At 35.5% G+C, this 141,506-nt stretch overlaps 16 protein-coding genes, 2 non-coding genes and 1 pseudogene across 22 annotated transcripts; 9 read left to right on the top strand and 10 right to left on the bottom strand.

The window, feature by feature from the left end:
- Positions 1-1,254: 1,254 nt before the first annotated feature.
- Positions 1,255-6,416, bottom strand: LOC116130125 (subtilisin-like protease SBT3.9). The gene is made up of 11 exons (XM_031415888.1): positions 6,313-6,416; positions 6,122-6,213; positions 5,651-5,748; positions 5,392-5,547; positions 5,202-5,313; positions 4,300-4,843; positions 4,066-4,166; positions 3,752-3,991; positions 2,220-2,334; positions 1,935-2,145; positions 1,255-1,852 (listed from the first exon to the last, which is right to left on the bottom strand). The coding sequence occupies exons 1-11, from the start codon at positions 6,397-6,399 to the stop codon at positions 1,278-1,280; spliced, it is 2,331 nt and encodes a 776-aa protein (XP_031271748.1). The 5' UTR covers positions 6,400-6,416; the 3' UTR covers positions 1,255-1,277.
- Positions 6,417-9,228: 2,812 nt separating this feature from the next.
- LOC116130013 (SH3 domain-containing protein 2) lies at positions 9,229-13,001 on the top strand. The gene is made up of 10 exons (XM_031415763.1): positions 9,229-9,456; positions 10,771-10,893; positions 10,980-11,049; positions 11,153-11,304; positions 11,448-11,549; positions 11,727-11,927; positions 12,040-12,102; positions 12,238-12,390; positions 12,505-12,579; positions 12,665-13,001. Exons 1-10 carry the CDS (start codon positions 9,397-9,399, stop codon positions 12,779-12,781), a joined length of 1,116 nt encoding a protein of 371 aa, XP_031271623.1. The 5' UTR covers positions 9,229-9,396; the 3' UTR covers positions 12,782-13,001.
- A 397-nt stretch (positions 13,002-13,398) lies between these two features.
- On the bottom strand, positions 13,399-19,234 carry LOC116130012 (squalene synthase-like). Its single transcript, XM_031415762.1, has 14 exons — positions 18,899-19,234; positions 18,270-18,312; positions 17,810-17,899; positions 17,511-17,586; positions 17,018-17,087; positions 16,374-16,517; positions 16,175-16,279; positions 15,877-16,023; positions 15,290-15,365; positions 14,224-14,312; positions 13,930-14,021; positions 13,798-13,843; positions 13,648-13,717; positions 13,399-13,565 (listed from the first exon to the last, which is right to left on the bottom strand). The coding sequence occupies exons 1-13, from the start codon at positions 19,091-19,093 to the stop codon at positions 13,649-13,651; spliced, it is 1,242 nt and encodes a 413-aa protein (XP_031271622.1). The 5' UTR covers positions 19,094-19,234; the 3' UTR covers positions 13,399-13,565; position 13,648.
- Positions 19,235-24,464: 5,230 nt separating this feature from the next.
- Positions 24,465-28,276, bottom strand: LOC116130085 (protein FMP32, mitochondrial-like). The gene is made up of 7 exons (XM_031415833.1): positions 27,902-28,276; positions 27,674-27,805; positions 27,375-27,434; positions 25,185-25,261; positions 25,044-25,100; positions 24,881-24,947; positions 24,465-24,788 (listed from the first exon to the last, which is right to left on the bottom strand). Exons 1-7 carry the CDS (start codon positions 28,040-28,042, stop codon positions 24,669-24,671), a joined length of 654 nt encoding a protein of 217 aa, XP_031271693.1. The 5' UTR covers positions 28,043-28,276; the 3' UTR covers positions 24,465-24,668.
- A 1,633-nt stretch (positions 28,277-29,909) lies between these two features.
- On the bottom strand, positions 29,910-33,706 carry LOC116130014 (uncharacterized CRM domain-containing protein At3g25440, chloroplastic). 2 transcript variants are annotated; one of them, XM_031415764.1, is made up of 5 exons: positions 33,584-33,706; positions 32,789-33,260; positions 31,895-32,296; positions 31,507-31,647; positions 29,910-30,762 (listed from the first exon to the last, which is right to left on the bottom strand). In XM_031415764.1, exons 1-5 carry the CDS (start codon positions 33,640-33,642, stop codon positions 30,730-30,732), a joined length of 1,107 nt encoding a protein of 368 aa, XP_031271624.1. In that variant the 5' UTR covers positions 33,643-33,706; the 3' UTR covers positions 29,910-30,729. The 2 variants fall into 2 exon arrangements, with proteins under 2 accessions (XP_031271624.1, XP_031271625.1); XM_031415765.1 differs by lacking the exon at positions 31,507-31,647.
- Positions 33,707-34,399: 693 nt separating this feature from the next.
- Positions 34,400-37,482, top strand: LOC116130052. Its single transcript, XM_031415798.1, has 5 exons — positions 34,400-34,635; positions 35,385-35,554; positions 36,123-36,186; positions 36,976-37,081; positions 37,218-37,482. The coding sequence occupies exons 1-5, from the start codon at positions 34,557-34,559 to the stop codon at positions 37,330-37,332; spliced, it is 534 nt and encodes a 177-aa protein (XP_031271658.1). The 5' UTR covers positions 34,400-34,556; the 3' UTR covers positions 37,333-37,482.
- Positions 37,483-39,554: 2,072 nt separating this feature from the next.
- LOC116130036 (zinc finger CCCH domain-containing protein 19-like) lies at positions 39,555-44,101 on the bottom strand. Its single transcript, XM_031415782.1, has 4 exons — positions 43,387-44,101; positions 43,044-43,101; positions 42,014-42,168; positions 39,555-41,928 (listed from the first exon to the last, which is right to left on the bottom strand). The coding sequence occupies exons 1-4, from the start codon at positions 44,099-44,101 to the stop codon at positions 39,752-39,754; spliced, it is 3,105 nt and encodes a 1,034-aa protein (XP_031271642.1). The 3' UTR covers positions 39,555-39,751.
- Positions 44,102-46,450: 2,349 nt separating this feature from the next.
- On the bottom strand, positions 46,451-57,696 carry LOC116130051 (zinc finger CCCH domain-containing protein 19-like). Of its 3 annotated transcripts, XM_031415796.1 has the most exons (11): positions 56,915-57,696; positions 56,204-56,884; positions 56,007-56,086; positions 53,655-53,842; positions 51,808-52,732; positions 51,584-51,711; positions 50,853-50,912; positions 50,725-50,775; positions 49,986-50,056; positions 48,956-49,110; positions 46,451-48,870 (listed from the first exon to the last, which is right to left on the bottom strand). In XM_031415796.1, the coding sequence occupies exons 1-11, from the start codon at positions 57,631-57,633 to the stop codon at positions 46,694-46,696; spliced, it is 5,235 nt and encodes a 1,744-aa protein (XP_031271656.1). In that variant the 5' UTR covers positions 57,634-57,696; the 3' UTR covers positions 46,451-46,693. The 3 variants fall into 3 exon arrangements, with proteins under 3 accessions (XP_031271656.1, XP_031271655.1, XP_031271657.1); XM_031415795.1 differs by having other exon boundaries at positions 56,204-57,696; XM_031415797.1 differs by having other exon boundaries at positions 52,339-52,732; positions 56,204-57,696.
- A 1,849-nt stretch (positions 57,697-59,545) lies between these two features.
- Positions 59,546-63,878, bottom strand: LOC116130049 (cellular nucleic acid-binding protein-like). Its single transcript, XM_031415792.1, has 4 exons — positions 63,814-63,878; positions 62,174-62,385; positions 60,931-61,023; positions 59,546-60,326 (listed from the first exon to the last, which is right to left on the bottom strand). Exons 2-4 carry the CDS (start codon positions 62,296-62,298, stop codon positions 59,753-59,755), a joined length of 792 nt encoding a protein of 263 aa, XP_031271652.1. The 5' UTR covers positions 62,299-62,385; positions 63,814-63,878; the 3' UTR covers positions 59,546-59,752.
- A 6,275-nt stretch (positions 63,879-70,153) lies between these two features.
- On the top strand, positions 70,154-72,860 carry LOC116130048 (endoglucanase 24-like). The gene is made up of 4 exons (XM_031415791.1): positions 70,154-70,661; positions 71,379-71,678; positions 71,780-71,941; positions 72,029-72,860. The coding sequence occupies exons 1-4, from the start codon at positions 70,245-70,247 to the stop codon at positions 72,635-72,637; spliced, it is 1,488 nt and encodes a 495-aa protein (XP_031271651.1). The 5' UTR covers positions 70,154-70,244; the 3' UTR covers positions 72,638-72,860.
- Positions 72,861-75,681: 2,821 nt separating this feature from the next.
- TRNAE-CUC lies at positions 75,682-75,754 on the top strand. The gene has a single exon. It is a non-coding gene; the product is annotated as a tRNA-Glu (tRNA).
- Positions 75,755-78,846: 3,092 nt separating this feature from the next.
- Positions 78,847-78,919, top strand: TRNAE-CUC. Its single transcript has one exon. It is a non-coding gene; the product is annotated as a tRNA-Glu (tRNA).
- A 99-nt stretch (positions 78,920-79,018) lies between these two features.
- On the top strand, positions 79,019-81,208 carry LOC116130101. The gene is made up of 2 exons (XM_031415851.1): positions 79,019-79,142; positions 80,347-81,208. The coding sequence occupies exon 2, from the start codon at positions 80,349-80,351 to the stop codon at positions 81,111-81,113; it is 765 nt and encodes a 254-aa protein (XP_031271711.1). The 5' UTR covers positions 79,019-79,142; positions 80,347-80,348; the 3' UTR covers positions 81,114-81,208.
- Positions 81,209-81,693: 485 nt separating this feature from the next.
- Positions 81,694-82,458, top strand: LOC116130034. The gene has a single exon (XM_031415781.1). The coding sequence runs from the start codon at positions 81,694-81,696 to the stop codon at positions 82,456-82,458; it is 765 nt and encodes a 254-aa protein (XP_031271641.1).
- A 2,159-nt stretch (positions 82,459-84,617) lies between these two features.
- Positions 84,618-86,827, top strand: LOC116130096 (fructose-bisphosphate aldolase 1, chloroplastic-like). The gene is made up of 6 exons (XM_031415847.1): positions 84,618-84,942; positions 85,171-85,440; positions 85,551-85,660; positions 85,752-85,842; positions 85,953-86,222; positions 86,316-86,827. The coding sequence occupies exons 1-6, from the start codon at positions 84,763-84,765 to the stop codon at positions 86,592-86,594; spliced, it is 1,200 nt and encodes a 399-aa protein (XP_031271707.1). The 5' UTR covers positions 84,618-84,762; the 3' UTR covers positions 86,595-86,827.
- Positions 86,828-87,868: 1,041 nt separating this feature from the next.
- LOC116130074 (B-box zinc finger protein 19) lies at positions 87,869-91,140 on the bottom strand. 2 transcript variants are annotated; one of them, XM_031415822.1, is made up of 6 exons: positions 91,012-91,140; positions 90,707-90,803; positions 90,503-90,618; positions 90,174-90,410; positions 89,918-90,012; positions 87,869-88,148 (listed from the first exon to the last, which is right to left on the bottom strand). In XM_031415822.1, the coding sequence occupies exons 1-5, from the start codon at positions 91,102-91,104 to the stop codon at positions 89,923-89,925; spliced, it is 633 nt and encodes a 210-aa protein (XP_031271682.1). In that variant the 5' UTR covers positions 91,105-91,140; the 3' UTR covers positions 87,869-88,148; positions 89,918-89,922. The 2 variants fall into 2 exon arrangements, with proteins under 2 accessions (XP_031271682.1, XP_031271683.1); XM_031415823.1 differs by having other exon boundaries at positions 89,918-90,006.
- A 5,917-nt stretch (positions 91,141-97,057) lies between these two features.
- LOC116130134 lies at positions 97,058-97,176 on the bottom strand (annotated as a pseudogene).
- Positions 97,177-105,552: 8,376 nt separating this feature from the next.
- Positions 105,553-107,411, top strand: LOC116130033 (cationic amino acid transporter 8, vacuolar-like). Its single transcript, XM_031415780.1, has 2 exons — positions 105,553-106,206; positions 106,294-107,411. The coding sequence occupies exons 1-2, from the start codon at positions 105,648-105,650 to the stop codon at positions 107,409-107,411; spliced, it is 1,677 nt and encodes a 558-aa protein (XP_031271640.1). The 5' UTR covers positions 105,553-105,647.
- A 2,932-nt stretch (positions 107,412-110,343) lies between these two features.
- On the bottom strand, positions 110,344-111,971 carry LOC116130106 (gibberellin 2-beta-dioxygenase 1-like). Its single transcript, XM_031415859.1, has 3 exons — positions 111,514-111,971; positions 111,074-111,428; positions 110,344-110,721 (listed from the first exon to the last, which is right to left on the bottom strand). Exons 1-3 carry the CDS (start codon positions 111,915-111,917, stop codon positions 110,473-110,475), a joined length of 1,008 nt encoding a protein of 335 aa, XP_031271719.1. The 5' UTR covers positions 111,918-111,971; the 3' UTR covers positions 110,344-110,472.
- Positions 111,972-141,506: the final 29,535 nt, after the last annotated feature.

Below are 141,506 nucleotides of genomic sequence, written 5' to 3'. Positions count from 1 at the left end.
AATAGCAACAAAAAGTTTTGACTGTGAAAAAATATATGAAATCAGAACTCTAATTCAAGAAGAACAGGGAGTGAAGCGTGCAGGAGCAGTTCATTAACTTATGATTGCCTTATGGATAAAGGAGATAACACAATCTGTTTGGAGATCGCGCAAACGGAAAACATACATTCGAAATTAATAACATAAGAATAAAATCACACCACACAAAGAGACACGATATTTACGTGGTTCGGCATAACCTGCTTATATTTACAGATGAGAGAAATTCATTATAGTTTCATGAATACCATATACAAGAGTACATTAGGGGTGTTCAAAAAAATGCAAAAACCAAACCGAACCGAAAACCGGTTAACCGAAAAAACGGTTCGGTTACGGTTCGAAAAATTAAAAAAACCAGATTTTTGGTTTGGGAAAAAATAAAAAGCGGTTAGCCGAAACCGGTTTTTTGAACCGGTTATATATATATTAAATAAAAATATATATTATATATTAAATAAAAAAATAATAATATTTTTAATATATTGTTAGTAGTAGTCAATAGATATGTATGAATGTTTAATTTTTATTTGGATATGTATTGTTTATATTTACAGTTTAATTTAGGAAAAAATAAAAAAAATAAGTTTTATAAAAAAAAAAAAAGGGAAAACCGGTTAAAAACCGGTTAACCGCTTTTTTTAAAGTGTTTAACCGGTTTTTCAGTTTTTCCTCCAAACCGGTTCGGTTTCGGTTCAAAAAAGTGGTTAACCGGTTCGGTTAACCGCTTTTGAACACCCCTAGAGTACACAATACCATATACCCGGTACATAAAACAGAGCGGAAACAATCCTGATTTCTAACCACGCTCAACCCAGTACCTAGAGTGGAAACGATCCCAGTTTCTAAAACACTCTCCCAATAGTGTTTAATAATTATTACATCAAATACCATGTCTTCTCATAATATATGAGATATTCTATTTCTAATAGGATTTATATTTCAATTCCTTTTAGGACTCCTAATTTATAATCGTATTCTTTACCAAATAATTTTCCTATATACATATAATTTCACATGAGAACAAATAGGAAAACGAGCCACGATATTCCAACACAATCTTCATCAAGTCAAAAAACTGAAGAAATTAGTACAATAATTTCATAGTTCCTAGCAGCTTCTTTCCTGGTTTTTATTGTTTTGCTAAATCAATTCAAACATGATGTTTATATTGGAAGAATACAGCAGTAAGTGATAAACTATCAATGAAACATGGTACAGCCAATGGCATTCTATGATCATGTTTGGGAATAAAAATCATCAATGACAGTTCGAACTATCAACGGTATTCTCACAACATGATGTAAACCATCTTCCCAGAACAGATATCCAAACGAGTATCTTCCCTGAACTCTGAGCTGGGAACGAAAAGTTACCTTAAACTTCAGAGTCTTTACAGTAGAATTAAATGTCAAAGTTGATGGTTCGACTCCCACAGTAGCGCCAGCCGGAGTTTGAACACGAGCAGTATAGACAGAATTCACTGGACCAACATTCGTTACTGTTCTTGATACAGTTAGGCACTTCTTAAGCTCTGGAATGGTGATTGAAGGCAAATTAAGATTTACAAGGAATCCGGTTGATTTACGGAAACATCTGGTCTGAGTCTTTGTCATTGAGCTGATGGCAGAGTTATTATATCCCATTCCACAAAGGAAATGAACGTAATCTGATACTCCCATGTCATATATTAATCCAGGATCCATGGCTTTATTAGGATTGACATGACCCCCTCCATAGTCAAATGGGTCAGCCTGTTTGTGAGGAGCTCCCTCAGAAACTATAATTTGATCATATTCATCCTTCAGAGAAGCTGGAAAGAGTGGTAAAAGCATCAGTAATGTTAAAATGTAAGGGATGCAACCGAAACTCCATAAAATTTGTTTTTTTCTCACCTGTTGTGATCAGTGCAGACTTGATTGCAGCAGGACTCCACGTTTGATATTTACCTTTTAGAAGAGCCACAATACCAGAAACATGGGGACAAGACATGGAGGTTCCGGACTCGATTTTGAAGTTAAGTGGCGGTATGCTGTTATCTGTATCAGGGGATGAAGCAGGAGACCAGGAGGCCAAGACATTAACCCCAGGAGCTGTAATGTCTGGCTGCACAGCACATTCAAATATGCCAATGTCAAGAACCAGTTAAACCAATAATTATCTGAACAAATTGGCAATACCTTCAATACTGAGGGAGAGAGGGAACTAGGCCCTCGAGAAGAGAAGAAAGCAACTTCTGGTGATAACTGTTGCCCTATAACTGTCTTTGTGAAGCTAAATTTGACTAAGGGGTTTCTGTCACATAAAAAAGTTCATCAACTAATTTTGTTTAAGATAGCAAGATTTGTACATTTAGAACATTTAAAGTTTAAACAGTTGCAAATAACAGCATTTGACAATGTTGCTTAGATGCAGAGAAATTAGAGGAGCAATGATAAGAAGAATCAAGTTCACCACTGATAATTCAGTTGAGTAATGCTACTCCTTCAACATATTCTCATAACCTTCTCTTACAATCCTAACGTGTCAATAGATTAGCACTATCACATCAACTCCCCACCACACCCAAGGCATTACGAGAAACAAATGGTTGTTCCTTCATCCCCTATGAAGGAACGATCATTCCTTCATAAGGAACGGTTGTCCTTTATAAGGAACAATCATTTATTCCTTCATAAGGAATGACTGTTCTTTTAAGGAACAACATTTTCTTCTTCTTTCGAGGAACAATCATTCCTTTGGTCTAGTCAAAATTATTTTGCATCTTTAGTGTAGTGGAGCTGCCGTGATAATGTCAGGTCAGTTGCCACGTCAGGGTTGTAAGAGAAGTTTGTGCGAATGTGTTGTTGGCATACCATTACTCAATTCAGTTACCTGCTTGCCTGCATGTAGGTGAGCAGAGATGTAGCGATCACGAAGTCCACGAGGACACTTGGGATACCAAAGGAAAATTGAACATCCTTTGTAGGAAACTGAGCAAAGATGAGACCAACACCCTGGACAGCCATTACTGTTCTGGCAGCAGTTGCAACTGACCTCTGAGACCGAGATTGGAAACAAATAACAATTTTGCCTCTTGCTAAAGTAGCATTAAGAGTTCCTGAATCACAACTACTGCTAAAAGTACACACTATTAGAATATGAAATTCTCTACTGTCCAGCAGGATGAAAACAGAAAGGTGCTCTACCTGGCACTGTCTTCGTCCGCATCAATGCTTGCAATATCTTCTCCATACACAATGGGGTAAAACTTGTTCATATCCATTCTTCCGGTATAAAATGCTTGACCCTGTTTGAGAAAATCAAATTAGTTTATACGTATATATAGCACAAAGTTGATTACAGAGTNTACAATCCTAACGTGTCAATAGATTAGCACTATCACATCAACTCCCCACCACACCCAAGGCATTACGAGAAACAAATGGTTGTTCCTTCATCCCCTATGAAGGAACGATCATTCCTTCATAAGGAACGGTTGTCCTTTATAAGGAACAATCATTTATTCCTTCATAAGGAATGACTGTTCTTTTAAGGAACAACATTTTCTTCTTCTTTCGAGGAACAATCATTCCTTTGGTCTAGTCAAAATTATTTTGCATCTTTAGTGTAGTGGAGCTGCCGTGATAATGTCAGGTCAGTTGCCACGTCAGGGTTGTAAGAGAAGTTTGTGCGAATGTGTTGTTGGCATACCATTACTCAATTCAGTTACCTGCTTGCCTGCATGTAGGTGAGCAGAGATGTAGCGATCACGAAGTCCACGAGGACACTTGGGATACCAAAGGAAAATTGAACATCCTTTGTAGGAAACTGAGCAAAGATGAGACCAACACCCTGGACTGCCATTACTGTTCTGGCAGCAGTTGCAACTGATCTCTGAGACCGAGATTGGAAACAAATAACAATTTTGCCTCTTGCTAAAGTAGCATTAAGAGTTCCTGAATCACAACTGCTGCTAAAAGTACACACTATTAGAATATGAAATTCTCTACTGTCCAGCAGGATGAAAACAGAAAGGTGCTCTACCTGGCACTGTCTTCGTCCGCATCAATGCTTGCAATATCTTCTCCATACACAATGGGGTAAAACTTGTTCATATCCATTCTTCCGGTGTAAAATGCTTGACCCTGTTTGAGAAAATCAAATTAGTTTATACGTATATATAGCACAAAGTTGATTACAGAGTAGCTCCACATCCATCACATGAAGTTTCTGAATTCAAAATTCTCTTGCATAAATGAAAAGGAAGTTAGAAAGTACCACAACAGTTTGATTGTTTCCCATTGTAATAGCAGTAGGGAAAGATCTATCAATGGTGCTAGCCGCAACAGTTATAATCCACGGGGCAGTATTTATGACAGTTTGAGGATAAGGACCAGAATTTCCCGCAGAGCATACTACAGCAATCCCTTTTGCTGCAGCATGGAAGGAACCAATTGATAGTATATCATCAAAATAAGTGGAAAGCGGAGGGGATGAACCAAGGGATACTGAAAGCACATTCACACCATCAGAGACTGCATCATCAAATGCAGCGAGAAGGTCAGCTGAACTGCAGCCACCAGTAGCCCAACAAACTTTATAGACAGCTAAAGAAGCTAAAGGAGCACCCCCTCTAGCGATTCCTTGAGCTAGACCCATAAAGCTTGCATTTTTTACTGGAGCACCAGCTGCTGTAGATGCTGTGTGAGTACCGTGGCCCACAGCATCTCGAGGAGATAAGAATTCAACCCCATCACTAGTGTTCAGCTTCCCAAATTCAGCTTCATACCCTTTAATGTACCAGCGTGCACCGATGATTTTCCTGTTAAAAAATTTCTAGCATTAAGCAGTCAAATTCAGCCAACACCATCTTTTTTTTTTTGGTTACGGGGTTGTCCGGGCACACCTCGACTAGTCCCCTGACCCCAAACAGGCTTTCGAAACAGGGCAAGCCCAACAATCCATGACCAACAACATTAGTAATTGTTCTTGTGATTTGAACCTAAGACCACAGGGAGAGCAAACCCCTTAACCCCAAGTCTTTACTATTTAGGCTAACCCATTGTTGGTTAAGCCAACAATATTAGCAGCCGTTCTTGTGACACCCTTCAACATTGACAGCCATTAAGCCATATGATGTTGCTTAAAAGAAAATATGTGAGAGAAGATGAAGAACACACCTATTGCAATTGGAGTGATTAAATCCTTCTCCTTCTTGACATATTCCATTCCAACCAGACGGAATCTCTCCCATACCATTGTCGCTGAAGCTTTCAGATTCTGGCCATATGCCTGCACAACAAGCAGTGATAAAAAGCTTAAGCTAAATTCCTCTAATAATACAAGTACATACAGCATTTCTATGCCCACCAGTATCAATGACGCCAATGATTGACCCGGAACCTGAATGAGACTTTGAAATAATTCCATTCTCAATATAAGGCTTTACTTGAAGAAAATCCCAACTTCTAGTTGTCTGTAAATCAAGTATCTTGTTTGGAATGACTCGAACAACACCAGGGATATCTGCACCAATAGATCATACAAGAAATATCAACAACCGAGTAATAGTTAAAAAGTACAAGTAGGACTATGAAACAGTGTTCACAGTTCACCAAAATTATAACACCTGCAATTAGCTTGGCTTGAGACTCGGTTAGAACTGCAGCAAATCCAGAAAAACCATGCTTGTAGCTGTACAAAATTGATTCCTTTGCAGCTTCTTTGCTGTCAAATTTAATATTGGAAGTTGTTAATTTGTGTTTATTGCTACAAGAAGGTTCCCTGTGAATGCTCTGGTCAAGACTGGATAATGCTTTTAGAGGGAAAATGAAGAGTGAGAAAACCAATTGAAGCCACCAATAAGCAGAATACAAATTCAAGATGACAGCCACTACAGAAGCGCCACAACCACCACAGCTCACTAATCATATTTTTTTTTTTTCTAGTCCCCAAACTTTGATCTCTTTGAAAAAGAAATTTGGTTTCATTGGTTCTAGGACATGGAAACTAAACATTTTGCCCAAAAGTCTTTTTTTGGTTTTTCACAAAAAAGGAAGAGAAAAGATGAACTATAACAAAGAGGAGTTAGAAATAAAACCTTCCAAGAATATTTGAGAGGATCTCATGGTGTAAATCCTGAGTTAGCTGAGACTCATCAAAGTTTCTATCTCCCAAATACACAATGTTAACCTGTAAACACCAACAAAAACCACAACCCATTAACTAAAATCATAAAAAAAACACAACATCATCAAGAACCAAAACAAAAGCTCACAGAAGAAACCCCACATTGCTGGAAGCAGTTGCTGGCTGAAACACTTCAAGAACAATAAAGATGAAGCCAAGCAAAAGCCTTGAAGAAACTGCAATAGCCATTATCAAGAGAGACCCTGAAAGATATCTACAGGAGTAATAAAAAAATATATTTTTTCATGCCATTTATATATAATGATAAGAGTAATGACTCTAAATGTTATTATAATTTATAAGGGACCCCCATAGAGTACCTGCTCCACTGCTACTACTTGAGCTATCATTTATATGAATGGTGAAACCATTAACTGTACCAATGAGTTTATTAATATATATATATATATATTTGGGTTTGTTGGATTGGTTTGGAGTCACTTTGTATTTCTTTGAAAGTAATAGTTACATATACATATATACATACACTAACGTCTATCGTGCTACATCTTAACAGATAGATTGAATATACATTTATTACATTAAAAAAAACTTTCATGTAACAATGATGAAACGTCTAAACAAGTTAAATGAATTTGAGTGATGGATACTTGAATTTGTTTTAGTGGAATTAATATGGACGTTGTTTCATGGAGGAAACAGTAGCTGTCTGTAACATTGACTTGACTTCCACAAAGGGTATATCAGATTGTGAAGTGATGTCTCTTCATTGTAGTAGTGGAGCTTTGAAATGCTAGCAATATTCTCTGTCTTTTGTTTGGTTACTCTCATTCTTTTTCATGTATCATGAACCCAAAGTTCAGGGAAATATTAATTAAACCCTAATTTTTAGGCAATATGCAGAAACTGGGAGTCAATTTTCAGGTGATAGACAAAGACATGCATGCACAGTCATGTGAAGAAATAATAATGCAAAGCATAAACACTATGAATTAGTTAAAGCACCATTAATTTAACCTTTGTTAATGAACACTAAAAGAACTATTTTAACAACTTCCACTCACCAAACTCAAAAACTCCACTAGATTACTCAGTTTGCTTGTGTTTTGAGGGACTATTAATGATGGCTGTCTATCAGCCAACGTTTTCTCTCAATCTGTATAGAGAAATATGTTATATAGTTACAGAATATAACTATATGTATGTATACGTTCAAGTTTCATGATTGATGAAACCCTAATTTAATCTTTTCATCAAAGACTGTTCCATTTCCTAGCTTCCATGTCCTGGTCTTCACTTTAAGTTAATTTCTTCTTCATTCCGTTTCTTATATGTGTTTTTTTTTTTGCTGACCGGAGATATTCGGGTCAGTTTGCGCACACCTTAACTAATCACTCAAGGCAATGAAGTTGATAGATGAATAAATCCCCTCAATGGCCACCCCTATCAACAACCAAGGTAGATTGAACTCAGAACTTCTTGAGTAATACACCCAAAAGTCCTAGTTGATCGTTGGACACGTGGTTATGTTATATGTGTTGAAAGATAATACATATAGCTAGCTCCATAAGTGAAAATCACACCAGATTTTGAAGTTAATTTCTTCTTCTTTCCGTTTCTTATATGTGTTGTTTTTTGGTGATCGGAGGTGTTCGGGCCAGTTTATACGATCTCGACTAATCTCCCAAGGTCCTAAAGTTGACAGTCGGATAAATCCCCTCAGTGACTACCCATATCAGTAATCTAGATAGATCGAACTCAGAATTTCTTGAGTAATACACCCAAGAATTCTAGTTGACCGTTGGACCACGTGGTTATGGTATATGTGTTGAAAGGTAATACATATAGCTGGCTCCATAAGTGAAAATCACACCAGGTTTTGAGTAAATTGAGTTTTAAGGCAAAGTAAATAAAAGACTATGTATTAGATCACAATTAACCTTATTAATGAAGATTAAGACAATATGAGTGCAATGATCTATACACATAAGATGAAACATTATTTTACACAGTTCTATAAATGATTGTAGCCAATGGGATTTTGTCAATAGAATTATTATGTACAAAAGAAGGAACAAGAAAGACCCAAAAAGAAAGAATGTTTTAATAACTTTTCACTAAGACGTAATATGGAAGCTTTGAATGTTATAACTCACTTTATATATATATAGTTAAGCTTACAAGAAACTATTTGAGAATGCTTTATATATAACTCACTTTCTTTTTTTATCGGGGGTGTTCGGATTAGTTTACATATACCTCAACTAATCCTTCGGAGTCCTGAAGTTAACACAACCAGGTACATCCCTCAGTGGCCACCCATATTAGCAACCCAAGTGGATCAAACTCAGGATCCCTTGAGTATTACATCTCAGAGTCCTAGTTAACCGTTAGACCACCCAATGATGGTTAATATAGGTCATGTTCGGCTATATATTTCTCTTAAAAGTGCTTAATAATATGGGTTTTCTTTAGATTTTGCTTTTTCTTGGATTATAAGATGCCTTTGCCTTTGCCTTTGCCTTAGAAGTTGTTGGCACTTCACTTTTTAGAATGTTTTTAAGTATCTTAGTTACTACATGTAGAGGGACTTTCACTCTCATGATTCTAGAAAGAATTAGAGTATATAAAACTCATCGGATTAAATAGTATTTTAATTAATATCGAACGTCTTGACTAGAGTATAAACAATGAAATAAAAAATAAGGTTATGAACAATTTATAAATTATTATTATTTTTCAAACCATATGAATATGCCTATGTTTGAATAATATTAAGATGTACGGTCTCAAGTTCGACTTTACTCTCAAGATTTAAGTAAGGGTTTATAACGGTGGATTGCTGCGTTGATCTCTCCTGATGATTAGTTGAGATGTATTTAAATTGGTCCGAACATTTTGGTTTAAAAAAATATATTAATATTATTTATTTTTTAAAAGCTAAATAAAATATGGAAAATAGGTTGTCGTAAAATGGCCGCATAACAATAAAACTACGTCGTTTTAATTTAAAAATAGAAGAAAAAAATAGTGGAACGCCTCTCCGTCTCTCCCAAACCCAACTCATTTCAATTCAAAAGCTCTCTCTCTCTCTCTCTCTCTCTCTCTCTCTCTCTGTGTATCTCTCTTTCTCTTCTCTCTGTAAACTCAACATTTCCAGCTCCAAATATTCGAATCAAAATTAAAATTTAAAATACAAAACTTTGCACTTCGCTTCTGAATTGAATGGAGGCAATCAGAAAACAAGCCACGAAGCTAAGAGAACAAGTCGCCAGGCAACAACAGGTCCCTCTCTCCCTCCTTATCTCCCTATGAATGTAATATACGAAATTATTTTATATTCAGGTTTTATTAAACGCTAATTTCTTCGTCAATGTCTCATTTAGATCCAGTTCCAGTTATGTCTCGTAGCTTAACATCTCTGATCTTGTCAAACGTTGATGCATTACTGTTTTCTATTTTGTTTGATTCTGTTGATTTATTTGGTGTAGTTTTCATGTTTTGGAAAGGTTCTGATTGGCTGTGGCTTTTAGCTCTGTTAATTTCTGTCAATATCGATTAGGTCTTATTTGGATCTATCAAATGATTTTAAATTGAGTAAGCGGAGATGATTTGATTATAAATTTGTTACTGCATAAATATTTATTCTGAAAAATCATTTGCTGCAATTGTGTTTCGCGGCTGTTTGGAGATTTATTTTCTGTGTTATTGTAGGGGGTGTTTGTGTTGTGGCATTAGTAAGAGAATGTAGGTTCTTCGTGTAATGACTTACAGTAGAGAAAATCAGCAAATGAAGTAGTAGAAGTCCTTTTTTGTTGCTTCTAGATGAAAACTTTCTGTACTTCTGGTGTTATTTTGAGTCCATACAGTGGTAGCACTGACGCTGTTTCCCGTGGTGAAGTAGGGAATGTAGTTATCATATGGAAGCTATTAATGGCTTCATTGTCCATTACTTGAGTGAAGAAAATCCTCATTTGTGAAGGGTTGGCTTCGTGAAATTATAGGTAATGTTAGATACGGAAATAGGGATCAGTTTTAAGACTTACTAGTAAGCTGCTGTGTAGAAATTCAAAAGTGTAATGAACCTCATTATTTTGGATAACCAAGTTATACCTAAATGTATATGTGCATAAAAACTAGTGTAAAAGTATAACTGAGGTGTATTAGTTTACACCACACATCACCTTGAAAAGTGCTAACAGAGAAGTTGATTTTAGCTTTGGTGTATTATAGATTTGAGATAGGAAATCTAGATTAGATTGGAGTGTTTTGTGTTTAAAACTTCTGTATTTGGTCATTTTACGTAGAAACACTTAGTCTTGCTTTATGTTTGCTAGTGGTGCTTGTCACCATATATATATATATACACACCTAATACATCTTGTGTGTGTTCTTTGTCCTTGACCAATGATTTTGAAGATCTACTGTGATCAATGCCCTTGCTTCTCATTTTCGCTCAATTGACCCCTTAATCTGTCTGTAATTAATATGCTGATTTAATTAGGGTGTATATTTTGTTTAGTGACCTTTCTTCTTCCAATTTATTTATTTTTCAATCACTTAAAACAAGTTTGTTAGTTACACAAAGTTTTACTTCAGGCTGTCTTCAAACAGTTTGGGGGTGGGGGATATGGAGGTTCGGACAATGTTATAACTGACGAGGCAGAACTCCACCAACATCAGAAACTTGAGAGGCTTTACATTTCAACACGTGCTGGCAAGGTTGCATAGTCCTCCTATTGATTAGTGTTCTTCTATTTCTGTTTTTCCCTCTTCTTTAATTCCTAAAGGTTCAATTTCTTTTTCAGCATTTTCAAAGGGATATTGTTCGTGGTGTTGAGGGATATATTGTTACGGGATCCAAACAAGTTGAAATAGGTGATTTGGTTAAACTTTAATGTCAATCTTTGATATTTGACTGTGAGTTTCATGAACTTAACATTTTCCATCAATGTAATTTTTTTTTTTTTTTTCCTGACAGGAGCAAAATTGTCAGAGGATAGCAGGAAATATGGTTCTGAAAATACTTGTACCAGTGGTAATACATTATCAAAAGCTGCAGTGAATTATGGACGAGCTCGTGCTCAAATGGAAAAGGAGCATGGGAATCTCTTGAAAGCTTTAGGCACACAGGTTTGGCCAAACAATCAAAGCAGTTGAATACTTTTTTGTTTTACACTTAAGACTTATTTAAATGTATTTCAAATAACTGCTTCCGGTTTTCACAGGACTTTTAAATTTGTTCTTCTTGTGGCATTGAATGCTTTGATTTTTAGGTTGCAGAACCACTGAGAGCAATGGTAATGGGAGCTCCATTGGAGGATGCACGACATCTTGCTCAACGTTATGACAGAATGAGACAAGAAGCTGAAGCTCAGGTATCTTATACTATGAGTATGCAACCTAGATATTAAAAAGAACATATTGTTGTGAATATATGATTTACATGGTTTTGTATGTTCTTTTGATTCAAATGCTTGTTTTTCAATTTCTTTGTAATTTCCTTAGCAAGAATTATACTCATTCTTGTTGTTACACCTCTTAAACCTAGTTAGGCTATTGAAGTTTCAAAACGACAAGCTAAAGTTAGAGAAACACCAGGCAATCCCGAGCTTGCTATGAAATTGGAAAGTGCAGAAGCAAAGCTGCATGATTTGAAGTCAAACATGGCAATCTTGGGGAAGGAAGCTGCTTCAGCAATGGCTGCTGTTGAATCTCAGCAACAAAGACTGACTCTCCAGCGACTTATCGCTATGGTAGTGTAAATTTCTCCTTTTTTCTGCCATATGTACTATTATTATGATTTTGGATTATATATTTTAGAAAATCATTCTGGTACTATCCTGTCATTTTAATATTGTAATAAAGGTTGAAGCAGAGCGCACTTATCATCAGAGAGTCCTTCAGATACTTGATCAGCTTGAAAGCGAGGTATCCATTCATGTTATCTTGTCCTTTTGGGCCATATTTATTCTTCACTTAAAAGCTGAATTTACAATTAACTTATCCTGTAGTCTTCTGCTTCAGCTTATGACTCTGATCCCTGTTCTCTATTACTATTTTTAGATGATATCAGAGCGACAACGGATTGAAGCTGCTCCTATCCCAAGTGTGGAAAGCCCCATGCCTCCACCACCAGCATATGAAGAAGTTAATGGCGTATATGCTTCTCAAACAAACAATGGATCAACAGATGGCATGGGTTACTTCCTAGGGGAGGTTAGTATTAATGTTTATCTTGATCCTACATAAAAATATGACTGATAAAAATCTCTTTGTCTTTAAACTGGTTGTTTGTATGCTATTTATTTCTTATTTGGCCTTGTGTTGTAGGTTGTGCATCCATATCAAGCCGAATCCGATGTGGAGTTGACTTTGTCAGTTGGTGACTATGTGGTGATTCGAAAGGTTAACAACTTACTAAATTCAAAGTTAATATTCTATCTTTACGGAATCAAGTTGAAAATTTGATCCTGTTCTAAAATCTTGACAGGTGACAAATAATGGTTGGGCAGAAGGAGAATGTAAAGGCAAAGCAGGATGGTTCCCATTTGGGTATGTTGAAAGAAGGGATCGTGTTCTTGCAAGCAAAATGGCCGAAGTGTTCTAAAGTTTTCCAATGGGGTCAGCAGCTTCTGTGCAGATTTTGTATGTGTGTATGTTTTTGCCTAATTTGTACTCAAAGCTCGAGCATGTTTTATCGCAAATAGAAGAAAACCGATCTTTTGACTGCTCTTTCGACATGTGATATAGTTACCCTCAGATATCCCTCTGTTCCAATTGGTATATGAATGCCTTTCATATATTATTTATTTAATTTTTTGGTACTAGGACGTGATCAGAACTTTTGTGATTTATTATTTTATTGTTGAAAATTGTTGATTGATGAGTGAACTCTGTTCAGTCTTTTTATTTTTTCCACAGTTACACAAATTTTGCCTGCTTCAATTAGCTTCCAACCCAATGTTTCATAACTTTGAGTTCAATGCTATATTTTTTTACTTGAATTTATTTTCTGTAATTTGTTTGGATTATATAGCACTTCCCCAAAGTGTTTACAAAGTTTTCAACATTAATTTGGATGTGTTGCGCTCTGAAAAGATTAAGGCAAGCATAATAAGCAACAGTATTGATTATGCTTTACAAGAGTTTGATTAACATTCTAGCCTTGTTCTTTGAGTCTCTTTAGACGCCCAAAATTTTTAGTGCTACAGAAACACCAGAAACAGTCCTTAAAATGGAGTCTATTCTTTAGAATTTTGTATCAGCAAACTTGAAATATGGGGTATACAGAAACCAGCAAGAATACTGTATATAAACATAGAAAAGCAACCTCAATCAACACATATGCTTCACCCATGGACAGAGAGAGAAGTTCAAGAATGCCACCGATCCTGCAAATGTCGAACGGGGAAGGAGATATAAGAGTATTTCCTGACTGAAATTTTTTTACTGTATTCCAGTAGCTGAACTTACACTAGTTTGTTGATCGGTTGGCGGAGAGATACGAGAAAATGATGGCCAGTATAATGAAAAGTAGGAAAATCTGCATGATTGGAGTATAATCAGAAAATATTCTTGGGAAAAAAACTACATAAAAACATTGATTATTATATTAAAACTCACCATGGTTGAATTGTAGTTTGGCCCATTTTGGATTATGTAAGATTTCCTGGTGGAATATGTAAAAAAAGTTGTCAGACTGAAGAACATAAGAAGATTCGATTCGAGGTGAATATAACCTTTTCTTTTACCAACCTTCTGTTTAGGACCCCAGAATCCATGCAGGTTTTCTGTATTGCATTAATCCGGCTCAGGGTTTTCGTTGCATTGGGATCGTTCTTGTTGATCTACAACCACCCACAACAGATTTTGGTGAGTGAAACTATGTATTCACAAGAAAAGCTTGGCCAATAATGAAATATCAGCCACAAAATAGTTTCCCCCTTTGCAAAATTTACAACCTGTGAAGGGGGAAAGTAATCGCCATTGTTGCTAAATACGATCATTGCTAACGACGACTGCAAATTAACTTATTGTTTAGCATCATACCTTGGACTTGAGCATACAAGAGAAATCGTAGAAGGCACCATAGACATCAGACATTTTATTTGTTCGGTCAATGACTTTAGCAGTGAGACCTAGAAACACGAACAAGATAAACACACCATTAAGGAATTAATACAAGAAAATCATAGCCACACCAGTAGCAACAGAAACAAACAGAAGCCTTTGTCTTTTGCCAACCACCGGAATCCTCCATAAAAATGAAAAAAAAAAACACCGTGCTTGAAAATCTAGGACGTAAAAGTTGGTACACAAATAATAGGTGATTTCACCTTCTAGGGATCCAAAAGCCACAAATAGCATGAGCTTTCCGACAATCTTATGCGGATCATATGGTATGCTATGTAGGGTTGTAAACGAGCCGAGTATCACCCTAAACGAGCTTGACTCAGTTAAGCATTAAACGAGTTCGAGTCGAGTCACAAGTCAGGAAAATTCGACTCATGACTCGACTCGTTTATAATCGAGCCAGCTCGTGACTCGACTCGAACTCGTTTGACTCGACTCGAAAAGCTCGATTATGAACCGATTAACTCGAGCTCGAACTGGATCTTATTTTATAACCCGCAGATCTTATTTTATATATAACCCGCAGATCTTATTTTATACAAATTAGATCCAATTTTTGGTAAATTTACATCCAAATCAACACATCAACAATGTATTACACAATAAATTATAAAATCCTAAAACTTTAATTGGGGTTTGAGTTAATTTGCAACATTTTAAAATTTTTACATGTCAAATTAAAAGACAGCCCTAAAACTTTTATTTTTTGCAAAAAAAACCCTAAACGAGCCACTATTGACTCGCGAGCCTAGCCGGGGTAGACTCAAACTCGGCTTCGTACCTAATTCGAGTATTTAATGAGCCAAGCCGAGCCAACTCACGAGCGGCTCAACTCGGTTGACACCCCTAATGCTAGGTAATGAAAAATGGAGAATCTTAATACCCAAGCAACATGCAGACACCTAAATTATTTTTTCCAGTTACATATATGAGATGCTCCCATAGTTTCAACAGCCAAAAATGTTCAAAATTAATATCTTACCACGTCTCATTTTCACTACTCCTCTGAAGACTTCAATGTTGTTGTAGCATAATGCTAGTGTTCCAATTGCCATAACCTGGTAATGTAGCACGAATCAAATTAGACACAAGTTTTCTATAAAGCTTCATAATCATTAAAAGAATAAACATAATGAATCTGCATACTATAAACTTGACAAATATGATGGAATCTGGATGTAATAGAACATTACATAAACACAATATGGCTCATGTACAACAGATTTAGCAAACTAACTTCGACTTTGAATCGAAGTAGCACTTGAAAACATCGTGATTTGTAAACAGAATCTTTGAAGGTAAAAATAGGAAAGAGAATACAATTGAAACAAAACATGCTACAGTAAAAGTACCTAGACTCGAAAAATTAGAGCTCATGCTAAATAACAAAGACAATTTATTTTAATTTAAGCAAAAAAATTTGCACACAACATAGCATCATGTTGCAACTTTAGCAAATTCAATCAGTCACACTTCAAGTAGACTCAATAACAATAACATTTTGAAGCACTAAAACAACACTTTCCAGATAAATTCTAAAATATATGACGTATGTTAGAAGCCAGTTACCTGAGGTATAGCACAAAATCGGAATATAGCAGGATTTTTTAATGCAGAAATGTATTTGAAACAATCTTCCGCATGTGTCAAAGCATTGGTGACCATGTCATTCAAGCATTCCACCGCCTTGACTGAGTTTTCCTCGTACTTCAAGTCCTAGGGGTGCAAAAATCATTTTAAGAAACTCAATTAGAAAAGATAAATGCAACTATAAATGCTGAAGTAAAACAAGTTTACATCATAAAAAAGCAAAGTGAAAGAGGAAGGTATAACTACAAATAGAGATAAAACATGTTAGAGAATACACCTCCAGTTTGTTAACGTATTTACTCCAGATCTCACGAGGCCAAAACATCCGTGATTTTGGTATCTCATTAATATCCTCCAGATAATCTCGAATGATATTTGCTTTCTGTTATTGTAGATCCACATGGTCAAGCTTTAGCATTTCAAATCAAAAGTTGAGGCTGGTAAAAAAAAAAATTGTTGCTCCATGTAATGAATACCTGAAGAAATAAACCCATTGAATTGGAAAGATCTTCTGGAGCCATATCTTCCTTCCCAGAGGCATAGAAAAGCTTAGATAAGCCTAGTCCAACAAGTCCAGCGACATAGTGGCAATATTCATCATAGTCATCAATTGTTTCAACCTGCAAAAAAAAGGATAAAATTTATTGGTGTAATATACATTTGATCTATTTGCTTTTTCTGTAATTGGCTCAAGGAGCTCATAAATTAAGTCTAAAATATGGTAAAACAAATTATAGGTTATCAACTAGATTCCACCACTTCATTTACAAAAGCTTTAATTTCCTAAAAACAATGATCACAAATGCCACATACCTTATACATATAACTCGAATAATGTAATTGTTTAAGAAAATTCACAATTTTGTTCTAAAATTTTTCAGATTGGGAGACTTGATCAACTAATTACCCACATCTCCACCATCATATATAGATTTTTACTATATCTTATCCAGTACTACATAAAAAAATTTACAAACTGATTTTTTCTTTTTTTTTTTTTTCCATTTTTTGAGGTAAAGTCAGTGCTGTCCTCTTGGTTGAGTTGGGGTATAGTTTGGAAAATAAAGAATATCAAACATTTTAGAACAGTTTACCCTAGCAAGTTACATGATTCACAAACCTCCTTGCAAATAAATTTTGCCATCCCTGCACCCATTTTTTGGGTAATATCCTCAATTGCTTTCTGATAACTGCACAATGTGAAGTTCTAGTTAAGGACTATATCAAAAATCAAAACTGCAATTATATATGAATGCAAATAGATGCAGAAAATTCTTACAAACAAGATTTTTCTCCACATAATTATAATGCAAACAATCACACAAAACAATCTAGCCTTGAGATTTTCCAAAAAGAAACATAATCATCTCAGATTCTTTATATTCACTTGTATGAACTGCTTTAAAATAAATTGCAACTTCAATTGCATAAAGCTTTTGTTAGAATATAACTTTTTTAAAAATAAAACCAAGTCTTTGGAAAAATCCTACTATGGTAACGAAAAACAGATGGGGAATAAAAAGGAATAATACAAATGGGTATGAATATCATCATATCTACAGAAGTTTCTTCAAATCAATTATCCTAGGGTAAAGCAAGGATAAGAGACTAACCCCTTTCCAAGCTCCAGAAAAGCAGTTGAAACAAGATGAAACTGGTCCATGAGAACTTTGTAATCCTTTGTACCACCTTGACAAATAAAATAATTAAAACAAGCCAAGTGAGCTAGGATTCAATTAAGACAATAAACACCAAATACCATATAACCACAGTAACATGAAGCATCAATGTCAAAGGATTTCTATTTTTATTTTTTTAATTTGAAAGCAACTGTATTAATGTCAAATGGTTGTTCAAATTGTGTGAAAAAGTACAAACAAGACAGGACGAATCATGTTACGAGAACACTTACATGCAAAATGCCAGTCACGATCATACACATGACTATGAAAAGCCAAGAGAATAGGCACCTTGACCTCCGTAGGTATGCTTGTATCATCCTCTGTAATGAAAAATCATAAGGGAAAGGGGAAAAAAGCATTCAGCAACATTTAAATAAAATACATAGCTGCAACAAAAAATAATAATAACAAATTAAATGCTTCCAGATTTCTGCAATTAGCAGTCCAAATATACATAATCCACATATATGATATCCATCAGACTGTAGAAGCTAAAGCTACTGAAATGATGTCTAGCTTGCCATCTGAAGAAACCAAATTAAGAAACTTTCCATATGACATTTACATATGAGACATGCAGAAGGCTTGTCATTAAAATCAAATATTCAATATGGAAAATCTAATACACTAGATAGCAAAGTACAAGAAATCACAAAGAAAGCAAAAAGGTTAAAGATAGCAAAAACATACCAACAGTGTCAAGTGCACGAAGAACTAGATAAAATATGCATACCTGCATAACCAAAAATTGTGTCACTTGAAAATTAAAATTAAGATGACAGTATAAACAAACAGACTATGGAAACGCACAGTAAGAAACAATAGCAGTTAAACGAACATAAGATTTCTGGCTAGTGGCTATTAAGACTGCAAATAAAAACTCAGAACAGAAAATTCCAGAAATTAAAATTACAACTTCTATTTAATTGAATACTACAAATATTATATAATATCACGATGCAGGATACCAAAATGATGATGTAGGAAATTGTTAAGATACCGAGGGTAACGTTAAGCCCTTTCTCACCCTTACATCTATACGTTACCCTCGGTACTGAAGCAGTACCATGATGTTGTGGGTTAACATAACTGCTAATGCCGGCAACATTACCAGGGCTCCATTAACGTAGCAATTCCCTTCCGGCATAAATAAGAACACCAATATGTATCATCAACAAAAACACAGAACTCCCAATAACATAAACACACACACGAATACGCATACGAAACAATATTAATATTAATTACCACAACTATTTGAAAGAAATGATTATAACACAATATTAATCACAACTAAATAATCATATGTGGAGACTTACAGCGTTTCTGAGGTCGGTATCAAGCTGCTGAATAACGAGAGCGAAACTACGAGAGACTTTGTGAAGCATAGTATAACAAAAAGCCCAGTGAGGCTCAGGTGGGATCTGCTTGGCCGCATTTTTTACCGCCCTTTTCAGCTTCAAGAGCGGGTAAATATCATCTGGGTGCCTGAAAACCGCTCCCAATGTTCCCATCTTTCAACCCTCTGCACGATTTGAAACCCACACCACACCAGATCAGATTAATGAAGTATTTGTAGGAGACGAGATATTGTGCTTAGATTTGGCGTTTAGTTGCAGATTTCAAATGATAAAACAATATTTAAACAGATTACAAAATGAAGAATATTAGTTGTGGCCTTGTGGGAAATTGCCAGATTCTTTCTGGCTCAAACTCACATGACTCCCCTGTGAATTGGCCTCTTCGCATATTACTGACAAATGACTAATGCTTGGCTATGGCGACCAATTATATATAGGGCAATTTTTTTTTTTTTTGTCGTTTTTATTATTAAATTATTTTTTGAGTATTATTGAAGGTAAAAATCTCGTTTAATTTATTTAAAATGCATGTTTGATATTTAGTATATTTGTTTGTTACTATGTATCTACTGGTACACGTAAAAATCATTAAAAATAGAATAATTAAAATTTATGATTTATATTTTACATATTAAAAATAAGGAAAACAAACGAAATAAATTAAGATAATAATAATAATAATAATAATAATTTTAAATCACGTACTATGATTTATTCAAGATTGACCCTAATTTTTTGAGTATCATTGAAGGTAAAAATCTCGTTTAATTTAGTTTTAATCCATAAAATGCATGTTTAATATTTAGTAGATTTGTTTCTTACTATGTATGTAACTAAAAATCATTCAAAATTAAATAATTAAAAATTATGATTTATATTTTACATATAAAATTAAGGAAAACAAACTAAATAAATTAAGATAATAATAATAATAATTTTAAATTTGGTACTATGATTTATTTAAAAATGGGCCTAATTTGTGAAAAATAAGTAGTGTAAATAGTATGCTTCATGTTTTATCTCCTATAATAGAAATAACACATTTTATGTTCAAATAATGCAATCTAAATTATCGTGACAAAAATTATTTATCCTTGATTTATTGTAATACAATGATTAAAAAAATCAACTAATTGCATTGAAAATAATGTCCTCCTTTTTTTTTTTTTTTTTTTTTTGTGTTCTCGGGATCTTGAAATTAACAGTCAAGTAAACCTCCACCTTCAACGGTCACCAATATTAAAAACAGAGGTGAATTGAATTTAAGACTTTTTGAATAATACCTTAAAAGTTCTTATTGAAGTTCATTGAATTTGCCTTCAAATAATTTTTGTAATGGGATTGTATCAAAATTTTGTATTATAATAATCTAACTTTAATTTATTACCAATTTTTAGATGAAATGGTAATTTTAATATATATATATATATATTATCCAAAATTTATTATACCAATTTAATTATTATGATAGCATTATTTCAAGAAATATATTTAAGTATTAAAGGGAAATATAATTTTTCTAAAAGATTTGAAAAACATAAACAGTGAAAATTCGAACAGTGGATAATGTAAATGAATCCATTTTTGAGAGGCTCCAAACACGGTGTTAGGCATTTTCTAGAAAATGGCCCGCCAAGTTTCAATTCGTTGTCAGCACTGACAGTCAGTTTATACTGTTTGAAAGTTGACTCCAAAAAATGGAAACGTTTTTTAAAAACATTTTTCAGGAAATAAATATGTAGAATTGACATTTTATATTTAAGTAATATAACAGTTGGTCTAATAAGGATGTACAGTTTTTTATCTACATGGTAGTTTGACAATTATTGGGTACGAGACTTTTGGGTATATTATTCAAGAAGTTATTAATTTGAATCCTTACGATTACTAATAAGGGATAATTATTGAAGACTTACCTGATCGTTAACTTCAATACAATGTTTTAAAACCCGGCCCGGCCTGGTCGGTTGAATCGGAGGCTTCAACGGGCTGGATTTAATTTTTTCCTATTTACCCAATACCCTAGGATTTCCGGTGATGATCGGCGAACAATTAACTATCGGAATGTTGGGGCTTTTGAAGAGCTATTTCCGGTGAATGTAATGGTGGTAAAAGATTTGATTTCCGGTGAATAAATCGATCGGAAATCGAACAAAACTGGCAACGGCAACGATGAAATTTTTTCGGCTATTTACGAGGCTAACGGGGGTGGGGTGAGGGGGGTTTTGGTCGGGAAGAAAAGGGGAGTAATTATGGGGTGATGGGAAGGGTTGTTGTTGCCGGAATCGATGGGATCTGGCCTAGAATGCCGACATCGACGTCGGTGAGATCTAGCCGAAATCGAACCTATTTCGACCAGATCTTGGGTATATTTTGATGGAAATGGGCTCAAGGGACGATTGGGGTTGCATCTGGGGTGTCGCCGCCGCTAATCAGTTGCCGGTCGATTTGTAGTTGGGGTGTGTTTGATAAATTTCAAACTTATAGGGACTTACCGTAATTTTTAGGGGTATATTTGCTAAATTTTAAAAGTTTTTATCAACCTGTTTGACCGTCGGTCAACCCAGGACCCAGAAGCTTTGCTGGGTTTTACCCCGGGTTGGGTTTTAAAACATTGCTTCAAGGTCTCGAAAAACTAGTTGAGGTGTATAGAAGCTGGTCCAAACACTCTCGAATACCAAAATATATATATATATATATATAGTTTTTTTTTCACAACAATCATTCATTTCATATTTTTTTTTCCGAATGAAATGTCGTTGTAGTATAATTTTAAATAATAAATGAAATATATAGAATAATGAAAGGGATTTTTTTTGTTTTTTTGTAATATAGAACTTGGATTACTATTTTGAAAGATATTTAAAGGGTTTTTTTTGTAATAAATTTATATTAAATATTATAAATTGCAGTAAAAATATTTTAAATATTCATCACATGGTGGATCTTCACTATTGTACCAAACACAAAACAACAAATTCTTAAAACTCAACCACCCAACAAATTTATCAATTATAGAATGTTTGGTGGGCGGGCGACACCCGGCCTCATGTCATGGCCTCGTTGGGTGCCTCACCACTTGGTACGTGCATTCCCCAACCTCGTGTCGGCATCGCCTAGTCTTGTGGCCTCACTACGTGCTACTGTCGGTTTCTTAGGCATAGCAGCATTGGCACCCTTGGTCCCATCCTGTTACGTCCCTTTACTAACCCTTTTGGACACAACAGCATAGGCATCCATTGTCTCGATTGAATAAAGATAGGTACTTTCCATTAACTTTTAATGTAATAACTTATAATTAGGTGGCTCGTATTTGGTTAATTGGTTAAACCAAATCTATTATTAGATAGATAAGATCGATTACAAACATTGTTTTAAAACCTAAATCGAAACGTAATCTGTTTTATTATCCGAGTCACGAGTCAACCGATCCAACCGGTTGGACTGACCAGTTGGCCCGATGACGTCAATGATATTTTATTTTTAAAAAATTATGTTAACCCCTTAAATTTCAATATAATACAAAAATTCCCCTAAAAAAGTTTAAATTAATCCCTAAAATTTTTAATTATTCCAAAAGTACCCCAAAAAAACTACCAATTAATCCCTAAACTTTTGATATATTTCTCAAACACCCTTATAAAATTACAAATCAACCCTCATAATTTTGAAATATTATAAAAACCTTCTAAGACCTAAACCGGACCGGAGAAGCTGCCGAACCCTGATCCAACCGGCCGATCCGGTCCGATTTTTAAAATCGAGATTACAAACTGACCAATTGTGAGTTAACACATCGCATTTATGAAAGAAAATTAGTAAAAAGTATTTGTTAGCGTAGCATTACTCTTGCCCTATTTTACTGCACCCCTTTTACTTCGCTTCTTAGGCGCAGCAGCATGGGTGCCCTTTGTTCCATTCAGCTGCTGGGTGCAGTAGCATGGGTGCCATTTGCCAAGTCCGATTTCTCATTCCTTGATACAAGTAATATGCTTCTAGAAGATTAAAACACTCCAGCTTTTGATTACTTTTATTGCAAACCGACTACTATCCAACTACCTTTTTAAATTCCTTTAATGGTCAATTCTTAGTGTCCAAATTTCAAGTCAAACTTGATGTGATTTAAGTTTTGTATCAGCAATTCAGTTGTGTATCATTAAATGCATAAAATTGACTTACAAAAACCAAAATATGAAAAAGATGGCAAGAAAATACATGTCTCACAGAACTCTGCTAATCCATTTTTATGGTTCAAATTGTGGTCTATGGAAGATGGTGAAAAAACTAATAGGACTAATCAAAATTACACAAAATAGAATAATAAAAGATTTAAGAAAACTCTATACATANTTCCCATTAACTTTTAATGTAATAACTTATAATTAGGTGGCTCGTATTTAGTTAAACGAGACCCATTATTAGATAGATAGGATCGATTATAACATTGTTTTAAAATCTAAATCTAAGGGTAACCTATTTTGTTGTCCGAGTCACGGGTCAACCAATCCAACCAATTGGACCGGTCAGTTGGACCGATGACGTCAACGATATTTTATTTTTAAAAAATTTATTAACCCCTTAAATTTCAATATATTACAAAAATTCTCCTAAAAAAGTTTTAATTAATCCCTAAAATTTTTAATTATTCCAAAAGTACCCCAAAAAAACTACAAATTAATCCCTAAACTTTTGATATATTTCTAAAACACCCTTATAAAGTTACAAATTAACCCTCATAATTTTAAAATATTGTAAAAACCCCCTAAGACCTAAACCGGACCGGAGAAGCTGTCAAATCCTGGTCCAATCGGCCAATCCAGTCCGATTTTTAAAATAGAAATTACAAACTGATTAATTGTGAATTAACACATCGCATTTATGAAAGAAAATTAGTAAAAAGTATTTGTTAGCTAGCATTACTGTTGCCCTATTTTACTGCACCCCTTTTACTTCGCTTCTTAGGCGCAGCAGCATGGGTGCCCTTTGTTCCATTCAGCTGCTGGGTGCAGTAGCATGGGTGCCATTTGCCAAGTCCGATTTCTCATTCCTTGATACAAGTAATATGCTTCTAGAAGATTAAAACACTCCAGCTTTTGATTACTTTTATTGCAAACCGACTACTATCCAACTACCTTTTTAAATTCCTTTAATGGTCAATTCTTAGTGTCCAAATTTCAAGTCAAACTTGATGTGATTTAAGTTTTGTATCAGCAATTCAGTTGTGTATCATTAAAGGCATAAAATTGACTTACAAAAACCAAACATGAAAAAGATGGCAAGAAAATACATGTCTCACAGAACTCTGCTAATCCATTTTTATGGTTCAAATTGTGGTCTATGGAAGATGGTGAAAAAACTAATAGGACTAATCAAAATTACACAAAATAGAATAATAAAAGATTTAAGAAAACTCTATACATATTTGATCCAACAAAATGCTTATTATGACATGCAATGAACTCGAGAAAACATTAGAACGTTAAGTATTTTCTAATCCTTGTATCGGTGGTTTAAAGATAATGAGATAAAGTTATACAAAAAAATATGTCACACTAACAACTGACAATAGTTTCTCTCAATTTATATTTGCTTCCTATAGAGAAGAATATGATTTATCCGAGAGCTGTTTTTTACATAAAAGAATATAATTTATCCGACCGTCTATCAATGCAGTAAGTAGCCAGAAAAGAATAAAAATTAGTATTTATGATAAATATAACATGAAACCCTACATCAAGATGCGGACAATTGCAAGCCCAACTGCAGATATAGAGACGAGGGTACCTATACAGTACTTGATCACATCATATTTAGCTGCTTCCACCTGGGCTCTTAATGAATGAATTTCCTGTTGAAGAAAAAAAAGAGCTTCCAAGTTTAATAATGACACATGTTAATATATAATAATAAAAATCTCTCATATAAGATTATAAAACTAACCTTGTCTAGTTTATTAGTCAGGTTAGTGGTTTCTGCTTTTTGGTTGGCAAGTTCATCTCGTATACGCCTACATTCAGTTATGGTAATAGAACGAATTAGCATAAATAACTAATATCCAACTGATAGAATCATACGACATATTTCTCAAATAATTCTTTCTCACCCTTTTTCAAGATTTAAATCCAAGCGCTGCCCAGCTTTGACCTTGTCAATCTCATACCTGTCACAGAAGAGGATTATTCTTGAACTTAATACTCTATATCAGTTGCTAAAAACAAATTTCATTGTAGTTTATAAGACAGACCTCAGTTCACTGCGCAATTTCTCTATGTCACTTCGATGCTTTTCAGTTTCACGTTGCAACAAAGAAAAATGATGTTCCTACATGATAATTATACCACATTTGTAAAATCATAAGTAAACCAGCACATGCAAAAAACACTTTCTTGCTCTTTCATCTTCCTGTCCACCATAAAAGTTCTACTTATTCTTTCTCTTTCAAGGAATCAAAAGATATCAAAGAGAAAATAAGCAATGTTGGCAAGGAAAGAAAGGAAAAAAGAAGTAAGAAACAAAAAACGAGTAAAATGTGTGTAAGTAGGAGAAAGTCTCATATTTAACGGTTGGGAACTAATATTTTCAAGTAGGGAATGATTGGACAGATATGTTGGGACTAGACCAGGCAAAACAGGTTTGGACCCGTGGGTCGACCGTACTTGGGTATATAGGGTACAAGTCTGCATAATTAGGCCCTTTTTTTTTGGACTCGTACCCGACCCTACCCATTTTGTAAACGGGCAGACCGGGTACACCCACGGGTACCCATGATTTTTTTTTTTTTTTTTTTAATTTAACCTAAATCCCTGATTCCTAGAATTCAATTGTCCAATCGCCCACCACCGTCAGCACTGCCTCTAGCCATTTCACTTTGATTTCCGACAGATTTCTCACCAAAACTAAGGGAAATAAACACTTTAACCCTGATTGCTTTGTCCCTTGCCTGATCGATTGATTTTTTGGTTGGATTTGACCATTTTTCCCTACCATGCGAAGCTTCATCTCAAACCCGACCTGGCCATTCCTGACACTGTTGGCCTTCATCGTCACTACCACCACCATCGCCGTCCTCCATTGACCAAAATCCCCAAGGTTCTTGCCTTATTGATCCCTCCGTTCACTGGTCGCCGCCAAGTTAGGGTTTTTCCCTTCTAAGCCAAATTTTGATAGATTCCGGTGGCCAAAATCGCTCCCATCACCACCCCTAGACTCATTGGTTTCCCCTCAACAAAACCCCCATAACCCTAACACCTGGTAACTCGCCAATTGCCACCCTCGACATAGCTGCCTGCCACCGCGTTTGAGTTGCCATTTTCTTTCATTTTGACTAGCTTTTGGTTTGTTGGATTATTGTTTGTTTGGTGATTGCTTTTGGTTGTAATTTTGGGTTGCACAACCTACCCACGACTGCCGTTTGTTTTTCTCCTGTTGACGCACACCAAGTGTTCGACAATTTGCCCCAACCAGCATGCCCGCCTCAAGCACCCGAGCACCTGTCTACCCACCTGCCACCTCTCACCAAACCTCAAAAACACTTTCTTGGCCATCCCCCGCCTTCTACCACTGCCCACGACCAACTGTCACTTTGAAATAAATTCAATCAATGAATTTGCACGAGTTGATTGTGGGGGCATGATTGTAACAAATGAAAAGTGTAGGAATTATGGGGGTGTGTCTGTTAAAATTCAAAACTGCATTCAGCAGTAACAGGACCATACCCGTTAAGGTAGGGTGCGGGTCCAATATTTTGGGTCCGTTTAGATTGACCTGTTTTGGACCCGCACCCGTTTTGACTTGGCCCATACCCGGCCCACCCGCTTGTTTTGCTAAGTCTAGTTGGGACTAAAGAAAGTAATAAACTTATTAGGAACAATGAATCATGCCTTCAATTTAGATTTATTGAACACAACGAATACAAAAAAATAAAAAATTGCACCCTAGTATGAATAAAATCAAAATTTAGTAGGGTGGAGGATGACTTAAATACCTTAATGTCATTACTTTGACAAAGACATTAACTTTATGCAATCAAGAAATATGAATTAACCCTATATTTTTAGTAAGCCAAAGAAATTGTACTGATTTGAGATAATTGTATGAGTCATTATAAACTAAAAACCAATAAATTGCCTTTAAAGAATTCTTTATTAGCATTAAGCTACCTGAACTTGAAGCAACTCTTCCCCTTCTAAACTCAGGTCACAAACTTATTCTCTGTTCTAGTAAGCCAAAAATTCTCAAAAGCATTCTTAAACTATAACTGTTGTTTGAAAATTCTTTGATTACCAAATTATTGAATGATAGTTGTATCATTAACAATATATAACGATTTTCAATACAAACTATCATCTATGCTGAAACTAGGCTTCAAATCACATAATTAAAGCTTTTTTGACTTCCCGCAGCACAGAAAACAAATAACAAAACCGTATATTACCTGCAAACTCTGCACTTCAGATTTAAACTTTGAAAGGTTGGATTCTTGAGCCATCTCTGTCTACATATAACAAAGCACGCCATCATAAATACAGCTAGAATTGATTCACGTCAAACAGTTGGGGGGCAAGATAATGGACAATTACATTTTGCAATGCCATCATAAATACAGCTAGAATTGATTCACGTCAAACAGTTGGTAGGCAAGATAATGGACAATTACTTTTTGCATTGCCATCATAAATACAGCTAGAATTGATTCACGTCAAACAGTTGGTAGGCAAAATAAAAAACAATTACTTTTTGCATTTCTTCCTTGGAGACGAAAGAGTTAGCCACATTCTCCAAACTATCGTTTAAAACTTCCGTGATTGCAGCTGTTATTGCCTCAGCTTGTTTAGACGGCACACCTTGAGCTTCTAAACCCCTCACCTTCAACATTATTAAAAAAAAAATGTAAAAATCCAGCAAAAAAAACACTTCAATAGTCGAAAATCAAACAAAGGAATATATATAAACGGAAATTACCAGTTGCAATGTATCAACAAGAAAGGCACGATTTCCACTAGATTTAACGAGTTGTGATATCTTTCTGTAACTCAAGTCAGAGTTGGTGAAACAAATACTAGAATCCGCGGCCAATTTAACCATGCGCTTGCAAATAGCCATCAATCAACCGATTAATCAAACAAATTCTTCACGAAATCGAACAAAATAAGAACAAGAGTGGGTATTTTTGTTCCCTTTGTGAAACCTAAAGATCAACTAGATGGCGGGGAGAGAAAGCGTATTTTAAACAATAAAAAGCCGAAAGGAAAATTAGTTTAATGTCGAAAGGATATTTATATGGGGAGAAGTGAGAGGCGGCGGAAGACACGTAATAGCCTAATAGGAGATGGTGGCAGTCCGTTGAATTTAACGGTTGAAACGTGAATTATTGTCTAACGCAATGTATTCTTTATTTTGCGCTTTTTATTTTTATTTTTAACTTTTAAAATAATCACTTAAGTTAACATGTTTGATTCACAATTAATATAAGATTTCAATCATCTTTCAAAATCAATAATAATCACGGTTGATTATATAGGTGAAATCTAAATATCATAATTTTTTGAGAAATTCTTAGTAGAGATGAGAATTTGGCTTGAGCCCTACAAAACCCAATCCTAGGATTAGACCAGGCCTAAGGGAGTAAGGACCAGTTTTAGGACTAGACTGGGCCCAGGTCGGTCCCTCCTCCAAGGGCCAGGCCCGTTAATTTTTAAAACTCCCCCAAATTATATAAACCCCCTGAATAATATAAAAAATCCCCCATAATAAAATACGTAATAAATGTAGGGATTAAAATATAATTCTACAAAAAAATTAAAAAAAAAAAAATTAGGCTCATAGGACCGATCCTAGGATCGATCTTGGGCCCTTAGGATTGATTCGGGCCCAAGGAAAACTCATGGGCCTAAGACCCGTCTTTCAGGATTTGGGCCCGGGCCGACTGGTCCCAGGCCTCGTCCACCTCTAATTCTGAGATTACTGGGTAATCTTAATTTTGTTACAATTTTATTCTTAACTATTAAAGCTTTTGGACAAAAATGCCCTCGTTTTGAAAACAATTTATAAAAATATTCATGCACTATTTTATCCTTATACACAAAACTTTTGGACAAGACTACCCTTACATTTAAAACAATTTACAAGAATGTTGGATCAAGCAACCACCGCCCATCGTCGGCCACCACCACTGGCTGCCAGCGGAACGGTGTACGACCAGTTGGATCTGGCAGAACCGTGTGCTGTTTTAGCTACTACCGACATTGCCCGATGGTGGTGGTCAATGATCGACAATAGCTTGGATAGGTGAGGGTGTTTTTGTTAAAATTTAAACTTTTATTGTTATTGGGGTATTTTAACAAAATTTCAAATATAAAAGGGTTCAAAAAATAATCCAAATAATAATAATAAAGAAGGGCAATTCAATAATTTAGATGACATACCTACTAATTTTTTCATCACAATTAAACGTATTAATATAACATACCTACCAATTTATTTTAATCTAATCAAACATATTTGATATAACATTCTCAGTAATACAATATTCTCTAAACCAAACACACCCTAAAAGTAATCTTTATTATAAACGAGTATGGACTTTGAGTATATCCCATTCGGGTCGGGTCGGAGGTCACGTCCGGGTGTGCAACTCGGGTCGTATGCTTTTGTTATCTTTTAAAATAACAAAATTGATTACTTTCAATTACCTTCTTAAATTCATCATTATACAAATTTTAAGTCCAAATTGATGCTATTATAAGTCGATTTAATGTTATATAAAAGAAAAGAAATGTGTAATTGTAATCTAGGGCTTGTAACTTTTTTCAGCTCAAAATGTTGTCTATAAGGAAAAATGTGTTCAAATCCAATGAATCAACTATGCAGAAATGCTTTTCATTGCTCATGATGTACCTTGAGAGCCTGAAGCAAACAAACAAATTGGGAATTGTATAGAAAATTAACATTATCTATCTTCCAAATCTTCCTTCATATAAATACATTCTCAGGCTTGCTCCTGGTGAGCAGTTAAAGAGCTCTATATGCATTTCCTGGTGATGTACCATCCATGTTTCCTCTGGTTATGGGATCACAATATAAATTATCTTTCAATCTGAATCAGTTTGAAACCAATACACCACCGGGGTAGCTCCCCAAGTCTCGTTTAATCATCAGCATCCGTAGGGTTCTGGGCATGGATAGCTTCAGCAGTTTCGTGAGCATGCTCAAAGAACAGCAATTCATTGGCCACCGTCTATGATCCATGGATCTCCATAGCTAGTCTGTGCTCTTTGGACTTTTCAAATTTAGTGAACTGAAATATCTGCGTAACTAAAGGAAGGGAAATCAACCGAGACCCCGTTAGTAGCAGCGAGCAAGAGCGGATTGGGGGTTTGAAGAAAAACAAAGACGTCGACCCCCTATAGCTCTCTACACACAACAGCATTCACCAACTGCCCGTAGAGAATAATTTCTGTTCACCGGTAAGGAAGGGAGTGAATTGGGTTCCCTGGTGGCAGGTTGCTGGGCTCTACAGGCTGTTTTCAAAATCCAGAGGAGGGAGGCTCTGATAGGGATAAAGAATATGGGAGGACAGACAGGCTGACGGTTTGGCTGGAGTTGCTCTTTTCTTGACCAAGGCCTCTTTTCTCTTTTGGTTTTGTAAGGAAAAATTATGTGTTGTAACCTTGGACACTATGGAACTTCTGGAATTTGACTAATCTTGCTCTGTTCACAGGAGTGCAGTTGAACAAAAAATCTTCTTTTGAGCAGTAATCAACACTGGATTCTCCAAGGAAGATGACTGGCTAAATCTCCTCTTTTCTTGGACCAATATTATCCTGAAAAATTTATAAATAATAACCATTTCCCAGTTTTTATAACCTTGGCATAGAGATATAATAATAGATACTTCAATATTTACATTTCTTTCAAAAGAATCCATTGATGTAAGTCATCCAACTCTAAAGATGTTATGTCTGCTTCTGGAAATAAGCAGACTTATGATTCCATTTAGATGTTCAATCACGCAGTTATCATATCATATCATTTTCCTTTTTACGAAACAAGAAGGCAGGAGGTATTTTCAAAAATTCTGGTGACAAAGAGGACCATGAATCAGGAAAAGCACACACATCACCAGATACAAATTAACAAACGCAAAGAAGAGCAAGTATATACGCAAGACATGAGAACTCAACTGAAATATGAAAGATAACCACATACAAAATTATGCTGAGAGGTCTCCAACGTAGATTAATACCATGTCAAACAGACTTCACCATCAGCTAGATGGCATCTTCTCCATAAAGTTCTAATCTTCCTTGCATAGGAAATTCTAAGACCACAAGAATCAAAATATACTCATTATCAATTGACATGGATAGGACTGTCATCTTCTGTTGCGGGGAATGACAAACATGGCAGCTCTAAAAATCTAAACACCAGGACAGGGTTATCTACTTTGAGAATCAGAAACACCTCTTCTTTTTTATCTCTTATTTTCTATACTAAAGCAAGACGAACACATGTAGATGATCAGTTCTTTTCTGTTTGAAATTTTAGCCAAATGAAAAATGGCTTACCAAGGAATCACGATTTGTATCCTCTTTTCTTTTCTTGTACAAAGCAATATGCTTATGATACTCTTCTAGTTCTTGCTCCAACTTTTCAATGAACCCACTTGTATGCTCAAGGGACTGCTCATACCTATATTTTTCCAGGGCCTAGGGAAAATTTCAAGAAATCATCAAGGCAAGTCCAGATTACATTATAAAGAAATATATATCATTACATTAAAATAATAATCTAGAAGGCAAGGACAGACCATAAATAAATTGGACCTGCTAAACTCCTAAGCCCACAACTACTTGATTCTTCAGAAGAAAAATATGTTGAGGGCAGAGGAGATATAAACACGTGCAGATGGTGAACACACAGAGGATAAACAATAAAATAAAGGACTAAATTTACCTTGTCTTTAGATAAGGTGTTAGGAGGTGATATGACTTCTGGCTGCACGTAGTTCTTTCCACGATAAAATATTATAGTATTGTCAGGTTTTATGTCAATCACAATGCCCTTACTCAGTCGAGAAATTTCTTCAGCATAAGCATGAATTTGCCCTGGCTTGCAAGGCTTGCAAACAATCTTCACAGTTTCATGCTTCTTCCAATGGAGATGCATATTAAGAACAACTCCTCCAAACACTCCTCGTCTTCCAACTTGGACATAATTTTTCTTTTTTTCACCAGTACGCTTTAAGTAGTGTCTCTCTTCCTCGGTTAAAATTTCAGGATCATATGTTTCAACTGGCCCTTTAGGAACCTCAAATTTCCTCAACTTCTCAATAAGCCATGCTTCCTTCCGTTTGGCCTGAGAATATTTTACAGAGAAATTTAAAAGGCTTAAACCATTAATAGTGTGTTAGAAGATAACAGTAAAATAGCACAACCACCTTTGAACTAGACCAAACTACATTTTCCACACATTAATGATGATATTTCTTCTCTCTCTCTCTCTCTCTCTATATATATATATATATATATACACATATATTATAATTATTATTTCTGCTCCGAAAAAAGAATTACACAAAATCCTCTGCACAACATGCAACCAAATCTATTCTACCCTTAATTGCTAAGACAAAATAAAGTAAAATCTAGGGCAGCCACATTGTACATGCAACATTAAATTTCCACAAGACTAACACAGTCAATTGTGCACCAGAATTAAAAAAACGAGAAGAAAAACTCAAAATAAAGAAGCAGTAGTGGCTGAAATATTAACTTTAAAAGCAAGTCTAAAAGTTTTTCCTAGACTACTGAGTGAAATGCCAATTGAATAAGTCGACAGGTTAACAACCTTCCCAAGTTTGTATCTAATCCTAACTTCTGGGTTTGAAGAATTCATCTTCTTTTTGGCCATGAGACGATAGAACCTGAGTTCATTACGCTTGGCCTTTTTTGACATTTTCAACCTTTTAGCCCCCTCCTTCACTGTCTTCAGTGACCCATTTTTGTTACCCTGCTTATTAAAAGAAAACCTCACAGCACCACCATCCGTCTTTAACTCAATTGATGCACTGCTCATGTATCTCGAATGTAGCAATTTTCTACTGACACTACAAAACTCAAACATTTCCAATCTTTTCATCACCGAATTATCAGCAGGCGAGAATATGTGCTGTGCTCCAAGGAAAGATCTTAATACCCCATAACTTCTCTCCTGTGCATAAGTGATATAATAAAGGGGATTGGCAGAAGTAGAAACGCCAGACAGTGATGAGATAACAGCCTTACTTTGAACAAGACAACCAAACAACACTAAAGAATCCCTGCAAAGGAACATATCATAAAAATCATTAGCTTCCTGAAATTTAATAATCTTTTTTTTTTTCTCTTAATTGTTACTAAAAAGGGTTTAACAAAATTAGTTGCAAGCCATTTGTATGGCAGAAACTTGAAATAATATTGAAGTTAAAGAGCAATGTTAATTCTTAGCAAAATTCCATTTCTATAATTTCTTAAAGCCTCGACGCATGTTTTAGGTATGAACTAACAAATTTTTTATCTAATCTGGCAGAAAATTAAATTAAAGCAACTACTTAGGTAAAAAAACTCAATCTTGAATAAAAATGTATAGTTTTTCAACAAATACCTTTTGAGAGATTCAGGATATGCACGCATTGTTCGTCGAAAGGAAGTTAGGGAGAACATGTAGTAATCTAGGTCAAGCTGTGTTGCAGAGAGGAAAGTGTTGGACGTAGCGGTTGCGCTGCTGGTGGTGGTGGTTGAGACGGAGGTGGGGAGTTGCTTCATTATATTGAAGTAACTTGACTGGACCGTTATGAGACCGAAATTATCTAATTGGGCTCTCTCGGGCCCATAAACTAATATATTATTCTATGAGTTTTTTTTTTTTTTTTTTTTGGATTGGGGAGTGTCCGGAATAGCTTATACGTACCTCAATCAGTCTCTTAGGGTCCTGAAATTAATATCGGGTAAGTCTCTAAGATAATCTTTATTAGTAGTCATGAGAATTCAAAATCTAAACCTCTTGAGTAATACATAAAAAATCTCAAGCGTTCATCAAATATTACAGGTTTTTTTTTTTTTTTTTTCTTTCGATTAGAGTGTAGTGTGGTTTTTCATACTGATACGACCCATCGATGTTTAATGAACATATTACGGTTCACAAAATTGGTAAAATGGATGTTGGATTAACCTATATATCATATCCTTGAACGAATGGGGAAAAAAAAATAATGAAATTTACCAAAAACTTGCGTGAAAAGACAAAATTGCCCCTCGTTGGTCACAAAATTATAGCCTTGTACCTTAGGGGTGGTCGATTTTTATCAAAAAAATTGGGGTCGCTTAGGATTTTGTATAATATCAGTATTTTTTTTGTTTTTGGTTAAGGATACTGTGGAGAGCAGCAGAACGCGAGCAGTCAAAAAGCGAAAACCAGAGAAGGAAGGGTTATTATGTCGCAGTTGCCAGAAATAGAATGAAAGATATCAATTCAATGGGGGAAGAAAAAGAAGAACAAGGGAAATCTCTTGAAAATCAAAACCACCAAATAATAAAAGTAATAACATTAATCACAAGAAAGGAAAGTCGTGCAAGGGATGTTTATACTACTCTTCTACTCTCAAAACAAATCTCACCACCCCATTTGTGTTGGCGTCCCCCGAAATCTCCATCAAGGTATTTCATCCGGGTTTTTCTGTTCTGTTTGATCTTAGCTTTATATATTATCAACAAGTTTATGTTTTGTTGGGTGGTTTGTATGTTATTTTAAGTGTCTGATTATGCTTATTAATCAACAAAAAAAAAAAAAAAAAATTGTGAATATTCTGTATATTAGCTTCAGTAATAAAATGTGGAATTAAAAATCATAGAAGAATCATAAAATTTTAAGTGTTTTAATGGGGGTGATGGAGGGCTGTGCAATTTTGCTTCTTTGTGGTTCTTTCAATTCCTGAGTGGCTCATAATTGGTCTCTATAGCGGTGTTGTTAAAATGAAGAAGGAAAGATCTATAGCTTTTTTTTTTTCTTCTTCTGTTTTGGGTTGTGAGCCAAATAATTTTTCTTGGGTTAATTTGTCCAAAACGAGTTTTGATTGCCAAAGTTTGGTAACTGTGCTAATTAATCTACTTTATTGGGGACTAACTGTAGCTCTGTTTGTGTATTGGTGCTCTAAGTGTTTGTAATGTTGCTATGAATGCTGTAATGTTTAGACTTGATCCATACGATGCTAATGCTGTTAACTTCTTGGCTTCTTTCGATTTTTTGTTTCTATACACATATTTGTGTTGGCACATGCAATACTGGCGTCTTCTGCTTTCTAATTTAAGAATTATGTTTTAAAGTTTACTGGCTGTTTCATCCGATTAAGGGCTTTTTTTTATTGAAACTCTGAAAAATATGCCCTGATTTTAAGGTGTATGACCAGTCCCCAGGTACGTTGTGGGAGAAACTGAGTTGGAAGCTTCAAAAGAGGGCCGTAGTCTTAAGGATTTCAAGTATGGATGTGTTGGTTACTCAGTATACTTGGACAATAAAGATTCATCAACTGATAAGATGGATAAAGAAGCAGAATTGCCATTCTGTGTTGGGCTTGAGGTCATGTATTATTTTTCTGATTGTTTCCTAATCTATAACATTTTGTTGTGAACTGTGAGGATCTGTTGACATGTTTCTCTTTCAATTTTAATAATATGTCAATATCAGTAGAAGCTTTGAGAATTGGGTATTAACTTATCCTTCTCTTCTAATTTCAAAATCTTTATGAGAAGGGAGGAGGGGAGCATGGTCAGCTGGTAATTTGCAAGTATAGGTTTTCATTCTTCTTTCTTTCTTTCTATCTTTTGTGAGCGAAGTAGTTCATAGATGTGTACAATATGGTATTAGTTGTTCTAGAAGCGAATTCATTCATTGAACTTCATAAATTTGTGAAGTTTAAAATTGTTTATGGCTCATTTGATTTTCACCATAGAAGTTTGTGAGTTTTTGGTATGGCCTAGGAAAAGGCAGGTGTGCCGACCCATTTACTGATATGTGAATTAGTTTAGGTCAATTATGTCAAAAATGCATGTTTGTTGCTCTTAGGTTTCACAGAGATTCTTGCAACTTGAAATGCATCTTCTTTAAGAGTTAAACTCATAATTCTTTGTCTATTCTTTTGTTTCAGGTATTGTTGGACAGAAGCCCTTCAACTGCTGATCATGTTCCTGCTCATGTTCGTAAAAATGAAGGTATTGAGAGTCTTTTTTTCTCTTTCAAAGTTGAGCAAAGACTATCGTCTCAGATATTATTACTTTCAAGTCTTATTATCTTCTTGGTGAACTTTAGAGTGTTTCATGATAAGTTACGATATGTTTCTTAAAGCAATGACCAGTTTTGCAATTAAAATGGCTCTTTGAATTTATTATATATTATAGCTATTCTGTTATTTGTGTACAACGCAATGCAATTAAAAAATTTGGGTGATAGCAGTTGCATTCTAAAACCTGGTTCCGCAACATTGCTTAACATTTGGGTGCCTCGGGTTGGGCCTTATTCCACCCTAAGATATAACATGAGGAGAAATTGAATCTGTATTTATCTTGGGTGGTTCCTGGAAAATGTAATTGATTTTTGTATTGAAGTAAAAAAAAATTGTCATAGAAAGCAATTTATTGCAATGTCTCCTTAAAAGTAGTATAATCGCATTCTTTCACACGTCTTTCAAATGCAAATAAATATATTAGTGGATCAGAAATGAATTTCTTATATATACAGAAAATGCTAGCATGTTTTCTAGCACTGTTCTTCTGTCGAGATGAGTAGGTGCTGTATATTTTTTTCTTCTTACTGTTTTATATTTTCTTCATTCCCCTTGGCTGTTAGTCTCTGTAGTATCTGGAGTAAATCTATGCCGAAAGTATGTAAAATCATTTGTAACTGAAGATTCAAATGTTTAATCAATATTTTCCTTTTTAAGTTTGAATTCTCGTTTCTTTCTGTTTAATAACAATGATTCTTGGTCTTTTGCTTTCATGAAGAGACTCGGCCTCATGTTCATGCTCATGCTCAACCTCAACCTCAACCACAACCTCAACCTCGACCCTACAAGCCAGCACCCTTTCCAGGAGACGAATACTTGAACAGGTAACACAGAAAAACCCAAATGGATGAGTCAATTCTTAGTTCAATCATCAATGTAGTCTTTGATCATTTAACTTCGGTCCAAATTTTGCCGTCGAGAGACCTTGAACCTAAGTTTTGTGATAAACTAAATGTGCAGGTTTAAAAGGAATGCAGGACTAGTTGCATCAGGTGTGGCCAAAAATGTGAATAAAGTGGGCAATTACATGAAAGAGACGTTGGAAGATATTCTATACCCTTACAGAAGGAAGTGAAAATTTCTCATCACAATTAGAATGTCATAAACTCCAGGTTTTTCATGTGTAATAACGAATAAAGAACAGGCATTGTTGCCTTCTTTTTTTTTTTTTTTTTTCCTGAATTAAATTATATTTTCCCTCTCATCTTATGATCTTGTAATAAGCACATCCTTGTTAGTTCATTTCAATGAATTATTGTTTTTTCTTTTCCTTGTTTACTTGGTGCTGTGTACAGTGTTTCGTAGAATTGAAATACTTTGTCAAGAAAAAGAGCCAAACTGAACAATATGCAACATTTAATAAGTCTCTTAAGATTCACAAGACTGCTACTTGGGTAAACACTATGANGCCGTCGAGAGACCTTGAACCTAAGTTTTGTGATAAACTAAATGTGCAGGTTTAAAAGGAATGCAGGACTAGTTGCATCAGGTGTGGCCAAAAATGTGAATAAAGTGGGCAATTACATGAAAGAGACGTTGGAAGATATTCTATACCCTTACAGAAGGAAGTGAAAATTTCTCATCACAATTAGAATGTCATAAACTCCAGGTTTTTCATGTGTAATAACGAATAAAGAACAGGCATTGTTGCCTTCTTTTTTTTTTTTTTTTTTCCTGAATTAAATTATATTTTCCCTCTCATCTTATGATCTTGTAATAAGCACATCCCTGTTAGTTCATTTCAATGAATTATTGTTTTTTATTTTCCTTGTTAACTTGGAGCTGTGTGCACTGTCTTTCGTAGAACTGAAATACTTTGTCAAGAAAAAGAGCCAAACTGAACAATATGCAACATTTAATAAGTCTCTTAAGATTCACAAGACTGCTACTTGGGTAAACACTATGAAAAATGTTACATTTATAATCCAATCTTATAATCTCTTACAATCTTAATGTGTCAACAGATTAGTACTATCACATCAGCTCCCACTATACCTAAGACACTAAAAGCACTATTAAAAATGAAGGGTCGTTTCTTCAGAAAGAACAGTTGTTACTTATGAAAAAAACGGCCGTTCTTTTATAAGAAACGAGGAATGATTGTTCCTTATAAAGGAATAATCATTCCTTCATAAAAAACGGATGTTCCTTATGAAATAACAATCATTCTTTCGTAAGGAACAACCAAAGAAACATTCATTCTTTTCATAAGGAATAGTTCTTCCCTCCATTAGGAATGGTTTTTCCTTATTTATGAACGGTTATTCCTTTGGTTGTTTATTCATGAAGAACGATCATTCTTTTATAAAGAACGACCATTCCCCTCTGTTTTAAAACACGGACCGGTTCGACTGGGAGCCGGCCTTTACTTCGGTCTGGGTTAACACAAAATCGGCAATATTAATTAACCCGTTTTGGACCGATAATGGATTGACGGAATAGTACAAAACCGTCAATCCGACCGGCCCGGAGCTTAAAACAGTTCGTCTAATCCAAAAAAATTCATATTCCTAATCCCTAAACCGATTTCAGCACCGTTTCATTATCTTCTATTTTCATCTTCAATGCTTCTTCACGACACTTACACTAAAATCTACTGGCAAAGAAGAAGAAGGAAGGGGAGGGAAGAAGAAGGAGAGGAGGAGACACAAGAAAGAGTAAGAAGAAGATTAGAAGAAAGAAAAGAGGAGAGAAAAATTACAGTAGACAAAGAAGAAAGAGGAAGAAGAAAGAAGATGAAAGTGACGGGGAGTGCGTGATGGGGAGAGAGAAAAAAAGTGAAAGATGGAAGTGATACGGAGAGAGAAAAATAATTAATAATAAAATTGAGAGTCCATTTGCTTTATTTTAAACGTAGAGGGGTTTATTGAAACTTTTAAGGATGTATTTGCTAATTTTTAAACTTATAACAATTAATCGGGTCAACGAACGGTTCGGTTTTTAAAACAATGTCATTCCCTATAAAATAACAACCGTTTCTTTGGTCTAACCAAATCATTTTGACATAATAACACCAATTCAACTGTCACGTCGAAGGTTGTTACCGCATACCGCAGCATGACTCAAAAACTATATAGAATTCCAGTTGGCAAAGCCATGTTTGGGATAATTCAAGCCAAACTTTTAACATTTTCATTATTCAAAACCAGTCCACTGCAACACTTGCAATTGACTAGCAAGAATCCAAATGAAGCAACCATAAGCAAAATACCAAACTCATAAACATGCATCCACACAAACGCTTTATCCATCCAAGCATTTAAACCTTTTCCATTATTTGAATATAAGGAAAGCGGATTCACTGAGACAAATAAAATTAATAAAAAGCAGGTGAGCCGCAAAACTGCAAAAAGATGAAGTAACCGCTAATCTACAAAAGGTTATACTGTGTATAAAGCTTAAAAAGATTTAATGTCAAACTTTCTTTAACTAAAATAACTGTACAGATTGAACTGCTCTACACAGCGCACAGCGCTCCATTCAATTCCCATATCTCAAGTGTGTAGATAATCACATTGAGATCCTTTCTTGCAATGTCCACTCTCATGGAATTTACATACTCTCTGCCCTTTATTAAAAGGAGGCCTCGATGAATCTACCCCTCCTCGGTTGCCAAATGATGACTGTCTATTCCAAGGTCTACCTCCACCATAACCAGGATCACCACCCTGAGGAGTCCTATCTCTTTGGCCTGAGAACCTGTCTCCACCATTCTTCTGTTCACCTCCCCACATGCCTGAATTCCCAGTAGGGGCCCCCCAACCGGGATTTGCATTTCCAGGGGCTGGCCCTTGTCCAGGAGCAACCCAACCTGGATTTGCATTTAAAGGTGGTGGTCCTTGGCCAGGTGGTACCCAGCTAGGAATCGCATTTCCAGGAACTTGTCCATTTACAGGTGCAGACCAACCTGAATTTGCATTTCCGGGAGCCTGTGCTTGTCCTTGGGTTCCCCAGTTCATATTTGTACTCGCAGGTAATTGTCCTCCCCAACCCATGCTTGGGTTTACTGGCATTTGCCCCCAACCAGTACCTTGATTCTCAGGCCCCTGTCTCGGCACAGTACTTTGATGGCCTGTGACACCCATACCCCAAGGTATGTTGGGTTGAGCAGGAAGTGGCTGTATGTTTGATTGACCAGGGAGTAAAGGTCTCCAAGAATCGGATGGTGGCATACCTGATTGGCCTGGAGCAGGAAAAACCCCAGATGGATTTCCAGTACTGAAGGATGAAGCATGAGGTTGAGCAAAAGCAGGAGATTGAGCAGGCAAATGAACTGGATTATTTGGCTCTAGCTTCTGAGATGAAGCATTTCCCCATGCTTGAGATCCACTCCCAGGTTTTGGAGATGGAGCAATCATCTCTGGCCTTGCAACCAAACCTGATCCCCATCCATGAGTTTCTACAGGGGGAATCTGAGTAGTCACAGGTTGAACCAAGTTCTGGATAGCAGCACCAATATTTTTCAAATCAACACCAGCATTCATAGAGGCAACAGTTGAATTAGTCACTGGTAGCTGATGGGAATTGACTAGCACCCTGTGTGATTCGCCTATTTCAGGCTTAGATGCTAAACTCACTCCATGAGACATATTTAAACTATCCACATTACCACTCAATTTTGATGTAGAAGGTGTTGGAATGGAAGTATGCAACAATTGCCCACTCTCTGGAACAAGCAAAGTAGAAGATTGCTGCCCTCCATTGCCTCCAGAAAATTGGTTGGCCATCATGAGGGGACCAGATGGTTTAGTAGGGGTGGGTGACCATTCTCTTTCAAAAGTTTTTCCCTTGGTCTGAACTGTGGTACTTGGAGTTGGAGATGGGAGGTTCGTTTCAGAACCCCAGCCATCTCTATAACTCTTAGGAACCTCAAGTGAGGAAGAAGCCGCCCCACCTGTAGAAGAACCAAGTACCGATTGAGCTACAGAACTCAGGGAATCATGTGAATTCCAAGCTGTACGATTCTGATCGAAGTTTGAATTTCCTCCAACTTGAATCTCCATTCCTTGCTGCAAAGTTGCTCCATGAGGCTTCCCAGAGTATGAGACCGTTTGAGACAAACTGCTGTCCATCAATGGAGGATCTTTATTGAACTTGCCACTCAATGCATCAGTCAAAAGTATCGAGTCCTCTGGCTTCTCATTAGATCTCCATATTCCCAAATTAGTAGGAAAATAACCAGTGTTGTTCCATTTTCGCAGCTGCACCATAGAAAATGGTCCTTGAACTTTCCCAGAGGGATCCTTGTAGTGCCACATTTTCTCTGATTCGTTAATTTTGGGAGAAGACTGTGCTCCACCTGTAGAACCAGGTATTGGTGAAATTTCTGAAACAACCCTAGAACTTGGTTCTGATAACACCACAGAATGGGGATTTCTAGTTTCTAAATTTGAAGCAATTCTTGGCTTCTCCCAACTGTTTAATTGCTGAGTTTCTTTAGCTCTTGCTTGGTTCCATAGATTTTCATTCACTATCTCGCCAGCTCCAAACAAATCATCCCCTTTGTTTGAGAAACCTTTATTAGACAAGTTTCTACTCAATTCTTTATTTCCACCTGAATAATTCCTTGTCCCACTAAAAGAATCATTTGAAGCAGAAGCTACCCTCCCAGGGGAAATAGGTTCTCTTCCTCTCCTGCTAAAGCCACTGCCTCTTGGTCTCATAGAGTTTTCTGCATGTACCAGACGCAATGTTACCATTGAATATAGTATAAAAGACAAGAAATTGTTCAAAATTCACAGGGAAACAAACCAGACCTTGTCTCTTGTCATCTGTTTCACCCTCATCCTCATCAGACTCATAACTTGGATCCATGTTAGGGTCTGAATGAATTTCTGGAATGTCCTCCAGTCTACGCTGCCGCTCCTCTGGCGTCTTTAAAAGCTGCAACTTCTCCACACATTCTCTAAGCGTGAACAGAAGTCAAGGAGCACTTAACTGGTGTGAAAAAGCATAGCCCTTGCCATTACAAGTAATTAAGTGCAGATCTATAATTATTCAATTCTGCATGAGCTGGAGTTAACATTTCATCTAGCAAGTTCAGTATCTAATGAGAACTAAAATGATGAGATGGAGCAATATAGCATTGATAGAAGGGTGGAGGGGTGGATGTAGACATGGAGGGAAGAAGATTGGTGCATAAATGTTCCTGCCTAGAACTTCTAACAAATTTACAAATGAAAATACACCTATTTTGGTTTTTTATTTTCTTCACTCAAAGGTTAGAGTAGGTTGTCCACACAATCTATATATAATACAGCCAGGAGGAAAGTAAAAGTTGCGATTTGAAAGATTATGCTACTAGGTTATATTGTGGTGAAAACAGATCTTGTGCATATTTTTAGATACAAAATAAATTGTAAGAGGATTTTTGGTCAATTTTTTTTTCCCAAAAGAAAATAACAGCTACGACGGTCAGCTCAAATCTAACATCAGACAGACTTTTGTAGAAATGTATATACCATAGTGTAAATTATTACTTTATTATGAAAAAATCATTCCAAAGTTCCATCCAATACTATGGTGCAAATTACCATAAGAATATCATAAAACAAATACATCATCAGACACCCAGATGGCATATGGATAAACAAGAATAAAAATGAAAAAAAAAGTAAGACAAGATAAAAAGGAAATAGGAGTAAAAGAAAAAAAGTAAAGAAGCTTGCACTTAAGTCTCATTGTTGCAGATGTTAAGAATTTAGCAGAGAACTAAAACATTAAAAGACAACCATCCAACTGCATGCAAGATGATAATAAAGTTCCTCATAAACTTGTAAAGGATATTCTTTTCTACGCCCTAAATCACTGGCTCGATCACGTAGATGACTCAGGCGCAGTATCTCTGCTTCCATCCACTGCATTCAAACAACAATTATCATGCACCATATAAAAGATTATTGAAACATGGAATTGTGAAATATCAACATTAATAAAAGGTAGGGGGGAAAAAAGGTAGGAAAAAGCCACAAATGTTAAGAATGAATTGGTATCATTGTCCAAACATCAGAAACTAATCTTTCTCTATGGAATTACATACTCTCTGCCCTTTATTAAAGGAGGCCTCGATGAATTCCCCTCCTCGGTTGCCAAATGAGTGACTGTCTATTCCAAGTCTACCTCCACCAACCAGGATCACCACCTGAGGAGTCCATTCTTTGGCCTGAGAACCTGTCTCCACCATTCTTCTGTTCACCTCCCACATGCCTGAATTCCCAGTAGGGGCCCCCCAACCGGGATTTGCATTTCAGGGGCTGGCCTTGTCCAGGAGCAACCCAACCTGGATTTGCATTTAAAGGTGGTGGTCCTTGGCCAGGTGGCACCCAGCTAGGAATCGCATTTCCAGGAAATTGTCCATTTACAGGTGCAGACCAACCTGAATTTGCATTTCCGGGAGCCTGTGCTTGTTCTGGGTTCCCCAGTTCATATTTGTACTCGCAGGTAATTGTCCTCCCCAACCATGCTTGGGTTACTGGCATTTGCCCCAACCAGTATTGATTCTCAGGCCCCTGTCTGGCACAGTACTTTGATGGCCTGTGACACCCATACCCCAAGGTATGTGTGGGTTGAGCAGGAAGTGGCTGTATGTTTGATTGACCAGGGAGTAAAGGTCTCCAAGAATCGGATGGGGCATACCTGATTGGCCTGGAGCAGGAAAAACCCCGATGGATTTCCAGTATGAAGGATGAAGCATGAGGTTGAGCAAAAGCAGGAGATTGAGCAGGCAAATGAACTGGATATTTGGCTCTAGCTTTGAGATGAAGCATTTCCCCATGCTTGAGATCCACTCCCAGGTTTTGGAGATGGAGCAATATCTCTGGCCTTGCAACCAAACTGACCCCCATCCATGAGTTTCACAGGGGGAATCTGAGTAGTCACAGGTTGAACCAGTTCTGGATAGCAGCACCATATTTTCAAATCAACACCAGCATTCATAGAGGCAACAGTTGAATTAGTCACTGGTAGCTGATGGGAATTGACTAGCACCCTGGTTCTAAAACCTGGTTCCGCAACATTGCTTAACATTTGGGTGCCTCGGGTTGGGCCTTATTCCACCCTAAGATATAGCACGAGGAGAAATTGAATCTGTATTTATCTTGGGTGGTTCTTGGAAAATGTAATTGATTTTTGTATTGAAGTAAAAAAAAATGGTCATAGAAAGCAATCTATTGCAATGTCTCCTTAAAAGTAGTATAATAGCTTTCTTTCACACGTCTTTCAAATGCAAATAAATATATTAGTGGATCAAAAATGAATTTCTTATAAATACGGAAAATGCTAGCATGTTTTCTAGCACTGTTCTTCTGTCGAGATGAGTAGGTGCTGTATATTTTTTTCTTCTTACTGTTTTATATTTTCTTCATTCCCCTTGGCTGTTAGTCTCTGTAGTATCTGGAGTAAATCTATGCCGAAAGTATGTAAAATCATTTGTAACTGAAGATTCAAATGTTTAATCAATATTTTCCTTTTTAAGTTTGAATTCTCGTTTCTTTCTGTTTAATAACAATGATTCTTGGTCTTTTGCTTTCATGAAGAGACTCGGCCTCATGTTCATGCTCATGCTCAACCTCAACCTCAACCACAACCTCAACCTCGACCCTACAAGCCAGCACCCTTTCCAGGAGACGAATACTTGAACAGGTAACACAGAAAAACCCAAATGGATGAGTCAATTCTTAGTTCAATCATCAATGTAGTCTTTGATCATTTAACTTCGGTCCAAATTTTGCCGTCGAGAGACCTTGAACCTAAGTTTTGTGATAAACTAAATGTGCAGGTTTAAAAGGAATGCAGGACTAGTTGCATCAGGTGTGGCCAAAAATGTGAATAAAGTGGGCAATTACATGAAAGAGACGTTGGAAGATATTCTATACCCTTACAGAAGGAAGTGAAAATTTCTCATCACAATTAGAATGTTATAAACTCCAGGTTTTTCATGTGTAATAACGAATAAAGAACAGGCATTGTTGCCTTCTTTTTTTTTTTTTTTTTTCCTGAATTAAATTATATTTTCCCTCTCATCTTATGATCTTGTAATAAGCACATCCTTGTTAGTTCATTTCAATGAATTATTGTTTTTTCTTTTCCTTGTTTACTTGGTGCTGTGTACAGTGTTTCGTAGAATTGAAATACTTTGTCAAGAAAAAGAGCCAAACTGAACAATATGCAAGACGTCCCCAACATCTAATAAGTCTCTTAAGATTCACAAGACTGCTACTTGGGTAAATACTACGGAAAATATTACTTTTACAATCCAATCTCCTAACCCTAATGTGTCAATAGATTAGTACTATCACATCAGCTCCCATTACACTTAAGACACCAAAGGTACCACTAGAAATGAAGGGTCGTTTCTTCAGAAAGAACAGTCATTACTCATGAAAGAACGAACGCTCTTTTATAAAGAACAGTTATTCCTTATGAAGGAATAATCATTCCTTCATAAAAAAAAATGGAGAATAGTTGTTCTTTTATAATGAACGGTTGTTCCTTATGAAGGAATAATCATTCCTTCGTAAAAAACGGATGTTCTTTATGAAAGAATAATCATTGTTCTTTAAGGAACAACCAAAGGAACAGTCATTCCTTTCATAAGGAATTGTTCATCCCTCCATTAGAAATGATTTTTCTTTATTTATGAACGATTATTCTTTTAGTTGTTAATTCATAAAGAACGACCATTCTTTTATAAAGAACGACAATTGATTAAGTCGTAGTGTCCGTCGATACCCACCTGCTTGGAGTGCGCCTTTCTTGGAAAAAGAGTAACGAGTTGTCATCTTTCCGTCCTTTTTGATTTTAAGGAAACGAGGGCCCTTATCCTACTTATTTGTTTGTTTGACGAGTGCTCAAGATTGGAATGGAAGTATGGGAATCGGACAACCTATTATCCTCTTAGGCACCGTTCCCTATAAAATAACAACCGTTTCTTTGGTCTAATCAAATCATTTTGACGTGACAACACTAACTCAACTGTCACGTCAAGGGTTGTTACCTAAGCATGACTCAAAAACTACATAGAATTCCAATTGGCAACGCCATGTTTGGGATAATTCAAGCCAAACTTTTAACATTTTCATTTTTCGAAACCAGTCCACTGCAACACTTTCAATTGAGTAGCAAGAATCCAAATGAAGCAACTATAAGCACAATACCAAACTCATAAACATGCATCAACACAAACACTTATCCATCCAAGCATTTAAACCTTTTCTATTATTTGAATATAAGGAAAGCGGATTCACTGAGACAAATAAAATTAATAAAAAGCAGGTGAGCTGCAAAACTGAAAAAAGATGAAGTAACTGCTAATCTACAAAAGGTTATACTGTGTATAAAGCTTAAAAAGATTTAATGTCAAACTTTCTTTAACTAAAATTACTGTACAGATTGAACTGCTCTACACAGCGCACAGCGCTCCATTCAATTCCCATATCTCAAGTGTGTAGATAATCACATTGAGATCCTTTCTTGCAATGTCCACTCTCATGGAATTTACATACTCTCTGCCCTTTATTAAAAGGAGGCCTCGATGAATCTCCCCCTCCTCGGTTGCCAAATGGTGACTGTCTATTCCAATGTCTACCTCCACCATAACCAGGATCACCACCCTGAGGAGTCCTATCTCTTTGGCCTGAGAACCTGTCTCCACCGTTCTTCTGTTCACCTCCCCACATGCCTGAATTCCCAGTAGGGGCCCCCCAACCGGGATTTGCATTTCCAGGGGCTGGCCCTTGTCCAGGAGCAACCCAACCTGGATTTGCATTTACAGGTGGTGGTCCTTGGCCAGGTGGCACCCAGCTGGGAATCGCATTTCCAGGAACTTGTCCATTTACAGGTGCAGACCAACCTGAATTTGCATTTCCGGGAGCCTGTGCTTGTCCTTGGGTTCCCCAGTTCATATTTGTACTTGCAGGTAATTGTCCTCCCCAACCCATGCTTGGGTTTACTGGCATTTGCCCCCAACCAGTATTTTGATTCTCAGGCCCCTGTCTTGGCACAGTACTTTGATGGCCTGTGACACCCATACCCCAAGGTATGTTGGGTTGAGCAGGAAGTGGCTGTATGTTTGATTGACCAGGGAGTAAAGGTCTCCAAGAATCGGATGGCGGCATACCTGATTGGCCTGGAGCAGGAAAAACCCCGGATGGATTTCCAGTATTGAAGGATGAAGCATGAGGTTGAGCAAAAGCAGGAGATTGAGCAGGCAAATGAACTGGATTATTTGGCTCTAGCTTCTGAGATGAAGCATTTCCCCATGCTTGAGATCCACTCCCAGGTTTTGGAGATGGAGCAATCATCTCTGGCCTTGCAACCAAACCTGATCCCCATCCATGAGTTTCTACAGGGGGAATCTGAGTAGTCACAGGTTGAACCAAGTTCTGGATAGCAGCACCAATATTTTTCAAATCAACACCAGCATTCATAGAGGCAACAGTTGAATTAGTCACTGGTAGCTGATGGGAATTGACTAGCACCCTGTGTGATTCGCCTATTTCAGGCTTAGATGCTAAACTCACTCCATGAGACATATTTAAACTATCCACATTACCACTCAATTTTGATGTAGAAGGTGTTGGAATGGAAGTATGCAACAATTGCCCACTCTCTGGAACAAGCAAAGTAGAAGATTGCTGCCCTCCATTGCCTCCAGAAAATTGGTTGGCCATCATGAGGGGACCAGATGGTTTAGTAGGGGTGGGTGACCATTCTCTTTCAAAAGTTTTTCCCTTGGTCTGAACTGTGGTACTTGGAGTTGGAGACGGGAGGTTCGTTTCAGAACCCCAACCATCTCTATAACTCTTAGGAACCTCAAGTGAGGAAGAAGCCGCCCCACCTGTAGAAGAACCAAGTACCGATTGAGCTACAGAACTCAGGGAATCATGTGAATTCCAAGCTGTACGATTCTGATCGAAGTTTGAATTTCCTCCAACTTGAATCTCCATTCCTTGCTGCAAAGTTGCTCCATGAGGCTTCCCAGAGTATGAGACCGTTTGAGACAAACTGCTGTCCATCAATGGAGGATCTTTATTGAACTTGCCACTCAATGCATCAGTCAAAAGTATCGAGTCCTCTGGCTTCTCATTAGATCTCCATATTCCCAAATTAGTAGGAAAATAACCAGTGTTGTTCCATTTTCGCAGCTGCACCATAGAAAATGGTCCTTGAACTTTTCCAGAGGGATCCTTGTAGTGCCACATTTTCTCTGATTCATTAATTTTGGGAGAAGACTGTGCTCCACCTGTAGAGCCAGGTATTGGTGAAATTTCTGAAACAACCCTAGAATTTGGTTCTGATAACACCACAGAATGGGGATTTCTAGTTTCTAAATTTGAAGCAATTCTTGGCTTCTCCCAACTGTTTAATTGCTGAGTTTCTTTAGCTCTTGCTTGGTTCCATAGATTTTCATTCACTATCTCGCCAGCTCCAAACAAATCATCCCCTTTGTTTGAGAAACCTTTATTAGACAAGTTTCTACTCAATTCTTTATTTCCACCTGAATAATTCCTTGTCCCACTAAAAGAATCATTTGAAGCAGAAGCTACCCTCCCAGGGGAAATAGGTTCTCTTCCTCTCCTGCTAAAGCCACTGCCTCTTGGTCTCATAGAGTTTTCTGCATGTACCAGACGCAATGTTACCATTGAATATAGTATAAAAGACAAGAAATTGTTCAAAATTCACAGGGAAACAAACCAGACCTTGTCTCTTGTCATCTGTTTCACCCTCATCCTCATCAGACTCATAACTTGGATCCATGTTAGGGTCTGAATGAATTTCTGGAATGTCCTCCAGTCTACGCTGCCGCTCCTCTGGCGTCTTTAAAAGCTGCAACTTCTCCACACATTCTCTAAGCGTGAACAGAAGTCAAGGAGCACTTAACTGGTGTGAAAAAGCATAGCCCTTGCCATTACAAGTAATTAAGTGCAGATTTATAATTATTCAATTCTGCATGAGCTGGAGTTAACATTTCATCTAGCAAGTTCAGTATTTAATGAGAACTAAAATGATGAGATGGAGCAATATAGCATTGATAGAAGGGTGGAGGGGTGGATGTAGACATGGAGGGAAGAAGATTGGTGCATAAATGTTCCTGCCTAGAACTTCTAACAAATTTACAAATGAAAATACACCTATTTTGGTTTTTTATTTTCTTCACTCAAAGGTTAGAGTAGGTTGTCCACACAATCTATATATAATACAGCCAGGAGGAAAGTAAAAGTTGCGATTTGAAAGATTATGCTACTAGGTTATATTGTGGTGAAAACAGATCTTGTGCATATTTTTAGATACAAAATAAATTGTAAGAGGATTTTTGGTCAATTTTTTTTTCCCAAAAGAAAATAACAGCTACGACGGTCAGCTCAAATCTAACATCAGACAGACTTTTGTAGAAATGTATATACCATAGTGTAAATTATTACTTTATTATGAAAAAATCATTCAAAAGTTCCATCCAATACTATGGTGCAAATTACCATAAGAAGATCATAAAACAAATACATCATCAGACACCCAGATGGCATATGGATAAACAAGAATAAAAATGAAAAAAAAAGTAAGACAAGATAAAAAGGAAATAGGAGTAAAAGAAAAAAAGGAAAGAAGCTTGCACTTGAGTCTCATTGTTGCAGATGTTAAGAATTTAGCAGAGAACTAAAACATTAAATGACAACCATCCAACTGCATGCAAGATGATAATAAAGTTCCTCATAAACTTGTAAAGGATATTCTTTTCTACGCCCTAAATCACTGGCTCGATCACGTAGATGACTCAGGCGCAATATCTCTGCTTCCATCCACTGCATTCAAACAACAATTATTATGCACCATATAAAAGATTATTGAAACATGGAATTGTGAAATATCAACATTAATAAAAGGTAGGGGGGAAAAAAGGTAGGAAAAAGCCACAAATGTTAAGAATGAATTGGTATCATTGTCCAAACATCAGAACCTTATCTTTATACATCTCATTTCAATCCTTCCATCACGGAATAACTAGTTATTAGCTACATTATTTCTCCTTACTTTTAGGTGAACGTTTCTTTGGCTTTTACTTAATAACAATGGGAGGATTCTGCCAAACCTTTGCACAGAACGAAGCATCATTTTAAAGATCACAACCTTCTTATTCATTATCATGTTTTATTAATGATAGATTTTCCTTTAAAAAATGGGGAATTGAAGGGCAGAGAAAGGACAAGATGTTGTGGACAAAACATAAAGAAGTAAATTCCTCAACAGATTTTTTTTTTTTTTTTTTTTTTCCATATTTTAAATCCAATAGTGAGCAAAGCTTTCTTACAATCTAAAATTTACACTCTGCTGCTATATCCTGCAAATAACTTCATTTGGTTTGATATATCTTACTTATCAAGATTATCTACCCAACTCCAAGAATACAGAAAAAATTTTAACCCACCATATATAAAATGAAAGACAATACTTAAAGACAAAATAAACATACATCTTTTACTCTGACTGCCTGGAGAGCCATGGCCTTCTCCTGAACATCACCCTACAAGGAAACAATTAATGCTATCAGGAGAAAGAAAACATCCAAATAATAAAAGACAAATTTGGTGTTAAGCATACCACAGTTAGTCGATTGATAAGTCCACATTTTATGCTCTGGCGTAGCCTCTTGCATTCATCCTAAAAGACCAAAAAAGGAAACAAGTAATCAACAAAGATACTGAAGCAACATATATGAGACAAGCACATCATTTAACACAGTAAATTTCCATTTTGTTTTAATTATAATGCTGAGTGGACTCCCCTCACAATTTTCCTGAAGAGGACAAGAGGGCTACTAGACTAGCTATTGCAGGTAACCAAAGCAATTTTTTTATTTTTTTTTTTAAATTTGGACACTGGAAAACTATCAACCTTTCTAATAAGTACTCAGCAGGTCCTAAACCAGGGACTACTGTCACACATTACAACCCTAGTAGTCAAGAAACAACAGAAATAAAAATCTAGGTAAATGGCCCCCAGAGGGGTTGAATCCCTTACCTCTTGGTTGAAATCAAATGCCTTAGCCACGCAACTTAACCCTCCACATTATAATTGATGCAAACTCCTTATTATAAATTAGAAAAATGGAAAAACAATTGCCACTATGTTTCTCTATATTTATACCAATATTTGACAGGCATTTTGCACTTCCATGAATCATATAAGCAGGATTACTCTCCTAACAACAACTGCATTCACGTTATTTTTCTAAATTCAAACAAAAAAGATTATAACACTCTCACTTCCTCTCTCACAATGAAGCCATAAAAAGAAACTGAAACAGCATTATAACAATGTCTATCAATCACCTCAGTGAACTCTTGGTTTGAGATTATATCCATTGATACGACCTCTGTCTTGCTCAAATTCAATATTTCAAGCAAGATATCTGTCATCTTTTTGCCAACTCTGTATGGTTCAGCAACTTTGCTTGTACCTGCATAACAAAACAATGTATAAGTTGACAAATATATCATGTTCTACACTTGATTCAAAACTAATAAGAGTGACAGACACACATCTAGATATTTACCTACAACTTGGACTAGCCTATACAAGTCTTGCTTTTGAACACTACCAGATATTCTTATTCTCACAAAAGAACCAACAACTTTGTCATGAAATGTTTCAGTATCTTCTAAAAGTTCCTCCACCAAATTACGCCGCAAATAAATTAGGTTGATGTTATGCATATCAATAGCTGCATAATCATCAAGATTAGATTGGAGACCCCTCTCATCACCCTTTTTACGTGTTTTGCGTTTCTTATCTTTACTCCCTTTTACTAGGGCGTCAGAGTTCCCATCAGTCTCCAACTGATTAGCTTCAGTATCAACGACACTTCCTTGAAGATCGTCCACTTGAGAATCCTCTCTTGTAAGAAAGTGAGATTCAAGTAGCTTTAACATTTCAAAGTGCCCCACACGTGGTTTCCCAAACAAATTTTGAAGCCGTGAATCACAAATAACATGTGTTCTACCATGAGGATCACGAAGCTTATACTTTTTTATATAATCTAGTAGGAGAGTCTGCACATCAAACTGAGATAAAACAGATTTATCACCATTTCTCATGTGCATAACCAAATCCAGGAGCTCTTTTGATGCCCACTCAACATTTTCATCTGTAGATGCCCCCTCAGCACCAGTTATTAACGTTGTTCCCGACGAACCACCCTCCTTGGCACGGGATTTTGACCGTCTTTTCATCTTTCTTCTTTTAGGGACAGTTGCTTCTGCATTCTCTGAAGAACTGTCTGAACCATGTCCTGCATCATTAGTGGCCACATAAAGTTCATCAGGTGAATCCTGTTTACCAGCATGTATATCAGATCCCTTCCATGGATTTTTAGCACGTGCAAGTTCTTCCACGCTCAAAGAAAGCTGCTCTTTTAAATCAAGCCAGTAATCCTTGAAGAGATATTCCCAGCTATTTTTATCATCAAAATCTACTTGATCCTACAAAAAGAGGGAGAGCGAAAATAATTAAAAGGTTAAATCAGATCCTACAAGATTCTTGTGAATATATCCTCATCCTAAGCCAAACCAATATCAAAATAAGAACCTTTACAACCAAACCAATATCATAATAAGAAGCAACCCATTATTTCTCAATTAGCTAATCCTAAATGAGCTATTTTAAACCATTTTGGTGGTTCTTAATTAATCATTTCATCCTCTACATATTAATTCTGCTATTTTGGCATGTAGATATGTCAATACAATATAAATGACTACAAAATAGAGATTACAAAGAAAAACAGAAGCAGGAAAAATAAATCAAATCCAAAAGATAAAAGCCCAAGATAATCAAGGTTGTGGAGAACACAGTGATAAGTATTCCAGAATATTATAGGTATAAACATGCAACTTCGATAATACATCAGTTTTTTTCAGAGGAAAGGAGAAAACAAAATTCAGTTTTATGAGATGCAACTTTACAATGTATTACAGTCAGCTTATGTGCTAGTACAAAAATTTTTAAATGTGCACTTCATGCCCTAGCATGTTTTGATGCTCCACCAGAAAAGTTGGAAATTAATACTCGGTCAATGCAGATATGCTGCCACAAACCAAAACCTAAAACTAATTTTTAGGTGTTTACCATCAACCAGAATTAAGAAAAGAAGTCTAAGGACACCAGTCAAATGCAAAAAAAAAAAAGATAAAACTTGACTCTTAAGGTTTACCATGGCCGAGGTGCTAAAGTTAAATGAATTCAATGACTATGAATTATTTTCACAGATGCAAATTTAGCATAACAAGACACATTTTGACACATAATAATCTGCTTCCAAAATATGCATAAATTAATCCTCACATCCTTGACATTGTGAATGACGTTAGACGGAATTTTCTTTTAAAAAAAATTGTCACTCACCATGTCCTTGTTTCCTTGCTGATTCCTTTCAATCAACATCACAGTTTTCATGCATGTCTCACAGAAACCCTTGTTACCTCTCACACATAAGATAACAGCATCTTTAATACAGCCCTTGCACAAGGAAAATGTACACGTGTAGCACATATAATATGCATTCTTCTCACATATGCTGCAGAGATGCCAACCTAAATTCATAAAATAAAAAGCATCTCAATTAGGTTGAGTCCAACAGCCAAAGGTAATAGCCATGTTTTAAAGTGTAATTTTAAATATTAAATATAGGAAGCATAAGGGATGTGACAAACTATTAACACACAAAAAAGCATAATACCCTCAAAAGAATTGATGTAATATACATCAAAAGATAAGAACTGCCTGCAATACCATGTTTTGCAACTACATACAACATATATTGTAAAGCATAAAAAGTAAGTTAAACATAACAAGAAAAAGAGGACAAATGCATTTAAGCTATACTAAGTGATGATAAATATGATTGAAATAATCCACTAATAATCTCGAACAGCAAAGAAAGCAGGTTGATCACATAAGGCATAAAAAAAGCATTCATGATATGACCTTCAGCATTGATCGTTATCTGAATAAGAACTCTTAATTTCCTCATTGGTACAACCGTACAGGATGTTCTTAAACGGATTCAAATCTATGAACTATTAGCCTCAGCTACTATTACTTAGGTTATTCAGTACACATTCAAGCTTGACATTCCTTTATTTTATGTTTGTTTCATGCTACACTCCTTCAAAATTGGATAATCTTCAACCCAAAAAACATAACAATACCAAACAGAGTAGTCTGAGGAATTTAAAAAGAAACTCTTACAGAACCAAGTGTAACTTGTGTTAATGGCTACATCGAGCATTAACTGATGGCTTCTTAATGTTAAGATAAAGATTCTAGGTTACAAGTAAGAAGTACATGTAACAAGTAGTTCAGGGGAAGAAAATGTTATACGTTGATTCAATGATCCCATCCCAGAAATTATAGATTCCATTTGGAATGGTTTACAGCACCAACTTAATTAGACTGGCTTCTCCTTTTTCCTGACTTTCCTTTTATTTATTTACACAAATATCAACATTTCCCATCACCTAGTCTCACACTTATAATTTCCAGAATTTTCCTTTTTCTTTCTGTTGTTGCTTTTGGCCAAAACAAATTACTTAGAAGCTTTAAGTTCGGGAAAATGGGAAAAATAAGATATAAGGGGAGGAAAAAAAGAGGGAAAAAAAAAAAAAAAGAATTGAAAACTTTAAGCCAAGAAATTATCCTCAGTTTCTGCCATGGAGTTTAGATCAATTGATCAACTAGTACTAACTGCCTTTGTAGGCACTTATCCCCTTCTCTACAAGAGACAAGTATGCAACATTGAACAAAACAAGCAGAAATATTTCCTCGCATCAAGTGGATGGCACTTAGGACATATATCAAGCACTCTCTGCAAGAAAGGTAGCAGCATATATCTAGGTAACAACTATACTATGTAACTACTTAAAATCCAATCAAACTGCCAATAGATCCATAAAGCCAAAATACATGCATAATTTTGCTCCAAATAAATGCATAACTCCATTCTTGCCACTCGTTCAGCATGTTGTCTAACATACATATGTACCAACCAGTAACTTGTTGGTTAACAATTTCCTCAGAACTTATATACTTTCCTGGTCCCCAAGGGCCCTAACATTAAATCATCTAAAACAAAGTACATTTCAGGCTAGTAATGATGACTTGGCCAATTTTAGTTGAAATTAAAAAATTTCCTGTATCCACAATTGCTTTTGGAACCCCTAGTCACCAAAGAAAGATACACTTCATATGACGCACAATAAACCAACTTGATGAGCTTGCAAAACTTGAACATTGTGCTGGGCAAAACTGAAGATTTTACTTCCTGTCCCTTCACACAAGTCCACTACTGCAAGGTTTGCTGTTGAGTAGATCACACCTTTTACAAAGAAAAGACGAAGTAACAACTTCAATATTTATAAAGAAATTTGAATGAAAAAGCAACAAGAGGACAAGGAAGTGCCATGAATGTATTGAACTCTTTATATGGTTAACCACTATCAACCTTTCGTAGCTCTTTTTTCTATAGGAGCAATTGTTGCTTTAACCAATGGAAAATTATGATTAACATTAAAATTTTAATTTCCTAAAAAAATTCATTCTACATCGAGGTAAAAGAAAAAGTCTGCATCGCAAAGAACTTAAGTGATCACTGAAACATCCACAATGCCACAAATAAAAAACCAACAGAATGATAATATACAGCCTATTAGATGGTAAACATAAACATAGTGAAATGAAACATTTATGCAGACTCACCACAATTCCATCGACCTTTAGCTCGAAAGAAGGCCTCATCACGATTAACACATGATGGGTGGTATGCTTTTGGACATCCCCTATAAACGCAATATCAAACAATCCCTCATTCATCAATAACTATCAGATAGTAGGAACAATAGCAAAGCATACAAAGAAGCATAATATTGGCATAACCAGAAAAAACAAAATGTCACCTGCGATCACAGAGGACAAGTTCTCCACCATCAAAGCAGATAAAACAGACATCCTCCTCTGATTTCTTCCTTGAGGGAGCTCTCCCAATGGGTCTAGAGTTCTTCCCTCGCTTCCTTTTACCTCCAACAGTTTTACCAACTTCCTCCAACTCTTCACCCGTCTCTATTTCCTCTGTCACATCAGCCGTCTCCATTTCATCAGCTATATCAGCATCAGCCTCTTCCGCCATGTCACCCATCTCTGTATCCACCTCCTCCATCTCTGCCCCCTTCCGCATTTCAGTTTCCTCTGCCAATACTGTTTCTCCTCCAGCCACATCAGCCATCCCAATATTCTCCTCTAGCACCTCCGTTTCATCTGCCACATCACCAAACTCAATAGCACCAGCAGTTTTTGCCACAGCGGTTTCTTCAACAGCAGTTGTTTCCTTAGCTGTGCCAGCCGTGTCCATCTCCTCTGTCTTTACCTCAGCCTCAACCTCCAACGTTTCCAACACTCCTTCCCTGTCGTCGGTCTCCTCTGTCACATCTAAATCCTTTTTCTCATTCTCAATAGCAGTCTCTTCTGCCATCTGCGCCACTTCTTCTGTCCCCCTTGTTACCTCGTCCTTCGTCTCATCAGCAATCTCCATCTCCTTGAGCATTGCCGCTCTATCTTCCATCACTTCTGCCACTTCCGTCCTTATCTCCGTTTCCTCAGCGATGTCCGCCTTTATCTCCGTTTCCTCAGCCATGTCCGCCTTTATCTCCGTTAACTCTGTCACATCCGCCTTTATTTCCGTCTCTTCTATCACGTCCGCCTTTATTTCAGTCTCCTCTGCCACGTCGGCCTTTATAACCGTCTGCTCTACCACGTCTGCAGCATTTCCCGTCTCCTCTGCCACGTCCGCCCTAACTTCCGTCTCCTCTGCCACGTGGGCTTTTACTCCCATCTCCTCTGCCATGTCCAGCCTCCCTTCCTTCTCCTCAACCACGTCCGCCCTTATTTCCTTCTCCTTAATCAAATCATCAGCTTTGTCTTCCGTCTCTTCAGCCTGTTTCCCTTCCTCGCAAATCACATCCTCATCGTTACCCCCATCACCAACCAGCGGTGTCGAAACAGCCAAATCTCCACCGTTCATCTCATCCTGGTTCGCTTCACCAGCAACCGCAGACGCAAATGTTTGCGACTCAATTGACTCCCGCTCAATCTGAACCGAATCGTCAGCTTCCTCTTTTCCTTCACCCAACGATAATTGTACAGATGCTGTCTCATGCGCCTCGCTCAACTCGGCCACTGACTCCAAGTGGCATTGAGGCTCCGTCTCTCGTTGGACCTCCTCCTGTGAGTCCGTTACCGCGGCTACTGTGGAGGTTTTATTAACCAAGTCATCTTCAAATCGAGTAGAAAAGTTCGATGATTTTGAAGCATCTTCTTCTTCAGCGTCCATTGGTAGAGATTGATTGGATTCAAATGGAGGAAACCCTAGAGATTGAAACCCTAAGGGTTTGTGAAATTTTATTGTGAAAATTGTTAGATAGTGAGTGAGACAGAGAGAGAGGGGAAGGGAAGAGAGTGTTCGCAAATCGCAAGAGCAATGTTATTAGTAATGTTTTTTACTAATTAATGATTGAAGTTACGATAATGTCCTGTTTTTTGTGTTTGAAATGACGTTTTTCACCCTGAAATATATGTGGGGGCCGGTGGCATTGGCTGGAGATTATCTCATGATCACGTGTCCATAGATGCTTCTAGCGTTACTGATTCTTGAACCGTGCGATTTGACTTATATTACATGTTCTGTTTCTGTGTAGCTTTAAATTTTAATGGATCTTTTAAGAAGCATTTCAGTTTTACTAAATAAAGTGCTGATATTTTGTTTTTCAATTAAGGAAGCATATTAATATTTTTTTGTCTTTTTGTCTTTTTTTTTTAATAAATTTACGAAAGAAGATGACGCATCCCTCAGGGAATCACAGGAAATGTAATCAACGAATTGTTCTTCCTTTGTAATTTGTAAAAGAGCTAACGACCTCCTCCTACCAAAATAATTTGTTTAATAACACTTTCTTATCCACCAACTTTTAAAATATCATTTTATTATAACTATTTTACTATCCGTTATCACTATTTTATCATTCATAATTATATTTTAATAATAAACAAAAACAAAATATCCATTTAGTTTATTATTTCATACCTTATTCCCAAAATAATTATTTGTTTAATTATTTAAGAAATACTATTATATTTTTTTAATTATTTTTAATCTCCTTAAGTTTATTAATTTCATTAAACACCCTTAAAAAAAAAATTTTAAAATTAACAAAAATACCCCCATCTACCCATAGTTACTAGATTCCGATAATCACCGTCGATGATAGTCGAAATCTGTCACAACGGCCTACAAACAACTGACAATAGTCAGTAATTCATCGATCTAGTCTTTTTAGGTCAGATCGACGCACGTCCAACCAGATCCGAAAGGTCTACATCGTAACGTCAAATTCCGACCAGATTCTGACAATGATGACCAAAATCTGACACTGTGAGTGGACAATGATGCTTTTGTCATTTTATAAATTTTTTATATATTGGGATGTTTAGTTAAATTAGCAAACTTAGGAGTTTTTTTTAATTAATTTTTAAATTTTACCTCGTAATAATCACTCTATTCAACTATCCAATATTATTTATAAAATCTTATCCAAAATAACAAACCAAACAGACCCAAAACTATTTTACTACCCGTTTTCACTATTTGACTATCTTTATTTATATTCCAACGATAAACAGAGAACGAAATCAATCCAAATTATGGAAGCTTTTGAATTTTTGAATAAGGGAAGCCAAAGAGTCTTTTTGTGATTAAAATTGAACGAAATTTGACTTTTGAGGAATGGCTACACAAATCCTAATCGCTCGTTGCCGACAATTGGCAAGGTCAACGAAAGTAAAGTGTGAGAGGTTTTAATAAATGATGGTTGTAAAAGAGAATAGTAGTGACATGAAATCGCAACATTGTCGAAATCCAAAACGGAATATAAATTTAAATAATAAAATGATATTTTAAAAGTTTTGTAAGTGAAAAAATATCATTAAATCATTATACTTTTTGTAAAACAATTTAAAGAAAGAATACAAAGATTCATAAGTGATAGAAACTTTTAGACCAAAATAATCCATACATAAATCACTAACCCACTCCAAGCTTCTGCTTCTTTGAGATATTGAGGCAATTGATGTTCATGCATCATCCTATTTGCTTTGTCAGAATGAAACCACCAATTTGCTGGTGATCAATGGCCTCTCGTATACAAAATATGCTTATATGATGAAGAGAACACCTTGAAGAAAAACTCTTCAGAAACAAAGTAATACTTATATTTAAGTCTTAATTGAAAACAAATTATCCATATCAACAAAACCACTCCTACCACATGAAATTGAAAATCAACTGCTCAACTCTCTACTCAGTCTCAACCTTCAATAAATCTCACCTAAAAGCAGTATCCAATTAAGAAAAGCATAACCAGTATAAATTGCTAACAACATATTCTGTCACCACATCAGTACCTACGTGAATAGCGGTCCATAAATCTTCCAGAAGGGCATTCATATGCCAAGTGTCCTCGTCCTCCACAGTTATGACAGATCATCAACGGCCCCATGCAATCCCTGCTCATATGTCCCAGCTGCTGGCAGTTCCTACACACAATATCTCGGTAACCACTGCCACGAACACCAACACCAACACCAGCACCGCCACCGCCACCGCCACCGCCCCCACCCCGCTCTCCTAAGACGTTGCTTTTTGGGCACTGTCTAGCCACATGCCCAGAAACATTGCACAAGTTGCAGATAGGATCATTTGGACAATCACGTGCCAGGTGACCAGTCTTCCTACAGTTATTGCATGCCTTGTCATTTGTACAATCAGCAGCAAAATGACCTTGCTTATAGCAGTTGTTGCACAACCTCAAGTCCCCAGGTGGCAGTGGGGGAGCTGTGCAATCTCTAGCACGATGTCCACCCTTGCCACAGGTATGGCAGATGCCCTCATTTGGACAATTGCTAGCCATATGGCCTGGTTCTCGACAGTTCCAACATAATGCCTTTGTGGTGCATTCTAAAGCAATGTGGCTGCTCAAACATTTTCAGTTATAATAACAAAAAATACATCAGTGCTTAAGAGACAATAAAATTCAGAAGATCATCATTGACAAAGCAGAAATGGTGATATTGGCCTTGTAGGAAGGACAAAAAAATCGCAATACAATTTTGTGATTAGAGGTGAATATATGAAAGTAAAATGATGAAATAGATGGTTAAGTGGTCAAGGTAATGATGGAAAGATCTAATGACAGCAAGAGAATACAGGTGGAAGTTACAATATTCCAAGATGGTGGAGGTAGAGGCAGAAACAAGGTAGTAGTACAGGACATCATTGCATTATGTCCTAACTATTCCATGGCTTTGGTGATTTTAACGACAGCTACTGTAAAGGTGAACAAAGAAAAATACATGTCAAGATGTTTCTTTGATTATGGCATAAAAAACATTGCTTAGACTAAAACATTGCAAAGAAGTCTGAAAAATATTGTGCATACCATTGTAAACTACCTAATGCAAATTTAATGTGAGTCACAAGGTGTGTAACTTTGTTCAATGAAAAAATTCACAAGTATGTAAAGTGATAAAGAATGAACTATATACTTTTATTTACAAGGACAAAAAAATTCCTTACCCTGGAAGGCCACAATTGTGACAAATTGCCACATTAGGACACTCTCTAGCATAATGACCCGGTCGTTTGCAATTCTTGCATAGATTGTTTTGGCTGGCAACAAAAGTATAATATGATTAATATTTAGCAAAAAAATGCATGGTAGTCTATTAATATACAATCAAAACTTTTAAAGTCAGGGTCCCATTTCAGAAAGGTTAAAGCAAAATGACAATCATTTTTTTTTTTTTTTTTTTTTTTTGTGGGTGCAGACAACCGAGGATGAAAGGAGAAAAATAGGACATGACAACTAGAAAGAACGCCTTTCATCCCATTGAAAGCTAAGAAACCAATGATTGCAAAGCCCCACGCAATTATTAAAAAAAGTAAACAGGTTTTTCATGATCCAGTATTAGCTAGCAAGTCTATGCACTCATACTTTGATGATTCCATAGTGGCCAGGGAAGCGTTAGCTTCACCCTTGGAACGTAACATCTACTCTCTTTGGCTCTCAACTTGATTAGAACATTTGGTTAACTCTTTTGCCAAGTTGGGTCAGGCATCAAGAAAAAGAATTGATATCTCATATGCCCTTCTGTTAGGTCCACAGCTAGCAACTCACCATATCAAGCACAGCAGTTTCTTCCCCAAGCCCCACCACCCACCCCCTCTTTTCTTTTTTATCACTTCCAGAGAAAAGAAAAAGGTATCCATCCAGTACAATCAAGAAGCCATATAAATGACCACCCCACATATGTAATAGCTACAAAGAATCTGTTACAAAAATTGAAAAAGTATCCTACCAGCAATCTTATATAAGATGTAAAAGACAATATTCACCCTTGAATGCTGTATAATGTGAAGGAATACTCGCCATAGATTAACTCAGAACAGAAAATCAGATATTTTGTCATAATTATAAAATGGAATACTAACAAAGGACAGTGAGAAAATAATCTTTACAAAAAATATATCCTTATGTAGAAACATGTTACACACGAGATCAAATTGTTGCTTTACCATACAAGTCAATGAACTAGCTAACCAAGAAATTATCAAGTGAAAAACCAGAAGAGCAATATTAACAGCCACTCTAAATATCCACCACAACACAAGCAAGTAAGATCATCCAACTTGGATAACTGTCAACTACAAATACAACCACCATTGGAGCACACATTGACAGTTTTTCTTTACTCCCTACCCCCTCATGCAAATTGTCAAGCAGAGAGAATAAATAAGCATATGATCAAAAATCAGAAACCTGTAACCCCGACGTGACCCTCTCCTGTAAGGTGCATCACGATAGGAAAAGCGATCCGAGCGGATCTTACGATCCATTGGGCTCCGACTCCTGCTCCTGCTTCGGCTCCTGCTGATTGAACTCATGTTCAAACTAATTCCTACTACCACCTACGACCACTGATCTTCAAAAACTCCACCAACACTAACACCACAATGGCTGCTGCCTCCTCCCTGTCCACATCACAACCATACACCCATCATCATCCATGAGTACAAACCAAACCCCTTGCCATACCCTCCAAATTAGAAAACACCGAATCCCAAAAGTAAAAACACACAACATTTTCAACAAGCACCAATTACATCCGATTATTTATCACTGCATTCAACACTACCTCCAGAAAACATCCTTCATGGGTAATTCAAACATCTCTTCTACAAAATCATCTTCTCGATAGAGCAATAATTAACAATAAAACATACTTGGACTCCGACTTCTCTACCAGCCATCTACACTGAATAGAGGTCAGATCATTCATGGCAGATCAAGAAAGTTAAGAAAAGACAAATGAGAGGAACACAGCCAAAAACACAGAAGTAAGTTGGTTATCTTACCATAGGAAGTCATCTACTATTAGAAATGTTGTTATAACCTCTCATATAGATTTTCAGAAATGAAATAAGCAATAAGAACTTAGTGCCCCTATAATATATGTTGAGAATTTCAAATATTTCAGGAATGAAAGAGGGAAATTGAAATTAGCCCAAGGGTATTTGACACTATTGAAAAAGAAAGGCTAAGATGTTATGAGATGTACTCAAGGACATATAATAAGGTCACACTTCAAAGACTGTTTCCTCATCTCTTTGTACTTGGGGACTATTATGCCTCTTCGAACTTCTGAATTCTCATTTTCCTTATCTACTACCCACAAAAGCCTCTCATCTTTTATTACATTTATACTTCCCAAACAACACCAACAACAAAAGACAAGAAGATAATGCTCCTGGATCATTTATCCTGTCCTTACAACAAAGAAAAACGTAGCAGTTTCCAAAACAGGGTAATCCAAGCCAAAATGTCAATCCAACAGCATTTCCTCGACCCAATGGAAAGAAAATGTCAATCCAACAGCATTTCCTCGACCCAATGGAAAGAAAATGTCAAAGCGGTAACCAGACCATATAAGTCAGTAACATTTATCCTAATTCTCATAGATGATGTGTTAAAAATGCGAAAATGAAATTTGTCCCAGTATTGGGACAAGAATGGTTGGTGTAGGACTTTTTAACACTATTTTAATATTTTTACCACCATTGCGCATATTGAAAATAGTTATTACCAACCGCATCCAGTAATCTTTAATTTCATTACATAGGGACTCTTCTCAAAACCATTCGCACTAAATAAAAGATCTAAAATCACTCATTCCCACGTTCAAATAAAAAAGCCAGGCACCACATACAAAACCCTAATAATCCAACTCAGAACAAAATTAAAACACAAAAACATCCTGAACCCCAAATAGAAACGTAAATACATACAAATCATCACACGTAGGTCAAAGGTATGAATATGATATAAGTCGAGCCTTAACCCTAATAAAAAAGCCTAAGATTGAAAGTAGGATCAATCAACATCCATTGAATTGAACGAACCTGATGCTAATGAGTCGGTGAGTAAGAGCCTACAAGACAGGAGAGCTGAAGAGAAGAAACTCCGAAACTCTGATTGCACAGGAAAACAAAAAATGACCGTCTGGATTTTAATTTTGGGGAAGAAGGAGAAGAGCAGCCGCAAATCGATTTGCGTTTGTAAAGTACGGCCAAGTTAGCTTTGGTTATAAGCTCAAAACGGTGCCGTTCAAATGGCCCAAGACCAAGACCCAGCTCTCTTTTATGGTCCGAAATAGCCCAAGCAAGCTTAAGGAGTAATACTAAATGTACTCCACTTCGATACTAAATAGGCCCACTACTTTAATCTATTACTTGAATTAGATGTGCTGGGCCACTTCCAAGGTTGGGCCGGCCCAAATTGATCACAAATTTTATAAGCCCATAGTTTTTCCAAAATTTCATCCGATCAACATTTACTCACTGTCACTATAATTTCATGAGAAAATCTTGTATTACAGTAATATTATTAAGGTGTTATAATAAATCAATGCCTACTTAACAAGTAAGTATCATATTTAAAAATTATCAACCACGGTTTGTACTTACAAATGCTAGAACTTGAGCCCAAATGCTAACTCAAGGAAGAAGGAGTTCAATCACACGTATATATATATACCATTCTAAATTGCCAATGAGGGACAAATACAACTTCTAACACCGTCCCTCATGGTCTCATCATTGCCCCAAACAATTGCTTTGATACTATGAAATGGACTTGATTAACTCATTCAAAAAAGTTAATTCAAGAGAGAAGAAATCCACACATATATATACCATAACAACTTACCAAATTGGCAATGTGTGACAATATAACTTATAACAATACAATTGATAAAAAATAAAAAAATAAAAAAATATATAACCCGATAATATAATATTTATTAATGAAAATGTTGTGAAATCCCACACGCTCCGTGTGAAAGGGTGCATGTATGATATCATAACAACCTACCAAATTGGCAATGTACGACAAATATAACTTCTAACAATAACAATAGATAAAAAGAAAAAAATATAAACCGGATGATATTATATTTATTAATGAAAATGTTGTGAAATCTCACATCGCTCCGTGTGAGAAGGAGTGCGTGTATATATGGGACTATATGCCTTAACCCAACATGACGCGTTTTGGGCCTGAAGCCCAAAAATAAAAACTTGAGGCCTTATAGTGTCAAAGTGGACAATACCACATTAGATCATTTATAAACGTTATCAACAAGATCGCAATGGGGTGTTATGAAATCTCACATCGCTCTGTGTGAGAGGGGGTGCGTCGATATATGGGGGTATAGGCCTTAACCCAATATGACGCGTTTTGAGCCTGAAACCCAAAAACAAAATCGTGAGACCCTCTAGTGTCAAAGCCAACAATATCATGTTGGCCATTTATAATAGAAAAAAGATATTGTTTATTTATAATACTTGATATTGTTCTACTTTTTCAGAAAAATGTGCAGCCAAAAACAGTCAAAGTAGATGCTCTAGTTACTTGAAAGTAAGGCAAAGTCATAAGCCATACCCGCTCTCACCCAAAAAAGAAGACAATATAAAGTTTACAATAAATATTTTACCTGCTTCCACCTCCAAAAATTATGCCTTATTCATCATCATCCTCATCATCATCATCTTCATGTTGCTGCCTAACCATCAACCAATACAGTTATTGAGAAACAAATGAAACCCTACTTACAGTTGCAAAAGCATAAAGCAAATTAAAGAGATACCCACTTTCTGAAAATAAAAACAAAACCACCATGTGTAATATTGCTATGTATGGAAGCATTGAGCTTGTTTTTTTTTTCATTTTTATGGTTTTTCATGTGTTCATATCCCTATAATGTGTACTTCATTTTCCATATAGGTTTCGTTTTATGTATTTCAAGTATTTTGTTTATAAGACTATTCCATTGATACGAGTTATAATCGAGGAATGATGTTTGGATTTACAATGTAGAATGTTATATGAAAAATCTTCAACCTCCTTCACAACTCTCTGAAGATTAGGGATTTATATATTTCATGCAACTCACTTTTTCTCTCTTTCTTTTTGGTGACCGGTGTATCCTGGCCAATTTGCACACACATCAACTAACTTCTAGAGCATTGAAGTTAACGGCCTAGTAAACCTTTATTCTTCTTCATTCTGATTCGTGAAAGCACTACTTTGTCATAAACAATTCAAAAGAAAACAAAAGACATTAGAACAATCACCGCCTCCATCTTTATTGTACATTTTGTGCCTTTGACAAGAAGATAAGAATATTGCCTAACTTTTTATCATCATTCATCACCCATTTGCCTTTGAGAATCCCACTATTATACTCTTATCAATATCACCTCACTATTTTATAATACATTGCATACTCCATCCACTTTTTCTATGCCCGTGAGAAGCTTTTTTGTTTGTTTCCAACATACAATTATTTAATTTAAACCCAACAATGAATACATATACATGAATGAACAATGCTAATTTTACAAAGACACATATAAAGGAGGTATACAAAGACAATCTTTACTCTTGATTTTCATGATTTTTCTCTCTCTCTCTCTCTTTGTGTTATTTCTTTGTTTTTTCTTCTTGTTAATGTTACTTTGTAGCCCTCTTTATATGGGTCTTTGTAAGGATAACATTTTTCTACATGAAAAGTTAGTTCAATACAATTAACACCCTCCGAGCCCTCTTTCACATTCAGCATGCACGGCTAGTGTCCAAATAGGACCCCTGAAAGCTAACTCAAGAGAGGAGGAAACTCAACCACATGTATATATACCATAACAGTCTATGAAATTGGCGATATGTGATAAATACAATTTCTAACATATAAATTCATATAAAATTGACTAATATTAAACTCGCATATGATTATAAGAAAATACTAAGACTGCATTTGTTTTACAATTTCCCCCTATCCTATCCAAAATACAAATTTGTTTCCTTATTCTAAAAATATTATTCTATTTTATTCAATTATTTTTAAACCCTCTAAGTTTGTTAATTTAACTAAACACCCTCAAATTTTTTTTTGGAAATTGAAAAAAACTCCCCACCAACCCACATTTCCCAAATTCTGGCCACCACCATTGGAAGGTGCCCGGAATCTGGTATAATGGCGCACTACCGACTGGATCTGGCCGGTAGTGAGCCGATATAGCCTTTTCTGTGTATCTGGCCAGAAAATCCGTAGCCAGTTGACAACCATATCTTTGGCCATTGTTGACGACCAAACACGGCCAGATTGGTCGTCAATGGCCAGATTGGTCGTCAATGGCCAAATATAGCCGTAGATCTGGTCAGATCTGGTGTGGATCTGGTCGAAAAACGTCATATCAGCACACGATCGGCCAGATCCAGCCAGTTGTACGTCGATACAGCGACTCCAACCACCCTCCGGCGGTGGTGGTAGGCTGCCGGTATTTAATGGGTGGGTGGGGGTGTTTGTGTAATTTTTAATGTTTTATTACAAGGGTGTTTAGTAAATTAACAAATCTATGGGGTATTTTTGTTAATTTTTAAATTCTACCTCGTAATAACCATCTAATTTTACCTTTTTGCAAAATATTATTCTAAAAAGTATCCGAATAATAAACCAAACGCATCCTAAATTTTTCTTTATCAAAGAATTTCTGATAATATTAGGGAGGTTTTGGGCAATTCTTATAATCATAAGGGTATCTAGTAGTAAAAGATGGTCATATAGACATATCAAATAAACGACTCCCATGTGCAAAATTATCATATCTTAATTTATTATTTTATTTGAAGTAAATCTAAATCCAACCCTTTAATCTAAATCGACCCATCTTTAATAATTGAATCAAATCAATGTCATTGAAATTTTGGTTAGATTGATTGATATAATAAAATAAATGATGTAATGATGTTCAACTAACCAACATCAATATTAATGCAAACCCACATATTAATATCACCTGTAAATAGTGAAGGAATCATGTTTTGGGAAGAAGGAGCCCCCAATCCCTCTAATCCAACAAAAAATATAATTAAGTTAATCCTCCCTAGTGCACGTTGTACAGCATAATAGAACAATTATCACAATTATATAGCTCAACCAATCTTATCCACTCTCTTCAATTTCTCTTATTAAATATACATTTAAGACAAAAATTTCAATCACTTTTTTTGTTTATAAGGTATTCGGACTAGTTTATATCCACTTTGACTAATATTCGAGAAAGACTAACACAACAATCTATTGCCATTGCCAGGACCCCCCACCCCCATCGACTAATCATCGAGAGAGATTAGCGCATTAGCCCACCGTCCCACCCCCATTTGACTAATCCTCGAAGAGACTAACCCACCTCCATGGCCCCCCACCCCTACTTATTGACTAATCTTCGGGAAAACTAACCCACTATCATGACCCCCCACCCCCACTTAAATGGAGATATGTTCGAATGAGGAATCGAACTTAAAATCATACGTTTATCAAAACTATCTCCAATTCGCCCTAGTCATCCGGTCTACTTACAAATGGGTGAAAAATTTCAATCACCTTTGTTCCCTATTTATGTGACTTATATCTAAATCAAGGTTCATGGTGAAAAGATTTTATAAATTCACTAGGCAAAAAAGCTTTGTCTCCAATCAGGGGCGGATCCAGCCCAGCCTCAGTTTTTTTTTTTTTTAAATACTAATATATATAATTTTTAGATTTTGATTCACTCTAACAAAAATATTAATATGTAATTAGTTTTTATTTTGACCTACCCTAAAAAAATTTTCTGAATCCGTTACTGTCTCCAATAATAAAAAAATAAAATAAAATAGAGTTAAACTAGTTGTAATTGTTAGGTGTGGTGGATGAAATATCATGAAATTAGAATTCAATTCTTGAAAAGGAAAGGAGTTAAGAATTTCAAAGTAATCAAAAACCAGTAAAGAAATTTTGTACAAATTGTCGAAGCAGCCAAAGAGAAGCTTAGTTGGTTGGACACTGAACTGCCCACTTAACTGAAACAAGAAAAAGTATAAACTGCGGTTGCTCTAATCTTACTTGCTCTTTTTGAAACAATATAAAAAAGAAAGCCCCACCAAAAAGCCTGGACTAAGACACGCGCACTCACATTTGCGGATGCATGTGAGTTAACTGACACAGTATTTGTCAGCTGTTGGCGCTTATACGCATCCCATTCGCCTCCCCCTCGTGACACTGCTAGTGAAATGATAGTATACCAACAACCTTCTTTCACAAACTTTTTCTCGTAATTCTGACATGATAGTTTATAATTGATCAGCTTATAACGGATCTCATATGAGTTTTACATAAATCCCACTAATTAATTATAAACTGATCAATTGTGAGCTATCATATCAGGGTTGTGAGAAAAAGTTTGTAAGAAAAAGTTGTTAGTATAATATTACTTTTGCCTTGATGACACTTTTCACTCAAAAAGTTTAAAAATAACACTTTTTCATCTAAAGTATATATTTTATTAATACTCAAAATATACTTCAGTTTCTCAATCGGAGTTTGACGAGTTACCAGGAGCCAGAGTAAAGGGGTTTTGTAAAGTGGAGGTCTTCTTTCACAAACTTTCTCTCATAACCTTGACGTGATAACTCACAATTGGTCAGTTCATAACAGGTCCCACATGGGTCTCTCATAGGTCTCACTAATTAATTATAAACTAACCAATTGTGAGCTATCACATCAGGGTTGTGAGAGAAAGTTTGTGAGAAATGGTTGTTGATGTAGAACTCTTGCTTTAATGACACTTTTCACCCCAAAAGTTTCAAAATACAATTTTTTTCATCTAAAGTATATATTCGTTAATACCCAAAATACATTTTAGTTTCTCAACCAGAGTTCAACGAGTTACTAGGAGCTAGAGTAAAGGGATATTGTAAAATAGAGGCCAATTGATCGAATGGTGGTAACCGATTGAATATTTGTCTCCGGAATCAATTGAAAACAAGTCAAGAACCATGAAACACTATATTTGCGATCATTGGTAATCGATGAAAAATCAGGTACTGGAGTGAGAATGATTTTGTATAGAAGAGACTAAATGTTCAAATAGTGATGACATAAATCATTTTCACTGTCCAAATGGGTCAGAATTGGTTTTGGGTATTAATGGAATATAAAATTTGGGTGGGAAAGTGATATAATATTTTAAACTTTTTGGGTGGAAAGATGTTGTTAAGGAAAACCGTGGCTGGGAAAAAGTACTTGATACCTCTCAACTTTGCATGTTGCCATGGTAACTGTTCGTTTCTGTAGATGATGGTCAAAGTTCATATTTTCCTACAGTTTATTTTACATTAATCATGGGGTTAATTTCAGTTTTTAACGCTGCCCACCTATATAAAAACAGACACAAACTGAACCATCAATAACTCCATTCACCCACTATCCATTCCCATCACCGAAACCATCGCCATGAAACAACAACTCAGAAGAACTCTCGTTACTGTCGCCATTCTTATTAACCTACCCTTTTTTTCTCGTTCCTCCGGCCACGACTACGAAGACGCATTATCTAAGTCAATATTGTTTTTTGAAGGCCAAAGGTCAGGCTACTTGCCGCAAGACCAACGCATAACTTGGCGTTCAAATTCCGGCCTGAGCGACGGCTGGACCTATAACACGAGCTTGGTTGGCGGGTACTACGACGCCGGTGATAATGTCAAGTTTAATTTCCCCATGGCTTTCACCACCACTCTTTTATCGTGGAGCGTCATCGAATTCGGAGACTCAATGCCGCCGAATGAACTCAGAAATGCTCTGGTTGCCATCCGTTGGGCCACTGATTATTTACTCAAAACTGTTTCTCAGCCTAACCGGATTTTTGTACAGGTATGTACTGTTTTGTAAATTTTGTGTTTTAATGGGGTAGTTTGGGGAAATTACAAGGCTAAGATGTACTAATCCGTGACTGCGTAGTGCGTACACGAAGTGTTGTCCCGTGTTTGTCGTTTATTGACCATTTGGTCCCCACTGACCATCTCCTCATAGTAAATCCTAATCTTCTTGGGCCGTGTGCTGTAAAGTGAAATTCATCTGGGGTTCTGAGATTGATTTATGTTTGGTAGTGTAAAACTATTTTAAGATCAAATCAGAATATCTAAATTAATGAATAAATAAACAAATTACAAATACCAAGTTCAGTACCTCTGGCTTCTTCCCTCAAGGCGATCCCGGTGAGAAAATAGTAAACTAAAACCATGGCTTACTCTTGGACTGTACTGTACTGTCATTTTTTTCTTTTAACATATTGTCTTTTGGCTACTTGATACATAAATTATTTTTATGTTTTTGAATAAGATTATAGTTCTTTTGAGTAGATTTTGAGCTAGAAGAACCTGTGGCTACGAGAGGATGAACCATTTCTTTTTCATATTTTTCCTGCATTAATCTATGACTCAGACCACTTTTAATGGGTCCATTTTGTCACTATCAGGCTTTACTTTATAAGGTCTGAGTTTAATACATTAATTACAGTGTCTGTACTGTCACCGCAATTGGAGTTCAATTTTGGTAATTTTTTCAACTTTTTCCTGTGTTAATGTTTAGGTGGGTGATCCAAATATAGATCATAATTGTTGGGAGAGACCTGAGGACATGGACACTGCTAGGACTGTTTATGCTGTTGATGCACCAAACCCAGCTTCTGATGTTGCTGGTGAGACTGCAGCTGCTCTTGCTGCTTCATCCATGGCATTCCGGTCGTCGGACCCGGGATATGCACAGACATTATTAAGGGCTGCAGTAAGCATCTTCCAATTTGCAGACACCTACAGGGGAGCTTATAGTGATAACTCCTATATTAAACAGGGTGCCTGCCCATTTTATTGTGATTTTGATGGATATCAAGTAAGTAATATATCGTGTGTTATCGGTGAATCTGTCTAATAAAATCATATGTATTTAAGTGGTCCTAGCTCATAAAGTCTGTTTCTGATGTGTTTCTTCAGGATGAATTGCTATGGGGTGCAGCTTGGTTAAGGAGAGCCTCTCAAGATGATTCTTACCTTAATTACATTGAAACCAATGGCGAAACACTTGGTGCTGATGAAAATATAAATGAGTTTGGGTGGGACAACAAGCATGCTGGTATAAATGTTCTAGTTTCCAAGGTCAGATCATTCTCTAACAAAATTATTAGATTAATCAAAATGGTTAAAATTTTACCTAGCTGATATAAAACTCTGGAACTGTTTCAGGAAGTCCTGGAAGGAAACATGTACTCACTACAATCATACAAAGCCTCTGCTGATAGCTTCATGTGTACATTGATCCCAGAATCATCAGCATCCCACATAGATTTCACCCCTGGTGGCCTAATTTACAGGCCTGGAGGCAGCAACCTTCAACATGCCACAACAATTTCATTTCTGCTTCTGGTTTATGCAAATTACCTGTCTAAAACTTCACAAACTGTCAATTGTGGAAGTTTATATGTTACTCCAGCTTCGCTTCGCCAACAAGCCAAGAAACAGGTTGATTACATTTTAGGAGATAACCCTAAGGGATTATCATACATGGTTGGTTATGGAAACAGTTACCCGCAACGTATTCACCACCGTGGCTCATCGTTACCATCAATTAAGGACCATCCTCAATTTATTGCCTGCAAGGAGGGTTCAATTTATTTTAACTCGACGAATCCTAATCCTAATGTATTGGTTGGAGCTGTGGTTGGAGGACCTGGAGAAGATGATGAGTATGAGGATGATAGGATTGATTTCAGGAAGTCTGAACCAACAACATACATTAATGCACCATTTGTCGGTGTTCTTGCTTATTTTGCTGCTAATCCTTCCCCTAGTTAGCACAAAAAAAGAAGCTCAATTTGTACATAATTCAGCATTTTTCAGCTGTTTGAAAGTAGGAAAAAGTGGTCTCTCATCTTGGATGAAAGAAACCAAGAGGGAAGAGGCTTTGTTTAGTTCCTCAAGTTTTACAGATTGACAAGAACTCCTTGTTATTTACAATGTAAAATCCCAGAAGGGTTTCATTAATGGAAATTTTTCATCCTCCGAATTCTTCCAATCAAACTGTAGATTACCTCAAGTTAGTGTTGAGTTGATAAGACATGTTCCCCAAGTAGGCCAAGAAAAATGATCGATTAGAATGAGAGGACACCAATGAAACAACACTTGTTCTTCTTCACCATCTTCAACCCATTGCATCAAATTGATACAAGATTTACATTAAATTGCTGTGATTTTTTTTGTAAAAAACACTGTTGGATCTCCAACCTACTCACCAATTATTACATTAAAAAGAATATTCTTTTTCTTTTTCTTTTATTGTAATAATCAATAATTAATCTATTTCATTTGGTTATTTTTGTATATATTAATTAAATATTAGGAATAATATTTTTATTAAATAATAATTACTTTGAAAATTATACTAATTTAATAAAATTAAGCATTTATTTAATCAAATAAACATTACATTTAATACAGAAAAACATTACATTTAATATAAAATGATACAAAAAAAAAAATATATATTATGAAATCCAAATGAAAAAATTGGCTTTAGCAGAATATCGAGAAGATAACAAAATTTTATTTAAGAATTTGAATTCCATAACCGATCCAAGCCTATGTGAGTTTTTTCAAAATGAGCAGTCAAGAATTACGCGAAAAAGAGTTCAACAACAAGGTTAAGGATCTCAAAATAACTCTAGTTCTTTCCAATATTTTGATGATCTTAGAGGATCCGAAACTAATCTACTGGAATACTAAATTGTTATTTTAGTTTATGTTGTATTTTCTTTTAATTTCAGTGTTTTTAAATTAATAATAATTTTTATTTAGAATTATTGTAGTTTAATATTTGTATTGAATAAAGTTTTATTTTTAATTTTTCATCATTTTTTAAATTATATAATTATTTTGAATTTATTATTATAAATATTAATATAAATAATAATCAAATTAACTTAAATATAAATAAAAAAATTTAATATTTAAACAGTATCATGCCCAATTGGTGTATATAAACAGTACGACACTAAATTTGGTGTGATACTGTAGTGGGACACCACATTGGTGCAGAAAATGATGCTGGGTTGGGGTTGAAATTCACGCTATTTTACACCAAAATAACGCCGGATTGGAGATGCCGTTAGCGGTTGGTTTGTTTAAACATTGATGATTGAATTCAACTATAAATTTAAGGGCAGTATAAAACAGATAGAAGCCCTGACCCTGTTTCTGTATGCCACCCACCTCATTAAATGGTTTCATGGGTTGCGGCAGGGCAGCACCGTGGATCTCCGTATTTCTAGTAGCTCAGGATTTGGTGGTTCACAATAATAATGGGCCAAACTGCTTTCTGCTAATATTATTTATCAGAGCATTGCGTTGGTCAATTGCTGGACTTGAGATGGAGTTCTTTTGATGGTATATAAATGTTATACCCTCTTCTCTCTTATAAGAAAGTAATTTTTTTTTTTAATGTAAACAAATCTTCGTCGATAATTTGTTAGCACTCTTTTACATTAACAAAAGTCGGCTCAAATTTTATCTCTCCTACTTTGTCGGCTCTTATTTACTCTTCAATGATTGAAATTGAGACAAGAGGGATTTTGAATTTACCGAAAATGAAGGGCACACTAAGAAACACAAAGAGAAAGAGAGGAGACGAGGGGTCAGAGAAAAAGAAAAAGAGATGAGACAAGAGACATAAAACGAGAAAGAGAGAGAGGGTCGTTCAACTTTTTTGTCAAACGACGTTTATTTTAGAAAAAAAAATAATAAGTCTAAAACGACATCTATATTGAAACTGAAGGAGTATTTGGAAACAAACTGCTCAATTTCCGAAAGACCCAGTTCCAATTTGGTGATGGAATTGTAAAAAGATTTTACAAGTCTAAACATATAAGCGTAAACTCTTTTTATTTTCATATTTCTAATGTATAAGCTTAAACTCATTTAATGTAAAAATTAAAATCAGCACCTATAAACGGATGATCACAAATGTGACAAGTTCTTAAATGTTTTAAAAAACACATGTTATATGCTCATAGACAGGCCTCTAGAGATGACTTGATTAAACTGTTATCAAACTCTTGGGTGACAAGTTATGAGTCCCTTAATAAAAAATAAACTATAGTAGTTTCTATGCACGATAACAGTGATGGTATAACAACCATCAGATTTAAGTCTCCAACAACTCTCAATGCTCCACCTTTGAGTTTCCAACATACTCAATTCATGATCACTCTAGGCAATACGAGAATCCGAACTTTCCATTTATTCATTTCAACACTCTGGTGCTCCTATCTATTACCAATATGATACAGTCACCAGTCATAATCCATTTGACCTTAACTGTCAATGCTTTGACTGCCTTAATGATACCATAAAGGGTACTAGATCTCCGTCGACGAAGCCAGGAGATTATGGAGTTTATGCATGTGGGAAACTATGATAACCGACCTACATGGAGATAGCCGATCAACATGGCAATCGGTTGAATCTATTGTCAAGACCCTCCTCTTATCCCATAGGTCGATTATCATAGTTTCCCATATGCATAAACTCCATAACCTTCTGGCACCGTCAATGGCGGTCTAGTACCCTTTATGGTATCAAAGTCATTTGCACCTACTGGTTCCAATTACTCTGTGTGTGGAGGACTACCTCTGCTCGATGATTAACTCTTTTGAGTCTTGATTATGTTTTTCCTAATTTGTTACGGGTCTTGAGCTATTCTTGTTATTTGAGGTTGTATTACACATTCGAGAGGTTGAACTCACAAATATGGAATCCGATAATAATTTTCAATACTTGGAGTTTGGACATGTGCACAGGCTGTAATAATATATAAACATTTTTACATATAACTAGATCAGCTATCCGTTGTAGTCTAGTTGGTTAGGATATTCGGCTCTCACCCGAAAGACCCGGGTTCGATTCCCGGCAACGGAAATATTGTTTTTTACCAATGTCGGCTACCCATTAAAACGATGTCGCATAATGTAACCTTTATCCTTAACCCTCTTCCAATCATCGTTAACTCGGAAATAAAAAATCTTTATGCATTGCCTTTCTGGAACGCCACCGTTTGAATTATTCCCTCGAAAGTTCTCTAAATCAAAAATCGCATCAAATTGATACAAGATTTACATTAAATTGCTGTGATTTTTTTTGTAAAAAACACTGTTGGATCTCCAACCTACTCACCAATTATTACATTAAAAAGAATATTCTTTTTCTTTTTCTTTTATTGTAATAATCAATAATTAATCTATTTCATTTGGTTATTTTTGTATATATTAATTAAATATTAGGAATAATATTTTTATTAAATAATAATTACTTTGAAAATTATACTAATTTAATAAAATTAAGCATTTATTTAATCAAATAAACATTACATTTAATACAGAAAAACATTACATTTAATATAAAATGATACAAAAAAAAAAATATATATTATGAAATCCAAATGAAAAAATTGGCTTTAGCAGAATATCGAGAAGATAACAAAATTTTATTTAAGAATTTGAATTCCATAACCGATCCAAGCCTATGTGAGTTTTTTCAAAATGAGCAGTCAAGAATTACGCGAAAAAGAGTTCAACAACAAGGTTAAGGATCTCAAAATAACTCTAGTTCTTTCCAATATTTTGATGATCTTAGAGGATCCGAAACTAATCTACTGGAATACTAAATTGTTATTTTAGTTTATGTTGTATTTTCTTTTAATTTCAGTGTTTTTAAATTAATAATAATTTTTATTTAGAATTATTGTAGTTTAATATTTGTATTGAATAAAGTTTTATTTTTAATTTTTCATCATTTTTTAAATTATATAATTATTTTGAATTTATTATTATAAATATTAATATAAATAATAATCAAATTAACTTAAATATAAATAAAAAAATTTAATATTTAAACAGTATCATGCCCAATTGGTGTATATAAACAGTACGACACTAAATTTGGTGTGATACTGTAGTGGGACACCACATTGGTGCAGAAAATGATGCTGGGTTGGGGTTGAAATTCACGCTATTTTACACCAAAATAACGCCGGATTGGAGATGCCGTTAGCGGTTGGTTTGTTTAAACATTGATGAATGGATTCAACTATAAATTTAAGGGCAGTATAAAACAGATAGAAGCCCTGACCCTGTTTCTGTATGCCACCCACCTCATTAAATGGTTTCATGGGTTGCGGCAGGGCAGCACCGTGGATCTCCGTATTTCTAGTAGCTCAGGATTTGGTGGTTCACAATAATAATGGGTTATTATTATAAACCGCTTTCTGCTAATTTTATTTGTCACAGCNTGGATTCAACTATAAATTTAAGGGCAGTATAAAACAGATAGAAGCCCTGACCCTGTTTCTGGATGCTACCCACCTCGTTAAATGGTTTCATGGGTTGTGGCAGGGCAGCACCGTGGATCTTCGTATTTCTAGTAGCTCAGGATTTGGTGGTTCACAATAATAATGGGTTATTATTATAAACCGCTTTCTGCTAATTTTATTTGTCACAGCATTGTGTTGGTCGATTGCTTGACTTGAGATGGAGTTCTTTTGATGGTATATAAATGTTATTCCCTCTTCTCTCTTATACGAAAGTAATTTTTTTTAATGTAAACAAATCCTCATCGATAATTTGTTAGCACTCTTTTACATTAACAAAAGTTGACTCAAATTTTATCTCTCCTACTTTGCCGGTTCTTATTTACTCTTCAATGATTGAAATTGAGGCAAGAGGGATTTTGAATTTACTGGAAATGAAGGGCACACCAAGAAACACAAAGAGAAAGAGAGAGGAGACAAGGGGTCAGAGAAAAAGAAAAAGAGAGGAGATAGGAGACATAAAACGAGAAAAAGCAAGAGGGTCGTTCAACTTTTTTGTCAAACGACATTTATTTTACAGAAAAGTAGTAAGTTTAAAACAACATGCATATTGAAACCGAGGGAGTATTTGGAAACAAACTGCTGAATTTCCAAAAGACCTAATTCCAATCCGACGATGGAATTGTAAAAAGATTTTACGAGTCTAAACATATAAGCATAAACTCTTTTTATTTTCATATTTCTAATGTATGAGCTTAAACTCATTTAATGTAAAAATTAAAATCAGTACCTATAAACGGATGATCAGAAATGTGACAAGTTCTTAAATGTTTAAAAAAACATATGTTATATGCTCATAGACAGTTCTCCAGAGATGACTTGATTAAACTGTTACCAAACTCTTGGGTGACAAGTTATGAGTCTCTTAATAAAAAGGAAACTCTAGTAGTTTCTATAGACTTTACTATGCACGATAACAGTGATGATACAATAACCATCAGATTTAAGTCTCGAACAACTCTAGTGCTCCACCTTTGAGTTTCTGACAGACTCAATTCATGATCACTCCAAGCAATACGAGAATTCGGACTTTCCATTCATTCATTTCAACACTCTGGTGCTCCTATCTATTATCAATATGATACAGTCACCAGTCATAATCCATTTGACCTTAACTGTCAATGCTTTGACTGCCTTAATGATACCATAAAGGGTACTAGACCTGCGTCGATGGAGCCAGAAGGTTATGAAGTTTATGCATGTGGGAAAGTATGATAACTGACCTACATGGAGATAGTCGGTCAACATGACAATCGGTTGAATCTATGGTCAAGATCCTCCTCTCATACCACAGGCCGATTATTATAGTTTCCCACATGCATAAGCTCCATAACCTTCTGGAACTGTCAACGGTGGTCTAGTACCCTTTATGGTATCAAAGCCATTTGCACTTACTAGTTCCAATTACTCTGTGTGTGTGGAGGACTACCTCCGCTCAATTATTGGTTCTTTTAAGTCTTGATTATGTTTTTCCTAATTTGTTACGGGTCTTGAGCTATTCTTGCTATTTGAGGTTGTATTACACATTCGACAGGTTAAACTTACAAATATGGAATCCGATAATATTTTTCAATACTTGGAGTTTGGACATGTGCAGGAGCTGTAATAATATATAAAGATTTTGTACATACCGCTAGATCACTAATCCGTTGTAGTCTAGTTGGTTAGGATATTCGGCTCTCACCCGAAAGACCCGGGTTCGATTCCCGTCAACGGAAATATTTTATTTTTTTCCAATGTCCACTACCCATTAAAACGATGTCGCATAATGTAACCTTTGTCCTTAACCCCCTTCCGATCATCGTTAACTCGGAAATAAAAAATCTTTATGCGTTGCCTTTTTGGAATGCCACCGTTTGAATTATTCCCTCGAAAGTTCTCTAAATCAAAAATCTCCGCCCTTTTTTCACCTTATGACATAAATTAGGGCTCCAATTTTGAGTACGTATAATCCTCTATCTGTTTATTTCATCTAATTATTTCAATTATATTATTCTGTTTAATAGTTTCATGATCAGTTTATCTTTTGTAAATGTTTTATTTGTGATCATGTTTTAGTGTTCTTAGAAATTTTAGTTGGAATTCTGTAAATAAGTGTTGGGACATGTTTGGCTGCCTGCTTCTGAAACATTGTTTAATCTCAGAAGCATTTCTGTTTCTCAACTAGAAAACGCTCGTTCGGATAAGCGTTTTGCAGAAGCATTTTTCAGAGAAAAGCATTTCTGTTTTTATGTAGTTGAATTTTGCGAATGAAAGTGCATGTTTCTTGCAATTTACTTGTGATGGTTCACACTTTTTGTCAGAAAGTTGGAATTTCATTTGTTCTTTGAGCTTGAAGATTCGGGCTCGTGCTGAAGCTGAATGTTGGGAACCCACCCGTAGCAGAAACTAGCAGTGAAAATGAATTAGAGTGTAGTAATTTTAAACTGTCAGATTAGCAACTGTTGCTATTAAGTTCAGTCAAATTCTGATTTGGCATGTTAGGAGCTCTGCCTCTGAGGGGTATATTTCTGTTTGGGTATTTTAGGTCAGTATAAAAACTAGAGAATCGCTATCATTTGTGGATTAGTTAGAGGTGAAATGCATGTAGTAGGCCAACACTTAATTTGAATCCATTATAGGAACTTTGAATTATTTAAGTACATGACTTGAATGTTTGAGATGTTAACTAATATCTGACTGAGCAGCCCAAATTGCATAAACGTTTTAAAGTATTGAGCAGGTTATCTAACATTTACTTGCTATTGCCTTAATGTTCAGCTTCTTCTAGTGATTATGTCTATGCCAAATCTTATTCTTTAGCTATTGTTTCTTTTATATTTAACACTATTTGAAGGGCTGTGCTTGGTTTACCTGTCAAAGTTTGGTGAATGTATGCTTTAATAAACCTATTCATTCATGTACACTAATATGATTGGCACTTATTACTTCTGGCTGTCCATTTTGCTGTGGTGATGATGAGGTTCTAGACTTCTTGTTTGGTGGTTTTTTTTTAGTTCAAGTCTTGCTAGTATTAGATGCTTTGATATCTGCAATTTGATGTCTTGTGAAATCATCAAAATTTTCAGACGTTACCGTTCGTTGGATTCATTGAACTTCTACAATACATGACATTGTTTTTTCTTCTTTATACTGATTGTTGCAGCCATGGCTCAAGGGGATGAGATGATGGAAGGGTCTATTTCTTCGCTTATTGTTGAATCTTTGCAGTCTAATCAGAGCGGAGATGTGCTTTCCCCGGAAGATTTAGCCTGGGTTGATTCTTGCCTGATTAAAGATGCTGAAGTTTCAGATAGTAGCTGGAATGCTCTGAAAGATGCTTTACTAGAAATTGTTAGTTCTGAGCCTGTATCCATTTCCTATTCTGCAGCTGGAAGTGGTGGTTCTCCCAGAGAAACTGACATTATGATACATACTCCAAGTAAAGAGGCAGAAACTGCGAAGTTCCCAGTAACAAATGATAATGATGGTGTTGTTCCAATCCTTGTGGACTCAGAAACAAACAGTGATAGTTATCCAATTAAACAGAATAATGGTATTTCACTTTCACCAGTTTTTCAGGGTGATGATGCTACAGAAACTTTTGTCGGAGATCCTTTTCTACCAAGTTACAAGGAGGGCAGGGAAATTTACAAGGATGGCAAGAGAGAGAGTGAAACCATTGGTTCCGGGCTTGATTTAGATCCTTCAGCAGTTGAATTGGAACCCTTGTCAGAGGATATATTCAAGGTCTGGGATTTGGGTGTTTCAGCTGAGGAAGAAGAGCTTTTTACACAATTGAACAAGGCCCTTTCAGAGAATACTTTTCAATCAACATCATCAGCCTTTGATGATTCGGGGTCATGGAAGGACTTGAAAGATGATTCACTCGATAACTTGATTGCTGGCATTGCTGATCTCTCCTTGAATTAAGATTCTCATTAATTATTCGAGTTTTAGTAGAATCTTGACAGCTATGTAAATTAAGTAGATAATTGACAACCATGCGAATCCGTTCTGCTCCATGACATATAGATTTTGCTGTTTCATAGCATAATTGAGGCGGCATTCGGATGCACCCTTGAAGCTGAAACTCAAATGAACTTCTTGTGCTTTGCTTAGAAATTTAGATGGGACGGTACTTATTTGAACCCTTAATTCAGCTTTACCCATAAGAAAAAAAAATTACTTANTATTTGAAGGGCTGTGCTTGGTTTACCTGTCAAAGTTTGGTGAATGTATGCTTTAATAAACCTATTCATTCATGTACACTAATATGATTGGCACTTATTACTTCTGGCTGTCCATTTTGCTGTGGTGATGATGAGGTTCTAGACTTCTTGTTTGGCGGTTTTTTTTTAGGTCAAGTCTTGCTAGTATTAGATGCATTGATATCTGTAATTTGATGTCTTGTGAAATCATCAAAATTTTCGGACGTTACCCTTCTTTGGATTCATTGAACTTCTACAATACATGACATTGTTTTTTCTTCTTTATACTGATTGTTGCAGCCATGGCTCAAGGGGATGAGATGATGGAAGGGTCTATTTCTCCACTTATTGTTGAATCTTTGCAGTCTAATCAGAGCGGAGATGTGCTTTCCCCGGAAGATTTAGCCTGGGTTGATTCTTGCCTGATTAAAGATGCTGAAGTTACAGATAGTAGCTGGAATGCTCTGAAAGATGCTTTACTAGAAATTGTTAGTTCTGAGCCTATATCCATTTCCTATTCTGCAGCTGGAAGTGGTGGTTCTCCCAGAGAAACTGACATTATGATACATACTCCAAGTAAAGAGGCAGAAACTGCGAAGTTCCCAGTAACAAATGATAATGATGGTGTTGTTCCAATCCTTGTGGACTCAGAAACAAACAGTGATAGTTATCCAATTAAACAGAATAATGGTATTTCACTTTCACCAGTTTTTCAGGGTGATGATGCTACAGAAACTTTTGTCGGAGATCCTTTTCTACCAAGTTACAAGGAGGGCAAGGAAATTTACAAGGATGGCAAGAGAGAGAGTGAAACCATTGGTTCCGGGCTTGATTTAGATCCTTCAGCAGTTGAATTGGAACCCTTGTCAGAGGATATATTCAAGGTCTGGGATTTGGGTGTTTCAGCTGAGGAAGAAGAGCTTTTTACACAATTGAACAAGTCCCTTTCAGAGAATACCTTTCAATCAACACCATCAGCCTTTGATGATTCGGGGTCATGGAAGGACTTGAAAGATGATTCACTCGATAACTTGATTGCTGGCATTGCTGATCTCTCCTTGAATTAAGATTCTCATTAATTATTCGAGTTTTAGTAGAATCTTGACAGCTATGTAAATTAAGTAGATAATTGACAACCATGCGAATCCGTTCTGCTCCATGACATATAGATTTTGCTGTTTCATAGCATAATTGAGGCGGCATTCGGATGCACCCTTGAAGCTGAAACTCAAATGAACTTCTTGTGCTTTGCTTAGAAATTTAGATGGGACGGTACTTATTTGAACCCTTAATTCAGCTTTACCCATAAGAAAAAAAAATTACTTATGTACATCCTTTTGTGAATACTTCTATAGCTTGATGATTCGTTTGTGATTCTTGAGTGTATTATTCAAAAGGTCTTGAGTTTGAATCCTCACGATTATTAAAAAGGGGTAGTCATTTGAGGTTTACTTGGCCGTCAATGTCACTACTCCGGAGAATTAGTTGAGGTATACACAAGTTGACTCGGACATTCTCGGATACCCAAAAAAAAAAAAAAGAGAGAGATAATAAATCTGTTTTTCTTGTTCTAAGCAGACATACATTTTTTTATCAATCGTATTTATTTAAAAAGGATGTTAGAAGACCTTCTCACCCATTTGATGAGATTTAACTATCCACCAAAGCAGTATTTTAGATTATTTTAGAACATTGTAACACAAACCATTATAGCGAGATTAATATTAGAACAGTGGACAGTTTTAAGATTGAAAAAAAATACCTACCACTTGAATTTGAAAATAAAAACATGTTCTTACTGTATTGGAATGTAATCTCCGGTTGGAATATTTGTAGATTGCAAATTTCTGGCAGCATTTCTCTTATCCTATTCATGTGATAACCTAACCCCCAAAAATATAGAAATTTGGAAAGTGCTTCCTCTCAGTAAAGAGTAAAACTCTCAATTGAACAGTTATACCAACCCTTCAACATTTGTTGTTGGTATGGGTCGTAAACATTAGGGGTTCACAGTGTTCACAAGATTGGGAATAAGGGTTGAATCTAAACCACAAGTCACTGGCATTTTAAATCAGCCATGGGATCTGCTAGTTGATGTGGGGGCAGTGAAATGAGCCTACCCTGTGTGGTGTTTGCCCTAATTCACAACAACGAGTCTACACTAAAACCCATAAAAAGAGATAACCATCATTAGGTGGTCCGACGGTCAACTAAAACTCTTGGGTGTATTACTTATGAAGTCTTGAGTTCGATCCACCTGAGTTGTTAATAAGGGTGACCACTAAAGAGATTTACCTGACTGTCAACTAGGACTCTTGGGTGTATTACTCAAGAGGTCTTAAGTTTGATCCACCTGAGTTGTTAATAGAGGTGGTCATTAAAGGGGTTTACCCGACTGTCAACTTCAAGGTCCCAGATGATTAATTGAGATGTGCGCAAACTAATTTGAACAGCCCTGGTCACGAAAAAAAAAAAAAAGAAGAAGAAGAAGAAATGAGCCCACCCCATGATGTTTCTAGACCAAGGTGAGCCAGGAAACAGCAAGTCTAGACACTTGACATCGCACAGCTATTGTGGGAAGCCCTTGTTAATAAGGTTGACCACTAAAGAGATTTACCTGACTATCAATTAGGACTCTTGAGTGTATTATTCAAGAGGTCTTAAGTTCGATCCACCTGAGTTGTTAATAGAGGTGGTCATTAAAGGGATTTACCCGACTATCAACTTTAAGGTCCTAGAGGATTAATTGAGATTTACGCAAGCTGATTTGGACACCCCTAGTCACGAAAAAAAAAAAAAAAGAAGAAGAAGAAGAAGAAATGAGCCCACCCCATGATGTTTCTAGACCAAGGTGAGCCAGGAAACAGCAAGTCTAGACAATTGACATCGCACAGCTGTTGTGGGAAGCTTTTCTACCGTCAATATTGAACTCACAGTCTCATCAAATCCTGTGATTAAACAATGACCATTAATCAAATTGAAGGTTAGAAACAAGACTTCATATATAGAAGAAGACACTTTTGTCGATTTGGGAAATTTTTTTTCTTCAATTTTTTACGAGGTGGGCATAAAAGCATCCATTTGAGCCAGGCATGCATGGTGCCAAGTAAGCAAAATTTATCACCCACATGGAGAGACACAATTGGTAGATTCATGACAGCCTCAAATGAGACATCTTATGATAATATACACAAAAGAGTCTAAGACAACTATAAATACAGTGAGGAGTTATTGTATGTGTGGTAAAGAGGCTCAGCTCATCAAGATAGTGTACTGGAGATAAGATTTATAAAATAGTTCTTGTTTTGAGGCTGTTATCGATTTCCGTTAGCCAGTTAGAGCCTCTCAAAACCAAAACAACAACAACAACAATGGCCTCAGCATCGGCTTTTCTCCTCAAGTCATCTCCCGTTCTTGACAAGTCTGAGTGGGTTAAGGGCCAGACCATCATCCGTCAGCCCTCTGTCTCTGTTGTTAGATGCCACCCCAACGCCCCTTCTGCTCTTACCATTCGTGCTGGTTCCTATGCTGATGAGCTCGTCAAAACTGCGGTATGTTTTTGTTGTATCTTTTTAATGCATGGCTATATCAGTACGTCGCTTTCACTTTTTGCCAACTTTATTGTAAGTAATTAATGGAAAACAGAAGTTGTGTTCAAATCACCTTGCATGCAAGTCAAAGACTCATAATGTGTGAAGAGTAAAAAAACTGTTGATGGGTTTTTAAACAGTACCAGCTGGGTCTGATTATGTGCATTTTATATGTATGGTATTGTATAGAAAACTGTTGCATCTCCAGGGCGTGGAATTTTGGCCATGGATGAGTCAAATGCTACCTGTGGAAAACGTCTTGCCTCAATTGGGCTAGAGAACACTGAGGCTAACCGCCAGGCATACCGTACACTTCTTGTCTCAGCTCCAGGCCTCGGCAAGTACATCTCTGGTGCCATCCTCTTCGAGGAGACCCTCTACCAATCCACCACTGATGGCAAAAAGATGGTTGATGTGCTTGTTGAGCAAAACATTGTCCCTGGTATCAAAGTCGACAAGGTAATTAATTAGCTAATTGGATAATATGACGTTAGATTTTCAGAAAATACATGCAAAAATTGATACTAACTTGTGGGTTTTTTTGATGATGATGAAATGATTAATAACAGGGTTTGGTTCCCCTTGCTGGTTCCAATGATGAGTCTTGGTGCCAAGGTCTTGATGGCCTTGCTTCTCGCACAGCAGCTTACTATCAACAGGGAGCTCGTTTTGCCAAATGGTATAAATCATACTCTCACCGCAAAATTTTAAATGAATTAGACTTAGATATCAATGTTCCTCCTTTTTACTGAATCCATTTGATTGATTAGGCGTTCTGTTGTGAGCATCCCCAATGGCCCATCTGCTTTGGCAGTGAAGGAAGCAGCCTGGGGTCTCGCCCGCTATGCTGCCATTTCTCAGGTAAGATAGCTTAACTGCAAAAGTTAATTGGTGTTTAGCTGTAGAAACATGCAATTTCTTGGATGAGTTTATGAATTAATGAGAAAAATTGTGTGACTTGGATGTTGTAGGACAATGGATTGGTCCCAATTGTGGAGCCAGAAATCTTGCTTGATGGTGACCACGGCATTGACAGGACTTTTGAAGTAGCCCAGAAGGTTTGGGCAGAGGTTTTCTTCTACCTTGCTGAGAACAATGTGATGTTTGAGGGAATCCTCCTCAAGCCTAGCATGGTCACCCCTGGTGCTGAATGCAAGGAAAGGGCCACACCTCAACAGGTTGCTGACTACACCCTCAAGCTCCTCAAGAGGAGAATCCCACCAGCTGTCCCCGGCATCATGGCGAGTTTCACAAACAAATTAAGCTTCAAGAGTTTTTATGAATAGAAATTTTAATCATCAGCTGATGCATTAATTCTCATGTTTCATTTGCAGTTCTTGTCTGGTGGGCAATCTGAGGTTGAGGCAACCCTGAACTTGAACGCCATGAACCAAGCTCCACACCCATGGCATGTGTCGTTCTCGTATGCAAGAGCCCTCCAAAACACCTGCTTGAAGACATGGGGAGGCAGGCCAGAGAATGTTAAGGCAGCTCAGGAGACACTGCTTGTGCGTGCCAATGCCAACTCACTTGCTCAGCTGGGTAAGTACACTGGTGAGGGAGAGTCAGAAGAGGCAAAGAAAGGAATGTTCGTGAAGGGGTACGTCTACTAAATCGTTTGCAGCAAAGCTAAAGACAGATTTGCAGAAGATAAAGATATGGTGATGAAGAAGAAGAAGAAGAAAACTTAGTGATGACAAGTTCTCTTAGCTCAATCTGTTAATGCTTAATTTTATAGCCATGCATGGATGGAGACTATTTTTGCTTGATGGTTACAATGTACTTCTAGCCTCTTAATAAACTTATTCTTGATGAGATTAGTTAGTATGTATTTGTGATGAGATTATATGTTGTGTATCACTACATCATCTTTATGCATGCTTGATTCTATATTTTTTTGGTAACCGGCGGTTCCGAGCAACTAATCCCTGAGATCTATTAAACATCCTACAAACCTAATGGGTCAAGTAAGTCACAAATGGGATTTGAGCATAAAACCTCTGAGTAACCGACCCGGAAGTCTTATCATTCGACCATATACCAAGTGGTTTGGTTGTTTCCGTACTTGTTTCTTCACGATTATTAGGGGTTCCTTAATTACTAGTTTTCTTAATCTCTATTTGTTACTGTGTATTGAGTCTATTTTGATGTCCTCATCTTTTATCAATAATATTACTCTCTAATCAATAATATTACTCTCTAAACTTCCGGATTTGCTTAAAAAAAAAAAATTATGTCATGCATTATCAGGTATCTCTGGCCATTATTTGATTAGTTATATTGTGAAAGCAGTAAAATATTGATCCATCAATGGAGAACTCAGATGGATAAAGTGAATTGAGAATAATGTGATAAACGCACTATCTCAGGTTCGATTCTCCATCTATCCAACCAAGTTGATAGAGTTAGTACTTCATTACCTTTACAAATTGAATTTGCTAGAGGATAATAATTTAAGGTCAATTTGGAGCATATGTTTGTTGTATGTAGAAAGAAAAGAACCACTCAAATATAAATAGCAAATCGAGCTTTCCAATCCCTGATTAGAGAAGCAACAATCTCAAGCCAAACTACCTCTAAGTAGCTTAACAGTTCACTTGAGACTCTTGAATGTATTATTCAAAAGATCTTGGGTTCGAATCCCCATGACTACTAATAAAAGGTAACCACGGAAAGCTTACCTGATCATTAATTTCAAAGCCCCGAACGACTAGTTGAGATGCACACAAACTGGCCAAACACCCTTGGATACCAAAAAAAAAAAAAAAAAAAAAAAAAAAAACAGTCTCAAGCCAAACTTAGACAAGTAGTTGTCAAAATTGGCGCCTTTTGGAGATTTTATCGCAGAAGACACTGAATAATCTATCAACAATGTTGCTCATTTTGGTGATAGAATTGTGGATGTTTTTCGAATCACTCTCATCAGATTCACTGAAATTATTTTTGGTACAGAGTATCAATATTGCAATATATTCACATTATCAGAGTAGCGTTAGCCTGATCACTTTTGACACACAGGTTAAAATTCTATTTCATCTATCCAACTCTTCACAGCGAATACAGATCCTAATCAAATGGAAAACGCAAACAAATTTCTCTTATGAACTTGTTCAAACCATTTACTCGATCCAGGAGCTGAGTTTGGAAGAACATCACCAACAACACATCTGCACCCACAAAGTACAAGGAAGAAAAGCATCTCTGTTATTACCATAATTGCACAAATAGTAAAATACATGGAACCACAAAGGTTTTTTTTATTCATCCAATAACAATGATCGAAGAAGAACATCCATATCCTTTCGAACCCTTATCTTACTACAGACAATTGTCACTTCATAAGAGGAAAAAAGATTAAACAATTTCTTAATACATTCTTCATCTTGGCACCACTAATGACCATTATATATTAGAAACCTCATTATAAACGAACCATATCACCAAAATGAAAAAGAAGAAGGTATGAAATTAGAAGGAACACAACTTTTTCCTCATTTTTGGTTTCAGGTCGTTAAATTAATCACATTTTGGGATCCAATGAAACCATTCTAGAAGAATACTTGCCCAAACTAGCGCTCCTGATAATGAGAGGATTAGCACTGACCTTTATGAAACAAATCTCTTAATAGTCTACAGAGACAAGTAAAAAACAGATGAATCCTACTTTTTTTTACTTTTTTAAGAATCTATAATAACTCAATTAAAGTGCCCCTCAAAACTTGAACTTTAATAAACTAGAGAAAAATCAATTACCATTCTAGAATATGATACTAGAGTACCATATCACATCTACTTCAGCAAATCAAATACCAAAAGTGGCTTAACTTCACGCGACTTTACAGTCATATCAACTCTCATCTTAAAATTCATCAACATAAATGCCAGCAGCAACTTTTAATTAGATTAGATTAACACTAAATTAAACATACAAGTTACCAAATCAAAGAGCATTTGCGTAACTTTAGTACTTGCACGACATGATTGTAGGCACAGCTAGAAACTCATGATCCTAGGAGCCAGAGAACTTCCAAAAGCATATCAATCAAGCCCCACTCCAAGACCTCACAATTTCTAAAACCAAGCCCAATCAACCAGGTTGATATAAGCACAAGAATTGTAGGCATACAAATTTACAAATAACTTCTACACCCTTTCTTTAACATTTTGCTTCTAAAGTTATTCTCAACTTATATAACATCATTAGTCAAAGAAATATGTTCAAAGTTGTGCGCATGCTTGCAAGATATGAGAACTCCATGCAAAAATTTCTAAAACAAACATACTGACAATGTCATTTATCAGTGTAGTTTCACCATCCACAGACTAATATACCACTAGAAAACCTTGAGGCTGATATAGCTACAAATTATTATAAATATCCAGAATACAAAGCCAAAACTTTTAAGCCATGACTCGCTGAAACTCAGATAACATGACTAGGATAAAGACTTAATAAACAAGATGCACATACAAAGCAACTTTAGACCTCCACTGAAACAAGGCAAATATACACATGGGTTGAAACAAGAATTTCATTAGATCTTCCAGTCTTTACCCAGAGGTAGCAATCATCCGATATGCGGAATGCTCGACGGAGAATTCTGACTTACATGTGCAAATCACCATCACATAACAAAATTTTGATACAATATAAGAATTTTCCTTTTGAAGTTCAAACTGGAAATCCAATTTTTCTAGGAGAGAAAAACAACATATCCATATAATAGGAAGAATAACATTACCAGCAATGTTATACTAACCATATCAAACACCAAAAACCATACTAAACAAGATGAGATAGTTTAATATTCAGAACACTTCTCAAGAATACCAAAATATATTCCCCAAAACCAAATTACTCAAACAAGTACAGATACCAAACGGAAAGAAGAGATGAAACATATAAACCAGGATCAATGAGAGATAAGGATTATACCTTGTTCATTTTTCAGGATCGCTTTTGAAGGATCTAACAGGAACCACGCCATGTGACTCATGATTACTGCCACTCAGAACATCCATGCCCTGTTCCTTAAACATTAATACAGCAAAAAAATTATCAACTCAAAGTACAAATACAATACTTAACATGCAAACAAAAGCAAGGCCATAAAGGTTTAAGAATACAAATAACTTTAGATATCAAAGAACTACCAAAAAAAAAAAAAAAAGAGACTCTGGAATACAGATACCTGATTATTTGAAGTTTGCCCTCGTTGGGGCCTGGCATTGAGATCAATTAATTTATTTTCCACCTTGCCGTCACCATCAGCATCACCATCTAGCATTGGAGCAGGAGAGGCCCTATGATTTTGCTGGTTCACTCTTGCCGTGATCTTAGGTGGTTGAGTCTGGTCCCTCCTTACTTTACTTGGATCAAAAGTTTGAAGTGCTAGCTCCTCCAAATGACCTGGCTTATCCCCTGGAAACTACAAAAACATACCAAACGAAAAACAAAAATGATTTCAATAATACCATTTACAGAACAAGAACAGAACCTCTCGAGTACAGAGACACAAACCTCAACTCTCTGCCTCAATAAGAGATATCTCCCGTGGGTTCTTTTTCCACCAACATGCACAGCCAAATCGCATTGCAAGCAGAGGGAACTACCGTCTATCTCACAATAAAAGAAAGCTACATACACGTTTCCAAGGGAAGAAACAAACTTCAAAACCTCAAATATCAATTCCTCTCAAAAATATAAATCACTAAACCTACATACCAGGCGCATTCTCACATATATCACAGCGTGGCACATCACTCGGAGCCGCTAGTCCCACCCTCACGTGTCGACTAGCCAGCTTGTTGCACATATGAACCTACAACAAACAAATTACATATTTACATCCATTTAACTTAACTTAACAGATAAAACAGTATTCATACCAACGGATCTTCGTGTTCTTAAGGCCATTGACCAAATAATTTTCAACAATTTAAGTTAAAGAAACAAATTACGAACAATTAAATCATCATGAATTCAGCTAGATTAAGAAATTAAGGAAACAACTACTAAAATTATATTACCTTCTCGTCACAGGAGTGGCAAAGAGCGGCTTCGTCAGCTGCACAGAAAAGAATCGCAGCAGCGTTCTCACAAACGTCGCAAATCGTTCGCATTTTCTTTTCTCACTATTCTACAACAACGTACTCGTACCACTACCTCATTCCAGTCTACAAAAACGACATCGTTTTCTATAGAAATTAATGCAGAATTAGCCGAGCTTAACAACAAGGAAGAAGCAAAACTCGATCGAGAGAAAACATGAAAAGGTTTAAGCGGTAGAGCTAAATAATAATAAATATAGGATTTGGATAATATTATGAGAAAAATATTTTGTGAAAAAAAAAACCACCGGCGGGCCAGTCCACTCCACTGCGATGGACGCGAGTGACTGTGAAGGAAACGAATATCTTAGAACTCTTCAGAAACTAAAGTTTCTTCACGCGCTGCCCAATGTTTGACGTTGCTACTCGCTCTGTTATTGTCGGAAGCAAAAGGAAAAAAGTCGTTCGTGTATCATTTGTGAACTTGGGTGCGAGTACGGTATATGGTTGCTTGCTTTGCTGTTAGATTCTGATCCGTTCCATTTTGTTGGTGGTTAAATAAGAATCACGCGTCCTTAAAAGCGGTGAAAAGCACGTTTAATTGTGGCCAGCTTCTTTAGAAGGTGGGTTCCACTTATCTGGCTGGGGAGTGTGGAACTGAATGCCTTCGATGGGTTAGCGACGTTCTATGTTTCAAGTGGGGCAAGATAGTCACAAACACTCTGGTACAAATATTTGCTTTATATAATTTTTATTTGAGTAAACGATATTTTCCCACCCAAGGTTTGGCGAATCTATAAGTTCTCATCCCTGGTTTCATAAATTATAGATTTTTACCCTTAAATTAACAGATAACTATTTAATCTAACGGTTAAAAAGGTAAAATGGTCATTTCAAAGATGAAAATTCAAAATAACCCTTCACTTCTCTAATTCATCCTACCGACGATTTCAGGCAATTCCAACCTGTTTCCGGCACAATCAACCCCTCTTGACACCACCATTGCAATCCTCTCAACCCCCACATCAAAACCCCTAACCGCCACGTCTGATTGAACCCCCTAATAGTCGGTTGTCGTTTTTAGTGTCAATCGTCGTTTCATCCAAATTTCGGCAAGTCCCGACACCGAAAACCACCCCTAAGACCACCAATAGCATCGCTGGCTTCCCCCCACCAAAACCCCCAACATCGCCAACTGCAATTACCCGCCGATCGCCACCGCCTCTCCCTTAAGTTTTTGTATTTTTTTGCCCCTTTCCAGCCAAGTTCCGGCACCTTGCCAATGTGCAATCAGGTGGAAAAGTTAGAGGTTTTGGTAAGGAGGATAAGAGGATGTTGATGGTGGTGTCGAGGAGATCCAATGGTGCTGGAATAAAGCTGGATTCTTGGCTTGGCTGGGATCCTCTAGGGGTTATTTGAAAAAAATTTGAGATATAAGAGTTATTTTGAGAAAAAAATAACGGCGCTAATTTAAGTATAATCAAAGTTTTGGATAAAAGATCTCTTACCTGGGATGTACTCAAAAAAAGGACTAAATTATGTAATAATGAGACTTAAAAAAATATTTACCTAAAATATATGATCCTTTCGCCTATGGATCTTCTCGTGGAAGAATGAAAAAATTATTTTCACCTATAATACTAAATGAAACTTCTATCCAAAATAACTGAGGAATTTTTTGGATAAATAAGATTCACATAAATCTGCAATTTATGCAACCAATGGTGGGAACTCAAATTCACCAAACCTTGGGTGGGAAAATGCCGTTTACTCTTTTTATTTTTATTTTTAAGAATAAAAACTAAATTTCTAAATTTTTATAAATTAATATGTAATTATTTACCTTATATTATTAAGCAAATTTACTATTTATCAAACATTTTTAAATTGTTATTGGAAATAATTATAATAGTTGGAACTTTGTCTTTCTGAACTTATATGTTCACTCACAATATCCACACGATATTAATAAAGGGGCGTTTGGATCATATAATGTTTTATTATAGATGGATATTATATTAACAGAATAAAAGATCACCTTGAAGATTACTGAGAATGTTTAGAAAGTGTGTTTGGTTGATTTGAATAAATTGGTGAATAATATGTTTGGTTAGGAGGATAAATGGGTGGATATGTTATATAGATTACTAAATTGCCCTTATTTTTAAATATTAATATAACAATATTTTTTATTATTATTTTTTAAATAATTCTTTTAAGCCCCTACTTTTCAAATTTAGCAAAAACACCCTAACAACCAAAAACGTTTTAAACTTAACAAAAACACTCATACCCACCCCAAGCCACTACCAGCAGCTAGCCACCACCGCTGGCAGTGCCACAGATCTGGTCATGAGATAGCCATAGATCTGGCCTTTTTCGACCATGGATAATCCATGGTTAGAAAAAGCCTCACCAGCGCATAGCCGGCCATATATAGCCGATTGTACACTATTATGGCTACTTTTGACAGCCTTTGGTGGCGATCGATAGTGGCTAGAAGCGAGGACAAAAGTGTCTGCACGAGTGAATTGGGTGTTTTGTAAATGTTAACAAATATAAGGTTAATTTGGACCAAATGCTCAACTATCTAGGACAACATCGGAAACACAATTGTATTAGCAGGGGTAAGTTTTAATAACAGCGCCCCCACCCACCCCCCCCCCCCCCCCCCCTCGCCGAGGTATTAAGATTTCCGACAATATAACCCAAATGTACTGTTTGTCATAAAATATTCCAAGAATAATTTTTACAAACCAACCAAACATCGTCATTTGCTAAATTTAAAAAAATTACCTTAATTATCTAATATTAACTTGATCAAACGGCCCCTAAGGGTAATATATACTTAAAACCCATTTTTTTACCTTTATCTCACAACCCTGTGTGGCAACTTGCAATTGTTAGCTTGCAAATCGGTCTAACCTGTTCGTTATGGTCTTGCCACCATTTGCGAGCTACCACGTCGGGGGTGCGAGAGAAAGTTTGTAAGATTGGGTTGTGAACCAATCTTTATCTTATTATAACCTTTAGATTAATTACCAAGGTATCTAAGTCAACAACTCGACTGAGTTAGCTACGCCACACCCGACTTGACTAATCTAAGTGTTTTACTTAGATCATGGATGCTCAGATGGGGAATCGAACAAAATTGTGCATCTATCCACATTATTGATAATTCGCCTTAACCATCTGGGCTATCACGAATAGATGTAAAATATTATATATTTGAAACTAGTCGGCCAATTCATCTATATAGAGATATATAGCAATAGTCTTTTGATAAAATAATGATTTTGTTATTTAGATAATTACTCTTGAAGAAGCTCTAAATTGAGGGTATAAATTGAAATATAGTAACAAGGGGGTCCATAATTTTGATTTGAGAAGGCGCGGTGGAAGTGGAACCCCACAAGGCCACAAGACAAGATAGCAGTGTGAAATATAGTGAGTTTGTGATAAATAAGTCAAGAAATTTTGGTATAACAAAGTGTTTGTGGTGAACCCACTCTACCATTTACCCACTTTCTTCAAAGATGAAAGCTCCTCCCAACCTATTTTGAGCCACCAATCTAAAATCTCCCTGACCCACTTTGTTATTTTATGGCCATTGCTTTTTCCTCTCATCCTTTTTTTTTTTTTTCCTATCATATCATGTCTCCCACGGCACCATAACCTTGTCCTATTACTTGTATCATAATACTATACATTATGCATGCCATTATGATATCAAATCTTGAGTCATTGTTTAAACCATACAAAATCAAAATTTGGGATGCCTAGTAGGCCCGTGATAAAGATATGAACAGGTGTTTTTAATCGATTGCACACACATATATCCTTTATGATAATCTTATCCGAAACTAAGATTAGTAAATAAATGAGTAATATTATACTTACAAAGACTCTATACAAAAGAATGTGACAATACTCTTGCATTGACATATCATTCACCATAATTTAATATGCATTTATTAAGTTAATTTTTATATTAATTCATCCAATCGTATTTTGACACATCACTTTGTATGAAATATTTTATATAGAATCTTTGTAAGTGTGGTATTATTAGTACAATAAAAATTGGCTTACAACCTAATCTTATAAACTTTCTCTTATAACCTCGACGTGGTAACTCGCAATTGAGCAAATGGGACCTAAAATTGGACAAGTGGGATCGATTGTGAGTTGACCAATTGCGAGCTACCATGTTGGGATTGTGAGAGAAAGTTTGTGAGATTAAGTTATAAGTGCAGTATTACCTTTAGGGTGCATTTGGTTCAGGTAATGTTGGATTATTAGGAATGTTGGATTACTAAAAAGTTAAATTACTTTGAAGATTATTGGGAATCTTTAGGAAAACATGTTTGGTTAGTTGGAATAAATTAGTGGGTATGTTTTATTAATATGTTTGGTTATGAGGAATAAATTGGTGGGTATGTTATTTAAATTACTGAATTGTTCTCTAATTAAATATTATTTTTTAATATTGATTATTATAACCCCCCCCCCCCTGCATTTAAAAACTTAGAAAAAACGACTCTGTAATAAAACTTTGAAAAATCAACAAAGCACCCTCACCAACCCAGCCACTACCTGCCGTTGGCAACCACCGTCGGCAAGCTAACGGAGCATGGAAGGCAGGAAATGGCCTCTGTGTACTCTAGTCGAAAATGGCCAGATCGTGACAAATCTAGCCGTTGACAACTAGATTAGAGACGGCCAGATCCGTGACAGCCAGATTAGATCTAGCCATTTCTGGTCAAAAATGGCCATATCGGCCCACAATGGCCATTTTTGGCCTACCGTGCACCTTTTTGGCGGTGACGGCGGCTGGCCACGGCGATGGTTGCCGGCGGTAGGTGACGACAAGTGGTGGGGGTGGTGGCTTGGGTGGACTGCAATTTGTTTTGAATTCAAGGGTAATTTTGTCCAAAAAGTTAATTAATTGGGGTGAAATAGTAAAAGCAACATTCATGTAAATAAAATAAAAATAAGGGTATTATTGTCCTAAAATTTTTATTAATAAGGGATAGAATTGTACTGGTAATCTTATAATACCTAAGAAAATTGAGGTAATCAGATTACCTCAAATATTAAAGATTACCAGAATCTTATACTACTTGACAACCAAACGTGATAATCAAGTAATATAAGATAACATAACCCCAGTAATCTCACATTAACCCCAACCAAACACCCCCTTATCAGTAAGTAAATACGGGTTAATAATATCACAGATAATGGGTTGGGCTTAACTTAATCGGGTTATTCCAGTCCATACAAAGTGGGTTGGCCCTAGCTTTACGACTCCTTCAAAGCCCATACTTTATTCGGCATGTATAAGGCCAATTAAAAATTGTTGGGCTTACCCATAACTCTTTATCAGGTTTCACTTTTACCTTTAGGCAACTTCTGACCCATTGAAATGGACACTTAAAATGAGTGCATAGTTTAATTCCATCTAAAGGCCATACGTTATTCAACAAATAACTATAAAGAAAAAAAAAACAAGAAGTCATAATTGACTATTGAAGTGGGCGGTTTATTGATAAGGGGATTATATAATTTATACATGGATTAATTAATTTGACAATGGACTAATACTGTTTTGAATCATATAATTATACTTTGATTGGTTACACGATTGAGAGAGGTGGTTGAGATGCTTCTTTGGTCAAAAAGTTTATAGAATTAAAAATTTGATCATGCGTACAAGTATATAACAGAGGGAATCGCTTAAAAGAGTTTTTGATAACCGAGGCGTCTGGACTAGTTTGTGCGTATCTCAACTAATCTTTTTCTTATTATTTTTTTTATATCCGGGGGTGTCCAAGCCAACTTGCACACACCTTTACTAGTCTCTCAGGGCCCTGAAGTTAACAGTCAGATAAACCTCCAATGGCTACCCCTTATTAGTTATTATGTGAATTCGAACTTATGACTTTTTGAGTAATATACCCAAAAGTCCAAAGAGAACCATCAAGCTACCTAGAGGTGGTTTTTTTTTTTTTTTTTTTTTTGAGGGGTGCACCACGAGGACTTCCCAAGAGGTCACGCATCTTAGTACTGCTCTCGTCCAAACACGCTTAACTTCGAAGTTCTGATGAGATATGGTGCATTAGTGCTAGTATGATCGCACCCCACATCAACTAATTTTTGGGGTCCATTGAACACCCTACAAACATCTCCACTAATTCTCTAGGTCTATTGAACACAATACCTCTGGATAACCTACTCAGATGGCTAAAGTCTTGTCATCCGACCACAAGTCTAGTGGTAAGTGTGTATTCACTCACAGTTATGTAACATACTTTGGTTAATAAAAAAAACTTTATAATAAGTAAAATGAGAAAAGAATGATGAATAATATTGTGTAATGTTAAGTCACACTAAGAGATGATGATGGTGATTAAGACATGTTTAATTCTTTTATGCCAATATCAAAGGCATAACATCAGCAAGAAATGCTCCAACAATGATATATCATAATGGTGATGGTGCCTTTGACAAGAATGGGCAAACTACTTCATCATAATGGGGTTGTTAATGGATCATTAAGCAATTGTTTAATGGGGGTTAATCCTTTGTTATTAGGGTAAATGACAAAATTTATTAACCGTTTAATTTCCTCTCTTTAAAGTAATCACTTAGATTGGTAAAAGGTAGACGATTGTGGGTAGCAATTGTTCACTAAACTTTTTGACTTAAATTTTTTAATTAAGATTAGGTATAATTTACATTTTCTTTAAGCTTCTTAAATGTCTTTATAGTTGAGAGTCAATAGCATTTCACATTGATGTTGAATTTTGTGTTTAAAATGATACTTTTCTTTATGGTTCTTAAGAGCCCTTAATATTGACATTTAAATGTTTTACGTGTGTAAATTACCTTATTACATCTTTGAGGGTTATTTTATTATTATCTATAAAGGGTATACTTGGCACTATATTTTTCATTTTTGGAGAATCATTTCAATTTAAATCATTAAATGTGATGACTGTAATGTATCTATTAGAAGTTGTATTTGTCTCATATCGCTAATTTAGTAGACTGTTATAGTATATATATGTGATTGGGTTCTCTCCTCCCTTGAGTTAGTTTTTGGGTTTGAGTGAATTCTACCAAGCTAAGTTCTTATGAATTAAAGAGTAATACTACATTTACAACTCCGACGTGACAGTTCGCAATTAGTCAGTTCGTATATAGGTTTTGCCTACTCGATATGGGTCCTGTCTGCCAATTTGCGAGAGCTGACGAATAGGTTTTGCTTGCTCACTCCTGAGAAATTGCGAGTTGCCAATCTTTATCCGTGAATTAAATGGCCACAAATTCTAATTGTATGAACAGTCCTCTTCATCATCAAATGGTCCAAAGCAATTATTTTGCCACACACTTTTGGTAGTGCTTTTCGTGGCTATGAAGCGACACATANCCCTTATTATATTTATATTAACAAATAACAATTAATATAAATATAAAATAAAATAGGTTAGTCGGATTAGATAATGACCAAAAACTTGTATCATAAATTTAAGTTAAAATGGTTTAACCCAATAAAAAGCTACACATAGACAAAACAAAGACTTGACATGAAAGAAAAAAAGGTGGATTGGAATTTCATAGTACATGACAAGAATTATTAGTTATGGATGGATGTCCTTGTAGAAGAAGAACATTCTATTAAATCCAAACACTATATCCTGTTCATGTTATGACCAAACCAAAACTATTAATATAAACTTATGTGTTACTACTATTTCCTTCAACAAATTCACTTCTCTCAATCCCTCGTTTTCAAATAAAAAATTTCATGAAAAATAGGACCCAGTCATTATAAATTGATTTCGTAACACTCACCTAACAAATTAAACATCAAGAATTAATAGAAATAGAATAATCAAATATAACTTTTCAAGAGATGGTTTGGTTCTTGAATGAATATACCTTTTGATATTCATTAAGAGATACTTTCATCAATTTTCAAATATTACTTCAGTCAATTTCTTCAATACAATTCAACTCTCTTTCCTCATAGTTATTATAACAATAATTAAAATAGACCTCATTACTTATAGCTTTAATACATTAATTAATGCAAGTTAGTTGAAGTGCTTATATATATAAAGCAAGAGAGTAAGACCAATAAATATAAATTGATGGTCAAAGTCTAAACCACATTGAATTTAATTATTTGCATTATTTGTAAGTTGGAAGATTAGAAAAGTAATTATAAAATTAAGCGCCACCCTTTTAATTTGTCATTGTCATAAAGATGCATGAATCCAACCGGATTATGAAAACTTAATAAACAATTTTGACCTAGGAGCTCACGTGCAATAATTTAGAAGTAAATCTATTATTGAACTCCAATTATAAGATTCATGAATGCTACTTCTACCTGTTATTCAAATCAACTTTCTTAGATTTAACACATTTTAGAAAGATTCCTGCACCTTGCAGGATCCATTTTTCTGTCAATTGTCTTCATCTTCTTTGCTGCTATTCTGCCAACGGAATAAGGATAAAAATAAGACGATAAAGGGATTATTTGATACAGACCTTTAAGTGCTTATATGTGTATTCTACTCAAGAAATCAACAAAAAACCTTCACTGTTTCCTACAGTTCTGTCATAAACAGGTGCTTAATATTTTAGACCAGCCTTCAAAAGGGACTTCTTAGATACAATGATGTTAAAACCCATACAAAATATAGGACTATAATTAAAAAGTCCAAAACATGTTAGAAATTCATCATAAACCTACCTCTTTCATCTTTGAAGAAAATAAAGACACGGATAATGAAGAAACACAGGCGTAATTTCTTCTATGATGTTTTTTATTGAATAAAGAAGATAAAAATAAATATGTTACAATGATGAGACAATTTTGAAAAGGAACTCTCTTAAAGGAAAAAATAAAAATAAAAACAAATCAAGAAGATTTGGTAATTAGGAATTCAATCTTCTTGTATAGGAAAAGAATAATTAAGAAATAAAAAACTTCTAGAATAATAAAAAACTCCTAAAAACAAGATACACTAGTTAATACATAGACTCTTAACAAGGAAACAAAACAACCAAATAAACATAATCAATGGCTTGACTTTCAACACTCCCCCTCAAGCCAATATATAGATATTGATTATACCAAGTTACTCTACAAAATCTTCAAAATTGGTCAAGCAAGAGCTTTTGTGAGAATATCTACAATTTGACCGGTTGCCGAAGTGTAGCTAAGCTTAACAATTTTTTCTTCAATCTTTTCTTTGATAAAATGTCGGTCTATCACCACATCCTTAGTTCAATCATGATGAACTAAATTCTTGGCTATATTGATGGTGGCTTGATTGTCATAGTATAATTCCCTATGATGCTTCAAGGTGACCTTTAATTCTAACAATAATCTTTGTAACCAAATTCCTTCACAAATTCCCTATGCAATAGCTCAAAATTCTACCTCTGCGCTATTACGGGCTACAACTAATTGCTTCTTGCTTACCTAAGTCACCAAATTTCCCCACACATAAGAACAATATCCAGAAGTTGATCATCGATCTGTAATAGATCCTGCCCAATCTGCATCTGAATAAACATCAATATTTCTCTTAGAAGTTCTTGAGAAGAATAGACCCTTACCCGAAGTCATCTTAAGATATTTCAAAATTTTGTATACAATAGTCATATGTCTCTCAGTCGGGTAATTCATGAACTGGCTTACTACACTAACGGAGAAACCGATGTCAGGTCTAGTGTGGGAGAGATAGATGAATTTCCCTACAAGGCATTGATACCATCCCTTTTCGACAGGAGCACTCCCATAATTAATTTCAAGCTTGACTGTTGGCTCCATAGAGGTCTTGGTAGGTTTACAACCAAACATTCTAGTTTCACCCAACAAATCCACTTACGTTGGGAGACAGAGATGCCTTTCCTTGACTGACCAATTTCCATCTTGAGGAAGTACTTAAGGTTCCCTAGGTCCTTGATCTCAAATTATTTATCTAAGAATTGTTTGAGAAGTCTGATTTCTTCCTCATGGTCACCTTTTAGAAGATGTCGTCCACATAAACAATAATAATGGCCATCTTCTCTTCCAAGAAGTGCTTCACAAACAGAGTATGGTCAGATTGACACTAGGAATATCCATAACTTTTTACTGCTTTAGTAAATCTCTCAAACTATGCCTGCCGAGATTGCTTGAGTCCATACAAGGATTTTTTAAGTCTACAAATCTTGTTGGAGTTAGATAATGTCTCAAGTTCGTCAGGAATATCCATGTTGACTTCTTCCTCTAGATCACCATTGAGGAAGACGTTCTTCACATCCAACTGATGCAAATACCAATTAAGGTTAGCTACCAAGGATAAAAGTACACGAACAGTGTTGAGCTTGGCATCTGGAGCAAAAATTTCCTGATAGTCAATGCTATAGGATTGGGTGAATCCTTTGGTGACCAAACGAGCTTTATACTTGTCTACACTACCATCCGCCTCATATTTCACTATGAAGGTCCACTTACACCCAATAATCTTCTTACTGCTCGAAAGATCAGTAATTTCCCAAGCTCCATTCTTTCGTAGTGCTTGAATCTCTTCATTAACGACAACTTCCACTTAGGGCACTCGAAAATTTCCTGAATATTGCAAGGAACTTGTATCTCTGTAAGACTAATAGTGAAGGCACAAAAAAAAGGTGACAAACCATCATATGAAATAAAGTTTCCAATGGGATGCTGAGTGCATGATCGAACCCCTTTTCTCCAAGCTATGGCATATTTAGGATCTCATTTTCTAACTCAAAATCAATAAAACCATCTAAGTTAGAACTATTACCTGGAATTTCAAGAGGATTAGGACTTGGTTCAGCTTCTTGGTTTTGTTGAGGAAGTGTTATTTCCTTTGTTTCCTCTTGGATATGCTCCGTATCCTATAAGTCAACAATGAACTCAGTGTTTTCGGTAGGTAGAGGCTGACTAAGTGACTCTAAAGGAATGTGATTTTTTGACACTAAGAGATTGTGATTTTCTATGGTGATGGGTGACTCTAGGAATGACTCAAAGTCCCAAAAATGATATTCTTGAGTTGAGTTCTCCCCCTAAATATCAGTTTGGGGGCAGTATAGCTGATTCTAAAAAAAGGTGACATCCAATGAATTGTAGAATTTTCTTGTGACAAGAAAGTAACACTTATATCCTTTTTGATTTGTCGAATACCCAAGAAAGATACACTTGAGTAACCTAGGATCAAGTTTACTTATATGTTGTTGATGGACATAGACAAAGACAAAGCACCCAAAAATTTTAGGTGGAACAATGGAAATGAGAAAAGTAGTCGAAATTTTTTTAGAAAGGTTTCACACGGTGTTTGAAATTTTAGCACCCTAGATGGCATCCTATTGATAAGATATATTGTTTTAAGAACGACTTCCCCCTAGAAGAATTTAGGTACATTTGTGGAGAACATTAGCAACCTAACTACCTCTAACAAATGCCTATTTTTCCTTTCAGCTACTCCGTTTTGTTTCAGGTTTCTACACATGAACTTAAGTGAACTATCCCTTCTTTTGATTGAAATTCTCCTAGTACAACGTTGAAGTAATCCCCAACATGTTAGACTTCAGGATTTGGATTTGTGACTGGAATTGGATCTGAATTATATTTTTGAAATTTTTAAAGATTTGACATATTTCTGATTTGTCTTTCATAAGAAACACCTAGTTAATCTAGTATGATCATCTATGAATGAGACAAAACACCTAGCACCCATTACATTTTTTATTTTTGACAGACCCCAGAAATCACTGTGAATCATTAATGAATGGTCTAAATGCTTTATAGGGTTGAACATGAAAATGAGATCGAACATGCTTGGATAATTGACAAATTTCACACTCAAGAGATTTTAGATTTTTATTAAATAACAAAGGATATAAACGTTTAAGGTACATAAAATTGGGAAGACATAAGTGATAGTGCCATAACATAATAGTACTATCATTATTTTGATGAATTATTGAGAAAGAACTAACACAAACTGTCGTTTGAGGTTGTTTTAGTGAATAGGGGCACTCGTTAAAGATATAGAGTCCAGAGCACCCCTCGACATTGCCAATCGTCTTCCCCAAATCCAAATCTTGAAATTCACAATGAGTAGAGAAAAAATTAGTAACACGCCTCCTTTCCTTAGTAAGTTTACTAATTGACAACAAATTGCAGTCAAGTTAGGAACATGAAGAACATAATTGAGTGTAATATCTTTTGATAACACAAATGAACCGATACCGGCAACATTTGATAGTGAACCATTCGCTATTTTAACAGTTAAATTATTTGGATAGGAGCTAAATGTATTAAAAACTGTTGCATCTCCCGCCATATGATCAAATGCTCCTGATTCCACAATCCAGGGTTTGTTTTGTTTCTTATACACAGAAAAAATGCTCATAGAATTACCTTTGTGAGCCAAGGTTCCAAAACCAATGACATGATTTGAAGACAAACTGGTTTGTGACTGAGTAGACAGAAGAGGAGACAATAATTTTTGAAGCAGCTCCATTTGTTCCTTGTTAAAAGGACTTACTTCAGGTGATGGTGGCTTTTTTGTGGAGGTGTGATTTCCTTGGCCTTCTTCCATTTGACATGTTGGCTTCCCATGTAATTTCCAACATGCTTCCCATTAAATGTCCTGGTTTTCTGCAATGATCACACCAAGGCTTTCCTCCTTTATTTTTCTGGCGATTATCTGAAAGGGCAAGCTGAGTTCCTCGAGTTAAAAAAACAAAGTTTTCAGCTACATTCAGATGTTGAGGTACTCGATTAATCCGTAAATCATTTTTTTTTTTTAATTTTTGATTGAAAGGGTATACATAAACCTTTTTTTTTTTAATCTATACTTAATATTCCAAGAATCAATGCAAAAAAAAATTTTGAATCAACAAACAAAATTCAAATTATTGATAAAAACGTCCACAATCACAATAATGAAGCAAATAATATCCAAATTGATTGTCTCCTGCTCCGACTGATAAATCCAAGAGAAATTGCTATATCCTATATTCAAAAGGGAGAAATGCATCTGGACAATTTGATGACTGAGAAGGATTTAACTTTTACCGAATTGATGAAAAAGGGAATAGTGATTATCGAACCGGCTCGTCTGTCTGTAAAAAATGATGGACAATTTTTTCTATATCAAACCATAGGTATTTCATTGGTTCATAAGAATAAGCGCCAATTTAAATTTAATAAAAGATATCAAGAAAAAGGCTATGTTGATAAGAAAATTTTTGATGAATGTATTCCAAGCCATCAACTCCATCATGACCTTCTTCCTGCTTTCTTCCTGTCGAACTTTAGAGAAAGCTCTTCTAAGACTAGGTGATGTCTTTGTTCCCATGAGTCTCCCACATACCTCATCAAGATTTTTATTCAAACCTAGCAAAAACTTGTAAACACATTTTTTCTTTACAATCTTTTTGTACAATGATGCATCAGCAGTACATGACTAGTTATGAACCTCATACATATCAAGTTCATGCCATTTGGGCGTAAGTATATTAAAATGTTGAGTTCTCCTAAGATCACCTTGTTGCAGATCATGGAGAATCCATTCAATCTCTACCACCTCCGAAGTGTTCTCGGTGTTAGAGTAAGTTTCCTTGGCTGCATCCCAGATCTCCTTAGCGGTTTCGAATGCCAAAAAATTCTCGCAATGTCCATGTTCATCGAGTTGACAAGCCTGACATCACCATATTGTTTTTTGCTAACCACTTCTTGTAGGTAAGAGCCGTGGGTTCTGGGGCTACTGAAGCACAAGTGAGGTAGTTGTGTTTTTCTTTCCGGCAAATGAACATTAAGATGGATTGAGAGCATGGAACATAATTGTGTCCAATCAACTTATGAGAGGCAATAAGAACATTGGTGGCTTCCATATTGTGAACAAAAGGAGATGAAGGATCGATGATGCCAAAATTACTTTTTGTAGCCATACTGGAGGCTGATTTGTATTTGGGCATTAAGATTTGGAAGACCCAGAGATAACGAATAAGAATAACTCGATGATAAAGATAAATAAAACGAGATTAAACTTGCTCTGATATCATGAATTAGTTACAATTGTGAGATAATTTCGAAAATGAATCTTTCGTAAGGAAAAAAAATAAAAATAAATCAAGAAGATTTACTAAACAGAAAATTAATCTTTTAAAGAAAAGAAATAATTAAGAAATAAAAAACTTATAAAAATAAGATACAGAACTTCTATGATATCTTTTATTGAATAAAGAAGACATAAATAAATTAGTTATAATTGTGAGATAATTTCAAAAATGAATCTCTCTTAAGGAAAAAAAAAATAAAAATAAATCAAAAAGATTTAATAAACAGAAATTCAAACTTTTAAAGAAAATAAATAATTAAGAAATAAAAAACTTTCTAAAATAATAAAAACTTCTAAAAATAAAGATACAGAGTCTAATTCATACCGTCTAGTACATATACTCTTCTTAAGGAAACGAAACGATCAACTAATGAAATAAACGCAATCAACGGTTTCACTTTCAACAACCTTGAACCTTCATCTTCACTCCCACAACACCAACAATTCTCAGCAGAAATGGGTGCACAGAGACAACAAACCGAAGAAGAAGAACATCAATCTCCAACAACAAGAACCTACTGGCGATGGAGCAAGCAAGACTTCTTCCCCGAGCCTTCTTTCCAAAACTTCACTTCCTACAGGTCCGCACTCTCCCAAACATACCCCCGCCTCAAAAACCGCCTCTTTTCTCGTTCCACAGACGCCAACGAACTCATCACTCTGCAAAAAGAAAGTGAAAAAACCCTTCAAAAATGCCTCACTTGGTGGGACTTAATCTGGCTAAGTTTCGGCTCCGTCGTCGGCTCCGGAATATTCGTCATCACCGGCCAAGAAGCTCATGACCACGCCGGACCCGCCATTGTTTTATCCTATTTAGCTTCCGGGGTCTCCGCACTGCTCTCTGTGTTTTGCTATACAGAGTTTGCCGTTGAAATTCCCGTTGCAGGTGGGTCCTTTTCGTATCTTCGTGTTGAATTAGGCGACTTTATTGCTTATATTGCAGCTGGGAATATTCTTCTAGAAGCTGTTGTTGGTGCGGCCGGGTTAGGGAGGTCTTGGTCTTCGTATTTGGCGAGTATGATTGATGCTGATAACTCTGATTTGTTGCGTTTTGAAGTTAAGTCTTTTGCTAAAGGTTTTAACTTGTTGGACCCGGTTGCAGTTTTGGTGCTTTTGGTTGCTAATGGGATAGCAATGAGTGGGACGAGGAGGACTTCTTGGTTGAATTGGGTTAGTTCTATTGTGACTGCTTGTGTGATTGTGTTTGTTATTGTTGTTGGGTTTGTTCATGGCAAGAGTTCAAATTTAGTGCCATTTTTACCTTTTGGTGCAAAGGGGGTTTTTGAAGCTGCAGCTGTCGTTTATTGGTCTTATACTGGTTTTGACATGGTGGCAACCATGGCTGAAGAGACTAAGCGTCCTGCAAGGGATATACCGATTGGTTTGGTTGGTTCAATGTCTATGATTACTGTGATTTATTGTTTGATGGCTTTGGCATTGACCATGATGGTAAAGTATACCCAAATTGATGTAAATGCTGCATACTCGGTTGCTTTTGAACAAATTGGCATGAAATGGGCTAAGTATTTGGTGAGTGTGTGTGCACTTAAGGGAATGACTACAAGTTTGTTGGTGGGATCGCTTGGGCAAGCTCGATACACGACTCAGATTGCTAGAGCTCATATGATTCCTCCCTGGTTTGCTCTAGTTCACCCAAAAACTGGAACACCTATTTATGCTACTTTGTTGGTAACCATTCTTAGTGCCATTATTGCATTTTTCTCTAGTTTAGATGTCTTGTCAAGTGTTTTCTCTTTTAGTACGCTCTTAATTTTTATGCTTGTGGCTGTTGCATTGCTTGTGAGGCGATACTATGAGAAGGATGTTACTCCAAAGAATGATTTGGTTAAGTTTTTAGTGTGTCTGTTTGTTGTAATTGCTTCTTCTTTAGGTGTAACAGCAATCTGGAATTCAAATGGGAAGGGTTGGATTGGGTATGTGATAACTGCAGTGCTTTGGTTTTTGGGAACTCTGGGAATGGTATTGCTTCCAAAGCAGCGTGTTCCAAAACTTTGGGGGGTTCCTTTAGTTCCATGGTTACCATCATTGTCAATTGGGATGAATTTATTTCTATTAGGGTCATTGGGTTATGTGGCATTCTGGAGGTTCTTAATTAGCAGTGTAGTAATGCTTGTGTATTATGTGTTGGTTGGTCTTCATGCTACTTATGATGTGGCTCATCAGAACCAAGAAGAATCAAAACTTGACGAAGGCCTGTGAAATATAGTCAAGGGATGCTTCAAAGCAGAAGTAGTATTGTACATTAGTGGTGGTATAGATATTCTTCATATGGCTAAAGATGAACTGTGTAATACAGAACAAATTATTATCAGAAACTGTAATTTTGAAATGAAATTGCATTTGTCCAACCTTGTTTGTTTAATTATTGGTTTTTTTTTTGGGTCAGGAATAAATGGCTATTCTGTGGAAGTCTCTGATGTTTGTTAAATTTTCAATGTAAATATACAGTTTGGTGAAACTTAACCCTGATTACATACATTCATTGCTGCAATTCGTTGGGTCCTTAAGTCTCATCACAGATTATGTCATTCCTTTATGAAATTTGTGTTCGATTCCAATCAGTCATTGTTTCTGATTGCAGAGTGGCCATAACTAAAGCCATCTAAAGTCTAAATTAACTTAACTATTATGTAGAGCGTACCTCTCAAAATCCTGCAACAGGCATGTCTACTGTTTGTAAAACAGACATTAGATTACAGTTCTTGTTTCGTTTTTCATGAACATTTTCGTATGAATCTACTATATGATCACTCTGAGCTTGGTATTGATTTTTTGATTCATGTATCTTCATTGGTTTTTGGTTCAGGCAATCTTATCCATGTATTAACCGCAATCTACTGTTTTCTGTTCAAAAGGATTAAAATCTTCTTATCAAATAGTTTAGAGAAACAGTTTAAATTATTCCATTGCATTTAGAAATGCATCAAATTAAAACTTTCTTCAATCATGTGTTCATTACATACTCAACTGAATGAAGATCTTCCAAGACTATAAGACCATCACAGAGGTACTCTTCTTTGTTGCACTATATTTTAGATAGTGGTGAATCAGAATGTTATGAGGAAGCGATGCAAGTTGGTAACTCATTCAAGTGGAAGTTAACTATAAAAGATGAGAAAAGCAAAATGAAGGATTGGAAAGTAAGGACTCGCTATTAACAAATCAAACCTAACATTTGACAGATTGCCGCTCATGCTTAGTTTCTAATAATCAATTAACTGGGCGAATCCCTCCTATTTGCAAATTAACATCCCTTCAAGGTCTTGATTTGTCTAAAAACAATTTGAGTGGAAAATTTCCACAATTTATTGGCAACTTTCCCTGTGTTGCATCTAGGGATGAATAACCTAGACAAAGAAACATTAGGAGGTAAAGCAAGAAAGAAAGAATATAACCATTTTCACATCCACTGACCTGTCAAAACAGTCAGTTCTAAGGAAGAATTCCTGAAATTTTTGGAAACTTTAAGTCGCTAATATTATTTAACCTTTCTCACAATAGCCTAATAGTTAAGATTCCATTGTCATTTGGGAATTTGACAGTCATTCAATCATAATATCTCTCTTCAAACAAATTTGATGGAAGGATTTCTGAGCAAATGAAAAGTCTCTCATTCCTAGCAATATTAATTCAATCACACAATCAACTCCAGGGGCCGATTCCTCGAGGTGGTCAATTTAATACATTCACGAGTTATTCCTTTACTGGAAACATAGGGGTTGTGCAGAGAGCCATTGTCAGTGAGACATGTCAATAATTGGATAGTGGTTGTACCAACATCTAATGTAGGGAAGAGGAAGATTTTTCTCATCCTCTAGACATATTGATCTATGAGGATTTCAAAAAAATTCTGACACGTAGATATTCATAAGATACAAAATCAACTCTGCATTTTAACAAGTATCTAAATTTTGCTGTCACTTAAAATTGTTATCACCATAAATTTATAAATCTTAAAGAGATGGTTTTGCCTTAGATGCCTTACGAAACATTAGGCATTCCATTGCTTTTCACATGGCGTTTGAGGTCATTCAGTTTGTATTTGACCTTGCCTTTTAAGTCCTAGAGGAACAAGAATTGGCATGTTTATCTGTCAGTATTCTCAAATTTACAGCTTATACTTTTTCTTCTCTTTTTCATTTGCTTGAATCATGGGGTTTCTATTTCTTGAATTGGAAGACAAATTACAATTGAATCAATGGATTAAGACAGTAAAATCTGTCTCTAATCTTCACTAATTCCTCAACTTTTGTCTTGTATGTGTTGAGGGTAACTCAAAGTTTACAAGACTTATCAACATATGCATATTCATATTAATTTGGTGAGGATTTTATAAGGCTTTTCTGCACATAGCAGCTTAATGTGTTAAAAAAAACCTACAAGTAATGCCAATATCGTATCATGTTATCTATACATTTATACAAAGAAACTCCCAACAATACTATAAATACAGATGGTTTTCTGCAGCTCTTTAGCTGTTCTGGTTTTTTTGCTGTTTTTTGTGGCAGATTTGTTTTTCTACTAGGTGGTGTTTATGGGTTTGTGTATAGGCACTCAAGGACTCCGGGTGTGGGCTGATTTGTAAAGGATTGAACATCTTTGCTTCTTTCGTCTCGTCCCTTGGAATTTTTATCCTAGGGTCGGGACGCTGGGGGAAGTTTTCTCTCTTTTTAAGTGTATTTTTTTATTCTTTTATAAAATTACTATTTACCCAAAAATACTATAAATACAAAGAAAAAAACTTCCCCTGGTTTCGGAAATACCACTTGCTTTTAGTCAACGATTATATCAGAAGACTTTTCTTGAAAAAGATAGAAAGAAAATCCCAGCTTTTCACGCGGTTTGCTCTAGGGCCTGGGCCGGCTTAAGTCATGGTCTAATGCCTGTTGTTTATCATACAAATACAATAATGGTCCCAATGAAAACAACCCACAAGATTCTTTTGTTTACAATATGCTATCTATCTTCTTTTCTCCATCTAACTTTTCTTGCATTTCATCCCTTTTTTTTTTTTTTTTCACTGTTTGGGAATCAAAACCAGCCACGCACTAGTCTCCTCTTATTTGTTTAACCCAAGTCCTTCCATATTTGACTGCTGAAACTTTTTACCGTAAAGAAGTGCAGTTGAGCCTTTAACAAAAGCATATTCTTGTATTAAGAAACGTGATTTTGTGTTTATGCATTAAACAAGAAAGGTAATTACAAGATAATACAAAGTATAACTCTTAATCTAAGCCATTGTTTTGAGTATTGAATTACATTAGGCAACTATTTTCTCAAAGTGGATCAGCCTGTTATCTGCAAGTTTTGAACTGTATGCAGATTTTTTGTATTCAAACCATGTAAACTCTTTGTACAAGCTTTGTTCATGGCCTTTCATGAGTGAAGGCAATGGAGCTATTTTCTCACTCAATGGTGGTCCGCCAAAATAAATCATTGAAACTCTTGATTTCGAACTGTTTGCCAGAACTCTATGCCTCACACTTTTAAACCTCCCATTGGTCAGCACCTGCATAATCACCCACCAAACACAGAAATCTCCATTAACTAACCATTATTCAACTCCATTAAGCACTATTCCATCTCAATAGAGATAAAAAAAAAAAAACTTTCTTTTTCAGGTAATGGAATAAGTTCGATAGTAGAAACACAAGCGAGTTTTAAGTGGGATGAATGTATTCCATGAATATAGATAAGAACGGAGTGCATGTATGCACAGAAGAAAAATTATTGGAGGGTGGTGAACTTACCAAACAGTGAAGTCTTGAAAAAGTTAAAAAGAAAGATATATTATTGTCTCTCTGATAGAGATAGGTGTAAATAGTGATAAATAAACAATAAAAACTGTATAAAATTTGTACCTGTAATGAGTCTCCAACATTGATAAAAAAGGAGTTTTGATCAGGAGGAACTGAAATCCAACTCCCATCTCTGAGAGAAATTTGCAAGCCAGAAGTGTTGTTGGATCTCAACACTGAAATAATCTGAGGGTCTGTGTGTTCTCCAAATCCAATCATATTGCTGTTAATTCCATTCAGAGATTGAATATCAGGACATGGCGGATAGTGATTCAGCCTGAAAACAGAGTCACTCTGTTCATCCATCAAAAGCTTACTGAACACATTCCTTTGTTGAATCTTCAATCCATCCGCCATCAGTTCCAAAATCTCACACGCCATTTTCTTCACCGCCGATAAATAATCATTCAAAGCGCCACTGCAAGCACACCAAAACAATATTATAAACAAATTAAAAAAAGAAAGAAGAATGATTTTTGATTGATTTTTCTGAAAGTTTATACCGGAACTTTTCCGGATTTTTGCCGAGAAGTGAAACGAATCGTTGGAGATTAGACTCTTGATTGGCGGTGAAGAGGAGGTATTCAACCCAACCCACGTCACCGTTTGGTCCGATACTTTTGTTGCCGTAGCCGAAGGGGCGGGGAGGGCCGGCTTGTGCTTTCTCCGGGAGAGGTAAAGAGAAGAACTTAACGGCTTCAGCTTCGAGCCTGGAAATGAATTCCAGGGGAACTCCATGGTTGATGACTTTGAAGAAACCGAACTCTTCACATGCCTTGATTATGAGGGTTTTGGCATCAGGTTTTGAGAGGTCGATTAAAGGGATTGCGGGGAACAATGTGGAGGTTTTGCAAGAAGTTTTTGTGAATGGAAACTGTTGGATTGCTGGCTTGGCCAAAGCCACCATTGTTGCCTTTGTATATGAGCTTTTGTTTAGAGAAGTGAATTGAATTGAATGGCTTTGAGTTCGGCGGGGCTATTTATACGAGAAAAATGTGGAGCAAAAAAAAAAAAAAAAAAAGAAAAATTAAATTGTTAACCTTTATTAGAGGAGAGAATAACTTAATACACCCTGAGCTTTTGGTTGTTCAATCAAGGTCCTGGCATTTCAAATGTTAAGAAATACCCCTTTAAGCTAACTAAGGGGTGTTCATAACTAGTTAACCGATTTTCTGAACTGAACCAGTTAAGGGGAAAACTGGTTTTTCAGTTAACCGATTTTCCCTTTAACTTATTTTTTATTTTGATTTTTTCCTAATTTAAACCGGTTTTATATTTTATTATTTTTATTAAAAAAAGGTTTTATTGTTTTTATTTTTTATTTTATTATTTTTATAATAAACCAGTTCCGGTTAACCGATTCCCATAACCCATAAACCGATAATCAAATCGAAAAACTAGTTTTTGTATTTCTTTGAATTGAAACCGAACCGATTTTCCAGATAACTAAAAAACAGGTTCGGTTTGGTTTCTACATTTTTTTTAACTTCCTTGACAACCATTAATGAAATATTAACTTTGAAACAATATTTTTTATGCAAAGAACAATGAATTAAAGGTGAATTACCGATTTTTTTCCTTATATATAAGTGAATTATATATTTCACCTTTTGTATGGGTTAACTTAGGTTACAATCAAGAGGTCTATGATGGTTTAACATGTAGTATAGGTACGTTCTAGACCCAAACCCAGGGCGGTAAACGTAATTATCTAACCTTTAGAGTGGCATGGGCGTGAGAGCTTTTCCAAAGTGCGGTCTAGTCATGAGGAGGTTCAACTTGGGATAAAAAGTAAAATCAAGATCTAATTGTCTTAAAAAACAAAAGATATGGGAATTTATCACATTAAAAAAAGCGAGGTCAAATCAACCACCATCATATATAATGGACAACCATCTACTATTATTATTATTATTATTATTATTATTATTATTATTATTATAAGTCGGACCATACTTATCATAACCAATAGATTAACTGATGTAAATGTTAATTTCTATGATAAGTGATTTAGAATAAGATATAGATTTGAATTCTGTTAATTCAGAGAATACCCATGATTAAAGAAAATTAAACAATTAAGAATTAATAAGAATAACTAGGACTTGAATCAAAGATTTTCAGTATAGTTTTTAAATTTTATTTCTTGAATTTCCTTATTTTTCTAAATAAATCTAAACAAGTTGGCACCATAATTAAAGTTCATATTATTTTTTTTAATGACGAAATATTCGGATCAATCTACATCTATTTTAATTAATTTTTCAGGACCTTAAAACTACTAGCCGAATTAGAGTTCTATGACTACTCCTATTAATACGAAAAAAGAATTAGAGAAATCCGATCTCAAGAATATAAAAAAAAAAATCATATTCAAAAAATAATTTACTTATGTTACGTTATCCAATTCTTAACTATGAATTGTATTCATATATTGGTCTCATTGGATGTTGTTATGATTGAATTTACAAATAAAATGTTTTATTAATTTAATTAACATAAAACAAAAGAAAATTTTGAAAATAATAAGATCCAATGGTAGAAAAGGTGGAGAATTAAGTAAGCCGAATTGGTTGGTCAGCCTCATCCTAATTTAAATAAAAAAAAAAAAAAAGTTGAAGATGAGGTATGCTCCACTCATCATTCTTTTGTACTAACTGACATCAGTTGGTTGATGTAGACATTAAAATACACGAAGGGCCAGCTTCCACTTCAACACTTGTTCATCTATCTACGTGGACGACTACGCACTCCCCCTTTCTCATCTCTCTACGTGCCTTCATCTCCTTCCTACCTTTTCACTGTCGGCTTTCTTTTCCCAAATTATTCAAATACTAAAATAAATTACTTTATTTTTATATTTTGTTTTAAAGTAAAAAATATTTCTGAAATTTTATTATCTGTTGATATTTCATATTAAGATCATAATATTCTTGATTTATTATTTATAATTTTTAAAATTTGTTGCGAAGTTTGCCATTAAGTATCCCTTTGTTCTATTAAAGATTTATCGGATGATAATGTCTTAATTTACAAAATTAAATTTCATTGAAATAAATATTTTTCATAGAATTGGACATTATGAAAATATAATTTGACAAGATTATTAAAATAGGCGGCATGTATATAGTAATAAATACTATAGTCTATCCCTTTCATTCATTCAAAGCTTTATGATTGAATTAATATAATAAATGTATGTGGGTCTCGTAGGGAACATTGTACCAATTGGTCGGTTCAATAAATTCTAAGATTTCTCTCCAATCTCATTCATGAATCTATCTACTCTTTCTGTTTTCATTATTTTATTAATTCGACATTCAATCATATGTTAACTAATGCTAAATTTTAATTAGGTGTCCCAACAAACACCTACATTTTAAAGATATTGTTATAAAGCACCCTATTAATACGTCAACGTAACACTTAAAAAAATATATTTTATTCAATTATGTTTACCTCCTCCTAAACGTATTGTAAACAATAACCCTTTTATTTTATTTTATGAAAAGTTTATATACATATATGTCTACCATTTTATTATCCAAAATTATATATTGTTTCTAATTTTGACATCGTTGTTACTCCACACTACCATCATTCTCTTCCTTAATCATCACTTACCAAAACGCTTTACACCATACTCCCGTCGACCATGTCAATCACCATCAATTGAGTGATTAGAGTTTGCGCCACCATCCCTCCCAAGTCAAATTCTAATCAATCTCAACCACTAAAATCCAACCAATGGTCTCCCCTCTTCAAAAGTTCCGATAGCTTGAACCAAGTTTCCTTTCTGCTTGCTACCGGAATATAAATTTCGATAATAAAGTGATATTTTAAAAATTTGTAGGTGAGAAAGTGTCATTTAGCCATTATTTAGGTGGAAAAAAAGTCGTTTACTCTATCTTTTAGACTTTTAAGCTTAGTTTTTTTTTTTTTTTTTGAAGTGATTGAATAAAAATTTAGTTTTTCATATAGAATTTAGGCCCGTTTGATATTTAGAATTTAAATACATTTTTTTGTTTTTAAACAAGAAATACAACAAATTTTATGAATATGTATTTGATAAAAAAGAGTAGAAATGTTTTCAAAAATATTTTTAAAATATAATCATAAAAACTAGTGCAAAATTAGAAAACTATTAAAAATCCATAGCTTTTAATTTGAAAACAATTTTTTAAATTTTATATCAGATAAATTTTTAATATTAAAAATATTAAGATACAATTCAAAAATTTGAATCGTATTTTAGTTTTTAAAAATTATTTTTGAATTACAAATCAAACATTATAATTTCAAACTAAACTTATTTTTTCTTTTTCTCTTGACTATTCTAAATAATAATAATATTAATATGTACCTCGATGTTTTAATTCAATATAATTAACTTTCGTATTTTTACTTAAAATTTGTTAATCTTGTATTTGTTTTCCTCCCGTCCCCTTTGAAACAAAATTGAGGTGTCTCAGGAAATAGGATTTTGTGAATCGATATTCCATGTAGTAAATGATGATAGGGTCATGAAGATTGAGCGTCCCCACAATAAAAGATTACAAGTACACAACATTAATTGATAATATTTACAGGACGTACCAAATATTTAGAGATGCATCATGCATGGTACCATAACAATAATTCCAAGTATTAAACAGCTCATCCATTGTTGTACGTGTTATATTTTTTGCATGATTATAATTTATTGGGGTGACTTTGATGTGACATTGCAACCCATTTGTATACTTAGATTGTACTCCAATTTGTATACTTAGATTGTACTCGGAAATTGGGTCAATCATATCTTCAGTTCTATTGATGTAGAATCTGAGTGCACATTAATATTGATAGTATATGATATAGAATTAGTACAATTTGATCGAAATCTCAACTAATATGGTAGTTTATTTGACAGCACTATATTAATTAGCGAGACCAGTGAATAATTAATTTGTATTGAACATGATATGACACATAAATTATGATTTTTAACTTGTTTTTTCTTTTAATAATACCATATGATGTTTGTTAATGCATTGATATCCTATTGACCTAAGAAGAGGTCATATAAGATGTGCACGTGATTACTAATAATCAATGTGATCAACAAAATGACGTAAACAAGTAATAAACAAAAAAGATTTTTATAGTAGTTTGACGATATTAAGACCAACTCGAGCAGGACATTTAGATATGGCGACCTTCTCTCACTTAATGCTCTTTTACATGTATGAGTGTGTTTTCCTCTTGAACTTTACTAAAATTAGAATTTGTCCTATGAAACAAAGGTTGTGGGCTTCTTATATACTTGGTCTGTCTGACAATAGTAGAGAGTGGGTATTATGGGATTGCTAGTACGTATAATTTCCTGAATTAGGATATGAGTTAATAATTTCTATGCTTGTGATAGACTGGGTTATGCTAATAGTAAATTAACTGATGCTTATAACAATAATCATCTTGTGGGAGAAGGTACGCAGTGATGAAACGACACGTAGGAGGATCTTGATTCAAGCTCTGATAAACGATAAGAATGCGTGACACAAATCTGACGGAGGCAGAACAATGTTAAATTATGATATTAACCAGTATTTGGACGAATCAATCATATTCTAGAAAAGAATAATTACCTAAATCGGTCAACTCAAAAAGAGTCTTTAATTATTCTTCTATCCATGAAAGGGATATTTATAGGTGCAAAGATTAGAAGGCCCTCTAATAATTATACACATCTAACTTCATTGTTGTAATGATAAAGGAAAATGAAATTGTAAATTCTAAGTACAAAGATTTGGGAGAATTTGGGTTATCTAGAAAGAAAAAGGAGCCGAAAGTGGATTCATGATTTGGTAATGGTATTAACTATTAAACTTACCACGTGAGGAATGTATCACATCTTATATGCAAAGAACATTAATCAATTTATGTCCCAAATTGAATTAGAATTATTGATTTGACGGTGTTAAATGATAGAATGGACGTGGGTGTTTGACCGTGTGAATGAGCACCACACTATGTGCTTATCATGTGTTATTACATTCTTAATCATGCTCCTTTACATTTTACATCACGTGAAATTGATATAGACATGGGAAGGAAATTTCATGGTTTGGATTGGAAAGTGATAAATGGAATAATGGACCCATATAAACAAACAAGTGCTACTATAAATCTTAACCAATTAATTATTCTTTTACACAAAGATATTATTCTGCGTACACAAAAAATAAAAATAAGTGATCCAAAACAACTTGGAGGACCCTAGCTAATATATAATTAGGAATTATCATTTATCCAAGGGGTTGGCCTACAAACATTATTGGTCAATGAGATTTGGGTTACAGTTATATGAGTCAAATTTTTGGGCCACGTTACTGTTTATACTTTGCTATTGAAACGTGGTTGACAAATCAAACAAAGAGATAATGATCCCATGTTCTGTCACTATTATTGCCTTGTACTACACATGTTCAAATTTTTAACCAAAGAAACTGATGGTTTGAATGGGGTATAATGATATTAACCTTATTTCAGTGGACCTTTTCAGTATTTTATATGATCCTTGGCATGTATTTACGGGCAGCTGGCTACCACTGTTGGAGGGTGGTTGGCACGCATGACCGATTAGATTTGATCGATCGTGCGTCGATATAACATTTTCTGACAGAACCATCTCAACGATCAAATTTAATCACGTTTGGTCATTAACGACGACTAAAGATATGATAGTTGTTGATGACCATGACTAGATCTTTGACCTTAAATCTAGTTGAAAAAAGTTAGATCGACATACTACTAATCAGATCCAATTGATAGTACACCATTATGTCAGATTTTGACCACCTTTTAACAATGGTAACCGAAATCTAATAAATATGAGTGAATGATAATGTTTTTATTAATTTTTAAATTTTTTTAGATATTTAATTAAATTAATAAATTTAAAAAATTTAAAAATAGTTAAATAAAATAGAATTAGATTTACCTAGAGTTTGTACGAATCTTTTGGAATTCAATTTCTCCATTTAATATCATCGCGCGATTCTTGAAAATATAATCAAAAAGATATGGGAGCGGTGTAGGTCAAGAGGACAATGTATGGTGAGGTGACATGCAAGTTATCTGCTGCCACTTGATGCACTGGCGCAATGAAACATCCCATCTCACTTAAAATTCAAAGCAATAGAAATAGAAAGAGAGAGAAAGAGACAAACAGAAAAGAAAAGTCTGGTCAAAATCAGGCTGAGGCTGAGCCGACATCGAATAACCTTCGAATTAAATTCTATTTTAATCTTCTTCGGATAAACTTTGCTCTCCTTATTACATCACATGTTAAATGATTATTTTCTGTTTATTTTCCTCCCCCTCAATTAATTTTATCAAATATTCCTCGTTCCTTATTAAAGATTTGTCTTTTTATATAATTTTCCAAAAAAGATAAATGATAATTCTATAAAAACACCTCTAATGATATTAAGAGTATCTTTTATATAAATAAAAAGAATATTCGTTAACTTTTAAATATAAAAAATAAATTTTTTATTCAAATCCAATAAACTCTTTAAATTTTAGTAGAGAAAATATATTTTTTCAAGAAAGAAACTTAATACAAGAGATAAATCATTAATAAAATACATAAAAACTTACAATTTATTATTTAAAATCAGGATAGAAAATAAAATTTGACTCTTTAAATATGAAGAGTCAAACCCACTTTTTAATTTATATTTAAAGAATAAAGAATATGTTGAACTCTTATTTTTATAGATAAACTCTTTATAATAAAAAGTTTATATCATATAAAAAATTATTTGGAGATACAAGGGACTAAATGTTGAAAATGGTTTTAAGCTTCGTTTTCATTAAAAATATTCATACAATTTTACAATTCAAAATTCAAATATAAGATAAGAGAATAATGTTTGAAATACGCTTTAAAACATACAGAATATTATTTATAGTATGACATGTCGACGTATTTAATTAATGTCAAATCTAGCTTTTTGCAATTAATGCTTTCTTTTTAGATTTATTTTCTCAATTACTTGTTGGTTTCTTTTTGTAATTAAAAGTTAAAACAATAATAATAAATGTGACCTTCTATTTATTTATTCCCAACCAGTTAAATTGTTTCCATGAAATCGGGTCAGACATTGTCCCTCCAGAACATGTATTTGTTTCATTATTTAATCTGGCAGTACACACAAAATTAGATAAATTATAAATACAAAATCTCCCAAAATATTATTATAATCATCATCTGAAATAAATAAATAAAAATCTTCCACATTTTACGTCGAAAAAAATGAACTATAATTAGAAATGCAGATTATTTTATATTTATTTACTTTATTGCCCATATGATTAGTATCAATTAACAATCAACCAATTTGAATTAAATTTATAAAATAGGAGCAAAAGTTACAAAAATTGCTATTTTCCATTGAAGTTAATCGAAAAAAATAATACTTAAATACCTTTAATTAATAGTTTGGACCTAAATACCTCTATTAATGTTGATTAAAAGAGAAGCATTCTGTTATGCGTTATTTGCATCTTTCTTCACTCTTGTGGCAAAAAAATCGCCTTTTCTACTACTAGTATTGGCACCAATACAAAGATCATCTTTTGTAGACACATTTCATTATGATGATGGCGTTGCCACTAACCATAATACTAGTTTCCCATGATATTGGTAAAATTATTTTAAATCATTAATATGTTTGTGCTAAAGACTTTTGAAATGTGGCTATGAGTTTACATTTTGTGAATACTAAAGCTTTTATATATATATATATATATATATATATATTAACAATGACTAAGCTCATAGTCACAAAGACCAGCCCACTGAGCCCAGTCCATGGCAACTTCTACAAGGTACACTAATTACTTGGGTCATTTAATTAATTTTCTTTTGTTTGATGCAATATTTTTAACAATAATGTCACTAATATATATTACAGGGTAGAGAATCCCTGAACTTATTGATCGAAAGAGACCTCCATCGTGCTGGACCTGGTGGAACTGGAGGCATTAAAAGTATCACAAACTACTCAGGGGTGAGCATAAAATTGAGCTTCATTACATGCCGTGATGCTATATCGAATTGTTTTTTAAATTTTCATTGCTTATTGCAGGTTTATGATACCGTAGCCAAAGCAAAGGCCAAAGCTTTCACTGATGTCTTATTCTTAGATGCAGTAACTGGAAAGTACATTGAGGAGGTTTCTTCATGGAACATTTTTATTCTCAATGTAAGAACTAAAGGCCATTCTACACAAATGTTTCGCTTCATTAATATCAGAAGTCCTCTATTTTTTCCAATATTAACTAATCTCTCTTTTGCAGGACAATGTAATTTTAACTCCAGCAACACATGGAACTATTGTGCCTGGTGTCACCCGAAAAAGCATCATGAAACTTGCTTCTGATATGGGTTACCAGGTAGCTAATTAATTGTCGTTAATTCTATTAATCGAAATAAAAGGGCTAATTGAGGAAATGTTTTAATGAATAAGTACAATCTTCAGGTGGAGGAACGCAATGTTCCAGTGGAGGATTTGTTGAATGCAGATGGAGTATTTTGCACAGGAACAGCAATGGTTGTGACTCCTGTTGCCAGTATAATGTATAAAAATACAAGGCAAAATAAATAAATAAATAAATAAATAAATGTATATTTATGCTGTTTAATTTCCTTGTTCCTTCGTCCTCTATTAACTATGGAATAATTTTAATGCAGGGTTGAGTACAAAACTGGAAATGAAACAGTGACACATAAACTTCACGCAACGCTTACAGGGATTCAGACTGGTGTGGGTGGACGCTCCCAATTAATTAATTGAGCTTATGTTTACTGTCTTTTGTTGATAGATAAATATATAATACCTAACTAGGTAGCAGGTCTCCCCGTCGTGCGGGCCGCTTATGAAATTTGTTTTAACACCATTTTTGTTTGAATAATTTGATGTTTCAATTGGTTGATATCTGCTATAAAGGTACGTACATTGTATAAGTGGAAAATGATCTATTAATTCTCTTAATTATGTTAGTTATAAATTACAACATATATTGACATAATTTAGAAATTATATAATATAAATAGTATCCTGAGGTTGACTAAAATAATAGATTAGAAAATATTTGTGATAATATTTAATTTAATGTTCAATTAATAATTAAAGGAATAAATGATAAAGAAATTAAGAATAGTAATTTCATATAAAGATTACATGTTAATGTATACCCATTTAATCCAAATAAGTAATATTAAATTGTAATGTTTTGTGAACCGGACAATTGATGTTGAAACAACAGTCCAGAAGTTTTGCTTGAAAATCGGGTATAATTTCAAATAATGTGTTTTGCTTAATGTTCATTTTCTCATCAAACTACATTCCCAACCCGATATTACATTAGTTCTTGGACAATTGAACTGAAACCTGGGTAATTTACTGAAAAATATGGTTTGGCATATGGCTTATTACCATTCTATAGAATTTGGTACTAAAGTAGAACTTAACCAATTAAAATTATGAATGATATATGGTTGTCATCGGTCTTGTATAATTCTACAGCCAAATTATTATGTTCGACATCTGGGTCATTACAATTGAATAGTAGGCAATCATTTTTTTGCTATGTCATATTTATAGTTATGTTTGGTATATTGAAATCGAAAGATGGTTGCTTATTTATTTAATTTATGGTTCGACAACTGTCTTATTAAAATTTTAAATTATCCATAGGAAAGATAAACACATATCAAATGTCGTTTTAATACAATTTTATATTATTAAGTAGTAATGTATTGAATTTGTTAGAACCACTTTTTTTTTTTTTTTTTTAATAGTTCACCGACTATGTTTTGATGTGACAATTGATAATTGTTCATATCATAAACTTTGGCAGTCATAATTTTTTTTAATAAATTAATTGAATTATTTTTAATTATTAAAATTGTTATGTTCATTTAATATAAAGGAGCACATCTGATTATTATTAAGTTTGTTTTCCAGTTTTGGTGATATCATCTTTTAATTATATACAGTTTACATTATGATTTTATTGTGCGGTGTGTTTTTTAGCTTCAAAACGTCTAATGTTTTAAAATGTTGTCGTTTCATACATTGTTTTAAATAACTTGTTATTTCTTTTAAGTGTGGTTTGAACATAATTCGAAGGGTTTATAGTTATCTAAATCCAGCATATAATATATCAAATTAAATCTCTGTTTGTCTAGTTTCCAATGATCCAAACCACTCATCAATCCAAAATGTATGTGACGATCAAATGAATGGTTCGGCAGCGAGTCTATAGTTATCCAAATTCATCATATAATATATCAAATTAAAACCCTATTTGTCAAGTTTCCAAAGATTCAAACCACTCATCAGTTGGATTATTATTGAGCAAGTTATGACCAATTTATTACTGACTGTTCAGTGGAAACCGAGAAACAGGGAAAATCAAAATGTGTGTGATGATAAAATGAATGGTTCGGCAATAGGTCTACAATTATCTAAATTTAGCATACAATACATCAAATTAAAGCTCTATCTGTCTAGTTTCTAAATATTCAAACCACTCATCAATTGGAGTTTTATTGAGCAAGTTATGGTTAATTTACTACTAACTATTCAGTAGAAACCGAGAAACAGAGGAAACTGAAATATGTGTGATGACAAACTGAATGGTTCAGAAGTGGGTCTACATTTTTCCAAATTTATTGTATAATATATCAAATCAAAGCCCCGTCTTTCTAGTTTCCAAAGATTCAAATTGCTCATCAATTGGAGTTTTATTAAGCAAGTTATGACCAATTTACTTCTGACTATTTAGTGGAAAATGAAATGTGTGTGATAATAAATTGAATGGTTCAACAGTGAGTCTACAGTTATCCAAATTCATTGTACAATATATCAAATAAAATTCCTATCTATCTAGTTTCCAAAGATTCAAACCGTTTATCAGTTAGAGTTTTATTGAGCAAGTTATAGCTAATTTACTAATGACTATTCAATGGAAATCGAGAAACAGAGGAAACCAAAATGTGTGCGATGATAAACTAAATGGTTCAGCAGTGGGGGTACAGTTATCCAAATTTATCGTATAATATATCAAATTAAAGTTATGTCTGTCTAGTTTCCAAAGATTCAAACTGCTTATCAATTGGATTTTTGTTGAGCAAGTTATGACCAATTTACTACTGACTATTCAGTGGAAACCGAAATGTGATGATAAACTGAATGGTTCAGTAGCGAGTCTACAGTTATGCAAAAAATATTTAATCAAATTAAATTTAAACTAAAGAAAATTTCAATTTATTACCACTGTGGATGAAAATATTGTTTGGCAACTTGCTTGCAGAAATTATAATCAACAACAACATGAAATTAACTTTTCATATAGTATTAACTAAAAATGATATGACAATATTACAATTGTTAATGAATCATGGTTCTACAACTGGTCTCTTGCAATTATATAGTACAATCTACATAGCTTTGCATCTTTATTCTTACAATTCAACAGTATGGTTTGGCCAATGGCTACAATTCTATAGTACAATTGTAAATAACTTGATGATCAAAATGGTTTGGCACATGTATCAGAAAATAGCAGAAAAATAATTGATCCAAATAGTTAGAAACATGAATTTTTTTAGTACAACAGTAGACAAATAAATGGTTTGGAATGGTTTAGCCTATGTCTTCACTGAATAACAAAATTACTGGTCTGTTAAATGGATCTGACAATTATGTAGCATAATTTACGGTTTACCATCTAGACTAAAACAATCAAATAGTCAAAACCATACAATAAATTATATAGCATTTTAACAAAAACTATATAGCAAACATGAAAAGCAATTGAACATGAGTATTACAATACAATAGTAATAAATACTATAGTCTATCTCTTTCATTCACTCAAAGCTTTATGATTGAATTAATATAATAAATGTATGTGGGTCTTGTATGGAACATTGTACCAATTGGTTGGTGTTAGGGCCAAAAATCGTCTTGAGCCTAACGAGGTCCAATAACGAAATAAACATGTCACGACCCAAGGCCTCAGCCCAATTCTGATTGAGCCTACGCTTAAAATCACCTTGTGAACTACCCACTCTATGAGTTGGGTTATCTTATAAGTTAAGCTAAACTGAGTTTCAGCCCATTAGCAGACAACAGTTCATAAATAGGAAATCAGAATCCCATTCTATTTCCTCTTCTGCTAAGATTCCAAATCTTACTCAAACTATTAAACTTAATCTGATAAAGTCAAGAAATCATATTTCTTTCTTGATAGGGATTATCTCCCAAAATAGGACTCAGTGTCCTACTAAGATTCTAACCCGTTGGGTTCACTATATAAACAAAGGTCTGTCCCTCATAAAGAGGAATCTCCTATAGTCAATCTACACTATCAAAACCATCTATTTGCGCATAAAGTTCTTGTTCCCAAGAACCCGACGCCTCTATTGTAGTCCTAGCCTTCGACAAGACTCCTTGTAATCCTTCTTCTCCTTAATTCTTATCAAATAATCTCTTTTAGCCTTCCTAACTTGAGCGTCGGAGTGCCAACGGCAAACACCACCTCGGTGTTTTATGTAAGATTCATGCTTGTCCTTTCATATGTGCAGGTCTAGCGGATTGTCAGTGGCCTCAACCTCACAAGACCAGTCCCTCTTTCCGTGAAGGTAGATTTTTTGTATCTACAGTTTGGCGTCCACCGTGGGGCCTCTAACAATCGTTATTCCAACGACGACTTGCAACATGAGAGGAGAGACAGAACTCCCTTCGACCAACATCGTTAATCTGAAAAATTCCATCATGATAAGAAGATTTTTTCTTTACTTTTCTTTATTGGTTTATCTGTTCACATGTCATATTATATCTATTCGGCATATTATAATCTATTTTATGTGTATTATATTTATTCAGCGTGTAATATGATACCTTGAAGCATCAAAACACAACTCACGCTTCTCATTCTCTGTCTGCATATTCTTTGCATCTTTTCTTCTTCTCCTCTCTCTTTTACTTACTTCAACATCCTCCTCTTATAATCCCACTTTCTTCTCCAAAATCCACCAAACAACTGAGAATTTCCAAAGGTTTTCAAACCTTCATCCAAAACCCAACCTAGAGCACCTCAACCTCGCCAAATTCCATAAAGGATCAAGCTTTGAAGTAGATTCCAAAAAAAAAAAAAAAAAAACACATTACTAAAGAATAAAAACAACCACTTTTCCCACACCTTGCTATGATTCATTCGCCCAAAATATCCACCCTTTTAAACGTGAATTACATTCTTTCCAAACACATTAAGAATCCAGTCTCCCCCACTCGTCTTTAGTGACCCCAAAACAAGTACTCAAAGCCTACCCCAAAATCCTCTCCACTCAACTCGGATGACTTGGCAGCATGAAGTCGAATTGCAGTGTCGAGTAGGACCGCGTCCAGAAACATGCCTTCTTCGAGTCGTCACCCTTCTCCAAACGCCAACAAAAGGAAAACCAATCCCTCTTTCTTGCTAGTCCCCTCTAAAATCCCTTTCTCCACCATCCAAAAAGAAGATGAAGCTTGACACCCTTGGTAAATGACACATATAGTAGCCCCTTTAACTACACCTACTACTGCGCCCACATGGCAGCTATCTTTTCCCTTTTTGAAAATGAGTCGCTTACGCACTCTCTTATTTATCTACTCTAGCATCCTCCACTTGCATTGTCCTCCTCGCCCACGTTTTCATTCGCATTATCTCTCCCCCAAATTCTCAAAGCAATAACAACACAACATTTTATCCAAACTTTCTCATTGGCTCTCTTAACCCATGCCGTTACTCATGGTGATTCTGCCCCCTGCCACCGATTGTAATTTGTTTCCCTACCGGTGCACCTGGTGACACTCGTGTAAAAAATTCGCCATGTTGTTTACTCGTTCTAGAACCTGGAACTCTTTGAACTCTCTCTTCTTCATCACCTTTAAGTTTAACACCCCAATCTCCACTCGACACAACTTATATCACACCCCCCAATTCCAACTGAATCAGCTCACTCATGCTCTGGGGGAAAGTAGCTACGAACCCATTCAAACAGATTATCACGATCGCATTCGACTCGACAGTCAGTCAGCACAATACTCTCTCTCGGCTAAGTTTAATTTATCTTTACCACAGCCACTCAAGGCATCCTACTCGATTCGTCCGAAGTCTGAACCAACTTCAAGTAGTATAATCTCCTCAGCCACTCGGTCCACCTAAAGACAAAAGTCGCCCCTTCAAGATGGATGTGTCAGACTTTTCATTAGGCTTGGAAAGAAAAAAAAATGTTTCTTCATTGTTCTATCCAAAGGTCTACTGCATCACGGCATACATGTGTCTCTAATATCACACTTTGACAAACTGAAACACGAAGACTCCCAAAAAGAATGATTACTTTCATTAAATGAAAGAATGCCAATTTTTTTTTTTTTTTTCTTATCTTGGCCTAGCTTTGACTTCTTCGGTTGGACTTCTATTACTTCCTTTCACTTCTCCTCCATTCAGCTAGTTAATTAGGATAACTTATATCCACTCGGTCTAGCATGCATGGGCGGCAACACATAAAGGGGAAAAACTCTCATATCTACTCAGCATGCTTTAGACGATGCAGCAGGATGATTCAGCAAACACTTCATTCAGATCAAAAGCCTCCATGGGCTCATCCATTGAAGTTATGAACCACATTCAACCCTCTGTTTCACCATTCGGTGCACTACTTAGTACATGCACCCCATGCATATCATTGCTCCATTTAGCTTATTCTTTTCTTTCATTTGGTCTGTATTAAACATGCATGCCATGCATACTACTCCTTTTAGCTTATTCAAATTTTACTCACCACATGTTCCTCAGTCATCAAGAGGATTTTTTGTTAGTCTATCTCTCAACTTTGCTTTTCCAACTCTTTTCCAGTTGTTCATGGTAGAGAATATTTCAGCGACTAATGCTAAATTCAGGAATAGCGTTACCCCTGGATGATCTCGACGACGAAACGGGTACTAGCTTTACATATTCAATCAAATGTTTGGATCAACACTAGCAACAGGAGAACTCTCAAGTCAAAAAACAAATACTCCACTCAGTTCAACAAGTGTGGGCAACAACACTTGAAGGGGAAAGCTCACTCTTCATTCGGTCCATAACACATGCACATCACATATATTGCTTCCCCATTTGGCTTGTTGCTTAAAACATGCGTGCCAGGCATGTTACTTCTCCAGGTAAGATTATTCTTCCCTTGGTCTTGCATCACTTCTCCATACGGCTTGTTACTTGATACATGCATGACATTTTCCATTTGAGTTTTATCTTTCCTTTGGTCTTGCACATGCACACCATTACTTCTCTTATTCAATTTATTGTGGATAACTGTACACCATGCGGGATACCATATGAAGTTGTTTTAAATCGCCTATTGTGATCACCTTCAATCAGCCCATACCGATTTACTGATTTACACCTTCAATCAGCCTAGACCAATTTATAAATTCACACTTTCAATCGGCTCAGACCGATTTATAGTTTACACCTTCAATTGGCCCAGACCGATTCATAGTTTACTCCTTCAATCGGCCCAAATCGATTTATTGATTCACACCTTCGATCAATCCAAACTGATTTATAGATTTACACATTCAATCGACCCAAACCAATTGAAGGACTCAAATCGACAAGTCATCGACCAAATCCACACAACGGTCCATCCGACCTAACGAGCTGCTAGCATTGATCTGCTCAGTCCATACTCATTCGATTAAATATACTCTCTAAGCTAAATACCCTTTAACTTAGAGAGTGGGGGGCTAACTGTTAGAGCCAAAAATAGTCTTGAGCCGGACGAGGTCTATTAACGAAATAAACATGTCACGACCTAAGGCCTCAACCTAATCCTGATTGGGCATACGCTTAAAATCACCTTGTGAACTACCCACTCTATGAGTTAGGTTATCCTATAAGTTAAGCTAAACTGGGTTTCAGCCCATTAGCTTGTAACAGTCCATAAATAGGAAATCAAAATCCCATTCTATTTCCTCTTCTACTAAGATTCCAATCTTGCTCAAACTATTAAACTTAATCTAATAAAGTCAAGAAATCATATTTCTTTCTTGATAGGGATTATCTCCCAAAATAGGACTCAGTGTCCTATTTTGATTCCAACCCGTTGGGTTAACTATATAAACAGAGGTTTGTCCTCTCATAAAGAGGAATCTCCCATAGTCAATCTACACTACTCAAAACCATCTATTTGCACCTAAAGTTTTTGTTCCAAAGAACCCGACGCCTCCACGGTAGTCCTAGCCTCCGACAAGACTCCTGCTAATCCTTCTTCTCCTTAATTCTTATTAAATAATCTCTTTCAGCCTTGCTGACTTGAGCGTCGAAGTGCCAACGGCAAACACCACCTTGGTGTTTTCTGTAAGCTTCACGCTTGTCCTTTCATGTGTGCAGGTCTAACGGATTTTTAGTGGCCTCAACCTCATAGGATCAGTCCTTCTTTCCGCGAAGGTAGATTTTTTGCATCTACAGTTGGTTTAATAAATTCTAAGATTTCTCTCCAATCTCATTCATGAATCTATCTACTCTTTCTATTTTCATTATTTTATTAATTCAACATTCAATCATATGTTAACTAATGCTAAATTTTAATTTAGTGTCTCAACAAACACCTACATTTGAAAGATTTTGTTATAAAGTACCCCATTAATACGTCAACGTAACACTTAAAAAAAATATATTTTATTCAATTATGTTTACCTCCTTCTACATGTATGGTAAACAATAACCCTTTTATTTTTATTTTAGAGTTAACAACATGTTCCCACCCAAAAAATAACCCATTGACAAATTCATACCCACCCACTTTTTAAATACCATTCAGTATCTATAACATAATTTTGTTTGTAATTTTTGTTGTCAGGAAGGGCAAAATAGTCAAAAGTCCATTATTAATGAGGGTAGAATGGTCAACAAACATTGGCTGCCAGAGAAGAAGAAAGACGCACGTTAGCAAGAGATGGCGCATGTTAGTAGTGTCACAGTCAGTAGTTTTTGCAATTTTCGGTCAATCTTGGCATTCAAAATCACTTCCGAGACCACCCATAGAATCCCCATCACCTACTCTACAAAGCCCAAGCCTCCATTTACCGTGATCACTCACCATTTCCCATCACCACCTCCATTCGCACTGCCAACTCTATAAAACCCACCGCCTCCATTTTCCAGTCGATTTCTTTGTCATAAATTCCCCCAGACACCACCATCACACTCCCCACAACCCACTCTACGAAACCTTTACCTTCATCATCGTCTCTTGCTCACCGATCGCCGGCCATGCTATGCGAGACCTTTCGATTTCCAAGCCGACTTTCAATTGTTTCCAATGCTGAAAATCGTCCTTGCCACCACCAATAGATTCCTTGGATCTTCCTCTCCAGAAGCCCCAACATCCTAGATCCCATTTGCTCACCAATCGCCGGAGATTGAAGCTCCCCCACCCTAGGGTTTTTCAAGTTTTAATTGGATTAATTGGGATTGATTCATTCGATTTTTGTGTTTGCTAGGTTGAAAGACAATTAAGGAATGTTTATTTAAAATATTTTCCAGTCGTCGGCGCTCCTCAACGTCGGCGACAATTGCCAGCAAGGGAAGAGGCCAAGAAGAGGGCTTTTTCATAAATCACTATATTTCCCACCCAAGTCAGAGGGAAACATATTATTAGGGTAGTAAGAGAGTGTTTTAAAAGTTTTGAGGGTGGGAATGTGTCAATGAAACTTTTTTTGGGTGGGAACATGTCGTTAACTCTTCATTTTATGAAAAGTCTACATGCATATATGGCCAGCACATTTTCAATACTTTTATTCTTTATTCTTTTTCTTTTCTGTCAAACCCCTAATATCTTTTAAGCTTACCCCCTTTTTTTTTTTTTTTTTTTTTTTTTTTTTTTTTTAAAGTTACTGACTAAAAAATTTGTTTTTTATATAGAATTTAGGACCCGTTTGATATATAGAATTAAATACAGTTTTTTTTTTTTTTAAATAAGAAATACAATAAATTAACCACCACTGGGTGACCAAGTGGTCAACTAGAATTCTTGAGTAATAAACTCAAAAGATCTTGAGTTCGATCTACTTCGACCCCTAAAAGAGGTGGTTTGACTTTGATATATAGAACTAAATTAATACAGTTTTTTTGTTTTTTGTTTTTTATTTGTAATAAGAAATACAACAAATTAACCACCACTGAGTGGCCAAGCAGTCAACTAGAACTCTTGAGTAATACACTGTATTACCCAAGAGGTCCTAAGTTCGGTCTACCTCGACCCCTAATAGGGGTGGCCACTGGAGGCTTATTCGGTCCTTAACATCAAGGGCCCAAAGGTACTAGTTGAGGTGCGCGTAAACTGGCCCGAACACTCTTGATTATAAAAAAAATACGACAAATATTATGATAATGCATTTGGTAACAATGAGTAGAATTGTTTTAAAAAACAGTTTTAAAATATAATTATAAAAAATAGTGTAAAATTAGAAAACCATTAAAAATCGTTTTTACAATTTTCTATAGCTGTTAATCTGAAAACAATTTTTTAAATCTTATATTAGACACATTTTCGAATATAAAAATACAACTCAAAAATTTGAATCGTATTTTAGTTTTTTTAAAAAAAAAATTGAACCACAAGTTAAGCATTAAAATTTCAAACTAAACTTACTTTTTTTTTTCTTCTCTTGCCTGAATGATATTAATCTATTTTTAAAAACAATAATATTAATATATACCTGTGTTTTAATTCAATGTAATTAACTTTTGTATTTTTAATCTACAGTTTGTTAATGTTGTATTTGTTTTCCTCCCGTCCCCACCGAAACAAAATTCAAGGTGTGTTATATTTTTGCATGATTATAATTTATTGGGGTGACTTTAATGTGACTTTATCCTCATAAGATTCAACCCAATTCGTCTAAGATTGTACTCGGAAATTGGGTTAAGCCTATCTTCGGCTATATTGATACAGAATATGAGTTGACATGAATATTAGTACTATATGATATAGAATTAGTACAATTTGATCGTAATCTCAATCAATATGATTGTTTATTTGTCAGCATTACAATAATTAACAGGATGAGTGAATAATTTATATGTAGTCTACAGCCTATGGTAGGTTGTGCTGCGTCTAAAAATTTAAGACCCGTCGTGTCATAGGTCATGTCGTATCAAGACTTGTAAAAATTCGTGTCTTGTCGTGCCGTGTTGGCCCACCAAATTTAAAGGCTCACGGCACGACCCACTATATATCGTGTCGTACCTTGGGCTGTGCAGTGGGCTGGCCAGTGTGCTTTATAAAAAATATTTCATTTCAATATTTATAAATTATGATAATTTTGATTTATTATTAATAATTAATATAAAAATATTTTATATGTTATATTTAATGATATTTTGTATTTATATTAATTAAAAAAATATATAATCACTGTGAAATATAATAAAATAATGAGACATTGAAATATTAATTGAATTTCAACACTTTTTATTACTTATAAGTTATAATTATAAATAAGAAATACAAACTTAGAAATTAGGATTAAGAATTATTATACATCTTTATTTTCATTAATTTCTAAATTCTTAAATTTACAAATATATCTTAGCTGTAAACATAGACTAACATTTTATTTTTTTCAAGCTGTGTCGTGTTGGCCCACGTGCCTTTTTTAAGGCCCAAGGCACAGCCCGTATAATCATGGGCCGTGCCGTGCCGTGCCTTTTTCTTGTTGTGCCATGGGCCGGCACGACCCACTGTTGGCTCTAATTTGTATTGAATATGATACTGACACATAAATATTGATATTAACTTTTTTTTTTTTTTTTTTTTGAGACAATATGATATGCTGTTTGTTGATGAGAAAATTTGTACCAACTAGTGATATCCAGTTCACCTAGAGAGGGTCAGGTAAGATGTGCGCATGGTTACTAGTGACCAACGAGGTCGATAAAATGACATAAATAAGTATTGGGGTGACTTTGATGTGACCTTTCAACCCAATTTGTATACTTAGATTGTACTCGAAAATTGGGTTAATCATATCTTTAGTTATATTGATATAGAAATAGTACAATTGATCCTAAATTAATATGATTGTTTATTTGTCAATGCTACATTAATTAGCGGGATGAGTGAATAATTTATCTATACTAAATATGATACTGACACATAAATAATGATCTTAATTTTTTTTTGAGATAATACGATATGATGTTTGTTGATGTGAAAATTTGTGCCAACCAGTGACACCCAGTTGACCTAGGGAAGAGCCAGTTAAGATGTGCTCGTGATTACTAGTAACTAGTGAGGTTGATAAAACAATGTAATCAAGTAAAGAATAAAAGAGATTGTTATAGTGTGGTTCGGCGATGCCAAGACCAAGCCTACATTTACTGTTATGTTATTGCTTAGAGATGTTACAGGATCGACAAAGACTACAAGGGGAATGGACGTGAGCTAAATGAAGGACATTCAGCTTTGGCGACCTTTTCTCACTTAACGCTTTTTTACATGTACGAGTGTGTTTTCCTCTTGAACTTTACTAAAACTAGAATTCGCCTTGTGCAGCGGAGGTTGTGGCCTCCTTTTATACTTGGTCCGTCTGACAGTGGTTGAGAATAGGTATTACGGGGTTGCTTGCATGCATAATCCCCTTAATCAAGATCTGAGTTAGTAATCTCTATGCTTGTGGCAGACTGGGTCATGCTAATGGCAACTTAGCCTATGCTTATGACAATAATCACCTTGTGGGAGAAGGTCAGCACTGATGCCACGACACGTGAAAGGATCCTAGCCATCAAGCTTTGATACACCTTAAGGATGTGTGACACAAATCTGACTGCCAAGAAATTAAGCACAACAATGTTAAATTATGATATTACCCTATATTTGGATGAATCAATCATATTCTTGAAAGAGCATAATTACCTAAAATTTGTGAAATCTGTCAACTCAAAAAGAGTCTTTAATTATTCTTGCATCCACCAAAGGGATATTTATAGGTACAAAGATTAGAAGGGCCTCTAATAATTATTTATATATCTAACTTCATTGCTGTAATGATAAAGAAAAATGAAATTGTAAATTGTAAGTACAAAGGTTTGGGAGAATTTGGGTTATCCAAAAAGGAAAAGGAGCCGAAAGTGGATTCATGATTTGGTAATGATATTAACTATTAAACTTACCACGTGAGGAATTTATCACATCTTATATGCAAAGAATATTAATCAATTAATGTCCCAAATTTAATTATTGATTTGATGGTGTTAAATGATAGAATAGACATGGGTGTGACTGTGTGAATGCGCACCACACTATGTGCTTATCATGTGTTATTACATTCTTAATCATGCTTATCATGATTAATCAATTAATCATGCTTCTTTACATTTTACATCACGTGAAATTGATATAGACATGGGAAGGAAATTTCATGGTTTGGAAAATGATAAATGGAATAATGGACCCATATAAACAAACAAGTGCTACTATAAATCTTAACCAATTAATTATTCTTTTACACAAAGATATTATTCTCCGTACATAAAAAATAAAAATAAGTGATCCAAAACAACTTGGAGGACCCTAGCTAATATATAATCAGGAATTATCATTTATCCAAGGGGTTGGCCTACAAATATTATTGGTCATTGAGATTTGGATTATAGTTATATGAGTCAAATTTTTAGTCCACGTTACTGTTTATACTTTGCCATTGAAACATGAAGGAAATTTAACTCTCCGGATATCCCAAGTTTGCATTTAAAAAAATGATCCTGAAAATATTTTTGAATTTTTTTTGAATTTAGAAAAGCTGACGTGGCACACTTAGGATTCATTAAACATGTAAAATGGGTTAAACTGAAAAGATTTAAACATATGTGGGTAAAATAAATTTGTTTAAATTTTGAAATTTGAAAACGAGCCCCCACCCTTCAAAATCGCTTAATCAAGCCATATACCCAAAAAAGGACTGACGAACACTTTTCATTTCTCTGTGATTTCCGGTGACTACAGTGCCTTAATTCCGGCAAATTTTCAATCCTACAGCTTCCTTACACAAAACCATGGTTGACATTCACAAAGAGGAGGAAAATCCAACCCCACTCCGAATCCTAGACTCTGGTAGTGCCAGCAGTTCAAAGGCTATCGAAGAAGACGCTCTAGTGGATCATCTGATGAGTGAAGGTGGTCTAGAGGTAGAAGAGACGACGGCGGCACAAGAACAGAGAGAAGAATCGAAGAACGATTTTGAAGAAGAGGAATCCGACAAGAATTCAGGCAAGGAAGAGGACACTGGTGAAGAAAAGGTACCTTTTTTTATTGTTCCTTTTGAATTGGATGAGAAAATGGATTGATTTGTGCGAATTTGGGAGAGATGTAGTTGGTTTTATTATTATGGTGGTTGTGGTGTTTTGTCAAGCAGTTAGTGGACATTGGTGGAGTGGCTTTGTTTGGGTTCCAAAGGATGGGGGAAGGAAAGGGAGGCCGTAGGGAGGTTGTTTGTGGGAGTTTGGTGGGCTGGGGATGGCAGGAGGTGGCAGAATAGGGGGGCTGGAAGGCTGCCTTGCATATTGGCAAGCCTAGCGACGTAAAATACATGCAGCGCTATGTGCGTTGTGCGTGGCCAGCACTGTAGGGCTTGTATTTGCAGGGCTGGCTATGATTATTGTGTTAGAAGTGTTAAATTGCAGGGTTTTTAATTCATATGTTGGTGGGGTTTTAGCTTTGGTGATTATTTGGATGTGTTGTTTTGAGTTGTGGGGGTAATGGCCTTAATTGTGGTGATCCTTAAATTAGTGATCTTATGAATTTGTATGCTATGAATGAATGTGTAACGGTGGTGCAGGTGTTATGTTAATGTTGTTATGTGTGATACTAATGTTTGTTGGTTGTGCTTGAAGTGTGAAATGAAAGTTTTTTAATTCATACGTTGGTGAGGTTTTAATTGAGTGATTGTTTAGATTATTAGTTTGTAATAATGAATCAATGAATGAATGTTGTTGATGATGGTGGTGGAGGTAATATTATTAAGTGGAAGAGTAAGTTTGTTTATTGTGTTAAAAGTGTTAAATGCTTGCCTTTCAATTGATGCTTCAGTTGAGTTTTAGTTTAGTGATGTTTTAGATGTGTTTTGAGTTGTTAACTGTTGTGATGGCAGGATTAGTAATGAGTTGTGTAGTATGGTTTATGTTCCTTTACATTGTATGATGCTCCTTTCTATTTTCTCATACACTTGAAAAGATTAGTTGAAAAGTTCATTGTATGATACTTTTTCTTTATTTACATAGCAGAATAAAGGTCATCCGACTACAGTGGATCGCTTAAGCGATCCTAGGTCTCTCTTAAGGGATCCAGTATGTTCATAGTTAGTCGCTTAAGTGATCACGTACAAGCAAGGATCAGGATCACTTAAGCGATGCTTCACTTTTACCCTTGGTCACTTAAGCGATCATGTACAAGGCATAATCAATACGTGCCCAGATGCACGATCGCTTAAGCGATTTACTTTATCGCTTAAGAGATTTATGCTTTTACCCTTGGTTGCTTAAGTGATACAAAATCGCTTAAGCGATCAAGTCCGAGGCAGAATCAAGATATGCCCAGATGCACAATCGCTTAAGCGATTCTTCACTTTTACCCATGGTCGCTTAAGCGATCAAGTCCGAGGCAGAATCAAGATATGCCCAGATGCACAATCGCTTAAGTGATTCTTCACTTTTACCCATGGTCGCTTAAGCGATCAAGTCCGAGGTAGAATCAAGATCTACCCAGTTGCACAATCGCTTAAGCGATTCTTCGCTTTTACCCTTGGTCGTTTAAGCGATTCTGGATCGCTTAAGCGATTAAGTCCGAGGTAGAATCAAGATCTGCTCAAATGCATGATCGCTTAAGCGATTTATGTTATTGCTTAAGCGATACAAAATTGCTAAAGTGATCAAGTCCATGACAGTATACACATCTGTCCAGATGCACAATCGCTTAAGCGATTTATTTTCTCACTTAAGCGATCCTTTATGAAAAATTCTTTGTCGCTTAAGCGACATATGTAGTCGAATATATATCGCTTAAGTAATCATGGGCAATACATATTTTTTTCCAGCTTTTCTCCTGAATTTTGACAAACTAAAATCACCAACACATATTAATTCCATATTTTCTCCTGAATTTGACAATCTAATTGCATCAACACATCAATGCCATGTAACAAGAATACTAAATATAAAGGATGATTTATTCAAGGTAATAATAAAATTTAAAACATAAAAAATTGAAATCAACAACTCTTCAACGGTTGGCCTTGGCAACTCTCTCAATTTCATCCTTCTTCGAACCTAATTTTTTGGATCTGCATGTGATCGATTCTGGCAATTGCTTCTCTTATGGCTAGCTTGCTTGCAAATTGAGCACTTATTCATCCTCCGGGAAACCTCAAAGGCTGATGGAATACGCTTAACTCTTTTTCTCCTCTTTTCTGTCTTCTTGAATGGCGGATGGATGATAATGTCAACCAACTCTGGTAGCACCACCCACTGCTCTTCTGGAGGAACTGGATATATCATTTTTGAATAAGCCAGCATGTAGTGATTTGCCATGTAGAGAGGGTAGCAAAGTTCCATGTAAATTCTAGAACCAAAATCCGGCTTCCGTTGGTGTTTCAATGCTGCTAGTGCATAAGGACAAAGTAAACGTTGAATGTCAAGCACTTTATAGCTACAAGTTTTACTAAGAAGGTTAACTAGGGCATTCGGACCATAGCTGCGCATGGTGAACTCTTAAGTATTAAGAGGATAAACAAATAGTGCATTTGACAGTTCCATACGTTCTTGTAATAATTTTTCAGCTGACAGAACAAGGGTTGTGGTAAAATTATCTAACTCCGTATGACGCTCATGGAACCACTGTGACAATGTCCTCTGGATTGCATCAAAAAGGGCAACTATTGGAAACTCTCTTTCTATTAACAACTTTGAATTTATGGACTCGGCTATGTTCGTGGTCATGACATCAAACTTTCTTCCAAGAAAGTAAGCTCTACTTCATCGCTCAAAACCAACATCATGCTCAAGATACTTAGCAATTCTATCATCCTTGATTTGGATTTGCTGGAAGTGCTCCTCAAACTCATCAACTCGATAAGCTTTTACTGCCATGTAGTATGTCTGAAGGAGGCTAGCACACTTAAACTTTTGTTTTATGTTCTCACTGTAACGCCCACTTTAAGGTATGTCATTTATATATGCTAATTTGGCCCTTAATGTTGTTCGTTTGTCCTTGGTTAAGTTTGTTTCTTGTGAATAATGCTTAATTACCATGAATTTGGTGAAGGATTGGCGAAATTAGAGAATTACAGACTTTGTCGGGGCAAAGAATAAGCCTCGCCGAGGCGACGTACGCTTTGTAATTTTTAGCCAAGGCGAAGAAAAATCTTCACCGGGGCAAAGAGCTGGCTGAATTTCTTGGGAAGTTTCTAGAGGATTTTCCCATAGGGGTGAAGTGACCATTCTACCCTTAATTAGCAGGAAAAGTGGGGAGTGAAAAGTAAGAAAATGTCATAGAGAATGCACTGGAAATGGGGGTGTATTTGTAAAGAATTAAAGGGCAAAGATGAAATTTCTAAGAAAGTGTAAGGGCAAAATGGGAAAGAAGGTGTATTTATATGAGATATTAAGGGTTTAGTTTTACAAACCCTTTCATTCTCTACAACCCACACACCACTTCCACTCTCCATTTCTCTCATCTTTTCATCAAATTCCCAAGGAAGATTTAAGGGCTTTTGGTTGGATTTTGATAGAGATTTGATCCTAAGCATCAAAAGGTAAGGATTCTTGTTATAAATATAAGATTGATTTGTGTAAGTGTTGAATTCTTATAAAGTTTATGCTTAGGGTTTGAGAGAAAGAACAAGTCTACCAAAGCTAGAGAGATTCTTATGGACTTACTCAAGCACAAGGTAAATAAATCCAACCCAAGCTAAGCTGCAAGTAATCAATTTGTGTAGAGATTTTATATGCATTTATATGCTTATAATTTTGAGATTGATTGTTGAGAATGATGTTTTTGATGAGTAGATGGCTTTTGATGAGTAGATTTAAGCCATGAGAAGTGGAGTTGATATTATGGTGACCAAGTGTAGTTTGGTTGAATTTAGAAAGAATTTGAGTAGAATATTTGAAGTGTGTTTCCTGGCTAGGTTTAACTTTGTTATAGAGGAGTTTTACTCCAAGAATGGATGGTTTAAGAAAGAAGTAGAAATTTACCAAAGATAGTATTTGGGTATGCATGCATGTTGTTTGATGAAATGCCTAAGAGAAGTGCATGTATGAGTAGAGAAAACCTTACTCTATGCAACTTTACATATTTGCATTACATGTTTGACTTAGAAAGAACTATAAGCATGAGCCATCCACATGCATATATTTGCATATGTATAAGACTTTAAAGAAAGAATAAAGAATTTGAAGAATAAAGAGAAAGAAAGAAACGCACCAAGGAAATAAAAGAAAGAAAAGTGCCAAAGAAGAGAAAAGAATAGGTTGTTGCGATTGGGAACCCGTGGGTGACAAGAAGAAGAAATTCTCACATACACGCCACCTTAATTGGGTGGCCTAAGAAGAAGAAGAAGAATTTGTACGGCCCGTAAGAGTGTATGTGGATGAGGGTTGTACCAAGAAGAAGTTCCTACATGCATGCCACCTTAATTGAATGGCCTAAGAAGAAGAAAGAATTTGTACAGTCTGCAAGAGTGCATGTAGATGAGGACTGTACTCACTCACATGGCCAGGGTTCCGAATCCATGCATCAACGGAGTTCGATCGACAAAGAATAAGAAAGAATAAGAATAAGAATGAGAATGAGAATAAGAAGGAGAAAGAATGAGAAAGCATGAGCAAGCAAGAAAAGAAAAGAAAGAAAAGAAAAGAGAGAGCAAGAAAGAAATGAATAGAAAGAAAGAAAAGAAACAGAAAGAAAGAAACATAGAGAAAGAAAAGAAACATAATAAGAAAAAGAAAATGCATTTCTTTGCATTATTGCATGTGCATCTCATCCATGCATGTTATCATGATTTCCATCATGGTTAGGGAGAATAAGAAAGAAAGAAATAATAGAGAGAATAAAAAAGAATAGAGAGAATTAGAAAGAAAGAACAAAGAAAGTTAGAATGGAATAACTGTGAGAAGTAGAAACAGTGAAAGAAAAGAGAAAGAACAAGTGAGAATGAAGAAGAAAAAGAATAGAGTAAGGAAAGAACTCACGAGTAAGTTGTGGGGATGTAAGAGTAGAGGATTTACTTACTGAGTAATTAGTGCTCACCCCATTGTTTCTCCTTGTTTTGCAGGAAATAGGTGAGAAGCAGTCAAATGGATGTCGAGAAGTGGAGAGACATGGTACTACTATCCACCGTTATCAAAATTCTTGTACATGTTATTTTGCTATGTATAGAATAATATTTTATAAGTAAAGAATTATATGTTAAATAAAGAAAAATTTTGGGCCCATTATTTTTCATATTATATGTACGTATGTTTTTCATAGTATAATTTCTAAGTATACTAGTTAAGAAAGAAGTTATGACACTCACCAAGGTGCCTCATACAGAATCTGTGATGTGCTTGAGGGTAAATAGTGGTAATCCCCTTTTTTATAAAGTTGTACCTATCGGATATTATGCACAACTCGTCACTGTCAGGCACTATCGTACGTATTTGTTGAAAAAACCAAGTCCACAACTTGTCATTCTCAGAGTCAACCACACACCATGCAACGGGATATGTGTGATCCTTGTTGTCCTGTGCAGTGGCCAGCAACAATGTACCTCCATACTTTCCCGTCAAAAAGCAACCATCAACAGTCAACACCGTTCTCATGTTTACAAAACCCCTTATAGCAAAACCGTAAGCAACAAAAAAAATATTTAAACATCATATTCTTGTCCCACTTCAAAGCTGTCTTGCTACCTTGGTTTGTCAACTCAACATATAATAGTATGCTTTTAATATTGCGTACCCGTGCTTCGGTGTGCCCCTCAAAAAATCTTGTGCATGTTGTCTCCCTTTCCAGCATTTCCAGTAACTAACAACACATCCCAACTCTGTGCGCACAAGTCTCTAAATGTCTTTAGGAGATGGACCTTTCCCTTCAACAAACTAACTTTTGACAAATTGTCCAATAACGTCAACGGAGGCTTGTTGATGTTCACCTGAAATATGTCCCAAACCACATGTGTGCTCACGGGTATATGTGCTAAGAATAAATTTTTTGGACTCCACCAACTTTCTACAATAAACCCACCACTTGCACTTTTGGTCACAACATGCAACCGTCACAACCGATGAATTAGAACTTTTTGGTGATGAACTCAAAATTACCTCTCACGGCAACACGTTTTAGCTTCCTCACCACTTCCTCTTTGTTGTCAAATAAATACCCTATGCGCAACTTCGATCCATCCGTAAAAACATGAGCTGATTCACTACTACCTGCAATTGTCCCCTCTGAACCTGCATAAAGGAGCATAGTGTTCTCTTCCTCACAAACTACACCTTTTGCATAATATATATTTAAAGGAATCTCTACATCTGTGGGAACATGTACGAGGTTCTCCTCCTTAACATTTTCATTCTGCCGCACATGACTAACCTCTTTTATAGTGTCCTCCTCACCACCCAAATCATTGCCTACTCTTGATTTTTCAACTAACAAATCAATGCCCTCGTAGTTCAAATTAAAACCAGCCAAATCTCTGCCAACTTCCTCGTTATCCCTTTCCTTTGAACCAACTTCCAACGGTTTATCTACAAAAGAAACCCTTAAAATCACCTCGAACCATTATCCATCACATCAATCTTATATGACTTCACACCTTCGTCTGACTTTAATATAGCAGGAGGTATCTTATAATGTTCAGGAACTCTGCTTAAAACATACTTCACAACTATATCACTACGTGAGCAACTCAAATCACCTCTTCTAATTATTTCATCAATCAACTCATCATAACTAACCTCTATGCTCATAGCAATTGGTATAACTTCTTTGCTCTTCCCAATCCACTTCCAGCAACTTTTTTCCTCCACCCACTCACCAAAATATTCAACACCCAAAACAACTTGTCCCATGTCTAATAATAGCCAAGTACCTATAATGCAAGAAAAAAATAATATTATTAACTGATGTATTAAGGGTTGAAAGATTTTAAAAAGTATCTGTAGAGTCGTTTGAGCAACCTGGTGCATCGCTTAAGCGATATGGTATATCATTTACTGGATCGCTTAAGCGATATAATGGATTGCTTAAGCGACCTGGTACAAATAAGCCTGATCGCTTAAGCAATCTTATGCCATTTACCTGATCGCTTAAGCGATCTACTGCCATACACCAGACCTATAGCAGATCGCT

Source organism: Pistacia vera, unplaced genomic scaffold (genome assembly GCF_008641045.1).
Source record: "Pistacia vera cultivar Batoury unplaced genomic scaffold, PisVer_v2 Contig217, whole genome shotgun sequence".
NCBI classification, from domain to species: domain Eukaryota; kingdom Viridiplantae; phylum Streptophyta; class Magnoliopsida; order Sapindales; family Anacardiaceae; genus Pistacia; species Pistacia vera.
Note: the sequence above shows the minus strand (reverse complement) of the source record. Positions and strands in the feature narration are given on the sequence as shown.

Coding starts and splice junctions, on each gene's coding strand:
- LOC116130125 (XM_031415888.1), bottom strand. CDS start 6,399: ATGGCTATTGCAGTTTCTTCAAGGCTTTTGCTTGGCTTCATCTTTATT. Junction 5,548..5,650: donor TCAAGCCAAGCTAATTGCAG/GTGTTATAATTT, acceptor CTATTGGTGCAG/ATATCCCTGGTGTTGTTCGA. Junction 5,314..5,391: donor CATTGGCGTCATTGATACTG/GTGGGCATAGAA, acceptor CTTGTTGTGCAG/GCATATGGCCAGAATCTGAA.
- LOC116130013 (XM_031415763.1), top strand. CDS start 9,397: ATGGAGGCAATCAGAAAACAAGCCACGAAGCTAAGAGAACAAGTCGCC. Junction 10,894..10,979: donor TTTCAACACGTGCTGGCAAG/GTTGCATAGTCC, acceptor TTTCTTTTTCAG/CATTTTCAAAGGGATATTGT. Junction 11,305..11,447: donor TGAAAGCTTTAGGCACACAG/GTTTGGCCAAAC, acceptor TTTGATTTTTAG/GTTGCAGAACCACTGAGAGC.
- LOC116130012 (XM_031415762.1), bottom strand. CDS start 19,093: ATGGGAACATTGGGAGCGGTTTTCAGGCACCCAGATGATATTTACCCG. Junction 17,900..18,269: donor TCGTGCACTTGACACTGTTG/GTATGTTTTTGC, acceptor TTTTCATTACAG/AGGATGATACAAGCATACCT. Junction 16,024..16,174: donor AATACGTTAACAAACTGGAG/GTGTATTCTCTA, acceptor TTGCACCCCTAG/GACTTGAAGTACGAGGAAAA.
- LOC116130085 (XM_031415833.1), bottom strand. CDS start 28,042: ATGGCTATTTGCAAGCGCATGGTTAAATTGGCCGCGGATTCTAGTATT. Junction 27,435..27,673: donor CCAAGGAAGAAATGCAAAAA/GTAATTGTTTTT, acceptor TGTTATATGTAG/ACAGAGATGGCTCAAGAATC. Junction 25,262..27,374: donor CTGAAGTGCAGAGTTTGCAG/GTAATATACGGT, acceptor ATTATCATGTAG/GAACATCATTTTTCTTTGTT.
- LOC116130014 (XM_031415764.1), bottom strand. CDS start 33,642: ATGTTCTCCCTAACTTCCTTTCGACGAACAATGCGTGCATATCCTGAA. Junction 32,297..32,788: donor TTAGATACAAACTTGGGAAG/GTTGTTAACCTG, acceptor AAATATTCTCAG/GCCAAACGGAAGGAAGCATG. Junction 30,763..31,506: donor ATACAAATCGTGATTCCTTG/GTAAGCCATTTT, acceptor TAAATTTTTCAG/GATAATATTGGTCCAAGAAA.
- LOC116130052 (XM_031415798.1), top strand. CDS start 34,557: ATGTTTATACTACTCTTCTACTCTCAAAACAAATCTCACCACCCCATT. Junction 34,636..35,384: donor CCCCCGAAATCTCCATCAAG/GTATTTCATCCG, acceptor GTGTATGACCAG/TCCCCAGGTACGTTGTGGGA. Junction 37,082..37,217: donor GGAGACGAATACTTGAACAG/GTAACACAGAAA, acceptor CTAAATGTGCAG/GTTTAAAAGGAATGCAGGAC.
- LOC116130036 (XM_031415782.1), bottom strand. CDS start 44,101: ATGGGGGTCAGTTTGGTTGCAAGGCCAGAGATATTGCTCCATCTCCAA. Junction 42,169..43,043: donor GATTTAGGGCGTAGAAAAGA/ATATCCTTTACA, acceptor ACTTCTGTTCAC/GCTTAGAGAATGTGTGGAGA. Junction 41,929..42,013: donor AACAGATGACAAGAGACAAG/GTCTGGTTTGTT, acceptor TGGTACATGCAG/AAAACTCTATGAGACCAAGA.
- LOC116130051 (XM_031415795.1), bottom strand. CDS start 57,633: ATGGACGCTGAAGAAGAAGATGCTTCAAAATCATCGAACTTTTCTACT. Junction 50,057..50,724: donor AGGCAGTCAGAGTAAAAGAT/GTATGTTTATTT, acceptor GTTTGAATGCAG/TGGATGGAAGCAGAGATATT. Junction 48,871..48,955: donor AACAGATGACAAGAGACAAG/GTCTGGTTTGTT, acceptor TGGTACATGCAG/AAAACTCTATGAGACCAAGA.
- LOC116130049 (XM_031415792.1), bottom strand. CDS start 62,298: ATGAGTTCAATCAGCAGGAGCCGAAGCAGGAGCAGGAGTCGGAGCCCA. Junction 61,024..62,173: donor GGGTCACGTCGGGGTTACAG/GTTTCTGATTTT, acceptor TTTTGTTGCCAG/CCAAAACAATCTATGCAAGA. Junction 60,327..60,930: donor CACAATTGTGGCCTTCCAGG/GTAAGGAATTTT, acceptor ATGTTTGAGCAG/CCACATTGCTTTAGAATGCA.
- LOC116130048 (XM_031415791.1), top strand. CDS start 70,245: ATGAAACAACAACTCAGAAGAACTCTCGTTACTGTCGCCATTCTTATT. Junction 71,679..71,779: donor GTGATTTTGATGGATATCAA/GTAAGTAATATA, acceptor GTGTTTCTTCAG/GATGAATTGCTATGGGGTGC. Junction 71,942..72,028: donor TAAATGTTCTAGTTTCCAAG/GTCAGATCATTC, acceptor GAACTGTTTCAG/GAAGTCCTGGAAGGAAACAT.
- LOC116130101 (XM_031415851.1), top strand. CDS start 80,349: ATGGCTCAAGGGGATGAGATGATGGAAGGGTCTATTTCTTCGCTTATT.
- LOC116130034 (XM_031415781.1), top strand. CDS start 81,694: ATGGCTCAAGGGGATGAGATGATGGAAGGGTCTATTTCTCCACTTATT.
- LOC116130096 (XM_031415847.1), top strand. CDS start 84,763: ATGGCCTCAGCATCGGCTTTTCTCCTCAAGTCATCTCCCGTTCTTGAC. Junction 85,441..85,550: donor CTGGTATCAAAGTCGACAAG/GTAATTAATTAG, acceptor GATTAATAACAG/GGTTTGGTTCCCCTTGCTGG. Junction 85,661..85,751: donor GGAGCTCGTTTTGCCAAATG/GTATAAATCATA, acceptor TTGATTGATTAG/GCGTTCTGTTGTGAGCATCC.
- LOC116130074 (XM_031415822.1), bottom strand. CDS start 91,104: ATGCGAACGATTTGCGACGTTTGTGAGAACGCTGCTGCGATTCTTTTC. Junction 90,411..90,502: donor TATTGAGGCAGAGAGTTGAG/GTTTGTGTCTCT, acceptor ATGTTTTTGTAG/TTTCCAGGGGATAAGCCAGG. Junction 90,013..90,173: donor GGCAAACTTCAAATAATCAG/GTATCTGTATTC, acceptor TTAATGTTTAAG/GAACAGGGCATGGATGTTCT.
- LOC116130033 (XM_031415780.1), top strand. CDS start 105,648: ATGGGTGCACAGAGACAACAAACCGAAGAAGAAGAACATCAATCTCCA. Junction 106,207..106,293: donor TTGGTCTTCGTATTTGGCGA/GTATGATTGATG, acceptor ACCCGGTTGCAG/TTTTGGTGCTTTTGGTTGCT.
- LOC116130106 (XM_031415859.1), bottom strand. CDS start 111,917: ATGGTGGCTTTGGCCAAGCCAGCAATCCAACAGTTTCCATTCACAAAA. Junction 111,429..111,513: donor AAAAATCCGGAAAAGTTCCG/GTATAAACTTTC, acceptor GTGTGCTTGCAG/TGGCGCTTTGAATGATTATT. Junction 110,722..111,073: donor ATGTTGGAGACTCATTACAG/GTACAAATTTTA, acceptor GTGATTATGCAG/GTGCTGACCAATGGGAGGTT.